At 33.1% G+C, this 144179-nt stretch overlaps 11 protein-coding genes and 1 non-coding gene across 24 annotated transcripts; 5 read left to right on the top strand and 7 right to left on the bottom strand.

Annotated features, from left to right (window-relative positions):
* Nucleotides 1-5140: 5140 nt before the first annotated feature.
* On the bottom strand, nucleotides 5141-27900 carry LOC100787806 (mitochondrial inner membrane protein OXA1). Of its 2 annotated transcripts, XM_041017414.1 has the most exons (11): nucleotides 27762-27846; nucleotides 26677-26882; nucleotides 26395-26542; nucleotides 20468-20558; nucleotides 20091-20138; nucleotides 19109-19167; nucleotides 7995-8070; nucleotides 7770-7901; nucleotides 7422-7529; nucleotides 6117-6171; nucleotides 5141-5701 (listed from the first exon to the last, which is right to left on the bottom strand). In XM_041017414.1, exons 2-11 carry the CDS (start codon nucleotides 26792-26794, stop codon nucleotides 5448-5450), a joined length of 1089 nt encoding a protein of 362 aa, XP_040873348.1. In that variant the 5' UTR covers nucleotides 26795-26882; nucleotides 27762-27846; the 3' UTR covers nucleotides 5141-5447. The 2 variants fall into 2 exon arrangements, with proteins under 2 accessions (XP_040873348.1, XP_003529495.1); XM_003529447.5 differs by having other exon boundaries at nucleotides 26395-26882; nucleotides 27762-27900.
* A 1662-nt stretch (nucleotides 27901-29562) lies between these two features.
* On the bottom strand, nucleotides 29563-34640 carry LOC100786918 (molybdopterin synthase catalytic subunit). 4 transcript variants are annotated; one of them, XM_006583926.4, is made up of 3 exons: nucleotides 34486-34571; nucleotides 31463-31533; nucleotides 29563-30515 (listed from the first exon to the last, which is right to left on the bottom strand). In XM_006583926.4, the coding sequence occupies exon 3, from the start codon at nucleotides 30374-30376 to the stop codon at nucleotides 29810-29812; it is 567 nt and encodes a 188-aa protein (XP_006583989.1). In that variant the 5' UTR covers nucleotides 30377-30515; nucleotides 31463-31533; nucleotides 34486-34571; the 3' UTR covers nucleotides 29563-29809. The 4 variants fall into 4 exon arrangements, with proteins under 4 accessions (XP_006583989.1, XP_040873347.1, XP_003529494.1 ...); XM_041017413.1 differs by having other exon boundaries at nucleotides 29563-30553; nucleotides 34486-34570; XM_003529446.5 differs by lacking the exon at nucleotides 31463-31533 and having other exon boundaries at nucleotides 34486-34640.
* A 1668-nt stretch (nucleotides 34641-36308) lies between these two features.
* On the bottom strand, nucleotides 36309-37746 carry LOC100781775 (molybdopterin synthase catalytic subunit). The gene has a single exon (XM_014778200.3). It carries the CDS (start codon nucleotides 37121-37123, stop codon nucleotides 36617-36619), a length of 507 nt encoding a protein of 168 aa, XP_014633686.1. The 5' UTR covers nucleotides 37124-37746; the 3' UTR covers nucleotides 36309-36616.
* Nucleotides 37747-43486: 5740 nt separating this feature from the next.
* On the top strand, nucleotides 43487-54321 carry LOC100785875 (uncharacterized). 3 transcript variants are annotated; one of them, XM_006583925.4, is made up of 7 exons: nucleotides 43487-43665; nucleotides 44382-44459; nucleotides 46666-47018; nucleotides 47104-47598; nucleotides 52137-52613; nucleotides 52709-53191; nucleotides 53587-54321. In XM_006583925.4, exons 1-7 carry the CDS (start codon nucleotides 43659-43661, stop codon nucleotides 54148-54150), a joined length of 2457 nt encoding a protein of 818 aa, XP_006583988.2. In that variant the 5' UTR covers nucleotides 43487-43658; the 3' UTR covers nucleotides 54151-54321. The 3 variants fall into 3 exon arrangements, with proteins under 3 accessions (XP_006583988.2, XP_006583985.1, XP_006583986.1); XM_006583922.4 differs by having other exon boundaries at nucleotides 43488-43665; nucleotides 44382-44537; XM_006583923.4 differs by lacking the exon at nucleotides 43487-43665 and adding an exon at nucleotides 45501-45582 and having other exon boundaries at nucleotides 44420-44537.
* A 7740-nt stretch (nucleotides 54322-62061) lies between these two features.
* On the top strand, nucleotides 62062-64503 carry LOC100780689 (putative pentatricopeptide repeat-containing protein At1g69350, mitochondrial). Its single transcript, XM_003528552.5, has one exon. It carries the CDS (start codon nucleotides 62062-62064, stop codon nucleotides 64501-64503), a length of 2442 nt encoding a protein of 813 aa, XP_003528600.1.
* Nucleotides 64504-67330: 2827 nt separating this feature from the next.
* On the top strand, nucleotides 67331-70669 carry LOC102662106 (ANK repeat-containing protein nipk-1). The gene is made up of 2 exons (XM_006583921.4): nucleotides 67331-68759; nucleotides 70075-70669. Exons 1-2 carry the CDS (start codon nucleotides 68414-68416, stop codon nucleotides 70080-70082), a joined length of 354 nt encoding a protein of 117 aa, XP_006583984.1. The 5' UTR covers nucleotides 67331-68413; the 3' UTR covers nucleotides 70083-70669.
* A 12749-nt stretch (nucleotides 70670-83418) lies between these two features.
* LOC100785337 (probable receptor-like protein kinase At5g18500) lies at nucleotides 83419-88371 on the top strand. Its single transcript, XM_003529443.5, has 8 exons — nucleotides 83419-84074; nucleotides 84696-85362; nucleotides 85519-85623; nucleotides 86313-86435; nucleotides 86519-86689; nucleotides 87079-87208; nucleotides 87467-87679; nucleotides 87843-88371. Exons 2-8 carry the CDS (start codon nucleotides 84716-84718, stop codon nucleotides 87966-87968), a joined length of 1515 nt encoding a protein of 504 aa, XP_003529491.1. The 5' UTR covers nucleotides 83419-84074; nucleotides 84696-84715; the 3' UTR covers nucleotides 87969-88371.
* A 1353-nt stretch (nucleotides 88372-89724) lies between these two features.
* LOC100527887 (uncharacterized) lies at nucleotides 89725-90471 on the bottom strand. The gene is given in 1 exon segment (NM_001248257.2): nucleotides 89725-90471. A coding segment is annotated over 1 exon segment (474 nt). The 5' UTR covers nucleotides 90437-90471; the 3' UTR covers nucleotides 89725-89962.
* Nucleotides 90472-93832: 3361 nt separating this feature from the next.
* On the bottom strand, nucleotides 93833-98654 carry PTI1A (Pti1 kinase-like protein). 3 transcript variants are annotated; one of them, XM_006582889.3, is made up of 8 exons: nucleotides 98302-98654; nucleotides 96582-96708; nucleotides 95964-96211; nucleotides 95745-95871; nucleotides 95098-95371; nucleotides 94652-94784; nucleotides 94456-94542; nucleotides 93833-94210 (listed from the first exon to the last, which is right to left on the bottom strand). In XM_006582889.3, the coding sequence occupies exons 2-8, from the start codon at nucleotides 96661-96663 to the stop codon at nucleotides 94079-94081; spliced, it is 1083 nt and encodes a 360-aa protein (XP_006582952.1). In that variant the 5' UTR covers nucleotides 96664-96708; nucleotides 98302-98654; the 3' UTR covers nucleotides 93833-94078.
* Nucleotides 98655-109192: 10538 nt separating this feature from the next.
* Nucleotides 109193-116190, top strand: LOC100780152 (squamosa promoter-binding-like protein 1). Of its 2 annotated transcripts, XM_003528551.5 has the most exons (11): nucleotides 109193-109454; nucleotides 109560-110239; nucleotides 110487-110671; nucleotides 111518-112161; nucleotides 112410-112484; nucleotides 112575-112682; nucleotides 112783-112900; nucleotides 113040-113181; nucleotides 113566-113701; nucleotides 114076-114711; nucleotides 115397-116190. In XM_003528551.5, exons 2-11 carry the CDS (start codon nucleotides 109617-109619, stop codon nucleotides 115847-115849), a joined length of 3120 nt encoding a protein of 1039 aa, XP_003528599.1. In that variant the 5' UTR covers nucleotides 109193-109454; nucleotides 109560-109616; the 3' UTR covers nucleotides 115850-116190. The 2 variants fall into 2 exon arrangements, with proteins under 2 accessions (XP_003528599.1, XP_040873346.1); XM_041017412.1 differs by having other exon boundaries at nucleotides 109193-110239.
* Nucleotides 116191-118427: 2237 nt separating this feature from the next.
* LOC113002242 (U2 spliceosomal RNA) lies at nucleotides 118428-118623 on the bottom strand. Its single transcript, XR_003267786.1, has one exon. It is a non-coding gene; the product is annotated as a U2 spliceosomal RNA (small nuclear RNA).
* Nucleotides 118624-123137: 4514 nt separating this feature from the next.
* On the bottom strand, nucleotides 123138-132435 carry LOC100779615 (pleiotropic drug resistance protein 3). Of its 4 annotated transcripts, none has more exons than XM_026129340.2 (24): nucleotides 131716-132434; nucleotides 131267-131459; nucleotides 131019-131104; nucleotides 130526-130610; nucleotides 130102-130261; nucleotides 129935-130011; nucleotides 129803-129856; nucleotides 129604-129694; nucleotides 129037-129338; nucleotides 128564-128845; nucleotides 128161-128474; nucleotides 127904-128064; nucleotides 127715-127818; nucleotides 127474-127627; nucleotides 127250-127384; nucleotides 127075-127148; nucleotides 126647-126979; nucleotides 126261-126551; nucleotides 125853-125936; nucleotides 125492-125625; nucleotides 125110-125337; nucleotides 124393-124564; nucleotides 124045-124299; nucleotides 123138-123655 (listed from the first exon to the last, which is right to left on the bottom strand). In XM_026129340.2, the coding sequence occupies exons 1-24, from the start codon at nucleotides 132060-132062 to the stop codon at nucleotides 123389-123391; spliced, it is 4383 nt and encodes a 1460-aa protein (XP_025985125.1). In that variant the 5' UTR covers nucleotides 132063-132434; the 3' UTR covers nucleotides 123138-123388. The 4 variants fall into 4 exon arrangements, with proteins under 4 accessions (XP_025985125.1, XP_003528598.1, XP_025985124.1 ...); XM_003528550.4 differs by having other exon boundaries at nucleotides 131267-131390; XM_026129339.2 differs by having other exon boundaries at nucleotides 127904-128474; nucleotides 131716-132435.
* Nucleotides 132436-144179: the final 11744 nt, after the last annotated feature.

Raw genomic sequence — 144179 nt, 5'->3', positions numbered from 1 at the left:
ATGATGGTTTTGATTTACCTATTCCAGAAATTGGTAGAATGAAAAATAAACGAATAAAGAGGGTAGCTTTAAAAATGGTGTGTAATCCGAGGGAGAAAGGTGATTCAAGTGATTATGCTTGTGTCAATGTTTTTATTCATATAGATGATGACATTGCTAACATGCAATGTGTAAGTGTTGAATTAATTAAAGTATCTAATGATTACTTCAACCAGGAGGAAAACTTAAACCTACCAAGTGAAGTATAGAGTGATGCACATTTCAGACCGATGGACAAGGCTACTAAAGGTAAAAAGGCTACTAGATGTGGTAAAAGGGCTGCTAGTAAGGGTAAGAAGCCTACCGATAGGGGTAACAAGGATAGTAGTGGAGGTAAGAAGCCTACTGCTAAGGGTAAGAAGGCTGAACAAAACTTTTTGAATGTAAATGGCAATTTTTTTGTGGCACCCAGTTTGCCTAAAAATGATATTGAGATGGGTATGTTAGTGAACAGTTGTGCAGTGATGACTCAGATGAAGAGGTATTCAAGAAAAAATATGAAAGATTCAACAACGAGTTGCTTTGTAAGGAATTTAAATGGAAGTTAGGATAGGGGTTTGCTTCTTTAAAAGAGTTCAAAGAAGCCATACTAGAATTCAATGCATTTAATGGGAGAGAAATCAGGTTTGATTTCAATGATAAGAGACGAGTAAGAGCAAGGTGTAAGCATTGCACTGACTATCTGGTATATGTCAGTAAGGTAGGTCAGACTAAAACATATAATCTTAATACCTTACATCCTAAACACATGTGGGAGGGTTTTCAATAATACAAGTGTTAAGTTTATCTGGGTGGCCAAAGTCTTAGTCGATAAGATGAAGTTGTAGTTAAGGGTGCATCTCAAGGAGCAGCTGCTGGAGTTCAACTGGACCACTCAATGTAGTTAAGGGTGGCACTGAAGGAGTAGAAAAGGCTAACACTGAAGGAGCATCTCAAGGTGGAAACGAGGGTGCACTTGCTGGAGTTCAGACTAAGCAAGTCAATGTTGTTAAGGGTGGCACTAAAGGAGCAGCCGATGGTGGAATTGAGGGTGAAGGTGGTGGAGTTCAAAGTAGTCTTATTCAACATAAAAAAATGACATCACACAAATCAAATGTACAAACATAAACAATAAGGTAAATTTTTTATACATGTTTAACATATTACATGAAATTTCATATAGATTAATTTTGTAACTTAATTTTGTAGGGAAAAAGTGTGTAGCAATTTACAAGAAAAGCTCTTACTCCTCAACAACATCAACGGGCAAAACCTCTAAATAGGCACACAATGGTACTAACTGCATCAATGTCAGTGCATTAATTTTGTACTTACTACCATCAAGTTCATGCATTAATTTTCACAAATTTCAATTTTGTAGGGGCATTGTGGGCACAACAAATCTATCAATGAACTAGTTAAGATACTTGCTCCTAAACATAATCCACCAACAACAAATATTACAAATTCAAGCAAAAAAAAAACTTAAAGGTTGTCCACTACCAACTATTGAAAAGAAGGTTCAGTTGGGAATTGGACTTGTTGTCACTCAAGCCAAGGTAAGCGCATCACTGGAAGATACAAATGGAAAAAAATAGGATTGTGTGAAATACTTTGGTAGCCTGCATTAAAATAACTGAGATAAGGGAAGAGAGAAATGCAAACTCAATTTATACTGCTTCGGCCACTTCTCGTGCCTACGTCCATTCCTCAAGCAACCCACTTGAGATTTTTCACTACCTCTGTAAATCCTTTACAGGCTTTGAGCACACCTTGGGATCTCTCACCCTTGTGTTCAATATTCTCACAATCCAAGAGACAACCAATCTCTTGATTACAACTAAGTTTATGAGATGAATAGAAAGATTTCTCCTTTTAAGAGTAGATGATAAAATTGAAGATCCTAGAAGAATTCTCAATAGATTTGCAAGTGTTTGGCCAATAGTTATTGAGAGAATATTTAAAAATTAAGTTCTCTTTTTCAAATCTCTCTCTTATTACTTGTCGAAGTTAGACACACACATATATAGGCCCATTGTGCCTTTTCAAAATGGTTTGAAGAAATGCATCTTTTCGAAAAGCTTTTCTTAAGTTTTCTCACTGGTAATCGATTACAACTCTTTGGTAATCGATTACACAGTTATGTAATGAGGAAGTCATGACTTTTTAATTTGAATTTTTGTAGTTCCATTACTGGTAATCAATTACAGACAAGTGGTAATCGATTACAGCTTTCAATTTTCAAATTTCAAATTTCAAATTTTAAATTTCAAATTTCAAACTTTCTGAAAAAAAAAATTTAAAATAATTTTGCTTCTGATAATCGATTGCTAGTGGAAAAATGACTTTTTCAGAAAATGTTAAAAATATTGTAAAACCTTTTTATAATCAATTTAAAAACTATGTTGTGAGGTCAAACCTTTGCAATCACTAAAAGACTCTTTTAACAAAGATAGACTTAAGACTTAGCTTTTTTCTGGATCTTTGTTTTCTTGGTCTTGCTTTGGACTTGAAATAAAACTTATATTGCTTTTGTCTTGCCATCATCAAAACCTTCATACACATACATTCACATTAACTACTAATTTAGGCCTTTTGAGACCATGTCACTTATCATTAACATATTGAAATCCCTTTTTCTAAATAGAAACTATCATAAATGTTGAAGTGAACAGTAAGACACTCAAGTGTTCAATAAATGAAAACAGCAGGACCACAAAAAAAAAAGACTCAAGCAATTTGACTTAAATAACTTTTATTTAACTACCTCACATTTATTTATTTTTTCATCAAAGTACCTAAAAAATAAAATTTTTCATTTTACTACCTAAAATTTAGTTAGCTGACATCCTAATACCTGGAAAACAAACAAACCATTTTCATTTTACTACCTCAAAATCTTTGTTGGCTCTAATAAAGTAAATGTTACTTGACATTGTTGGGCTTAGTAATTAGCAGTAAGCTAGTGAAAAAGATCACAAACCAATAATAGGTCCACAGTCAAAATTAAGCATTAGTACAATATAACTTTAACATATCATAAACTCATGTCGTTAGAATAAAAGCATCCAACTACATCAAATACAACATAATTATTTTCCAAGATTTACATCTCAACCTACCAACATACCAAATTTAAGAAGACAAACTACCAAAAGCCTACCAACTTACCGATACACAAAAGGAAAATCAGTTCCTTCTATGACCACTAACATTCATTGCAATTACAATTACAAAACCTAACAACTTCACTCTATTCCTTTCAACAACAAGATTATTCTTTTTCCTTCCAATTTTACTCTTCAACTGCATAATTGAACTGAGGATGCACAACATTTTTCCTTTTGTGCAACAATTGTTTTCTCAAATCTATTATTTCTTCTGCGTTTGTTTTAGCTTCCTTCATTAATGAAGCAAGTTTTAGTTTCAGCTCTTCATTTTCCTAAACATATTGAGCCAAATCACTCCCTTCTGCAAACACATTATTTCTAGCCTCAGTTTTACCAATTCATTGAAAAAATCTACAAGAACTTGATTCCTACAACACAATACCAATTAAACAAGTAATAGAACAGAATAAAACCCAAAACAAAACGCAGAATTGACATTTGCTTACATTCCATTGTGGGCATCTCTAAAACCTTCTCCCTGAATGGTTCACACTGCGCAACGTGAACATAATAATGGATACCTCACATTTACACTTCACCATGCAAGAGATGAGGACGACAATGATGACCCACCATTTTCATTCATCCTTTCACCCATCAACCAAAACACCCTTAGGGTTCGAAATTATCAAATGCTTCCCAAGAGTCCCCCTTAGGGTTTGAAATTCCCAAATGTCTCCCTTGAGCCTCCCTTAGGGTTCGAAATATGCAACAACAACAACTAAAGACACGAAAATGGAAGTCAACCTTTATATTTTGATTTTTTAAAAAGAAATAATAAATAATGACATGGGAGCCTCTGTCTACATGTTTAGTGATAAGGTTTGATGATGTGGCATTACATATGTCACATCATCACTTAACTGAAGAGGACTAATGGTAAGTATTATGTTAAAACATAAAAAATAATTTTCAAGTATTTAATTGAAAAAAAAATATTAAATAGTAATTTGAAAACGATCTATTTTTTAGATATTAAAAACTTATTTAATCCTTAACATTACTTGTGAACTTTATCTGCTATATTTTCTCATGCAAGCTCCATTCCAGAATCCAAATATATAAAAGTCGTTAAAGATGTTCATGGATATTTGTAATAATTTGCAAAGCAAAGTGGATTGTAAAAGTTCTTCACGTGATTATTTTTTCTTCCAAAAAATGTGTAAAAGTCAATAATCCAAAATATTGTGAAACAATAATAATGTGGTTATTGCATAATATTCTCCTTTGAATATTGCTAGACTTGCTGGAAGAAGTCACTTCTTGCAAACAGCTGTAGCCACGGGTAGCACCGAGAGGATGATAAAGTTACTGAATGTTATCCATAACCTAATTGGTCGAGAAGCTTGCATTGTTCTTGTGAAGATTTTCCATGCTAATTGAGTTCCTTCATTATATTTTTTTCCGCCCATTTTTACTTATTCAATTATTATTGAGAAAACCATGTTAAGGATTCATTTTGATGTTGATACCTTGATGATTTCATATGCTGCATCATAGGTTTCCAGGCTTGAATTTAGCAAAATTTTCTCAGAGGGGTATGTGGACTAAAAGACTTCTGTATTCTTTTAAAAAAAAAAAAAACTTTTGTATTCTTATCTAAGTATCACTATCATGTTTCTCAAGTGATTTATTAAGTTGAGAATAGGCTTAAAATTCTTTGCCGAGTAAAACCAATCAACTCTGCAGATAAGGGTAATAATAGGAGTGAATCTCTAAATTAGTCCTCAAGATTATTAAAAAAAATGAGTTACTTTAATTCCCGAGTTTTATAAACCATCATTTAGTTCCTGATTTTGCAAAATTGATAGATGACTTTTGGCGAAGTAAATGACCAAATAAGAATCTAGAGAAGTCAGAAAATAAACTTGGCTGTACTGGAGCCAACCATGGCAGCTTTGAAATTCATGATCGATCCCTAGGGCTCTCATACCATGATACCAACTTTAAAATAACAGAAAGAAAATACAACGATCTTCATTGTTTTCATTACAGATTTGAATAGATGGAAATAACAATTCCTGACAATCAGTAAGTAAAAAGGAAACAAGAATATGGAATCAGTTACATCAGACTCATCCAATTATTTTGGGAACAAATCATGCTAATTATTAGCAGCAAATCCTTTAGAATTCAGATCACAAATAACTCAAAATTTTGATTCTAATTCTAACAGATTTTCTGACATAAATGATGACAAAATTTCAGTACATCTACTATATATTAGATGGTTTAACTAAGGAACAATTCAACTTCTCCTCAGTTCTTGTTTTTCTTTCTTCCTTTCACTTGTTTCTCTAAACGTCTAAGTCTTTGATTGACATCAGAAGAAGATGTTTTTTTCTTTGGATGTTTTGATGGTTCAACAGGCATTGAGTTTGGTCCATTTGTTGCTGACGTAGCTTGTTTTAGTGCTGGAAATATAGAAAAGGGAGATTGTGGACCACTGGTGGGTGCTGCTTGGGGTATTATGGGAATCCGCAGAGCTTTCTTTACACCAGGAAATTTAAGGACTGTAAAATTCAAAAGAAAAACAAAAGGAGAGATTATTGGGATTAAAAAATCAAGAGCATATTACATATAACAGAAGTCCACCTATGTTTTGTAGCATACAGTTGAAAATGGAAACCAAGATCTTTGACACATAATAATAAGAAACTTAGACATAGTGAAACAACTTCTCACTTGGGTCTTTCAAACTATTTCCTTTGTTAAAATGACTCCAGTCCTCTGATTTTTTAAGTCCCAAAAATAATACCAACAGAACTTAGGCCACATTACCACATGACCTTGAGAAAATCTTCCAAACAAAATGTTTCAAAGGAATGTGTTTGAGGAAAAGACAATTTTCTGCTTATTGAAAGGGTAAATGGTGAAAAAGACAAAGTAATATTGCATATGAAAAACTTGAAAATTGAAATTCCTTACCAAGTCCATACACAAGTGAAAACAAATTTGATGTAATCCAGTAACAAAATATAGCCTGCACAATTATAAACGAACACAAGTTAAAACTATATAGAATGACAAACAAAAGCAAATAGGAAAGCCCCCTTTTCCTTCCTCAATCAGCTATATATATAATGTATATAAACTACTATTTATGTTATTAAGGAGACCCCCATGGACCATCAGATATAAATGTTCAAGAAGATAGCTATTACTGATACATGTGGACGGAAATGGATGATCACTATAAATGTCTATACTATATAAAAGCATGGATTGCATAACTTTTGCTTTGCCAAAGATATCCTTTTAATTCACATTAATTACTAAACAACCTTTGGTATTTACTATGGTAAAGCTTCCTTTTATAAAAGAAAAAGTAAAAGATATTTTTAAGTTTTCTGATTGGAATATAGTGTTACTTTAATTTTCTTAATATTGATCTTTCCTTTTGAAAGAAAAAAGTAAAAGAAATTATAGAGAAACACGAGGCAGGAGGATAAGAATTAAGAAATCTTCTTACGGAACAGGATAAAGCAACCAAAACAAAAAGAGCAATCCTATCATCTCAACAGTGCTCAATATCTATGGAGATCGTAGAAGTCAAGAAAACTATTTTGTCCCAGTTCCACAGAAGATGGGAAGGGAGAAATATCCAGTTTGAAATTATGCTGTTATGCTCCATTCAAAAACACCAAATACCCATAAGAAAACACAAACTGCTAAGAATTTTATTATAAGAGAAGGAAAAAAATAATTTGGCGGGGTTTGTATTACAATCAAGTTAATACAAGTAGTTTTCAAAAGACAACCATAGTTAAAATTTGTAAATAATGGTGATTTATCAAGATCAAATTATAATAAGCATTCAATCTCTCATCCAACACGTGTCAAAAATGTATTTTAAAGGATATGTATGTGCTACAGGATGCATCCTATCTAAAGGTAATGCAAACAATGATGATATTCAATGCTTCAAAGGTACCTTAAGAGTTATTATTAAGTATCTTCATCAAAACATTTTTTCTCATAAACCTGACATTATACTATCGCAATTTCTAGTTAAATTCCTTAGCCCAAAGATCCTGGCATGAAGTTCTCCGTTAAGGGAGAAGCAAACTATATTGAATGCACCAAAGTGACAACCTTTACTAGAATTGTCATAGACACTTAGATCACCCTAATTTTTTCTTTTCTAAGTTCATACAAAATAATTTTAAACAATGAGAAGATGGAAAGCAAACAGAATGTATTCCTTCCCCAACAAAATAAGGAAAATCTTACCTTTGGAAATCCCATGGTGAAAGGAACTGTAAGGACTGCAAGACCCCTAGAGAACTTTTTCATGGTGCCAGCAACTGGATTTCCTTCCAAGCCTTCTTGCATATTGCACTGAGGAATAATGTGAAATCAATCAATCTAAATTGGTAACAAAATTTACCAGATAACACCACTCTTGCCTCTTCAATTTGAGACTATGTTTTCAGGTATTATAAGCAGCCAGTTTTTTAGTGCATTGCCAGGATAAATTCAAAACAGAAAAGTGAGGCCACACAAGCATTCAGGCAAGAACTCAGAAGGTCAATTTATGAAGTGCATTGAAATGAAAGATTTTGAGAAGAAAATGGTCACCTCTACTGTTATTAAGAATGACAAAGCAGTCAAAACTGGCAAAATGTACAAGGAATCTGGAGTTGTGAGATCAACAAACCAGTAGGCTCCCCCATGCTTGAATGATGGCATCTTCTCAGCCATATTCCTTATCTATTGTTAAACAAAAGAATGAGAATAAATAGAAACATATAGGTTCCTAAGTACCCAAAATTAGAGAAAATATCAAATTGAAATCCAGCTTACCGCAAGGAAAAAACTAATAAAGACAGGACCTTGAATAAAGAGTCCCTTCAATGGAGTAAATGGACTCGCACCATATCTACATTATCATAACCACAGTGGGAAAATTAATATCTAGTGAAAGAAAAGATCCATGAAATTTGAATAGCTAAAGAAAAGATCCATGAAGTTTGAATTAGTACTTAAAACAATAGGGTTCCTGAGAACTGCAGGCCACTTATGTCAGTTTTAAATATTAACAATAACTAGTCTTCTAACATATATACAATGATTACACAGCTAAACAATAAAAAAAATTTAAATATATAATTTATTTGCATATATCTTCAGATACAACATTGATAGATTCAACTGGAGGGAAAAGAAGACAAGATGAACAAAACTATGTAACAAGGATTTTTATTGATACCCCTCTGGTCAATGTAACCAGAAGTAACAGAATACACTCTTCAGGATGATAGGAGAGCTCCTTAAGACGTCAACTACTCTCTACTTTTTCACTAACTTCTTCACCCCCTTCTCTTTCTCCTCTCTTTCTATTTGTAGTGTTCTACTCCCTAACAGCCTATACCCAATTCTGTAAGTTGGTTATTAACTGTCTAACTGCTTTTGTTAGATCCTATACCCTCTTCCTCAAGTTGGATCCCTAAGTTGTTACAAGAGTTTCACTCCTCTCCTTCAGGGGTATATCTAGGGGTGGGAATAGGCTAGGCCGGCCTACAGGGGCCTACGACCTGGCCTACATAAAGCCTGGCCTGGCCTGGCCTATTTAATTAAAAGACTAGGCTCAGACTTTTTTAAAAGCCTATTAAATTAAATATATATATATATATATATATATATATATATATATATATATATATATTATTTTGGATACAATTAATATTATTTTTTTAAAAAACTAACAGATTCCATTCCTATAATTAAGTAAAATTTTAATTACAAGGTGTGAGTTTCTTTATATTTCTCATTATTTTTATTAGTTTTCTTATTTCTGTTAATAATTCCTTTTTCTATTCCTATTAGGTTTCCTTTTTCTTTTAGTACGTTACTATATTCTAGAGCAAATAAAAATCATATCTTATCATATCCTACGTTCCTATACAAAAATCATATCTTATCATATCCTATTACGTTCCTATACAAAAATCATATATTATCATATCCTATTACGTTCATATACAAAAATCAATCATATCCTATCATATCTTATCTTATGGTGAATATGGACGAGCTAATGATGAAATGACGTTACTATTAATTTTATTGGTAGATATTTTATGCATCGGTTCTGTTCAAATAGAATGGAGATGTAGGCTTTATTTTTTTGTTGTAATAATTAATATGTTGGTTTGATAGACTAGGATGATACTACCTCAAGTATGAGGTTTTCTTTTGTTTTAGATTATTTTATATCATTTGGTGATTTCTGTTTATATTATTAATATATTTTTAGGACTACCAACTAAATTAACGTTAGATTAAAAATTAAGGAAAATTATATATTAAGGCCTTGTTTAGCCTATTATAGAAGGTGTGTTATTTTTTTTTGGTAAAAACAACTAGGAATATTAAAGATTTAATGTGAAGAAGATTTTTAAATAGGCTTTTAAATAGGCTACCAGGCCAGGTTAGGCTTTTAAAAAGGCCAGGCCGAGCCAAAATAAAAGCCTTTGATAGGCTATAGGCCAGGCTCAGGCCTCAAAAATTAATCGTAGGCTAGGCTCAGGTCTTTTAAAGCCTGGCCTGACCTGGCCTATTCCCACCCCTAGGTATATCGAACTCTTAGATTGCTCAATCGGTTTACTGGAAGGGCATGAAAGGGGCTGTGACTGAATTTGTAGCAGCTTGTCATATCTGTCAAAGAAGCAAATATCAAGCTTCATCTCCTGCTGGTTTGCTGCAACCGTTGCCCATTCCAAATGCCATTTGGGAGGATATCAGTATGGATTTTGAGGTGGGGCTTCTCAAGTCTAGAGGATTTGATGCTTTATTAGTGGTAGTGGATCGATTGAGCAAATAAGGCCATTTTATGCTCTGCTCAAACACCCTTATTCACTAGATCTGTGGCTGAAGTTTTTACCAAGGAGGTGGTGAGGTTACATGGCATTCCAGCCTCTATTGTCAGTGATAGGGATCCCGTATTTGTGAGTCATTTTTGGCAGGAGCTCTTTAGAAATTAGAAGGGAAGGAACTGTGTTGAGGATGAGTACAGCATATCACCCTGAGTCAGATGGGCTGACGGAGGTGTTAAACAGGACCTTGGAAACTTATTTGAGGTGTGTTTTACTTCTGAGCAACCAAAGATGTGAGCAGAATTTATTCCTTGGGCAGAATAAAGGTATAATACCAGTTACCAAGGGGCAGCTAAGTGTACACCATTTGAGGTGGCGTACGGGAGAGCACCCCCTTCATTGGCAAGGTTTATTCCTGGGGAAATACTGGTAGAAGCAGTGGCTCAGGATTTAATGGAGAGGGATGAGGCTTTACAACAGTTAAAATTCCACTTAAGAAGAGCTCAGGACCATATGTCTAAGTATGCAAATGCTCATAGGGTACCATTCAAGATAAAAGGAGATTGGGAGTACTTGAAGATTAGGCCTTATAGGCAATCTTCCATGCCTATTAGATTACATCCTAAATTGGCTGCCAAATACTATGGGCCTTGTCTAGTGAATAAACAGGTTGGGGCAGTGGCTTTTCAGCTTCAGTTACCAGAAGGAGCTCGCATTCACCCAGTATTCCATGCCTCTTGTTAAAATTAGCCATTGGTAACCACTCAGCAGAAGCAGAACTCTCGATAGAGTTACAGGATCAGTCACCAGGGCTCCAACCATACCGTGTTGAGTACCAGAATATTACAGCAAGGAGATGAAGCAATACAACAAGTATTGATTCAGTGGCAGGGAAAATCAGATGAAGAAGCCACTTGGGAAGAAAAGGCAACAATTCAAGAGCAATTTCCTGACTTCAACCTTGAGGACAAGGTTTCTTTCGAAGGGGAGAATATTGTTAGGAAAGAGGGTAGAGGGCAATCACCAGCTGGGCCAAAACCTTTCTTAGTCTATAGGAGGAGACAAACAATCTAAAACAGAATTTTTTTTTTTTGATTGGCAAAAATAATAGTATATATTAATATGATAAAACAGTACCAGTGGTACTGATATATATACATGTCAATACTCTCCCAAGCAGAAGTATGGTTCCCTAATACACACTACCTAGCAGGCATTAAGGAACCAGAAATCTGACTATGGAGATTTCCTAAATCCACCCAACACCTAATCCTAATTTCCCCTGATCACAAATCCCTCCCTGATATTACTGGACCAATGGTGAAAAGGTTTATCGTAACCTTTTTCTAGGTTTCTCAACCAAGTCCAGCAGAAAAAAATAGCATCCTCCATCAACTTGTTAACGTTTAGGCTGTCATTTGAGAAGATCATCCTATTCATGTGGTGCCACGCACACCAAGTTAGGGAAATCCACCAGGTGAGCCAACGCTGAATTCTAATACCAGGAAAGCAGCTACAAAATGATTGCTGAAAAAAGTGCTGTCTTGGGTTATTCGGCAAAGGCCCGACCATGTTAATCCAATACAGCTGAAAAATAAATGAGCTGCCTATTCTTCCTTATCCCTGCAGAATGGGCACATTTTGTCATTTATGTCAATATCTCTCCTGCACAAGTTGGACTTAGTGGGCAATCTGTCCCTAATTAGTCTCCACGCAAAAAAGGCTGCTTTGCTCGGGATTTTTAACTTCCATGTCTTTAAATGCCCCATCCAGATTCTCATCTCTTGAGCCATTGTCCAGCAGGTTGTATGCACTACGGACAGTATATATCCCACTTGGATCATTCAGCCACACCCACTAGTCTTGTTGGTGGGCATTTATGGTGACTCCTTGGATTTCTTCCAAAACATTTGCACCCATACCTATCTCAGCTTCGAACAATAATCTTCTCCACAACAGAGACCATTCCCATGCTCCCTCTACACTGCTCCCCATCTGCTGAATGTATGTGTTGTGCTGATTCGAAATTAGGTAAAGCCTAGAATATCTTATCATTAATGGAATCCCATCATCTTTCCACCCATCTTCCCAGAATCTGACTTTTGAACCACATCCCACACTCCATCTTATAACAGATTTAAACCAGCTATCCTCCCCCAACCCATGGCACATATCACAAAAGTCCTTCCACCACACAGATTCAGCAGAATTCCTCCTTTCAACATCCAGGCTCCTCCATCCCCCGTACTTTGAGTCCAACACTCTAAGCCACAATTCTTCTTGATGATTAAACAGGTTCCATCTCCATTTTCCTACAAGAGCACAGTTAAATTTGTTCAAATCCCTAATTCTCAAACCTCCTTTCTCCTTGGATAGGCATACTAATTCCCAACTTGTCCAAGCAATTTTCTTTTGCTCTACTCCTCCACCCAAGGAACCACCTCTGCAACTTCACCAGCTTGTCGACTACCTTTGTGATTCTGAAAAATGAAAAAAAAATAATTAGGAATTGAATTCGGGGCAGACTTTATCAAAGTTACCCTTCCCCCAAATGAAAGATGTTTTTGCTTCCGCTTCACCAATTTTCTCTCAATTTTTGATAATGGGATCCCAAGTCACACAACTTCATGGATTTGCCTCTGTCGGAACACCCAAGTATGAGAAAGGTACAATTAGCAAACTGTAGTTTAGATATGACACAGCGTTCCTCACTCCCTCTTTTGCAAAGTTTATTTTTATCCCTGAAACCAGCTCAAAACTCCTTAGCATCACTTTAATGGCTCTTACGTTTTCCATTGACGCTTCCCCGAAGAGAATCATATCGTTTGCATACTGAAGGATGTTGATCTACACCAAATTTCTTCCAACCACTTCATTTGCAATAAGCACACTATGAAGCATGTGTCTGCCTCCATAAATGTAGATTGTCGCTCATCAATTCCACCAGGTAGTACCTTCTTCAATCTCCTTGCTAACAACTTGGCCTCAATCTTATAGATATTGCCTATTAATGAAATAGGCCTTTATTGGTTGAGGTTTTGTGGATCCGGCACTTTTGGGATCAGTGCAATGAACGAGGCATTGGTTCCCTTGGGAAATCGTCCATTTACATTAAATTCATCCAAGAAGCGGAACAGATCAGGTTTAATTACATCCTATAACTCCTTAATAAATTTGAAGTTTAAACTGTTAAATTATGTGTGTACATGCTTGCTTCTAGCTTTATGTTTAACTTGTTTCAGAAGACAGCATTGTAATGTCCCATCAAGCTGTCTTATCTCTAAGCCTTGTATTGTGTATATATGTATGTGTGTTAAAGTTAATAAAGCTAAGCTAAGTGAGGTTACTTTTCAACTCACTAAATATCAAAGCTTTTCAAGTTGGCATCAGAGCGGGTTCCGCCGTCCGCCGCCGTCGTCCGCCACCGTCCGCCGTTGTCACCGCCGTCCGCCGCCGTCCGCCGCCGTCATCTTCTCCGGCGAGACCAGGGTTAGGATCGTCGGAAAAGCGCGACCAAAACCTTGCAAAACGCGCCGTCATCGGAGCTTCCACGCGCCTCCAACGCGCGGTTACAGCTTCGTGTCTCTTCCAGCGCGTGTAGTTCACGCGCCGCCGTGCCGTCATCGGAATCTTGTCCGAGTTGCTCCAGCAGCCTCGTCGGCACCTCGTGGCTGCATTCCAAGTGGTGGTTTTCTGTTTTGACAAGCTTGTGTGGTAGCTTGTGCTTAGTTCTACCCTTTTTCCGTTAGGGTTTCTGTCATTGATCAAAAATGACTTCTGCTGGACCTACTTTTTCTTTTTCTGAAACTCCGACTATCACAACTGCGAAACTAAACTGGAAGAACTATTTGTCCTGGTCTGCTTCAGTTGAGCTGTGGTTCCTTGGCCAAGGATACCATGATCATTTGGAAAAGGGTATCGATACTGTTCCAAGTGACAGAAAATCTGAGTGGGAGAAGCTGGATTATCAGCTATGTGCTGTCTTGTGGCAATCAGTCGAGGCGGATGTTTTGGAGATCCTTAGATCGTTCAAAACATGTTGTTCTTTTTGGAAGAAGGCCAGAGAAATCTTTGCCAATGATATTCAGAGTTTGTTTGATGCAACTATGAAGGTCACAGCCCTCAAACAAACCAGCCACGACATGATTGCACACATAGGAAAAGCTCGAGCTGCAGTGGAAGAGTTGAAGAGGTTTCTTGTAGCTGATTCGCTGGAGGAAGTGAATAAAAAGCTGGATAAGTTCTATATGGTTCTTATCTTGAGGAGTCTTCATTCAGATTTTGATCATATGCGTGATCAAGTTCTTGCTGGAGATCAAGTACCATCGATGGATTCTCTCATCACTAGGCTACTTCGGGTGCCCCATGTGCTGAAAGAAGAAAATCCAGCTGACACGATGGAAACATCAGCCATGGTTGCAACTCGTGGGAGAGGGGGAGGCCGTAACAGTAGAGGAGGTCGGAGTAGTAGAGGTGGACGTCCTCAATGCTCTTATTGCAAGAGGATGGGCCACACTCAAGAGAATTGTTATTCTCTACATGGCTTTCCTGATAAAGTAGCCAAGGTGGCTCAGACAGAAAAATCAGAGTCCAAGTTCTCTAATGAAGAGTACCAAGAGTATTTGAAGCTGAAATATGAGAAATCCAGCAGTCAAGCCTCATCTTCCTCTGTACCATGTTACTCGACGGCATGTATTTCTCAATCTATTGACGGTCCCAGTCCTTGGATTCTTGATTCAGGTGCCTCTGATCATATTTCTGGTATTAAGTCCTCTTTTTCATCCATTTCTTTTCCAAAAATTCCTCACCTTGTTACTGTAGCTAATGGTTCCAAAGTTGCAGCTCAAGGAAGCGGTCAAGTTTCTTTATCATCCTCATTAAAGTTGGACTCTGTTTTGTTTATTCCTCAATGTCCCTATAATCTAATTTCATTGAGTCAGTTAACTCGTTCTTTAAATTGATCAGTAACCTTTACAGCTAATTCTTTTGTTATTCAGGAACATGGCACGGGTCGACTGATTGGAGAAGGACGTGAATCACGAGGGCTTTACTACTTGAAATCCAATGTTTCTGTTTCCTGTTTTGCAACTTCAAATCCCACACTTTTGCATAATCGTCTAGGTCACCCAAGTTTACCAAAGCTGAAAATGATGGTCCCTAGTCTGAAGAATCTTCGAGTCCTAGAGTATGAGTCTTGTCAACTAGGAAAACATGTTAGGTCTTCATTCCCACAAACTGTTCAAAGATGTAATTCAGCTTTCTCTACCATTCATTCTGATATTTGAGGACCAAGCCGTGTTACATCTTTTGGTTTTCGATATTTTGTAACCTTTATTGATGAATTCTCTAGATGTACTTGGGTTTATTTAATGAAAGACAGATCAGAACTTTTGCCTATATTTGTGTCCTTCCTAAATGAGATTGAAAACCAATTTGGAAAAACAATTAAGATCTTTAGAAGCGATAATGCCAAAGAGTATTTCTCTCATGATGTTACTTCCCTTTTATCTTCAAAAGGCATTCTACATCAATCTGCTTGTCCCCATACACCACAACAAAATGGTATAGCAGAACGGAAAAATCGTCATCTTCTTGACACCGCACGCTCACTAATGTTAGCATCTCATGTTCCTACACACCATTGGGGGGATGCGGTGCTCACTGCTTGTTTCTTGATTAATAGAATGCCTTCATCTTTCCTTGAAAATCAAATCCCTCACTCAATTATTTTTCCTCATGATCCTTTATTCCATGTTCCACCTAAAGTGTTTGGCTGTACTTGTTTTGTTCATGATCTTTCTCCTGGTTTAGACAAACTTTCTGCCCGGGCAATCAAGTGTGTCTTTGTAGGTTATTCTCGTCTTCAAAAGGGTTACAAATGTTACTCTCCATCTACCAGACGATACTATATGTCTGCAGATGTAACCTTCTTTGAAGATACACCATTTTTCTCACCATCTACAGACCATTCCTCTTCCATCCAGAATGTTCTTCCTATTTCCTCTCCTTGTCCCCTAGGTATCTCACACCAAAATGTCAATGAAATTTCACTTTCTCCACCACATCCGACTGAAGTTGCTTCTCCACCTCTTCTTACACATGAACACAGGACACAGACAGTTGGTTCTCCAATACCTGAAGCCTCTCCTCATGATTCTCATTCTTCTTCAATCAATCCTCAAGCCATGGATCCTGCTTCCTCACCTTCGTCTGATTCAGACTGGCCCATTGCCATCCGAAAAGGTACTCGATCCACTCGTAATCCTCATCCTATCTATAATTTTTTAAGTTATCATCGTTTGTCTCCTTCATATTCTTCCTTTGTATTCTCTCTATCTTCGCATTTTGTTCCTTCTAATACTCATGAGGCACTTAGTCATCCTGGATGGAGACAGGCTATGATTGATGAAATGCAGGCTCTTGAGCATAATGGTACTTGGGAACTTGTTTCTCTTCCCCCTGGCAAGAAGACTGTGGGTTGTAGGTGGGTCTACGCAGTTAAAGTTGGTCCTAATGGTGAGGTTGATCGGCTTAAGGCTAGATTAGTCGCTAAAGGCTACACTCAGATATATGGCCTTGACTATTGTGACACTTTCTCTCCGGTAGCTAAGATCACGACTGTTCGTTTGTTCCTTGCTATGACTGCCATGCGTCATTGGCCTCTTCATCAGCTTGATATTAAAAATGCCTTTCTTCATGGTGACCTTGAGGAGGATATTTATATGGAGCAACCTCCTGGGTTTGTTGCTCAGGGGGAGTATGGTCTTGTGTGTAAGTTGCGTCGATCTCTCTATGGTTTGAAGCAATCTCCTCGGGCTTGGTTTGGTAAATTCAGTCATATTGTTCAACTTTTTGGGTTGAAACGTAGTGAAGCCGATCATTCTGTTTTTTATTGTCAATCATCCCCTAGAAAATGTGTTTATTTGATAGTATATGTTGATGATATAGTGATTACAGGGAATGATGCTACTAAGATTGTCCAGCTAAAGGAGCATTTATTCAGTCATTTTCAGACCAAAGACCTGGGATATTTGAAGTACTTTCTTGGTATTGAGGTGGCTCAGTCAGGAGATGGTGTTGTGATCTCACAGAAGAAGTATGCCCTTGACATTTTGGAGGAGACAGGCATGCAAAATTGCAGACCTGTTGATAGCCCCATGGATCCAAATCTGAAGCTCATGGCAGATCAGAGTGATATTTATCCTGACCCTGAGAGATATAGAAGACTTGTGGGAAAACTTATTTATCTCACCATTACAAGACCTGATATCTCCTTTGTTGTTGGTGTGGTTAGTCAGTTTATGAAGAGTCCTCATGTTGATCATTGGAATGTCGTTATGCGTATTCTTAGATATATAAAGAGAGCTCCTGGTCAAGGATTACTATATGAAGACAAGGGTAATATGCAAGTATCTGGATATTGTGATGCAGATTGGGCTGGTTGTCCTATTGATAGGAAATCTACCTCAGGTTACTGTGTTTTCATTGGAGGGAATCTTATCTCTTGGAAAAGCAAGAAACAGACTGTTGTTGCTCGATCCAGCGCAGAGGCTGAGTATCGATCTATGGCTTTGGTCACATGTGAACTTATGTGGATTAAGCAACTTCTTCAAGAATTGAAGTTTTGTGAAGTTGCACGAATGAAGTTATTTTGTGACAATCAGGCAGCCCTCCACATTGCGTCCAATCCAGTATTTCATGAGAGGACCAAACACATAGAGATTGATTGTCACTTCATTCGAGAAAAATTATTGTCCAAGGAGATTACCACTGAGTTCATCAATTCTAATGATCAGTCAGCAAACATTTTGACTAAGTCCTTAAGGGGAACTAGGATTCAGTTTATATGTTCCAAGCTTGGTGCATATGATTTATATGCTCCAGCTTGAGGGGGAGTGTTAAATTATGTGTGTACATGCTTGCTTCTAGCTTTATGTTTAACTTGTTTCAGAAGACAGCATTGTAATGTCCCATCAAGCTGTCTTATCTCTAAGCCTTGTATTATGTATATATGTATGTGTGTTAAAGTTAATAAAGCTAAGCTAAGTGAGGTTACTTTTCAACTCACTAAATATCAAAGCTTTTCAAGTTAAACCATCCGGTCCAGGGCACTTATCACTCCCACATTCCCACACTGCGTCCCTTATTTCTTTCTCATGAAACCTCTACCAGATATTCATTTTGCTGCTAGTTAATTGTCTGAAATCTGACCCCATTCAGCCTTGGTCTGACCCCCTCCACCTCCTGAAATCTCTTCATATAGAACTGACGGACCTCTTCTTTTACCCTGCTGGGATCTTCTATCCAACAGCCATCAACTAGCAGACCTCTTAGCATACTATGTCTTCGGTTCCCATTAACTGAGAGGTGGAAGAAGTGGGAGTTGCAGTCCCCTTCTTTAAGCCATTTGGTCCTTGACTTCTGTCGAAGCAAGGATTCATGAGAGCTGACTACCACCCATTATTCTTCCTACAGCCGCTTCTTCAGTCTAATTTCTTGAGCACTCAACTGTCTTTCGTCTCCTTTTTCCAGCAAGTTCAGCTCCCTCTCAGTCCTTGACATCTTCCTCTGAATGTCACCAAATTGCTTTTTTGTTCCAGATTTTCAATCTATGTTTGAGGCCCTTTATTTTTTCTTTTAGCACATAACCTCCAATGTTGTTGGGCTTTTATTTTTTGTTGAACCCCCCGAGTCCAACCTTTCACTACTCTGCTCTTCCCAGTCAATTAGTTCCTTCAATCCACTGCCCTTCAATATAATTGGGGAAGTCTCAAATTGGCCTAACTCATCAATGGGTTGACTTATTTCCACGCTATTTATTCTGTCCTCCTTTCCATATTCAGGCCCAGCAGCATTTGAGTTGTCTTACAATACCATTCCATATTAGTTAACACCAGGCACTGATTGTTTACTGATTTCTGTTAAGGCTATCACATGTCAATTCAAAGATTGCTCACTAATACATTATATCACCAAACAAAGTAATTAAATCAGATTGGGAGAATCAAACATGACTAGCAGCGGTTATAGCTTAAAACGGCCACAAAAATAATGTCAAGGATTTCCTTAAATCCTTTACAAGCAAATTGAAAAACCACTTACTCCTTAAATAGCTTCTTCATCCTTTTCTGACCTTCAGCAACAGCTACAGGATCCATAGCCTGAAAAATGAATACTTATTGTCAATAGAGAAAATGTTGTTTCTGGTACAACATTCTATAGCATACATGTATGAAAATACAAACTTAAATTTCTCTAACAAGGCAGGCAAAGGTAAGGGGAATTTCAAAGTAATTAATAAATATACATTCTAAAAATAGGAGAAACAGAGGGATATTTGTCTGGAAACCATATGTCCAAGAGACCCTACGGTACTGATTTATATAAGCTGGAGGAATTAATTACATACAATTGCAGGAGATGTAGTTTCCCCTAAATTGGATATGTTTCCCCTAAATGAAATCCTAACATATCAATTTACAATAAACGAGATATATTTCCTGATTCTCAACATACATGTTTAGACTGGGAAAATACTAGCAATCTCGACAGGCACAAGGAATGCACGGTCAGCAACCAAATAGATTGTTTTGTAGAAATACAAATAATGTGTAATAACTGAATGATAAGGTGGCCTATATTTTTATGTAGAACAGGAGATAATAACGTCAAACCTCAACCTTACCGACTAGAAAAAAAATTGTATGTTATGTATAGGCATTAGTTTATTATTTTATTTAGTATGAATCATGTTATAATCTTGATGAAATCACAATTATACAATATTTCACAGGAATATGGTATTCGAGCTGTATGTAGGCAAAATTTTAGGCTTAAGTATGTTTTCTGTCCCTGAAAAATTAGTCAAATTTGGCTTTTAGTTATATAAAAAGATTTCCATTCAATCCCTAACATGGTTTTACTTTCTACCATTAGTTTTTCTCGACTAAGTGGTGACTTGGTAAACAGACCATTGACACATGGCATAACCTTATTGTGCGACTATTATATCCACTATTACCAATAGTTAAAACTGACTTAACGGGGGGCGGGGAACTGACTAGAAGATATATAACTTCAATACCTTATCCTCTATCTCTTGCTTTATTTTTTCCATGTGCGGCCTCATTATCTGCAACACACATGAAACAGTTAGGTAACAAGGTAGATTGGAATATTGAAAAAGTTCATCATTGATATAATAACTACAACAAGGTTGAGGACCTTCAAGGAGAAACAGGGAGAGAGAGAAAGAGCAGAGCTGGGAACAAGGGAACTATCCACCAACCCCATGTTTAGAATATCTTAATTCAAAGAGAGGAAACAGTTCCCTCTCCAAATGTTTAACATTTGTCCACACTCCAACCAAGTCATGTGAAGGAAAAAGGAACAAGAAAAAATTATTGCAAATACATTAGTTTAGAAAGAAAAAGTGATGAAGATACAAGTCGCACAACATACTGTAAGCTTAGAAGTGGCCTTAAGTTGATTTATTAAGAGTGGAACTGTTGCACTCCGAATCAAGAGAGTTGTTAGAACTATGGATGCCCACCTGAAACAATGAAGTAATAAGGTGATGTTGTTTCCTTTCAATGCCCATGTGCCACCAAATCTTTGTTTAAATGTGAAGATACAGATCATTGGAGAATTGAACCCCAGAATATGTATCATGAATGGTAACAATCCAAGAATAAACTTGCTAGCACAATCCCAAAAGCCCTGAATTCTCAGTAAACTTTGAAATGTCATCAAAGGAGTTGAGATGCCAATACAGACATTATTTACTATGAATAAAATGCGTTTCCATTTAAAATGACATTCAGTATTTTAAGATGCAAGAACAACCTACATGGCTATACCATGTACTCATCATGAGAGAAACAATTACACCATAATCAATTCTCCCACAAAAGAGTACTCTTTAGCCATATACAGAATCTTAAAACTTAATATTTGGGGTAAATAAATTGTTTTAGTACTTATTATGTATGGTAAATCAAACTAAGAAACTGAGAAACCAAAGAAATTGATAGTTAAAACCTACAATCTCTCAAAAAAGCAAAGCATTCGCCAATCATAACTTGACATGCATGAGTGCCAATTCTGAAATATTTTAGAAATTCCTCAGAATTCAGGCAGATGTTAATTTTTTTTATTTTTTTTTTGGAAGGCAAAAATATGAATATTATTAATAAACTAAACAGTATCAGAGGTACTGAAGGTAACAAGTACAAGGCACGAAGGTGCCACCTTCCAAAAACAGAAATATCAACAACCCCAACATATCCCACCAAAAGGACACCAATACAAATACCCACATTTAACCAAAGGCCTCCACAAGATTGGTAGACCAGTGGTTAAATGATGTATTGAAACCTTTGTCTCCTACTTTTAGCCAAGACCAAGCCAAAAATAATGCTTCCTCCAATACTTTTTGCGGTTCAAAAGGAATGCCTTGAAACAGGAGGGAATTCCTATGCTGCCAAATTGTAATGGATAAAGCAATCCACCACACGCCCCTCCTACTGTGATTACTCCTTGCAGCAAATCCATCGCAGAATTGGATAAAGTGGCTAGCCGGATCAGCTGGAAGAGCTCCTATAGCCCGGATCCATCCCATGGATTCCCACCACAGCCCCGTAGTCATTTTGCAATGGAAGAGAAGGTGCCCAGCCTCCTCATGATGACAACCACAAAGAGGGCACATAATATCCTGAATAGGGATGTTTCTTCTGGACAAATTACCCCTAGTGGGGAGTCTATCCAAAAACAACCTCCAAGAGAAAACCGCAGCTCTTGGGGGGATTTTCATATGCCAAAGGATCTGAAAATTCCTCCTGGTATGAGCAGGACTATTGGAGGGCATTAGGAGCCTATAGGCTGACTTAGTGGAATAGGCACCACTAGAATCAGCTTTCCAAATCATGGTATCCTGAACCTGATGCTGGATAGAGATATCAGAAATTTCATCCACGAAATCAACAGCCATCGCGTACTCATAATCAAATAATCTCCTTCTCCACTTGAACTCCCAGCTCCATGCATTCTGAGAAAATTTTCCCATCTTAGAAATGGAGAGATTCTGCTGTCTACTGATCATGTAGAGTTGATTATACTTCTGCTGAAGATTACAGCCCTCACTCAACCAAGAATCCTGCCAAAATTTGATTTTGTCCCCACAGCCAAAAACCTAATCTCATCAACATATAGTCCAGAAAAGACCAGGATACTGAGTCATAGGCTTTTTCAAAATCCACTTTAAATATCATAGCAGGCTTCTTTCTCTGAATAGCTTCATCCACCACTTCATTGAGAATGAGAATTCCATGAAGGATATGCCTATTCTTTATGAAGGCTGACTGCCTTTCATCTATTAGATCTGGTAGCACTACCCTCAACCTATTTGCTAGGAGCTTAGCCATGATTTTATACATGCAGCCAATGAGAGATATGGGCCTATAATCATTTAAAGACTGTGGTTGGGTTATCTTAGGGATAAGAGCCACAAAAGATGCATTACTTCCTCTAGGAAAAGTGCCATGAGCATGGAATTCATCCACAAATCTTCTAAAATCTGGTTGCAACAGCCCCCAAAACTCCTTGATAAAATTAAAATTAAAGTCATCCGGTCCCAGGCATTTATCTCCAGCACAACTCCAAACAGCATCCTTGAGCTCTATGTCAGAAAAGGGAGCAATCAACCCCTCTCTTTGATATTGGTCTATGGAGGGAAATTGCACCCCATCCAAAGTAGGTCTATGATGATTCTGCTCAGTGAACCTCTCAGCAAAGAAGTTAAGCACTACCTTCTTAACAAGGTCTGGTTGCTGGACCCAAACACCATCAATGAGGATACCATGGACAGCACTTGAGCTTCTTCTAAAATTTATCAGTTTGTGAAAATAAGCTGTATTTCTGTCGCCCTCCTTGATCCACTTAGCCCTTGATTTCTGCCTCAACAATGATTCATAGGCAGTTGAAATATCCCACAGCTGTTGTTGCAGAATTCTCTTGGTTATGACTTCAGTATCAGATAAAGTTCTGTGAGAAGCTAGGTTCTCCAAATCACATAATTTCTGCTTCAGGTTCTGAATCTTGGAAGCTTTAATGTCCCCCTTCTCTTTACACCATTGTTTTATAACCAATCTAAGGTTCCTCAGCTTATTTTTAAGGGAAACTCCCCCCATCCACCCTGCAGATCTATATTCCATGCCTCTTTAATCATAGAATGATACCCTTTATGGTTAAGCCACCAGTCCACCACCCGAAAAGGCTTAGGGCCCCAATCCACCATCTTTGTTTTCAAGATGATTGGACAATGGTCCGAATAATCTCTTTGAAGGACATGTTGGGAGGTGTCAGGCCACAAGGATACCCACTGATCAGACACCAAGAATCTGTCTAGCCTACTCTTGGCATTGCCATTGGGCCTAAACCAAGTGAAATTGCTACCAAAGCATCTAATATCCTGGAGCTCCATCACAAATATCCAGTCATTGAAGTCTGAAGTATCTGAGGTAACATCAGACCTCTGAGATATACTAATTCTCTCTGCCTGATTCCTTATAGTGTTGAAGTCCCCTAGAAAACACCATAGACCACTAGGATCAGAATCCTTGAGGTGCCTCAGGTCATCCCACAGTGCCCTTTTCCCAGGTAAGTCACAAGGTGCATAGACATTAACAACTCGAATCTACTGATTATCTTTTATCCATTTCCCCTCTAACATTAGAAAATTTCTGCCTTTAACCCTCCTCTCCACCTGAAAATCTGAGTTATTCCACACAAGCACAGCAAGCCGCCAGATGCTTGAATTGAAGGAACAAAATCCCATGACACGAAAGAATCTCCCCACATAGATTGGCAGATGCGCTTTTCAAAAGACTCCTTTTTGGTTTCTTGAATACACACAATGTCCACCTTATGCTTCATATTAATCCTCCTGATGACAGCCCACTTAATCCCCCTACCCAAACCTCTTGAATTATAGGAGAAAATAATCATGATGAGGCCAATTTAATTCCCATCTATGCTGCCTTCTTGGTATCTCTGTTTTCCATGTCGAACATCATCCTCCGAACCTGCAAGCTATCCTCTCCATGGGTCAGGCCCATTTGCTTTACTAAGGCATATTGGTTTTCCAGGGTATGAGAACTGATTTGCCCAAGATTATTGTCTTGAGATTTGCTATTTGTAACCACTTCAGGAGGCAAATTAGGAGAGGTTAGGAGGTCCACATCTGATTCCACGTGAGATAGGGCCTGTCCTCTGTACCCCAGCAGCTCCTTTCTTCTTACATAATATCTAGTGGCAGGAGCTGGTGTTGGGCCTTTAGGTCTGGGGCCCATATTCCCCCCCTCATCCTCATAAATTTGATCTGGGGTAGAATAAACCTTATTATAAGGTTGGTCAACATAAGCTGGCAGAGTTGCTTCATTTGGAGTAGACTTATGCTGCTCCTTGGCTGAGTCTCGGGCTGAACCTGTCGGACTTTCCACTATAAGCTTTCCATGTTGGGTCTCCTGGATGTGGGTTTTATCTCTCCCATCCCCTTTCGGAATATCATTAATTGCACTCCTCATCATCAGCTTTTGGGCAGAGGCTTCTTCGGGTAAGATAGCAGGACCAACGGGTGGGGGACAATTCAAAAAATTATTGTCGTTGGTTGGTTGGTCCATGACCCCATGGTCCCCAAAGTCCCCAAAGTCCCCAAAGTCCCGGTCCAAACATCGTTGACCAATGGCTTTTACCCAATGGTCACGGCGCGAGTGAAGGGAGTATGGCTGCCTCCCGTCGGTGGAGAATCCTTCATCATCGCCGGGAGTACTGTCGGATATCTCGAAATTGCTAGCGGCCCCTTGGAAATCTCCTCCAGCAGTAGCAGGGGTGTTTGGCTCCGTCGAAAACGGGGACGGCGGAAACCCAGTGTCCATTCTCTTCAGGTTCCGCCACGCACCCAAGCACGACATATCTTCAACCACATGAATGACGTTTGAAGCTCCATCTATGGCCGCTGTCACCTCCGATTGAATCCCCGGTCTACGCTTCGTCCTGATAAGGATCCTTGCCACGTCTATCCGCGATCTGTTCTCCACCGTTTCGCCAACTTCCACTAAGTCGCCAAGTTCCGCCACCACCTTTCCCATTGATTCCGGCTCCCACACCGTCGGCGGCAGACCCCAGATGAAAACCCATGCCAACCTATGTGTCGGACGAATGTCCTGGGACCATTTCTGAAGGGCCATGATCGGAGTGGACCCGTTCTTCCTCTCCTCCTGTATAATTTGCGTGGCCTTAGACTCTTGCAGGTTATGGAAGATGACCCAATCATCACCCCAATAACACGGGGTAACATCGTTATCTATCACCCATTTGAATTCCTCCTCTAACCTTTCAAACATGCCAATATTTTTTAAACGACCCACCCAAGCATTCTATATCCACTCCTTCTGCGCCTTTGATATATGGAGGACCACTGGTGTCTTCGCAACCTCTACGACTTGAGAAATTTTTCGTTCTAGTTGCAGAGAGCACTCGTTCCCGGCGAAGCCGCCTTAACTACCTCGGCGTACGATCGAAATTTTCCGCCATTATCATTCATTTTCAAGCCTCCTTGTCTACGTCTATCCTCGCCTTGCAAGTTGACATTACGAGGCGTACTGTTACCATTTTGCTTCCTTATGGCTGTCGTGCTCCTTTCAAATTTGGGCTGGTTAACAAACATTTTCCTCCCTCCGAAGAAGATGTTGTTATCTAGTTTTCTTTCCAGCCCCACTGCGTCTTCAACATCCTTATATCTGACAAAGACGAATCTCTGCCCTTCTCTATTTTTATATTTGGGGATGAAAACCTCCCGTACCTTACCCCATCTTTGAAATTTCTGCCACAAGTCCTTCTCGTTAACCCATGATGGGAATCTAGAGAAGTAAAAAGTTGTGATGTCAGCCTTGTTCCTCCATGTTACTGTTCTATTAGGTAGATGCTGGTTCTTTGGCCGTGATTGCAATCGAGTAGCTGCCGTGTTCTTGTTCCTCCTACGGGTTACTTCAACCCATTCTCCTTCATTGATTAAGGTTCTGGTATCATCATCATTGCCCACGTCCCCTTCCTCTGCGTTTCCTCGTCGAATATTGTAATGTCGACGATCAATGCTCCTGCTCTGTACACGTCCTCGCCGCTGCTCTCTCTCTAGGTGTCTCCCTCGGGGTGGCCCTCTGGTTCTGTCAGTTTCTCTCAGTCTCTCTCCCCCCCCCCCTGTCTTTCCCTCTCTCTCTCTACTCTCTCTCTGTCTAATCTCTCTCATCTCATCTTTTACTGGCAGATGTTAAAATTAGCACTAATTTTATATCTTTTTTTAAAATCATACAGGTAAATAAGTATAAACTCACCAGTTTAATCCAGTGTAGGAATGCACAGCATCTATAATGTACTGCAAGGCCTTCACAGGTAAAGCGGAGTCAGCAGCAGCAATTGCAACTTCTTTAACGATGGGAGCCTGAGAAGTTACAGCTTCCACAGTTGTGTCTTTGAGAACATCTGCTATGTCAGTCATTATGTCAATCTTATCAGAACCCTGATTGACTGTTGACATATGTCGACAGAAATTATATCCAGAGTACGGAGAAAGGAATCTGTTTGAATGCATTCTTTGACCAGAATAGGAAACAAACCGCATTGATCCATCAACTGAGTTCCCAAACATCCTTCTTTGGATAGAATTACTAATGCCAGCTGAAGATGACTTTTCATCAGGGCATTCACGTTTCCCTTCATTGCTATGGAGAACATAACTGAAAGATGGGTGGCACTTCCGATTCATGAGGTTCCCTCTTATCAAGAGGCAACGCCTGTGAGCCATTGGTATTCTTTGAAATTTCTATCAAGCAGCATTAAGTAACCACATTAGAAGTGCAATCAAGGAATCTCATGGCAAATTGAGAAACTTCATTTTAGATAAGTTTGGTTGGTCCAAAATTCTGATACTAAGAAAAACTATTAAATAAAGCATGCCAAACATAACTACACTTTCCAAGGTTGGTGTGGAGGATGAATGCTCTTTCAACTGCACACACGTAGCTTTTGATAGATCCACCTTGAGGAATGCATACACACACGCACACACATGAATAAAGGATGCTAATATTCTCCTCCTTGTTTTGCAAAAGGAGTATATTAGCAATAGCAGGTTAAAACATTAGATTTTAATATACTTTCAGACATATAACATGCTAACATGTTTCTTCTAAGGCCCTGTTTTGATAAGTTTCTTCTTCAGAAGCACTTAAAAGAAAATAAAAAGAAAAAATGAAACAAGCTTCTCCCATAAGCTAAAATTAGCTTCTGAAGTTAAAATCAATTAGCTTCTCCAAAAGGCTAATTTTAACTTATGGGAGAAACTTATTTCACTTTTCCTTCTTATTTTCTTCTCCTTTGTGTGTATGTTGTTACTTTTGAACATTTGGGCAGTGCACTGAACAGTTACCTTAGAAAATCAATCTCAAGTCCCTCACTTATTTTTCAGAATTCTAAACAACCTAAAAAGAAGCTCAAAAAAACTGAATACGTTCCCATCAACTTCATCAGCATGCATAATCAGAAAAAATAAAAGGGCTCAACCCTTATTGCCCAGATCAACAAAAGCAACACGTGCGAAAGTAGTAATGAGATCTTGATTCTGATTTATGAACGCAGAAACAAAGCACAAATCCTAAGGCAGAAGACAACATAGTAAGAAAAAAAAGTCAGACACACGTACCAGGAACCAAGAAATGTCCGGACGGCGGGGAGTTATGCGTACGCTCCTGCTGCAGAGTGTTTGTACTTTGTAATGTGAAGAGAAAACCCAGAACCTCTGTCCTGTTTGCACCAATATTTAAAATGTTTTTATTTTTTACATTAACATTTTAAAAGGGGCTTGAGATTTTTAGGAAAAAGAGAACAACAATTTAGTTTGTAAACATTAAAACATTGAAAAAATTAGGATTTCAATTTAAATACACTAAAACCATAAATGTTTTTCCACTGTATATTGTCATGTAAAACAATATTAATTATTAATCATTTTTATAATAACTACTTTAAAAATTAAACTCACTTGAAAAAAAATAATATTAATTACTCTTTCTTTTTATTTGTTACTGTTGGAAATAAATCTCTCAAATTAAGTTATATTTGGCACGTTAGTTGAATTGGTTTCTAAATTTTTTTATTAATTAAAAAATGTTTCTAAATAAGATTTATTAAACAATTTTTTCCTTAAAAAAATAAGCAATATTTTTAATATCTTGTAGTATTTTTTACTATCTGTAATGTTTAAAAAATTATTTGTCCTTTTGAGGTTGTTTTTAGTTTTGAAGTTTGAAATTTTTAAAAGTAATAACCAATTTTTACTTTTAATTTTAAACTAATTTTAAAATAAAAACTCATTTTAAAGGTTTCATGTTATATTAAGATTAAGAGTATTTTTATATGAGAGTGACCACAATGGTGGTGGTGACGAAGGTGGTATTAGTTGTGGTGTTGGTGCGATGGTGGTGGCGGCGATGACAGGGTGACAATGGGTAACGGTATTGGTGGTAGTAATAAGTGGTCGTGGTATAAAAAGTGATGTTGGTTGCGGTAACAATGTTAGTGGTGATGGTGATGTTGGTAGTCATCATGGTGAGATGTATTAGTGATAGTTGCAATGACTTTGGTGGGGGTGACAATGATGATATGATGGTCGTGACACTGATGATGATAGGACAAAGGTGATATTGGTGGTGGAAGTGGTGGAAATGATTGTGATAGTCGCAATGATAATGATGGTAGTAGTGGACAATGAAAAAAGTGTCATTGTCAAAATATAAAAAATATGTTTTTTTTAACATTAAAATTCAAATTCACAAAACTTTTTTTCTTTCGTTTTTAAAATGAGTATAAGGATGTTTTGAAAATGATTTAAAAATAATTTTAACTCTATTTTTCTCAAACATGTTGTATTGTTTTAAAAATTACATTTGAAAATTAAAAATTAAAAACTCACAACCACCTTAACCAAGCCCTTAGGTTTTAGTTTCTTATGTTTAATTTTCCTTTTGCCTTTAAAATATTTAATAATAATTTATCCTTTTTATATATGGTAGGTTCTTCTTTTTTTTTCTCTTCCTCCACTCATAACTCATAAGGTAAGGTTTTATTAGTTTTATTCTTTTTTACATAAGATGGGATTTTTATTTTTATCTTTTTATTACATAGGATATTAATAATGATAGATGATACATCTATATTTTTATTACTTTTTTAAATTTTTTTATATTACACTATTTATTTTGAAAAGATAGCAACATTCTTACAAACTCCGATGTTGCTTTCATCCTTGTACTATAACACCAACCATTAAATACCTAATAGATGTAATTCAGTTGACAATTTACAATAAGTTTATAAAAAAAAACATGAATTCAATTTCCACATAATTCGCTCTTTGGGAGGGGTGGAGAGCTTTAAGTGTGACTAAACCTAAATCAGGTGATTAAGGAATTGTTAATACAAAAAATATACGTCTTGGAATTAACTTCTAATAAAACTCTTGCTGTCAATATGTCATTATCACCTTTGTTCACAATAAACTAAAAAAAGGGCAGAATGAGATATCAAAGTAGCCTATCTATCTCAATAGGCAAACTTATTGACTTCAAAGCTAAAATACAATCTTATCAACTGATTGGACAAATGCAAAGGGAGGAAAAGGGGCATATTCTTCAAACTACAACAATTGCAATTACCCTCTTGTATATTTGATCCCCAACATTGATACTAGTTCTAGCTACATTCGTCATCAGCCCGAACCTTGGTCCTACAGCAAGACTTTTTGTTGTGCTCTTTAATTTCTGCCTTTTTCCCACAGCAAGCTGCATTCTTGTTACCAAGCTCAGACCTCCTCTCTAGGAACTCACTGTTCTCCTTCCAAACCTCCCCATTTGAATAGACCTCCTTTTTCCAAATAGGAACTTGTGCTTTTATCTCATCTATCAAAAATCTACAAGCCTCCAGCGCATCAGCCCGGTGGACAGACGAGACAGCAACGAAGACACTTGTTTCACCAACAGGCACTGTGCCTAGACGATGAGCAACAGCAACAGAATGTATGTTCCAGGATGCTCTAGCAGATGAACAGATTGACTTGATACAGCGTATTGCCATTGGAACATAAGCTTCGTATCTCAACTCCACGACTGTTTTTCCTTCAAAGGTGTCGCGAGTTGTGCCTGAAAATGTAGCTATAGCACCAGCTTGGGGGGCACCAACAAAATTCATGTATTTAGCAACATCTATTGGATTCAGGGTTTCCATGATTTCGACAAGATTCCTATCATCTTCAGCTGCCATTTTCTACCAGAAGTTCAGATAATATGATGATGGAACAAAAATCTGCTGTTACAACCCTTTCCTCCTTCAAAAATTATAGACAAGTCCAGTGGTTCATCCTTCAAATCGATTACAGCCTCTCATAGTTGCCATGGTGAATCTTGTGCAATATCAGGTTATAACGTCAACATCAAACGACTTATACCATACAAAAAAGCAAATTAAAAAAAAAGGGCCAAGTCACATAAATATGGCTAGGACCCTTCATATAAAAGACCAAGCTCTGAAATTTTATATAAAAGACTTGTAAAAAATAATTCAGAAGTAAAATAAAATCTACACATTCAATTGTAACACTACCGAAATAATGCATCAAATTCTTTTTTTTAAAAAAAAAAAAGCATATTGGCTGTGGCTGATAGGCAACTATGAAGGAGTTGTGTAATAGTATATCCTAGGAATTTAACATGAAACAATTAGTGTGTCTATCAGAAGGTATCTCAGGATCACGACATAAAACTAATAAAAACAGTGGTATGGCTGTATGGCATAGGAGATATATGTATGTATAACTGGTTTCCTAGATACTTTGAAGGATAGAAAGATGCATTTTTAAATTGTAATTAAAAAATAACAGTAGTAACAGTAAAAAATGAACATGGCTTCCTACAAACTTTGCAAAATTAAAACAAAAAAAAAAAAAAATAGCGGCAAGGCTAGTTGGGACTTTTACAAAGCAGGCTCATCATGCAATGAAAGATGCCAACAAGATTCAGAATTCACAGATCAATATGTTGTATCACAACAACTAATCTAAAGAAGAAATTATCAGCTCTTATTTTTCATTGCCACTAACTATTACATGTACAGAGGTACAGGAGTAAGATAAAGATTTTGAATGTCTCTGTTATAGTTATGAGCTGTTTATCCAAGATTTCCACAATTCAGATATCTAAAGGAGCACTGACAGTGGCATTTACCATGTTCCAGTCTTAGCAACAGTCAACATTACTATCATGGAATCTAATTCGCAGAACATCATAGCTATGGGGTCAGATTAAAAGCAAAAAAACAAACTGAAAATTGAGTAACAGAGGAAGAAAGAACCTGTGGGTTAAGCTTGTAAATGGGGAAAACCTTTTGAGAAGTTAGAGAGAGAGGTTTTTGGAGGATGAAAACTGAAATTGAGAGAATTTGGGTTTTGATCTATTGAATTCAGAAAATTTGAGAAAAGGGAACAAAGAAATGTCCAGCTCCAATTAACAGAACATGTAATGTGATACCATTCCACTTTCCTTCCTTCTCTTTATTATATTAATCAACAACAATAAGAAGAATAATTAATTGGTATTATTGTGCAGAAACTCTAATTTCCCAATTTGTGGTTGAAGATTTGGGTAGGGACTTAGGGTAAGAGATGGTACAGCACAGGTTTTTGAGAGACAAGTTCTCTCCTCAAATCACTTTACGTATTGTGATACCATTCCACTTTCCTCTTCTCTATTTATCATTCCTGTAACTACCACCCCTTAACTGCTTAACAACTCTCTGAGTACAACTATCAACAAATCAATCATTCCGTTAGTCTTCTTAGAGTCATGATTCCCTACATCACTTCCTATTTTTCCTAGCATACACCCCTTAGTAAAAGGGGGTCTCTGGTCTATCATCATGCCATTATATTGGTTTCATACATTTGATATCCGGACCTAACAACTAATCAATAAAACTTAATGAAATAAAGGAGTTTTACAAGAATAGATTAATATTCTTTCAGGTGCACCTGGTTACTCTAATGGACTGTTCTTCCTATCTTTTCATCTGAAAAGAGTTGGTTAATTTAATAATTAGCTAATTCTACTTCATTTCATATACCATCCAGACAAGAATGCTAATGATTCTAAGGGTCAGTTCCATTCCCTCTTTCATATTTTCACAGTGATTTTTAAAGAAGGGGAGTCACTTTTAATACAGAATTTCAAATTTAGCACAGAATAAGTGCATAGATAAAATCAGTACAGAAAAAAGGACAATACTAAGGGGGAAAATATAAGCACAATGAAACAACACAAAGAAGAATGAAGAAAAAGACAAGGAGTCAAGCTTTCGCATTCAAATTTTAACGTAACTGAGGATACATATTTTGCCAAATACTAAGTCAGCGCATCATGAATTTCAAGGTTAGAACACCACACACCATTACCAATTTCCCTCAACTTATCATGTACAATATTGACCAAAGAGTTTGCTCTATATTCCCTGTTATAGGGTGTGCTATAAAAGTGAATAGAAAGCATATGCTGCTAAGTTTGGTCTTTTGTTTCATACAAGTCCAACATGCAGTTTGGTGATTTTTTCACAGCACGAGGTTCATTGTATAGAAAACAAAAAATTTCGGTAACAAGAGGGAGACCCAGAACAGAAAATTACTAAAATATAAGTAAGTAAAAACCAAACAACCCACATCTAAAAACAGCCTCAAAAGCCTCCAAAGGGGAAAGCTTAATTCAATAACTTGGAAATTAAAAATTAAAATCCGGTCCAAAATTGCTCTTAATGGAAAGAAAACAAATCAAAACATTCTTCGAATTCTGACCCTCAAAATCAGTACAGAATCATGTGACCAAAAAAATTATGAGAAAAATAATATTAATTGAACTCAAAAGTCGTTTGAATTTCACTCTACTATTCTACAAAGCGAAATCCAAACGAACAGCAACTTAGATAATAGAAACCTTAAACAAAACAAAAACCTCAGAACAAAGCAAAGCAAAAAATTAAAAGCAATACAAAGAATGAGCAATTACCAGTTAAACGCTGCATTTAGCTGAGCTGAGGGTGTTGAAAGATGAGAGGGAGGGGCCGGGTAACAATGATGGCTATAGATGGCTTTCAACGATATTATCCTTACGATCACATTCTTATTAGTTACGACACCAAAAAAAAAAATATCACATCCTTACCAGAGACCCCCTTTTACTAAGGGGTGTATGCTAGGAAAAATAGGAAGTGATGTAGGGAATCATGACTCTAAGAAGACTAACGGAATGATTGATTTGTTGATAGTTGTACTCAGAGAGTTGTTAAGCAGTTAAGGGGTGGTAGTTACAGGAATGATAAATAGAGAAAAGGAAAGTGGAATGGTATCACAATACGTAAAGTGATTTGAGGAGAGAACTTGTCTCTCAAAAACCTGTGTTGTACCATCTCTTACCCTAAGTCCCTACCCAAATCTTCAACCACAAATTGGGAAATTAGAGTTTCTGCACAATAATACCAATTAATTATTCTTCTTATTGTTGTTGATTAATATAATAAAGAGAAGGAAGGAAAGTGGAATGGTCCAAAATTCTGATACTAAGAAAAACTATTAAATAAAGCATGCCAAACATAACTACACTTTCCAAGGTTGGTGTGGAGGATGAATGCTCTTTCAACTGCACACACGTAGCTTTTGATAGATCCACCTTGAGGAATGCATACACACACGCACACACATGAATAAAGGATGCTAATATTCTCCTCCTTGTGTTGCAAAAGGAGTATATTAGCAATAGCAGGTTAAAACTTTAGATTTTAATATACTTTCAGACATCTAACATGCTAACATGTTCCTTCTAAGGCCCTGTTTTGATAAGTTTCTTCTTCAGAAGCACTTAAAAGAAAATAAAAAGAAAAAATGAAACAAGCTTCTCCCATAAGCTAAAATTAGCTTCTGAAGTTAAAATCAATTAGCTTCTCCAAAAGGCTAATTTTAACTTATGGGAGAAACTTATTTCATTTTTCCTTCTTATTTTCTTCTCCTTTGTGTGTATGGTGTTACTTTTGAACATTTGGGCAGTGCACTGAACAGTTACCTTAGAAAATCAATCTCAAGTCCCTCACTTATTTTTCAGAATTCTAAACAACCTAAAAAGAAGCTCAAAAAAACTGAATACGTTCCCATCAACTTCATCAGCATGCATAATCAGAAAAGATAAAAGGGCTCAACCCTTATTACCCAGATCAACAAAAGCAACACGTGCGAAAGTAGTAATGAGATCTTGATTCTGATTTATGAACGCAGAAACAAAGCACAAATCCTAAGGCAGAAGACAACATAGTAAGAAAAAAAAGTCAGACACACGTACCAGGAACCAAGAAATGTCCGGACGGCGGGGAGTTATGCGTACGCTCCTGCTGCAGAGTGTTTGTACTTTGTAATGTGAAAAGAAAACCCAGAACCTCTGTCCTGTTTGCACCACTATTTAAAATGTTTTTATTTTTTACATTAAAATTTTAAAAGAGACTTGAGATTTTTAGGAAAAAGAGAACAACAATTTAGTTTGTAAACATTAAAACATTGAAAAAATTAGGATTTCAATTTAAATACACTAAAACCATAAATTTTTTTCCACTGTATTTAAATATAAATTGTCATGTAAAACAATATTAATTATTAATCATTTTTATAATAACTACTTTAAAAATTAAACTCACTTGAAAAAAAATAATATTAATTACTCTTTCTTTTTATTTGTTACTGTTGGAAATAAATCTCTCAAATTAAGTTATATTTGGCACGTTAGTTGAATTGGTTTCTAAATTTTTTTATTAATTAAAAAATGTTTCTAAATAAGATTTATTAAACAATTTTTTCCTTAAAAAAATAAGCAATATTTTTAATATCTTGTAGTATTTTTTACTATCTGTAATGTTTTAAAAATTATTTATCCTTTTTGAGGTTGTTTTTAGTTTTGAAGTTTGAAATTTTTAAAAATAATAACCAATTTTTACTTTTAATTTTAAACTAATTTTAAAATAAAAACTCATTTTAAAGGTTTCATGTTATATTAAGATTAAGAGTATTTTTATATGAGAGTGACCACAATGGTAATGGTGACGAAGGTGGTAATAGTTGTGGTGTTGGTGCGATGGTGGTGACGGTGATGGCAGGGTGACAATGGGTAACGGAATTGGTGGTGGTAGTAAGTGGTGGTGGTGCGGTGGTGGTATAAAAAGTGATGTTGGTTGCGGTAACAATGTTAGTGGTGATGGTGATGTTGGTGGTCATCATGGTGGTAGCAGTATTAGTGGTAGTTGCAATGACTTTGGTGGGAGTGACAATGATTATATGATGGTCGTGACACTGATGATGATAGGACAAAGGTGATATTGGTGGTGGATGTGGTGGAAATGGTTGTGGTAGTCGCAATGATAATGATGGTAGTAGTGGACAATGAAAAAAGTGTCATTATCAAAATATAGGAAATATATTTTTTTTAACATTAAAATTCAAATTCACAAAACTTTTTTTCTTTGATTTTTAAAATGAGTATAAGGATGTTTTGAAAATGATTTAAAAACAATTTTAACTCTATTTTTCTCAAACATGTTGTATTGTTTTAAAAATTACATTTAAAAATCAAAAATTAAAAACTCACAACCACCTTAACCAAGCCCTTAGGTTTTAGTTTCTTATGTTTAATTTTCCTTTTGCCTTTAAAATATTTAATAATAATTTATCCTTTTTATATATGGTAGGTTCTTTTTTTTTTTCTCTTCCTCCACTCGTAACTCATAAGGTAAGGTTTTATTAGTTTTATTCTTTTTTACATAAGATGGGATTTTTATTTTTATCTTTTTATTACATAGGATATTAATAATGATAGATGATACATCTATATTTTTATTATTTTTTGAAATTTTTTTATATTACACTATTTATTTTGAAAAGATAGCAACATTCTTACAAACTCTGGTGTTGCTTTCATCCTTGCACTATAACACTAACCATTAAATACCTAATAGATGTAATTCAGCTGACAATTTACAATGAGTTTATGAGAAAAAAACATGAATTCAATTCCCACATAATACTCTTTGAGAGGGGTGGAAAGTTTTAAGTGTGACTAAACCCAAATCAAGTTATTAAGGAATTGTTAATACAAAAAATATACGTCTTGGAATTAACTTCTAATAAAACTCTTGCTGTCAATATGTCATTATCACCTTTGTTCACAATAAACTAAAAAAAGGGCAGAATGAGATATCAAAGTAGCCTATCTATCTCAATAGGCAAACTTATTGACTTCAAAGCTAAAATACAATCTTATCAACTGATTGGACAAATGCAAAGGGAGGAAAAAGGGCATATTCTTCAAACTACAACAATTGCAATTACCCTCTTGTATATTTGATCCCCAACATTGATACTAGTTCTAGCTACATTCGTCATCAGCCCGAACCTTGGTCCTACAGCAAGACTTTTTGTTGTACTCTTTAATTTCTGCATTTTTTCCCACAGCAAGCTGCATTCTTGTTACCAAGCTCAGACCTCCTCTCTAGGAACTCACTGTTCTCCTTCCAAGCCTCCCCATTTGAATAGACCTCCTTTTTCCAAATAGGAACTTGTGCTTTTATCTCATCTATCAATAATCTACAAGCCTCCAACGCATCAGCCCGGTGGACAGACGAGACAGCAACGAAGACACTTGTTTCACCAACAGGCACTGTGCCTAGACGATGAGCAACAGCAACAGAATGTATGTTCCAGGATGCTCTAGCAGATGAACAGATTGACTTGATACAGCGTATTGCCATTGGAACATAAGCTTCGTATCTCAACTCCACGATTGTTTTTCCTTCAAAGGTGTCGCGAGTTGTGCCTGAAAATGTAGCTATAGCACCAGCTTGGGGGGCACCAACAAAATTCATGTATTTAGCAACATCTATTGGATTCAGGGTTTCCATGATTTCGACAAGATTCCTATCATCTTCAGCTGCCATTTTCTACCAGAAGTTCAGATAATATGATGATGGAACAAAAATCTGCTGTTACAACCCTTTCCTCCTTCAAAAATTATAGACAAGTCCAGTGGTTCATCCTTCAAATCGATTACAGCCTCTCATAGTTGCCATGGTGAATCTTGTGCAATATCAGGTTATAACGTCAACATCAAACGACTTATACCATACAAAAAAGCAAATGAAAAAAAAGGGTCAAGTCACATAAATATGGCTAGGACCCTTCATATAAAAGACCAAGCTCTGAAATTTTATATAAAATACTTGTAAAAAATAATTCAGAAGTAAAATAAAATCTACACATTCAATTGTAACACTACCAAAATAATGCATCAAATTCTTTTTTTTTTTAAAAAAAAGGATATTGGCTGTGGCAGATAGGCAACTATGAAGGAGTTGTGTAGTAGTATATCCTAGGAATTTAACATGAAACAATTAGTGTGTCTATCAGAAGGTATCTCAGGATCACGACATAAAACTAATAAAAACAGTGGTATGGCTGTATGGCATAGGAGATATATGTATGTATAACTGGTTTCCTAGATACTTTGAAGGATAGAAAGATGCATTTTTAAATTGTAATTAAAAAATAATAGTAGTAACAGTAAAAAATGAACATGGCTTCCTACAAACTTTGCAAAATTAAAACAAAAAAAAAATAGCGGCAAGGCTAGTTGGGACTTTTACAAAGCAGGCTCATCATGCAATGAAAGATGCCAACAAGATTCAGAATTCACAGTTTTGTTTTTGAACTTTCAACTAGTTGGACACAATTACCAAAGACAAAAAAAACAATCATGTATATTGAAATTCTTTAAACTAAATATAGTTAATTAATCATAATAAATTTTAACATAATCAAATAATTTTGGACTTAACTTCAATTTATAGAACTAAGTTTGTTTTACTGTAATTGATTAGACATAATTAAATACTAAATTTTAAGTATCAAATAACAATCATCAACACATATCATGGTAATTATTTACTTAATTCAATTATTCTAACATGTCATATTTTATTTTTTAACAGAATCTAATCATCTTAGAAACAAAACATAAGCAATTCAAGCATTAATCAATTCAAACAAAATTCAATTAATCATACATATTCAAAATTAAAAACTAAATATAGTTAATTAAACATTGTAAACACAATCAAACAATTTCAACAATTATTTTCTATTAGCCACAAAAATAACTTAACTGAAAATACTAATTATACCTTAATTTATAGAGATGACTTAGATGTTACCTCTCTTGAGATTTTACTGATCTTGTTGTCTCCATATGTAACATGTCCACTTTTCTTGGGGGGAAATGGTTGTAAATTTTGATACATCTCCCGTTATATGCTTTGAACAACCACTGTCGATGTACCACTTCTTCCTTACATATTCTTCTTTATTGTTTTCATGAGATTTTGTCACGAGACACAAGTTGACTTGGTCTTCATCATGATCTTGGAATGACCTATTCCTAAAAATACTTTTGAAAGACAAAGAATTTAAAGAGGCCATGAATCTTGAAGTTGTTAAACTTTCTACAAGATACCTGCTCTGATACCACTTGTTGGATCAAGTGGCCTCGAAATAATTAAGAAGGGGGGGTTGAATTAATTATTAATGAACCTTTACTAATCAAAAATCTATCATTCTTAATGTTACTAGATTCAATTAGGCTTTTACTATAATGTTAAGAAAGTAAAGAACAAAAATAGAAACTTAACCAAAAGTAAAAGTGATAATTAAAGTGCACAACAGAAATTAAAGAGTATAGGGAAGAAGAAAACAAACACAAGAATTTTATACTGGTTCGACAATAACCCGTGCCTACATCCAGTCCCCAAGCAACCTGCGGTCCTTGAGATTTCTTTTCAACCTTGTAAAAACCTTTACAAGCAAAGATCCACAAGGGATGTACCCTCCCTTGTTCTCTTTGAACAACCAAGTGGATGTACCCTCCACTTGAACTAATCCACAAGAGATGTACCCTCTCTTGTTCTCAGTTACAACAACCCAAGTAGATGTACCCTCTACTTGTACCACAAAGGATGTATCCTCCAATGTGTTAAGACAAAGTTCTCAGGCGGTTAGTCCTTTGAAACTTTGTAAAAGGGAAACAAAAGATATCTCAGGCGGTTAGTCCTTTGAAATCTTTTGTTTAAGGGAAAGGGAAGAATCAAAAGAATTCTCAGACTGTGTTTTTTTGAATTCTTTGAAAAGGGAGAAAGGAGACACAAAAGAATTCAGACGGTTAGTCATTTGTTCTTTTGGAAAAGGGAAAAGAGAGACACAAAAAGAATTTAGGCGATTAGTCCTTGTTGAATTCTTTTTGGCAAAGGGAGAAGAGAATGAAAAGATATAGCACACTTTTGTTTTCTGCAAAAGAATAAGGTTTGGAAAACAGAAAACTTGGAAAGCATTTTGGCAAAGGAAGAAGAAGAAATATGAGAAGCAAAGGTTTCAAGATTTCTCAAAAGTTGTTCAAGAAATTCTAAAAGTTGTAAGTGTTTTCAAATGCAAGTCAAGGTCTTGCTTTTATAGACTCTTCATGTCTGGTCAAGAAAACCATTGGAAGAGTTATAACCTTGAGAAAATCTTTGAGAAAACCATTGGAAAAGTTACATCTCTTAACTTTTTATTCAGAACTTGTCACTGGTAATCGATTACCATAACCATGTAATCGATTACACAAAGCATTTTATGAAAAGATGTGACTCTTCACAGTTGAATTTGAATTTCAATGTTTAGATACACTGATAATCGATTACCAATATTTTGTAATCGATTACACCATTTAAAAGCTTTTGAAATCAAACTTTACCACTGGTAATCGATTACAGGTAATTGGTAATCAATTACCAGAGAGTAAATACTTTGGTAACTTAGAAAAATTTGGAAAAACTTTTCTTGTAAAACAAAACTGTGCTATGTTTGGTTTTTGAAAAATCTTTTTCTATACTTCCCTTGTGAAGTCTTGACTTGTTGCTTTTTGGTTTCTTCTCTTGAATCTTGAATTCATCTTCTCTTGAATCTTGATTCTTCTTGATGTCTTTTCTTTAATCTTGATCTTGAACTTGTTTACTCAATCTTGACATCATTCTTTTGGGCTTTTTGTCATCATCAAAACTACTTGAATTATACTTGATTTATCATCATGAAGCTTGCTTCTACACTTCCCCTCATTTAGAGGCCAAAAAAATGTCATTTTAGAAGCAACTTGTGGCTGATTGATTTCATTATGAAAAGTTTCTTTAATTTGTGAGAAAGCCTAACAACAGTTAGTTCTTTACAAACTTCATAAAGTACCTTATCAGACAAAGATAAGAGAATTAGTGAATGTGTCTTTTCCTCTTGTAACTCAAGCATTGGCTTACCAATCTTCGACAGTTGTTCGGAGAGGGGAGCCCATATGCCTTGTTCTTTCAACAAGGCTTGCATCTTGATGCACCAAAGGTTGAAGCTATTCTTCCCTGTGAAATTCTCAATCTTGATTGTGTTGACCACCTTCTTGATAGAATCTTAAAAACGTAACACAAACAAATAACAAACAGAATGGTTGATCATTGATGATTTGATCTACCGTGAAACAAATGCGGAATTGATCTTGAACTGAAGCTCTAGATACCAATTTGTTGGAAAATATTCAAGAAATTCTATTGAGATAGGGAAGTTCAGATGACAGAAGAAAAAAGAGAGATGTCATGCAAAATTGTTAAGCTTATTGCGAATAACAAAATTTACAATGAAGGAGTTCAAAGCAATCTCAAGCTCACTAAACTCATAATACAATGATCCTTATAAAGGAGACAACAACTAACTGCCTAACAAAAAATAGTTACAACAGACAAAACAAAATAATTTCAATTAGAACAAAACCTATGTTAATGAACTACTAATTTGAATGTTCCCTTCTACATGACTGGATGCTTCACCGAATTATAGAATATTGGACGACCAATAGAAGACAAGAGTATTGGACTAGATGACCAACACTGTTGTCCACACTACCTTGATCGTCCATCGTCCAACAATCAACAACAACTTCTTTTTCTTCTTCAAACTCATGTATAATAATGTTGTTAGGGAGCATTGGCAAATCCACATATAAGAGTGTGTGGGCAATTGCACTCACAATATTTATTTATTTATTTGTATATGTGTAATAAAAAAATTTGCCCCCAAAAGATAACTTTTTTTGGAAATTAATGTAAAAAGTATAAGAAATAAAAAAGAGAATAAATTTATACTAATTTTTACTACCCTAATTATCCTTTTAATTTTTTCATAGTATTGACAATAAGAAAATCATAAAATATTTTTTAAGTATGAAAATTTTTAGAGGACAATTGTAATTTGTAGAAATTTAATTATTTTAATTTTTTTATGATATTATGTATTTTGTAAAAAATTGTGATATTTTTTTTTTGTAAAATTATTATAAGTTATTTATCGTCTCTACTAAGAAATTTTTGGATCCATCACTTGTAGGGAGATAAGAAGAATTAAAGGTGTAATAATAGTTTAGGTGGTGGGGTGGACTTACATGGAAGAAAAATAATTTTATTTATTTATTTTCTTTGTACTAATAACAATAAGATATTATTTTATGGACTTTTAATCTCCCATGTTTCAATTTTCATGGTCTTTGATTAGTGATCACCAAGATATTTTAATTTTAATGTTGATTTAGATATATTTTTGCTTTATCAAAATTGAGTGACTTTGTTTTAGTTTCCTAAATTTAAATTTAAATTTTTTAGCCATTCAATTTCAGAAAATGTTCTTTTTTATTCTCCTTCATAAAAATTGTTTCCCATATTATTTTTGGTGTAACCAAATGTTTATTTTTTTTATGAAGTGGGACTATAAAGATCATTTTCCAAAATTTAGAAACTAAAAAAAATGAAATTTGAGGGACCAAAAATAAAAATAATCTAAATTTGAGAGACAAAAAATATATTAAGTCTTTAATTTTTTAATTATTAGTTGATAAATTTTTTAATGATTAATTATAGAAATATTTTATTGGATTTTGAGTGTGTTTGGGCCAAACTAATTTTATCATGCCCTTGTATATATTTTTTGGGTCTCCAATTTTTTTTCTCATGATTTTTCCATTTATATATTAATTATTATAATTATAGTTATTATTTTTCTTAAAAATCTATTTAATTTTCTAATAAATCAAGTTTTTGCTAACTAATTGTGAATTTCAGGATCTGTGAGACTTTTAAGCTCAAATAAAATATTTCTATGTAAAATATACTCATTAATTTTTTAAAAATAATTGAGCCTTAAAACGCTATCTAACTTTACCACTACATAGTGTGTCCCAGAGACATTTTTGTCTTTTCCAAATACTATCTTGAATTCAATTCTAAAAATAATCAAAATTTTAATTAATTATTTTAAGCATATTTATGATTGTCTTTTCCAAATACTATCTTTTATCTTTTATCTTTTATCATGTTATGCTATTAAGCGACTCTTTCGAGATGTATAAGATATTTTTATCATTTTCTATGTCCTAGCCTAGATAAGATAGTAAAAGACTAAACTAGACATAACACACTCATACAAGTATACAATGCAACACTGAGTATCATAATTTTGAGATTCTCATCTGATTCAATAAATACATTATAAAATAAAAAAAAAATAGTTCAACAACTAAAAAAGTATGGGTGTTACAATAATGCTTTAGAGACCATCAATTTGATAGCTTTTTTAATAATTATCTTAAAAAATTACTATGATTAATTTATTGAATTTTATAATAATTATTTCAAAAATTTGTTATGTTTATAATTTATTGACTTTCATATTATATATGTAAAATATTTACTTTAGAGATTTTTTCTTGTGAGAAAATATGTGTGATCAACTCTTTTAATTTTCAACATGTTTTTTTTCCTATAACACTTAAATACGAGACTTAAAGAACATGAATCTAGATGAAATATTTGTTAAAATTTATAATAATTAATTTTAAAAAATCATACTAATTATTATTTTTATTGGTGGATCAAGTATTTTTTTTACCAAAAATAATGACAGTTTTACGCTTGCCTAGATACTTATTAAATTCATACATATTAGTGTAAAATAGGCACGAATTCGTGTTTGGACTAAACATGAAAGTTAACTGTGCGTATATTTTTTTTATGTAGTGATGTGTCTAAAAAAAAATATAAATACAGTTTTAAGTTAAAATAAAATGCAACAGTGAATACTGATTTCTAACGGTTAGAGATAAAAATGTAAAAATAAAAAATCAACACCAAATGAGATTATATTTATATCTTTTAGTTATAGATTAAATAAAATTAACCTCGCATAACTTTGAGTATATACAGAATAAAAACAAAAAAAGCAAGAAAGAATGGCTGCTTGTTGTAAAATGTAAAGAGCTTCGCTGCTCATATGTAAACGGACGGACACCTATCTCGATTCCCCAGTAAGTGCCTCCGCCATTCAAACGGAATTTTCGCAAGAAAACAAGTTCCGGCCACCATGGCAGGTCATTCCCTTCTTCTTTCTCTTCTTTCAATTTCTATTACTACGCACCAATTGAAATTGTCAGAAATTTTACTCACCACCACAATTCAGTTTCTGCAGAGTTCGCATTTGGGGTTTTCTTTTGTTTATTTTTTAAAATTTTAATTTTTCTTAAGCTTTGGAGTTAATTGAGTTTTTTTTTTGTATTTTTTTTATTTTATAAATTTGTATGTATTTATATTTATATTTTATTCTTGTGAGGGTTCTTTCTTATTTGAGTTTGAGTGGTCTCTTTTGGTCTGAATTGAAAGCAGAGTTTTTTTCCCCCACTTTTGGGTGCTGTATGTCTGGTCTTGATACAAATTGTTGGGTTTTATTTAATATATTATCTTCATTATTATTTATTATTTTTGTGGTTGTTATGTGTGGATTTACAAGAAATTATTATATGATTCACGACCATTACATATCAATGATCTCAATTAATTTCCACATAATATGTACTAACTGGATTTTATTAACTCTTTCTTCTAAATTGAAAATCTCAATTTCGTGTCACGTGGATATTAATTGAGACCATATAATAATTTATCGGGATTTTAAGTTCCATGTAGCTGTGTTTTGTTCTGTGTGTGTAAAACATCAGTTTTACTGCATGTTTAGTTGGAGATTAACCTTGTTAAATAATACTTGTTTTTTAAAGCTCATTTGTTTTTTTGTTTCTTATTTATGTAATAGGAAAGTTTGGATTAGGGGAAAGTTTACTTCCATGTAAGGTCGAAGAAGACCATCACACTGAGCAAGGATTTATGGCAGGTATACGTGTCACTTATCAACCGGTTGTTCTGGAATCGAACCGAAGCCCATGCCTTGAAATAGAAGAAGGCCCACCAGGTGAGTTAACTCCCTGTTGGGTACTCGTAGGCTGGTTTAGGAAGCTGACAAAATAAAAGTGATTATTTTCTAAGATAAACCAAACTTTATCAATTACATTGTTGGACTTGAACCTATTTCTTTTAAGTGTTGACTATTTGCAATTGTTGGTTCTCTGCCATGTTATTATGTTCCTTAATGTGATAAAATATTCAACTAAATATATACGAAGATAGTTTATAGAGACTAGAAAGCTCCTTTTAAACTTCATATGCTGTGGTTTTTTTGACTTGGAGCTTCACTTAGAATAGCGTTTATAGGTAGCATTGGCTTCAAACTTTTCTGTGGAAGAGCATTTGGTTGTTTCATATTGTCAAGCAGTTGAAACATGTTGCTCTCGTATTCCTGCTATGAATGATACTTGGTAAACATAAATGTCAACTGTATTGGAGTACGGTGCTTTTGTAGATACTCCCTCCGGTCTCTATTATAAGCAACGAAAATCACTTGTTTATGGTCTCAAATATAAGCAAAAGTTAACTAACTTTGCCTTATTTAATGAGACTATCTTCAAAATGCCCTTTTTTAATAGGGTCAAACTTTTTTATGCTTGGTATCAAGTTCCAAAGAAGGATAGTTTAGAATTTTTTTTTTTTTTTGGGATTAACACAATTTAATGAAATTAACTAATTTCTTCATAAGTGTGAAATCATTTTTTTTGGTTGCTTATAATAGAGACCGGAGGGAGTAGTAGAGTTAATATTTAATGAATCTGATGATGAGTTAGAAGTTTAAGATGCATGTCAAATTGTCAATTATATTTAAGTTTTGGGATGTGTAGGACAAACTGATGAATGGTAAAATATCTTAAATATTAGAAATTGGAAATTTCCATGTATAAGTGTATTTTGTTTTATAATCTGAGATATTATTTCATGTTTCTTGTTTTGCAATCTCTCACGTGCACAATGGAGAACCTGTCAGTGGGGCAAGGGATGAAATAACCAAATGGATTGTGCGCTTTAGGAAATGCAGCTTTGTGCCGGTCATGCTTCCACCAATGCGAGTATGATAACCAGATCTATCGGAGTGTGCTGTGACGATGTAATTAAAAGAAAGTTTTGAGAAGTTCTGACGAGAGGGACTGAGAAATTAGATCTGTTTAGGTTTAGGTTTAGGTTTAGGTTTGAATCTCTATGAAGATGAAGATGACAAAGATGCCGTGACTCTTTTTATAAACTAAAGTCTAAAACATCCTAAAAATTTAATAAAATAAAATAGTGGCAGTTAAAAACTGCTACTATGTTAAATTAATTATTTTAAAATGTAAAACGTTAACAATGTTACTGTGAAACTGATGGAAGGACAAAATTGTCTCCTTTTTAAAATAAAAGGACCAATGGGAGTTTTAAAACATAAATAACCAAAGTGGGAATTACTAAAAGCATAAAGGACCAAAAGGATCTTTTGGCCGTATTTTATCCCATGTTCTGTTCTTTCTTCTTCCTCTAGACTTCCCAATTCACATTCTGCTTACTTTTTTTGATCTAATTTCTTATGTTCTTTTACTATTAATATCACCATCATCTTCCATTTTTTTTTTGACTTCACTACTATGATTTTTTATTTCTCCTCAATTGATAGTTATTGTGTGTATAAACTATGTCTTATTTATTTATTTATCATGAATTTCTTTAATTTTGTGTTTTTGTTTTGTTTTCTGAGTATTTATATATGTAGCATAAATTATTAAGTTTGTATTATAATATTTAAAATAGTGATCGTCCTGCTTCCTACTATCTGCCTATGGCATTTTTAGAGTTAAGCCTCCGCGCGCTACTGTTTGAGATTGATAAATATTTTTGTATTGTTGTGTTGTCAAATACACATGGTTCATTTGGCATGAGTTTCAGCTACTGACATTACTTTTTTGGATTAAGTGCATTTCTGCTTTGCCAACCTTTTCACAATTGAATGGGGAGAGGATGGGGTTTTCATACACCAAGTTCTCTTCTTGTCTTAGTTGACTGAGCTCTATTTATGAGACCAAATTTACACCCCTGTTGCAATGCTCTTAATTTTCCTTACACAAAATCCATTTTATTGCAAAAGAAGCAAAAGTATCACAGTGTATTATATGTATTTTCAGGGATGAATAAAAAAGTATACCAGACTCGTAGTTCTAGTGACAAAGAGAAAGCAAAGTACATGGTTTGGACAAATGAAATGGACAAGTGCCTCACCAAGGTACTCGCTGAGCAAGTAAAAAAGGGGAATAAAGTGGATAACATTTTGAAGCCAGCAGCATTTGCAGGTGCACTGAAAACATTGAATGAAAAGTATGGTTTGTATTTGACAAAAGAACACATAAAAAATCGGCTGAAGACATGGAGGAAGCAGTTTGGGGTTTTGAAGGAACTGCTTGCTCATAGTGGATTTATGTGGAATGAGACAAAAAAGATGGTTGTTGCGGATAATTCTGTTTGGAATGACTACATCAAGGTAATCTCGTTACATGTGATACAGTATGCATTTCATCAGTTTGCACTTTTATGGTGATTGGCTGATATTCTTATGTTACCTGCAGGCACACCCTGATGCAAGGATTTTCCGAGCAAAGTCCATAGAAAACTATGATCAATTATGTACTATCCTTGGAAATGATCAAGCAATTGCAAGCCTTTCTGACAATGTTACAGACATAGATGTAACATTTGCAGTTGATAAGGGGGATCCAGATCTTGCCATTGTGTCTGAAATACAAACTGATGGAAACCAGACTAAAAACTTTAGGTGGACAGTTGCAATGGACCATTGGCTTGGAAAGATTCTTGTAGACCAAGTGAGGAAAGGGCTTAAAGTAGATAAAGTTTTTCTGACAGAAGCATATAACACAGCTGTTTCAGCCGTAAATGCAAAATTTGGGCTGCATCTAACAAAATTCAATGTTAAAAATCGACTTAAAACTTGGAAGAAACAGTTTGAACAGTTAAAGGAAATTCTGTCTCATACTGGATTTAAGTGGGATGGAACAAAGAAAATGATCATTGCAAATGATTCTACATGGAATGACTACATCCGGGTATGTTGTCTCCTATAGGACTGTTATATAGCAATGACTATTTTTTTTTCATATTTTCTTGCCACTCCCCCCGCTCCTTTTTTTCCTTTTGTTGACTAAACCTTTCTGCTATAGCAAAAGTGATTTTTCTATAAATCTTTTCCCAAAGTCATCAACCATTGTCCTTAAAGATAATTAATTGTGGATAACATTTTGGGGCATGAGTAGCTTTCGTGAACCCAATTTTTGTCTATTGCTAAGAAGGCATCTTTATAGCATGAAATATTTGTACATGCAAATGAAGCTGCTTATTTTTAGAAGGTTTCCAGGCAAGTGAGCTATTTAAATAAATGATTTTAGATGAAGTAATGAAGTGAAAAGTGGATGTCCTTGTCAAGATGGTTATGGTTACCATTGTCCATTTTGACAAGGACATCCACTTTTGACGTCCATCATTTATTACAACCTGTATGTAGTGCCTGACAAAAAGGTATATAGAAAATAGCCAAAATGAATTATAGTAGCAAATACCATTAATTTTTCAAAAGGAAGTTCACTTGTCTACCTAGATCTTGTTCTGTGTTTCAAATTGTGATTTCCCCAAATTCAATCAATGTGTGCTTACCCTGGCTATCATGTCAATAATTGTAAGCAGTTAATTTGAGAACTTTTTTTTTTTGGATGATTATGTCATGGATGGACATGAAATGCTCAAAGAATTATTAAGGAATTTTCACAAATAATTTCTTTTTGTTGCCCTTGTATGGATGAGCTGATGAATAGCTTATTTGGACTGATATACTGGAATAAGTGCTTGTAAGAGCTAATAAAAATATCTTAGGATTGATCCAGGCACATAATCATTGTTCCAAGCTATGCCCTCACCTCAAGACTCCCTCATCCACCATTGATCTAGAGAACCATAATCAACCATCTTTCTAACCCACCCTGGGCATTCCATCAGCTTTTCAACACCATGGACCAAATTTCTTCAGCTTCTTGCCAACCATCTTGATTTCCGAATCGATAATAGGGATCCCTGTCACTTGTGACACTACCAGAACTGAAACTCATCCAGCCTCTTCCCACGGCCATTGAAGCCTCACCAGTCACCAGCTACCCTTATTCCATTTGCCATTGCCATGCTTTTGAAATGGAGATGGCACTAATTATATGAAATTTTACTAGAGAAATGAAGATGAGGTTGGGTTCATGGTTTTATGCTTTTCCAAATTGTAAAATTATAAACTTGTGAATGGTGAATTTTTATATTTTAATCATGATTTTATAATATATATATATATATATATATGGCACTAATTTTTAAATTTTCAAAATTGATTTTAATGATAGTTTGCTTCTGAAATTTTTGGTTTCTAAAAACTAAAAATAGGTCACCACTGAGTTTTTTTAACAATATTTTGTGATATATACAATGCTATATTTTTATTTTTTTAATTACTTTTCATTTTTTTAATCATTGTCTGATTCTTAATTTTTTGGCTTAAATATAATTTAGGTCCCTAATATATTAACATTTTTTGTTATGGGTCCCTATTAAAATTTTCCTTTGTTTTGAATCTTCAATGTATTAAAAGTTTCATTTGGGTCTATGCCATTATTGGTCCTCTGTTATTTGCCAATGTGACTGTTAAATTTTTAAAATGCGATTTTTGGCGTTTTAAAACTGCCAGAATCAATTAAAAAAAAGGAAAATAGATCTGATCCAAACACCCAAGATTCTTTCTTTTTCATTCTTCGATTGGGCGTTTCACTTCCTCCACCTATAAACCGCTGTCACTGCAAGACCTGGTTTGGGGTTTGGTGGGGAAGGTCGGGGGAGGAGTTTGGGCTTGAAGGTCTGAGTGAGAGACAATTATGGGCTAGGGTTGGGCATGCTGGAATCAAGGATGGTGGTGGTGGCTTACGAGATCGAGGATGGCGGTAACAGTTTGTGAGATTGAGGATGGGAGTGTTGGTTTGTGAGATCGAGGATGGTGTTGGAGGAAGTAGGCACTGCTGCTGAGGTCGGAGAGGGTGGTAGAAGAGGTGGCGCTGGTGGAGTCAAAGAGGGTGGTGGCAAGGGGAGTGGGCGGTGGTAGTTGTGCCTTTGTTCTTGGAAATTGACTTGCGGCTGAATTGGGGTTGTGCAATTGTGTATAAAGTTTGATTTTTTATTTGATTAATTTGTTTTGTTGGGTTGTGGTGGTGGTATGGACTATGGAGGTGGTGTAGTGCGATGGAAGTTTTACATGGTGGTGGTGAAGGTTCGGGAGTGGTGGTTATGGAGGTTACGGAAGAGAAGAATAAAATTGTTAGGTTTTTTTTGCTTTAATTGATTTTGGTGGTTTTTAGCCGCCAAAAATTATAATTTGAAATTTTAAATGAATATTGGTGACTTTATAAACCACCACAGATATTTGTTTTAAGAAAATTAATGGCCATGTCAGTAGATAATAGAGAACCACTAACAGCAGGGATCCAAACGAAAACTTAATATATTGGGAACTTAAAGCAACAGAAAAATTTAATAGGGACTCAAAACAAAGATGCTAATTTATCAGGGACCTAAAACATATTTAAGTCTAATTTTTTTTTTTAATTTCTAAAATAAGACAACATTCTATAAGTGCTTGTGTATCGATACATTCAAACACTTTAAAATTGTACAAGCAGTTTTCAACTTGTATATCCAAACACACTTGGCTTATTGAATTTTAAACACTTATGACATAAGCTCTTATTACACAAGAGCTTTTTTAGTAAGTACTTAATTAAATGGTTTGTCCAAACAGACCTGTACTAGTTAATCTTTTTCTACAGAAACCTTTTTAGAGGTGATTCCTCTTCTGGAGAAGGCATTTGGTAAGATTTTGGTATGTCAAATAGTACTGTTGAACCTGATATGACAGTGAATAAGGAAACATTATAAATTTGAAGTTCAAAGATTTTAGGATGATTATATTATATATACATTTTTTAAAATCATGAAAGATAAATGTGCAGCTCAAAGTTGATTTTACTAGGCTGCTATTTTGTCAACGCTACAGAGATGTTTTCTCAAAAATAAAAGGTGAATATAGATGCTATGGTAAATTTATCATTTATAAAAGTAAATGACATGTTTTCTTCTTTGTATATTGGAACTACTTGGTGTTTTCACTGTTTCATTGACAATAATCTAAAACAGTAAACATCGTGAAAGCAAGGTGATATTTTGATATTTATTGATGAAAGCATAGTAATTGAAAATGAAAAAGAAAACATACCAAACACTACCATTAATTAAGTTTCTCGATCTCCTATTAGTGAATAAGAGGCCTATCACAATCTTTATGTTTTCTCACCAAATAAAAAAGAGGCCTATCCCAAAATATTTTCATCATAGGCAATAGCAATCACAAGTAGAATTCAGATATTAAGTTAATGCTTTTTCAGACTCCACTAATTGCAATAACAGCATTTGTATGAACGAAACCATTCTAATAATGTTAAAATCAAATTATTTATTTTAAGGAAAATTGTAGTATATGCATAAAAATTGTGTGCCTGTAATTACATCTGGTGCATAGGCAACTTCTCAAATCTCATGTAGATATTTATTGATGTACAGGGAAGTGCAATGTATTCAAGATGCAAATTCATTAATATATTTTCAATGAACTAAAAGAGACATTGTTTGATTAGTAATAAAAAGTTTAATTTTTTAAGACTAATAATAGGTCCATAAAAACAAGGGAAAAATAAAGAGAACTAATAGTTCTTGGAAGAGAATTTGTTAGGAGAGGCCAGTCCCTTAAATGGATCTTAGTACTTTGAGTGATTAGTCCTTAATTTTCAGCAAAAGGATACCACAGGTTCACAAAAAAAAAAGGTTATTGGAACTGTGTTTGATTGTATCATTTGGTTGATGGGTACATAAGCTAGTGTGTATCTCATCATTGCTGATGCTGACTGGTGTTTGATTGTACAAAATAACATTGGGCAGTTTCAACTTCTTGATTCCCTTATTTACCAAAAAAAAAAAAACTTGTTGATTCCCTCATGTCAATCACCTGGGCTGGCTGACAGTCTTTTCTAAAAATTAAACACATTTAAAATAGTTACATAACAAGAATTCAGAATGATTTATCATTCTTATATACTGTATTTCAGTATTTAACTGTGGTGTGTCTGTGTGATTGCTTTGCATTTTACTGCTTCTAATTGTTCTAACTTATTTGTGATAATAATGAAAATGAAAATAATAGATCAAAATTAGTTATAAACAAATCTTAATCTATTAATGGTATATCACTTTAAAGTTTCATGGTGTCTTGAAATTGTAATTTATATCTTTATAACATTCATACTCTACTTTTGTGTATTCAGGTATATATTTAAACAGTGTAGGTTTAAATAAGAATTTGGTTTAAGGATCATACATGTCAAATTATTAATTATTTTAACCTGAAAGACCATAATGCATTAATGCGTAAGAATTTGACCACAGCATTTTGACATTTCTAAGTTTGGTGATGTTGATGACTTCTTGTTACTCATTCTCACTTTCATGCCAGACACATCTAGATGCAAGGACTTTCCGTGGTAGAGTTTTTGAGAACTATGATCAGTTCTGCATTATTTTTGGCCATTTTTATGAGCCTTTGCATTGGGATGAATCTGGGACTTGTGATGAGACAGTTGAGGCTCTAAGTGTCTACCCAGTTAACTATGATATCAGTGTAGGAAGGCACATAAGGTGGACAAGTGACATGGACAGTTGTCTATCTGCAATCCTTGTGCAGCAAATAAAACAAGGTAACAGAAGCAAATTTGACTACACATTGAGACCTGATGCATTTGAAGCATCTGTGTTGGCTATTAATGAGAAGTTTCAGCTTTATTTGACGAAAGAACATGTTAAAAATCGTCTTAGAACATGGAAGAAACAGTATGCCATTCTGAAGGAACTTATGACCCAGAGTGGCTTTGAATGGGATGAGAAGCGAAAAATGGTAATTGCAAATGATTCTGTATGGACTGAATATATTAAGGTACATATAAACCTACTTTTAACTTCTGTCTGGCATTTGTCATTGCATAATGATATTATTCAGCAGCTTATAATAAGTATACCTTTCTGGTGCAGAAAAATCCTGATGCTCGAATTCTTAAAGGACGAGTTATCAGAAACTACAATGAATTGTGCATAATTCTAGGTCATTGTGATCCAGCAGATAGTTCCATTAATGGTGCTTGTGCTAATATGGGTATGACTACAGACGATGGTGTTATGGAGGTTCAAGAGACAAAAGAAAAAGAAAAAGTTAAGAATGTTGTGACATGGACAGATGAGATGGATCATTGCTTGACAGAGTTGCTAGTCAATCAAGTAATGTTGGGAAACAGGCTTGAGAAATTTTTCAAGACCTCCGCATATATAGCTGCTCTAACTGCTCTAAATGAGAGATTTGACCTGAATTTAACAAAAGAAAACATTATAAACCGGTTGAAAATATGGAAGAAACAGTATGACGTTTTGAAGGAAATGCTCTCTCAAGGGAGATTTGAGTGGGATGAGGGATGTAAGATGGTTGTTGCAACTGACTTAGCATGGGATGAATACATTAAGGTATATTTAGTTCTCTATAATATTAAATTATTTTCTAGTTATTTTGGATTATATTTATTTGCTATTGCAGTACATTAGCTAGATCCTAATGGTTATCTAGTTTAGGCCATAAATCCAGTGATACTCTTGAATCATTTGTTATCCCCACTTAGTCACTTCATGCCGTTTAAGATTAGCCAGAGACCCATCATAATAATAACTACCAAAATGCACTATCATTGTCTTTGTAGGTGTCACATTTTATGTTCCTTTGTTTGTTTTTATGATTAGTTGGTTGGGTTCCATTTGCTATCAACCACAACCACTACCTTGACTGCATATTTTTCACCTTTATCCCATTGCAGTTCTCAATTCTATATGTTCTTTTGATTCATCATTTGCTTGTGTTTATTCAGAAACATCCTTATGCTAGGCATTTGAGAGACCGGCATATAGAGAATTACCATGAATTAGGTATGATTGTTGGTGATGAGCAAGGAAGTGGAAATTGGTCTGAAAACTTTGAGAGGTTTGATGTAAATCTTACACCTAACTATGAAGAGCATGCAGAAGCTCCTGCACTGGTGTTGGCTGATGTACAGATAAGCCCTGATGCTAATGCAAGTGATGAAGTGCAGGGTTCATCTGAGCAGACAAGGGCAAGGCCTTCATCATCACAATCACATTCAAAGCAACCATCAAAAAGAAGACGCACCAGTGATGTTATGCTAGAAATGATGAGTGTTATGGCTGCAGATATCAGTCGAATCGCCGATGCATTGAGTGAAAATAACAAGACCGTGTGCTTGGAGGAAGTGGTTGAAAAGGTACAAAATATGCCGGACTTTGACGACGATCTCATCATTGAAGCTTGTGAGTATTTATGTTTTGACGAAAAGAGGGCATTGATGTTTTTGAAATTAGATGAGAGATTAAGGAAAAAGTGGTTGTTGAAACGATTGCGTGGTCAAGGTAGTTAAATAGATCTTCTTTTGGTGTGTATGTAGGTAGTTAAAATAGATGTTTGAAGATGTTGGCATGTACTTTAGGTACCCCTAGTTTAGGTTGTTACTTTCTGTAATAAGAAACTAACATTGAGGGGAAATGGGAAAAAGTTATGGAAAGACAAGCTGCTTTAGCTTTCCTTCTGCTGTTGTTGGCTTATTGCTTTGTACTTATGGGGTCTGATTTTGTATGTAGAGTAAATGTCCCTTAATACCGACTTGCACTCGCCCTAAGTTGAAGGTGAAAATATCAATTCGAATTTTCATTGAGAATTAATTTAATTCTTAAATAGGACACTCAGGTCTTGTTTGAACAATTTTTTCCGTAAGCACCTGTAAGAGAATAAATAAAATAAGGTTAGCTGTATTTTTAGTTATTTTTTTTTTTTTAAATTCGTTCATAAACAATTTTTCAGCAATTTTGTTATCCGTACCTTTTTAACATTTATAGTCTCTCTTGTCAAGTAACAATTGATGATAAAATAATCAAGTTGGCAGGATAGTGATTTATCATGTTTTTATGGAGTCTAACAAAATAATCATATATATATATATATATATATATATATATATATATATATATATATATATATATATATATATATATTATAAAATGTGTTTTGAATATTTTATCAACTAAATTGACGTTATTAGTTTGAACAAATGAAAGATTAAAATCATAATTCACCCAAAAACAACATTATGAGGGTTGGAGCAAAGGTCGGAAACTGGAATCTAAGAGGGGGACGAATTGATTCCCTTTGAAATTCTTTGCAAATTCTAAAATCTTTGCTAAAACAAAAAATATTTTGATGAAAGCCCTCGCTGATCAATTAAAAGAAGAATTAAAACCGAAATTATCCCCTTAACACAATTATTAAAGAGGAAATTAGGTGAACCATTTGTTACAACCCAGTTTCTTATACTTGTGGGCGTCTATAGTTAAGGCTTCCCCTCAGACTCAGACCAGGAGATGGTAATATCTCGTTCTGGTTCGATAAATTCCTGCCTGATGGTTGCCTTGGGGAGTTGTAGACTGCTTGCATATTGGATTCCCATCTTTGCCTGAAAGATATCTATATGGATAGTGTTTTTCAATGGCACTCTCTAGCTACTTCTGTTCCTATGGATGTTAGGAGGAAAAACACTACGTTGGCTCAACCTTGATCCTGCCAACCAGAATATCAGCACGGGGAACTGGTCTTGGATCTGGTCCCTCAAAATTCCTGAAAACCTTAAAGTTTACATACAATCATCACATATAATTGAACTCTACAATTGCTCCAAGTTCTTGAGCCCACAAGAACTTTCCCACCTATGTAGAATCCTATCACATAGTTTCCCTGGGCACCCCACTCAAGGTACAAATAGAAAGATGAAGAAGGTAAGGAAAGATATCACCTGATGTGAAGATTCCTACTAGCTACCACAATGATAACCAATTGAAGTCTAAGCCATGATGATTTTGAATTATGAATCAAAGATTCATAAAAGATGTAATTCTTGCTTGTTAATTTGCCTCTGAGCTCTCAAAAGAAGTGTGCAACAATAATGTTTAGTAAAAAGAGAGTGATTACACACGAGAGCAATGGGTATTTATTATTTTTTAAAATTTTAAGAGGTATAATTGATAAAAACAAACTATGTCGATTAATTTGATCTAAGTCCATTTTGGACAAGTTTATGAATCAAAGTAGTAAATTAATAAAACATGTAATCAATTAAAATAGAAACTTTTTCTTTTTGAGACTCTTTCTGATCAGTTAAACAAGTTTGTATAAAACTGTTTTAAAACTGTTTATATTCAAAGTATAATCGATTAAAACAATGATTGATCATGTTTGTATAAACAAGTTTGTTTACCTTATGTAATCGATTATTCTGATAAATTACAACAAGTTTGGTAGTCTAGTACTTCCCAAATTTGATTTATACTCTGTAATCAGTTACAAATCATTATAATCGATTAATAAGATTGAATTTCAAAAATCAATTCACATATTTGACTTAGTTCATCTTTGGTTGTTCTATGCTTATTTAAAAGGCACGAAACTTATCCTAACCAATCACACATGTCTATTCTAAACAAACAATACAATATCTACCAACATAAATCATATTTTGGCATTTAAAATAAAAACTTAATTGAATATACAATATTCGACTTCATATGTAACAATATGCAGCATTAGACTTTTTTGGTAATATGACAAATCACAAGCTGCCAGCATAAATGATACTTCAGTAGTTAATATTATTACTTGATAATAAAGACTAAAACCATTAAGACAAAAAAAAAGTATAATGACAAAAATGCTAAAATTTTTGCTTGGGGAATAAAAGTAAAATTTTAAAAAAGTTTAATGAAAAAAACATATTTAACCTAATACTTTTTTATAAGTTAAAATTAGTTTATGTATAAATTGTTTTTAAACTTGTACATAAATTAATTTTAAACTACGGAAGAAGTTTATTTTATTTCACCTTCCTATTTTTTCCCGTAATATAAAGTTTATAAAGAAACTTATCTATATATAATTTTGCGTGACTTGCATAAATTTTTGTGCAAGATTTTATTGGAAATAGGATCGGGAAGAGGTAATATACTGTGAGGCATGACACAATATAAATGTAGGTGTCTTTTTATTCAATATTTTGATGTACAAAAAGTTACGTATGTAAATAAACAATATGCATTTTAAGAGTACTATGTTAATTCAGTAAAATTTGACACATAACAAAAATATAAGATTAAATTTAGGCTTGAATATATGTTACTTAAATTTGGGTCCTATTGATTTTATTTCCTAACTTGGATCGTTGTTATTTTTGGTATTCGAAAAATATTTTGTTAGTATCTGCTGATTAATTTTTAGAGATTTGGAGACACAATTTGTGATAGTTTTTTTTTTTTTAGTTTTTTTTTTCACAGGAGATACTAGAAAGAGTATTTAATTCTCTCTTAGTTCCTATAGTTTAAAAGTATTCTTTTTAGTTCCTATAGTTTACATTTTAATTCTCTTTTAATTTTTGTAATTTGAAAACTCTTGGGATTAAAAAAGTAAGAATCATGAAACTATAGGGACTAAAAAGACCACTTTCAAAATTACAAGGACTAAAAGAGAATTAAAATGTAAATTATACGGACTAAAAATATCATTTTCAAACTATAGGAACTAAAAAAGTAAGAATCATGAAACTATAGGGACCAAATGAGTAATTTAACCTTTTTTTATTTGAGTCATTCCTTCTCTTTGTTTAACGTTCCAACCTTTTTAATGGAGTTTCAATATCGTGATGGTCAAAACCAAATGACGTCATTAACAATGCCTCCTTCCATCATCACCTACCTTTCTAGAAATCTATTGAAGATAATACTCTCTTTTCTTCATCAAATTTCTTTCAACTTTGAAGGGACCCATTTGTTTTCTTGTTTTAAAAAAGCAAACAAACTTGTCTAACATCAACTCATTTGTAGGTTTGGGTTTGTACCAGGCAATTTTTCTAGCAATGTTTCGACACCCAATGTTTTCTCAATGGCAGTGTCGATGAATGTCGAGGAAGCATTCCGGTAAGAGTTGATGAAAAAGAAGATACAAAGGAAGCGAGGGAAGGAGGAAATAAAAAAAGATATAATTACATGTGAGCAAGGTTATCAAACTCAAAAGTTTACATAAACTCATGAGAGTTCCATAGATTCGAGTCATAGACTCAACTCGTAAACTCGTAAGAGTACACTTCATTTAAAAATAATAGCAAAATATCTATAAATAACGTAGCAATTAAACATTTCAACAATATAATAAAGCAAAATAGTAAATTATAAATTTCACAGTACTTAAATAACCAAGTCTAGTAATGCATCACTACTAGATGATAGCTTGCATATGTTATAGTAGTGGTAGATCATTCCCATTGAGGGTTTGGTGTTATTAGAGAACAAGGGTTTGATGTTATTAAAGGTAAGAATTTTTTGATTCGGAAACAACACACTAAATGAAAGTATGTTGAATATTAAACAGACAGAAAATAACCTAAAATAACTTATATTTTGGTCTAATTTTTTTGACTTGATAACTCGTTGATTTGGTGGTAAACTCGAGAGTCTACCGAGTTTACTTAGAATTTATCAAATTTACCCAGAATTTACTAAAAAGAAAATTTACACACGAGTCGACTCATAAAGGATAAGTGGATTCGTAAATTCATGAGAATTAGCAAGTTAACTCGAGAGTTTGATAACTATGCCCGTGAGGCGGCATTGGCACATATGTTAGCTATGAAGCACGGGGACACCTGTTAGGTGGCGTCCCCCATTTCCTGTATTGCACAGGGGCGGGGACAAAACATGGACGACAAGGGGACATTTTGGGGACGACGTTAATTTATTGGGTACATTTGACTAAGATAAGGACTATGGTGGTCTTTCTGGGAGACGTATTGTGGACAGCGGTGGCCTACACGCACGTCCCCACAATCCAAAATTAAAAAAAAAATACAAGAAAAGGAAATAAGAGAATCGATAGAAAAAATTAAGGCTTTCTTTCTTTCACTCTCTCTCCTCGTTGGGCGGCCACCACCAGCAAACCACCAATGGCAGAGGCCTACGTTGCATGATTCTAGTTTCTTGCATCTCCTCTTAACTCGTTTGCAGTGCTGCAAGTCTTTGGTTGGTTGTTGAACAATCTGTGTGCTGAGGTGTTGTCACTTGCAATACGTTCTGGAGTACTCAATTCATTAGGAAATAGGAAAGTTAAGGGGGGACATTTGGTTTTGGAAAATTTAACCTTTTTTTTTTAATTTTTTAACTACAAAAAGTTCTAGCTTGCTTTCAAATGTTTGTACATGACAATATTTTCCTTTATTTTTATGGCTCATGGTTTACCCATACGGCTTACAACATAATTTTTTTTGAAGACATGATGTAAATTATTTGTACAAACTTGTGAAAAACAGAAATAAAGTGAAAACATAGTAATACGAAAATATAACATATTTTGTAGGTAGTGCCAGAGCACTACATGAATTGATTTTGTGTTTATTAGCTTGTCCATTCCTCTGCATTTTTCACTAATGGTTGAAATATTACATATTTTGCAGGTAGTAAGAGTGGCTGAATGTAAATAATAAAAAATATTAAAAAAATTGGGCATTTCCTAGTCGTACCCATCTATTGACATCTATAGATTTACCATTTTTTGTCCCTATCCTCGTACCTGTATATGTCCCCGTCCCTGTTTTGGTGCATCCTAGTCCGTTAGCGCTGGAGGAGGAAATGAATATGGAGATTCGGTCAAAGAGAAAGGTAGGAATCTTGATGCAAAGAATAAAGGGGTTCTCATTTCCATAACGATTTTCTGTCTATTTGGGGTCTTCAAATCAAAGTATGAACCCTGTTAATCACAACAACCTATTTGTTGGGTCACAATCCGAGTTTCACTGCCAAGTGGATATCATGAAACCGTATACATTGACCAATATTGACAAGGGTAAAGTGACCATACTAGTTAGTGCATAGTGTTATGTCTAATTTATCCTTCTTTTTGTATATCTTTTTCTTCAATTTTATTTTTTCCTACTTCTTCTTTAATGAAAAGTTTTTTTTATCCCATTGAAGGATAAGCCAAATGCAGATAATTATGGTGCAAAGTGCAAAGGAGTGGCACCTCCTGCAATTGATGAAAGTGAGGGTCTAAAAAGAAACCAAAGCAGGAGTGGAGTTGTGCTTTATGTCAAATTACTCCCATAAGTGAGAAACAATTAAATGATCATCATTAGGAAAAAAACACTAGGCTAAAGAAACATCCTTCAGAACTTAAAAGATAGGTAAGAGCACCAAAATATCATTATCATTAATATAACAAAAAGTACATGAAGGTCGACGTGGCAAAATAACATGTGTTGGGGATGTTTCACATCAGCCAACCATGTTTTGGACTAAAAAACCAGTGAAACCTTTTTTAAAATGTTGATTTTTCTATTTTTAAACCTAACGACTATTTTGTGAAGAAGTTTCTTCATCCTAATTTTCTGCTAATACGTTGTTACATAATGTCACTTTTGTCCACAATAGATATAACTTAATGAAAAAATGGTCCACGGCACTTTCGTGAATTAAAAACACACATTTGTAATTAAACTTAAGATTATATTCATAACATAGCCAAATTCTAGCAAAATTTCTAATATGATTGTACAAAAAAAGGGCACCAAATGATGGATTAACATCCATCATTCTATCCACAAGCCAAACATAATATTGTCACAACAGAAATTTCAAAAGAACAAGTTAAAAAAATAATTAGTTCTTAAAAAAACATAACAAAAGAAATGACAGCTCATTCATCAGAGCCTAATCATCTAAAATATTAGGTTGTTTCCACGAATCACTTAGAAAGAGGTTGAGGACGTTGGAAGCGTGGCGTAGGAAATTCATGAAATTTGGTTGGTTCGTTCTTGGAAATGGCCCACTTGGAAATGTAACTCTAATCATAGGAGTGACAGGGCAGATTGGAGGTGGTCTAAATGCTGGTGCTATTGGTACAAATGTTGGGACACTTACAACTTCAACATGAGAAGCAACTTGTGGTGAAACTTCAACTTCTGTTGATTCAAGGGTTAGGGATGGGAATAGGCCAGGCCAGGCTTTGAAAGGCCTGAGCCTAGCCTACGATAAATCTTTGAGGCCTGAACCTGGCCTATAGCCTATCAAAGACTTTTATTTTGGCTCGGCCTGACCTTTTTAAAAGTCTAGCCTGACCTGATAGCCTTTTTAAAAACTTTCTTCACAATAAATATTTAATATTTTATGGAGTAGAAACGTAATAGGAAAGTTAAAGGAAAAGGAAAGTCAATAAAAATAATGAGGAATATAAAAGGGCACATGACTCACACCTAATTGTAATTAAAGTCGTACTTGATTATAGGAATAGACGTTATGGAGCAGTAATGTGTAATCAAAGTTTGATAGTTTCAAAAAAAAAATTAATTGTATCCAAAAAATAATATAAGTATATAAGTATATATATATATATATATATAGACCGGCCTGTCAGGCTTATAAGGCTTTTTAATAAGCCTAAGCCTGGTCTATTTAATTTAATAGACTTTTAAAAAAGCTTGAGCCTAACCTTTTAATTAAATAGGTCAGTTCAGAACAGACTTTATGTAGGTCGGCCTGGCCTATTCCCACCCCTATCAACGAACTTTGAGAGCAACCAATTTCCTCGTGGAGTGGATGAATGAAAGTAATATAAATTAACAAATAACAACATTCTAAATAAACAAAAAATATATTGAGAAATAGTATAATGTTGTCTCAATTGTTGCTTGCATATTTTTAATTCAAGAAAGTGTCATAAACTATTTTGTCATTAAGTTGTATATGTTGGAGATCAAAATGTCATTGTGTAAGAACATATTAGCACAAAATCATAAAGAAGAAACTTTGCAAAATAGTCATTAGGTTTGAAAATAGAAAAATCAATATTAAAAAAAAGATGCATTTTAGTCCAAAATATTGTTGACCAAGATAAAACATCCCCTACGCACGTTTCTATACCACATTGACATTATGTATGTCAAGTATGCACTCGATATTAACAGAAATAGAGATAAGTTTAACGCTTGGACTAAATTGTCTATATATTTATACATTTATATATTTATGAAGTAAATTATTAATTTACATAATATAGAGACCAAATTATCATCAAAGTAAAAATTACAAAAGATAAAATTGATCATTTACCCAACTATTGAACTATAAAAAAAAGGTGAGCACAATCTCCACCTGGAAACACACTATGATACAGGTTAACAAAGTGAGACGTAACCTCATCATGCTCTTAGTTCTTGTTGGTTGATCACTCAGGCCAAAATTGTTCCATGATATTCCATTCCCATGTTGTCAACAAACTCCCCTCAATAACAACACCACTCACCAAAAACACCCACTTTTCTTCATTCTTTTCAACTTCTCTTCAAACTTCCAATCCCCCGAACCTTCTTCAACTCTGCACCCTATGCGACACCCTTTCCCAAACCAAGCAAGTTCACGCCTATTCCCTCCTCCATGGCTTCCTCCCCCGCAGTGTCTCCCTCTGCGCTTCTCTCATTCTCCAATATGCATCCTTTGGACACCCTTCAAATTCCCTTCTTCTCTTTCAACACAGTGTGGCATATTCCCGAAGCGCCTTCTTGTGGAACACCCTTATTCGTGCCAATTCCATTGCTGGTGTGTTTGATGGATTTGGCACCTATAACACCATGGTTCGTGCTGGTGTTAAGCCTGATGAGTGCACCTACCCTTTTGTCCTGAAGGTGTGTTCTGATTTTGTGGAGGTTCGTAAGGGTAGGGAGGTTCATGGGGTTGCGTTTAAGCTTGGCTTTGATGGGGATGTCTTTGTTGGGAATACCCTTTTGGCCTTTTATGGGAATTGCGGGCTTTTTGGCGATGCGATGAAGGTGTTTGATGAAATGCCTGAGAGGGATAAGGTGTCGTGGAATACTGTTATTGGGCTGTGTTCTCTTCATGGGTTTTACGAGGAGGCGCTTGGGTTTTTCAGAGTGATGGTTGCGGCCAAACCGGGAATTCAACCGGATTTGGTTACAGTTGTTAGTGTGTTGCCGGTGTGTGCAGAAACTGAGGACAAGGTGATGGCGAGGATCGTGCACTGTTATGCTTTGAAGGTTGGCTTGTTGGGAGGCCATGTGAAGGTTGGAAATGCGTTGGTTGATGTTTACGGGAAATGTGGGAGTGAGAAGGCTTCCAAGAAAGTTTTTGATGAAATTGATGAGAGGAATGTGATTTCCTGGAATGCTATTATTACTAGTTTTTCTTTTAGAGGGAAGTATATGGATGCTTTGGATGTATTTAGATTGATGATTGATGAGGGAATGAGACCGAACTCTGTCACCATTTCTAGTATGCTTCCTGTGTTAGGAGAATTAGGACTTTTCAAGTTGGGAATGGAAGTCCATGGGTTTAGTTTGAAAATGGCTATTGAGTCTGATGTATTTATTTCTAACTCATTGATAGATATGTATGCAAAATCAGGATCTTCAAGAATAGCATCCACTATATTCAATAAAATGGGAGTAAGAAACATTGTATCTTGGAATGCTATGATTGCAAATTTTGCTCGGAACAGGCTTGAGTATGAAGCTGTAGAATTAGTGAGGCAAATGCAAGCCAAGGGAGAAACCCCCAACAATGTAACTTTCACAAATGTTCTTCCAGCTTGTGCAAGATTAGGTTTCCTGAATGTTGGAAAAGAAATTCATGCCAGGATTATTCGTGTTGGATCCTCCTTGGATTTGTTTGTCTCTAATGCTCTGACAGACATGTATTCAAAATGTGGATGTTTAAACCTTGCTCAAAATGTCTTTAATATTTCTGTCAGGGATGAAGTTTCCTACAATATACTAATTATAGGCTATTCTCGAACAAATGACAGCTTGGAGTCTCTACGTTTGTTTTCAGAAATGAGACTTTTAGGCATGAGGCCTGATATTGTTTCATTCATGGGTGTTGTATCAGCTTGTGCAAATCTAGCTTTCATAAGACAAGGCAAAGAGATCCATGGTCTGCTGGTGAGAAAGCTATTTCACACTCATCTTTTTGTGGCAAACTCGCTCTTGGATTTGTATACCAGGTGTGGACGAATAGATCTCGCTACTAAGGTCTTTTACTGTATTCAAAACAAGGATGTGGCCTCTTGGAATACTATGATTTTGGGTTATGGTATGCGGGGTGAGTTGGACACTGCAATCAACCTCTTTGAAGCAATGAAGGAAGATGGTGTGGAATATGATTCAGTTTCTTTTGTTGCGGTTTTGTCTGCGTGTAGCCATGGAGGGCTAATTGAGAAGGGAAGAAAATACTTTAAGATGATGTGCGATCTAAATATTGAACCAACACATACACACTATGCTTGTATGGTTGATCTCCTTGGAAGGGCCGGTCTAATGGAAGAAGCTGCAGACCTTATTAGAGGCCTCTCTATTATACCAGATACTAATATATGGGGTGCACTGCTTGGAGCATGCCGGATACATGGGAACATAGAATTGGGGCTCTGGGCAGCTGAACATTTGTTTGAATTAAAGCCTCAGCACTGTGGATACTATATACTCCTTTCAAATATGTATGCAGAAGCTGAAAGATGGGATGAGGCAAACAAGGTTAGGGAATTGATGAAGTCAAGAGGAGCTAAGAAAAATCCAGGTTGCAGTTGGGTTCAAGTTGGAGATCTGGTGCATGCATTTCTTGTTGGTGAGAAAATAGATAGTTTGGATGATGACTTTTGGGTATCAGATTGTTGTTAACTACTTTCTCTATTTATTTGAGGTTTGTATATAGCACATTTATCAATCTAACAATGTGATGAACTTTTTAAGATTTGAAATAATGAATGTTTCTCTGGCACTTTGTGTTTGATTTCTGCTAATTTCATGATTGAGATTATGCTTGTTTTATCTTGCAAGGCCACGATATGAGTTGGGTCTCCATTGAAGCCTTGTTTTACATTGTGATGACACCTAGTGCATTGGAGGTTGTGTATTTCATAACTATTGATCAATCCTTTTATTGTGTATTTCATGTGCTTGTGTTAAGTGGCTTAATTATGCTGTGTCTACGATCAACTATGTAAATGATCGAAAATAGTTTTCACAATGTGCAATATGTTGTATATGCTTATTTGACTCTTTTTATCGTTAATTTGTGCCTAATGCTTGAAACCATCTCACCATCAGGGATTCAGACCTAGAATTGGTCATCTTTCTAATCTCATCTAAAGTACTAATTTGTTACTTTTTCAATTGTTTCTTTGGTAACATCTAGGCAATACTTACAAATAAGAGGCCTCTCAATAATAGGAAAATGTAGAATATTAAAGTTTTTTTTTTTTTGCCAAAGAGTATTTTTACTTTTAAAAAAACATAATATCATGTGTTTTTAAATTTCATGACCTCTGCACAATAACTATTGGGACTGGACTTGAAAAACTATGTTCTAACCACGAAGATTCTTAAATGCAAAGACCTCCCATCACAGCATATTCTCATTAACGACTTGTTCTATCCCCTGTTAATAAGAACAAAGTCAAGCTTCCATCACTTTTTTAAATTTCATGATGTCTGCACAATAATTAATCAAACTGCACTTGACAGACGGATTTCTAACCACTCCAATCTATTATATATTTAACTTTAAGCCATTTCTTTAGGTCTATAAATTGAGATCAGACAGGAGTAAACTAAACCACCCTCAAGTACCTAGCTCTACATAACTCTAGTTCAGTTTTTTTCTTCTCCCTGCTTATTGAACCATATTTTCAAACATGGTGACACCAGAAAAGAGCCTTTCAACAGCTTTATATGCCGGAACCATAGGCTCAGGCTATGAAACCTTAGTTTTGTGTCATGGCTTTGGAACAGAGCAGTATGGGACAAAATCATTCCTCTTTCGTGTTTTAGTTGTATGTAGCTTGTGTTTTCTTCACAGATGGGGCATGCATGATGACCCTTAACATTGTAATCGCTGAGATTCCCATATGCTGGAAAGTCATTAATGGTACAAAAAAGCATTGCACGCATTTCAAACGTCTCCTTGCGAAACGCATCAAACACTACAACCCCCTCGTCCCACAACTTTCTCAGGTCTTCAACCAACGGACTTAGATAAACATCTATGTCATTTCCTGGCTGTCTTGGGCCCGATTTCATCATAGACAACATCATGCATTTTCGCTTCATGCACAACCAATGAGGCAAATTGTAAATTACTAGTAGAACTGGCCATGAACTATGTTGAGTGCTTAAGGTGCCATACGGATTCATTCCATCACTGGCTAGTCCAAGTCTAAGATTTTTTGGCTCTTTCCCGAAATCCGGATACAAACCATCAATCTTCTTCCCCTGCGAGCAATCAGCCGGATGACGGACCATTCCATCATAAATCCTTCCATTTGCATGCCATGTAAGGTCTTTTGCGTCGTCCTCATTAGAAAAAAGACGCTTAAACCTTGGAATGATTGGAAGATACCACAAAACCTTCATTGGGGGGCCCTTGTTGGAGTTTTCATTAGAACTGCTTTCCTCTTCATCCTTCACTTTGTACCGTGAAGTCCCACAGATAGGGCATTTCGACATTTCTTGGAATTCATGCATGTACAGTATGCAATCATTGGAGCAAGCATGAATCTTCTGATACTCCATACCCATCGGACACAATATATTTTTCGCCTTATAGTAAGTTTTAGGCAACGTGTTGTCCTCTGGAAGCAGATTGTGCACTACCTCAAGCAATAAGGTAAAACTTTTGTCACTCCACCCATACCTGGCCTTCACATTAACCAGACTTAACACCACAAACAACAGGGTTAAGGAATTCTTGCACCCCATATACAAAGGCTTCTTTGAATCACTCTGCAATCCTTCATACACAGGGGCGTGTGCTTGCTGGAAAGACTCTTGTCCAAGGTCATGAATTATGTCCTCCAAGCGATCTCCCATTTCTACATCAAACAGTTCAGACTGGGACCCACTCTGCATGTCTGTCACTTCACCATGCCATATCCATGTCGTGTAATTCTTCTTAATCCCCTCACACAATAGATGGTCCCGTATGTCATCCAGTAGTTGTCGTCTTCCATTCAAACAGTTGATGCAAGGACAATAATATTTTCCTTCTTCATTCAGTCGAGCTTTTTCTGAAGCAAATTGCAAGAACTGCTCAACGCCATCCTCATATTCTGGGCTCATCTGACTTTCATTCATCCAACTTCGATCCATCTAAGCAATTCCATGCATGAAAATCTCACTTTTTATTTATAGGTGTGGCCCTATCCCATTTAGGAAAATTGTCTTTTATGTTAGCTTCAAACGTCAGTGTTAGCATTATTTTGAAAATTTTGACTAAATTTCGGCAGCATTTCGCATTGGTCTCCAAGTACACGACATGACATCGGTGAAATGAATTTCCTGATAATCAAGTATGCACTCAGAGAACAACTTGAAATGCGTTGAACTGAAATTTCATCAAATTAATCAAAATAATAATAACCTTAACGAATGAATCTAACATAAAAATATCAGTCTCCCCAAACTGTCCAAACGGATAATTCAAGACTAAATACAATGACTAATCCAAATTGTCCGCAAGAATCATTGCATTTAGTCTCAAACGGGAATTTAAGGTTCACTCAGCATGAATAACAGTTGTTTATATAGCAAATTACATTGATGACGTACAAGAACATACAAAATCTAAATTTCAATTATAGACAAATATTAACATCAATAGTTCTTTATGTAACTAATTTCAAATTCTGGGTTTGTAGGGTGCTTATGCTTTATTATTGTAGTTGGGTATGTGTCTTCTTTTGTGAATATGTTAGAGGTATGACAGAGGTGGATGGAATATGTGACAATCAAGAAGGATTAGGTTGTGAGTACACCAGCCAACCCACTGCTTCCATAACCAGTAGACCTGACCTCTTGAGTGGACCTCATGTGCCAACAAAGGTGACTAAACTCTGCCTTTCAATTTTTAGATGAGGGTGTGTGTGTGTGTATCAGGAGGGTGTGTCTGTCTGTGATGAGGGAGTGTTTGTGTGTATCATCAGCGTGTGTGTGTGTGTGTGTCATGAAGGTGTGTGTGTGTGTGTCTTTGTGTGTGATGAGGGTGTGTGTGTGTGTGTGTGTCGTTGTGTATGATGAGGGTGTGTGTGTGTTTGTCATGAGGGTGTGTGTGTGTGATGAGGGTGTGTGTGTATTTGAAAATTCCTATCGAAGATGATGCAAGCTGGAAAGAGTGACGCAACAAGAGGATGGAGGAACTGAAGAACACACAATTCTCAGGTCAAGATGCAGCTTCAGACCCTGGACTACTGCATAAGGAGCTTGTTGGAGAGAAAACTATTCTGATTTCTGAGTTGTATAAGGCTGTTGATGAAAAAGGAAATGTGGATAACTTTGTTGATGTGTTGGAGCAAGAATGCAGACAAAGGAAATTGAATTTGTCTGATATCTTTGAACAAGTAAGGAAATTGAACTTGTCTGATATCTTTGAACAAGTCACTGAAACAGGACATACATTGCTCATGTGGCAACAGTTAAGGGGAGAGAAAAGATTGTAGAGTTGATTTCTTGTCACTTTCCTGAACTTCTTATTAGGAGAAATGTAAGAGGTCACACTCCACTTCATGTTGCTGTGAGGTCCAAGAACACTACTATGGTCAACCTCATTCTTTCCCAATATGCATTAGTGAAGTCAACACATGATGATGTGATGAAAGATAAAAAGATAACAAGAGAGAAGAATGAACTTGGGGACACTCCTTTGCATGAGGCTGTCCAAAGTGGAGATCTTAGTGTGGTTGAAGTCATTTTACAAAGAGATAAAGATATGGTCCATGAATTGAACAAGTCTAGGTGTTCACCACTGTTTTTGGCAGCTGCTAGTGAGAAGGTGGAAATTCTAAATCTTCTGTTGCAAATTCCATTCCCTGCAGATCAGAAGCTTCCTCGGTTCTTTGGAAACTCTCCACTCCATGCAGCCATACTGAAATGGAATCCTGGTACTCCTTCACTCCAAATTACTTGATTGTTCCCCTCACATTAATGATGTTTATGGTATGTTTTAACTAAGCACTTAGTTCATAAACTTAGAATTTGATTTATAACCAAGAGAGAATCTAACTCAAACTCAGTTAATTAAATAGGATGTGTGAGTTGTTATAAACTTCATGCTACATTTTTATTTATTTATATATATATATATAAACCGGGTTTATAAGTTTAACTAGACCATAAAAATAATGAGTTTGGATCCTCTCCCATTGATGTATCCACATCCTCTCTCCAGCAACAAGCATAAGTACATAACCATCGGATACATGCATCCAATGGTTTAAAAAAAGTCATACAACTTTATTGTGGTTTTTATATTCATGAAGTAATCTTTCTATTCCTTACCTAGTTTTGACTGGGTTTTTGGTTTTCATATAAAATCACCGAATCAATTTCAACATATGACAATTGCAATTCTCACCAACAAAATCATCACCAGAGCAAACCATACAAAGCATACATATGAATCACAGACCAAAAAGTGTAGCAAAAAAACCTCAGTATCTGCAAGATTATGTCAAGGAAGTCCAGCCAAGACAATGATTATGTGGCAAGAGAATATTGGCTCTAGAAGATTATCCTATATGCTATTTTGTAATTTTGTTACAATCAAATCCAAGGGCAATCAATTAAGTTATTGAAACTGAATTGAGCTTGGTTGTAGAACTTACAAGCTCTTGGACAATATGATGAAGGAAGCTTTAGTTCAGTTCTGCAAATTCAGCTGCTGCAAAGAGATAATAAGTAAGCATTTTGACAAGAATTTATACCTACTTAGTAATATGAAGACTGGAGAAAAGAAAAATGAAAAGGGAATTCTAATGCAAACTATGAACAATGTATAGATGTCATGCCATGACTAGTAATTTATCGAATTACCAGTCAAAATTGAATTGAGAGAAGCTAGGCAACAGAGTTCTATGAATCCAACTTCCTCCATTTCAAAATAGACAATGGCCAGCCATTCTACATCTCTTATTAATGGCATTCCCATCAATGAGGCATCTAACCTTGGGTGGCAGCAGCCTCAGGTTATGGCAAAACCCATCAATTGATTCAAAAAATTAAAAATGAATTAAATTCAAAATTACAAATCAGTTTGCTTGATGTTTGATAGCCTGAAGATCTCAAATCAGGTCATAATTATCAAAAACTGATATCGGATAGTCTGAAGATCTCAAATCAGTTTGCTTGGAATTTGTGGTTTTAAATTTGAATGGTTATTTGGAACACCAAAGGTTGAACTTGTGAAGCATGTTACAGGTGTGTGATAAACAAAAAGCTGTGCTGTTGGCAGATATGGCACACATCAGTGGACAAACTATTGCTAGTTGTTCCTGCTGCAGTGGTTTCCATTGCTGGAAACTAGTGATTGCTCTCTTGAACTAAAAGACTTTTGCACTGCTAAAAGTCGTGATAATGGATTGAAGGAATGAAAGAACTGTGATTCAACATTTTTATACAAATACAGCAGGACTCCATGCAAATGAGATTTTGGTGAGAATGTTTAATGGGATTTCCATGGTTTATTTTTCCTCTTAGTTTAGATTGATTCCTTTTTTGCTTTGAATAGGTTTTCTAGCGGTTTCCTATTGCAAGGTGAAGGTCAGGTGCATTCAACTTCCAATGAAGAAATAGTTTGAGGAGGAAGAAGAAAGACTTAGACTACTTAAATTTGTAACAGTGTTACTTAGGTTTAATCATACTACTGTATCGGCTGCTTACAACACTTCAGAAAGTGGAATTTGCTATACTTTTTTATGGCTGAATGCCTACCTAGGATGCTAATTCACTCTGAGTTTGAGCATATCAGTAGATTTGTGTTTGCTTGTAAATAAAAAATAGATGTGTTTTGCTCTATGCCTCTCTATAATCAAATATACTTCAAGTGAATGTCTTATTCATTATCATCATAAGGATTGTCTTGGATGAAAACATAGCGGGTTATTTTTAGATTTTATGAGATGTGGAATTCCAATTTCTCTGACAATATGACCTCGGTAATTTAAGCATGGTAGACATCATATATATATGTGTACAAATCTACAACTGTTAGTTTCAGTAATACTCAGTGATTGAGAAATAATCCTAATGGTTATTTTTTTTATTAATGTGCAACTTAGTTTAACTGGTCATTGCCATGGATTGAGTGACGAAGAGATAAAGGACTTGTGGGTCCAAGCAAATGTAGATGGAAATGGTGTTCTTGATTATAAAAAATTTCTGGTAATGTATTTGACATTGACATTGAATTAGCTCTTGGAATAAATATTATACAAGATTTAAAATCTTGAATTTTTCCTATAAAAATTGTGAGAGGATCCCTGAATCTAAATGGCTTTCTCCATAAGGCATATAGTATTGCACTGATGATAGCTGTGACACCCTCTACCCTCACAAATATAAATAAGTAACTAAATAAATCATAAAATTTAGTATTAAGTTTATAAACACATGATAATACAAGAAGGAGAAACAAAACATGCAAAATTAATTAATAATTTTGTTTTTAAACACATTTAATTTAAATCAATTCAAAAGGATAAAAGGTTCACATCCACTTAGTGAAAACATAATAGAAATTTTTTTGAATAAAATATAAAATTATCCCGGCTCAAAACAAGGTCGTCCACTCTAAATAAATAATAAAAAAAACTAAAATAGAAAAGTATAACGCAATTATATCATTCAGTAAATCATAACATGTGAAAATCATAATAAGCGAAGTAAAATCCTATGCCCCAATGTCACACTTATCATAGCATATCCCTATCACAGACTAAGTCTCTCCATCTCTAGCATGTGACTCATCATATGAAGGTTCACTTGAAACAAAGTGGCAATCAGCCCAAACACAAACACACACCGGGAGTAATTTATCACATTCGTATATAATAAAATATTAGAGCATGTGAAATATATAATACTTAAAGCTAACTTTATATAAATAACATTATCGCACAACATCGCACACATTATTCACACTCATTCAAGTTCGCATACTCCATAAAATAACATCAACCACATTTGTTAACTCAATGAAATTCAAGCACAAGCGTTATGCAACAATTATACTAAGATTCAAGCCTATATGCAATGTGATACCATGTCAGTGAAAAATAACACTGGGACGCTTAGGAGTACATGACAAAGCACACCACACAATGGGTATACTCGGTCACTCTCACTAAGTAACATCATAAGGTGAGCAGTCAGGGTTACTCTGTTTTGCGAGAATGTCCCAACCACATGGGATCAACATAGGCTTAAAAGAGCACTCAAACCGAGTATCTTTACCCTCAAGGCCTAGACTCCGAAGAATCCGTTTGGGCCTCACCTTCCTGATTCAGGTCCAACCCCTAAAATATATTTTTTTTGCACGCACACTGTTTATGAGTTATATAATACCCATGACCTCACTCTTATATTTCAAAGATATTTAACAAATTGCGCTACAATTTAACCCTTCAGGATCCTAACTAGGAATCCTAAAATTTCCTTTAATACTGCGCATAAAAATTCTCTCAAGGTAAACATTGGTCGGGTTACTGTATAACTCATAGCTCACAAGACAAGTAGTATCACTACAAATATCAATCATACACTCATTCACAACCATATTTCATGTCTACAATTTAACATTTCACACTTTAACTAATTACAAAATATATTCAATAATTAAATAACAATGTATCATAATACTAATAACATACAATATTTAACTTCAAGATTTATAAACAAATAACTATAAAAATACACGTGAAACATAAATATATATCAAATGTATTAAGTATATATTAATATAAAATAATCACAATAATATCAAACATATCATCAAGTAAATACAAATTATATATAACAATAAAATATATACTCATATTGATTTATATGAACAACATGTATACCTATATTCTAAACATTTTTCAACTAAGTTACCAATATCAAGAAAATGCCTAATTACAATGTGAATACAACTTTAGTTAATTTCTTTAAACGATTTTAGCCAATTCAATTATCCAACAATCTCTACACATATGAATTTCATGACGAAAAATCACCCACGTGAAATAAAATATAAAGTTTGTGAAATAAGAGTATCAATATATATTTACATGTATACACTGCGGTGTGGAAAAAAAAAAACAAGATTGAAAGGCCAACATATTTGGTATAAACAAAATCACCACCACACAATTTTTATGCTAATTATAAAGAATTCTAATTCCTAAGGTACACACCTAACACAGGAACACATCAATTCTACAACAAACTCGCAACAGAACACCAATTGATTCATCAAACACACTCAGTCCGCGATTAAACATGAAAACATAATTAAAGTTCATAAACACCCCAAAATAACCCAAAAATTGATCATCTAGAGATCCCTACACAAGTTCATTCTAATCCCCAAGCGTGAGTAACTCATCCCTTACCTCGATGTAGTCGCTTAAATGTTCTCTGTTAGCAATTGTGGCGTCTCTGGTGCTCTCTAGAGCTCTTCCTCTAGTTGCTCTGTTAGGGTTCTTGTGCGTCAGAAAAGAAGAAAGGAACATAATGTATTTTCTAAAAAGTTGCTCTAGGTTAACATTTGGCTTATATAGTAGGAATTTATGACCTAATAATTTTTTTTTACTTATTTATTAATTTCTTATTTACTTATTAAAAGTTACGGAAAGTTACAGCTGTTACAATAGCAATGCTATAAGGAATTTGCCTATCAATATTTTAGTTTATGAGTCATCAGACATAAACATATCAAAATCAAAGAGTTTTGTCATGTGTAATTCGTAGAAACTATTGCTAGCATGTCATTTGATCAATAGTGCCTGATACAAGAACAAATAAGCCTTGTTCCACTAGGAAGTGGCTGATCCAACAAGAACAACTAACCTGTAAAGGGCATATGTAATGTCATTTAGTGAAGTAAAACATTTTTGCATAGAGAATCATTGAGAGTTCTTATTTTGTTTTTCGCCAAGTGAGATAAGGCTTTGTTGTAGAATAAGTGGCAGAATTCCCATTTATTTTTTTAATCCTTTCTTTTTCTAGTTTGTTGGATAAATCCATGATCTTGATATAATTTGGATGCAGCAGCAAATCTGGAGTTCAACAGCTCCAGATATAGATGACAACAAGAATGGTGATTAGGACGATAGTTCAAATGATGCACAGGAGCAAACAATTGGTTTCAGTGTAAAAAACACAGTTTTGTTCCCTCCAGAAGTAGAGAAAGGTAGATGGCCTGAAGACTACTCCCTTTTTGATCATGCATGACTCACTGTAGTGTTTTCTCCCATAAGAATGTCATGCTCCCAGTTGATTTGCTGACAATGCTTTTGGCCTCTAGCATAGGTTTTAGAATTAAGACTTATGTACATATATATGTCACTATAAGAATGAGTGAAACAGTGGAACGAGCAAGGGAAGATACAAGAGTTCTTTTTTGAGGTGATTTTAAAGAGCCCTATGTTGTGATTACTGCACCATCACTTGACAAGGTAAGCATAAGTATACTAAAGAGTGCAATTTGAAGGCAGTAGCACTCTAGTATCTCTAGCTGGCGGCATTGCTGATGATGACATTTGCAGTGAGCAACACTCCTTACCCAGTTTGTTTTTCCCATTTATTGTTCTTGTATGGTGAAACATGAAAGATTAGACGAAAGGAAGCAACAGAAGAAATGATCTGTATAGTTGTGTATAGGTCCTAGGCGTTAAACCATTTTGTAGCTAGGTAAGATGGCACCCCCAGCTAGAGCTTTCTTTAAATAAGGGAGAATTCAAACAACATTATATCTTGTAAAAGTTCTGATGAGTGCTTAAATATGGTTTTGAAGAAAATATTGTCTCATACTCTTACCAACAATGACCATTAAACCACACCAATGAGTAAACCATAGTCATAATATTACACAGAATTATAAGGTTGGTTTGGGGGTTGAAGGGAGAAGGAGTGAGGGAGAAGTCGTGGGCCTGAATCCCTCTCATTAACAAAAATTAACAAACTAACAACTAACATTTGCCAATAAAAAAACAAACAATTAGCGCTGAATTTAGGAACTCTTGCTCTTACTTGTAGTGGATTTCAGAAACTAACTTAAACCAGTTTTAGCTTAGCTGCCTTTAAATGTAATGTCATCCACTAGCCTAGCAGTCTATGGCAGCTAGCTGAAAAAAATTGAAAGCAGTGCTAGCCTGTGCATGTGGCTACTATAGGGTCAAACGTTTTGAAGAAGCTCAACAGTGTTAGGGAATCTAAGCAATCATCAATAGAAGCTGCTGAAGCTATGAACAATAAGGCCAAACAACTTGAACAGGCATTATCCCAAAAAGCTATAGGATATGAAGCAAAAACTAGAGCATGAAAGAAAGGAGTACACAACAACAGTGAAGGAAGAAAGTAGATGCTTCCAAGCAACAACTCAACAAAATAAGGCAATATTTTGACACAGCTTTCCAAGCAAGACTAGCTGCATTCCAAACCCTAGTAGTAATAACTAATTAACAAACTAACTAACAATCTATAAGAAGAAAGAGCACAAAGACCACGTACGCGGAAGCACAAAGTTACAATGAAGGCATGAAGGCAGTGAAATGTACCTCGAACCCAACAGCGACAATGCCGGCGAGATTGTACCTTAGGTGAAATGTACCTCAGGTGACCACAAAGACCACATACTAGCAGTGAAATGTACCTCAGGTGACCACGAGTTCACCAATCCTTGCACCAGAAACCAAAAAAGGTCCTTAGCTTAACCACGAGTTCCAGAAATAGACCTAGCTATTCAATAGAACAACACAGGTAGACGAAACGTACCTATCACAGTCTTCAGTGCAATGGAGAACAACAAGCTTCAATGTTAACAGTGCAATGGAGAAGAGAGTGCGAGAGGGTACACGGAGAAGAAGAAAGCGTGAGAGGGTAAACGGAGAAGAAGAGAGCGCGAGCAAAATAGGTCGCATCAAATATAATTTAAAATGCAAGTTCAACATCGGTTTTCAATAAAAAAAAACTGATGTTAACAAATTGATGTGAACGTTAACATCGGTTTTATTCAACAAACCGATGTTAACTGATCATATGTTAACATCGGTTTTGAAGAAAACCGATGTTAACGAAGCGACGTTAACATCGATTTTTTGCATCGATTTTTTGAAAACCGATGTTAAGGTTGCTTCCTTAACATTAGTTTTTTGAAAACCGATGTTAACGTCGCTTCGTTAACATCGGTTTTGATATATATATAGACGATGTAATTCAGTTATGATTATTCTTTTTGTAATATTTTAGTCTGTGACTTGAATGTTGTTGGACTAGATTTGATTAATGAAATGTCAATAACAAGGTATAATCTAATGTGGGAGACTTCTCATTTTGTTTTATTTTTGTTAAACATGTGTAATGTTGGTTTTGGAACTTTGTTAGCTATAAATGTATACGAAGCATAATTAAGTTTACGGTTTTGGGTCCCAAAAGGAGATTATGCAATATAAATTTAGGACACGGAGGACTCTCTTTCAAGAGGGTCAAGACAAGCCAAGAATAAATTTTTAAGGGAATAAGCTTAATGACCAAAAAGGGTTATTTGACTTCTTTTTTTTTTTGGTTCTTGTGTAAAAATGAATGCGAGTTGTGTGTGTCAAGTGAATGAATCGCGCACATAATTTTCACGTTATTTATTTATCTGTGTATCAAAGTACAAAGTTCAGTTGTTCCTAATGTATCTAAGTCTCTGACAAAATCTAACTATAGAAGGCAAATGTCCTTGAGTCTTGAGAGGTTGACTCTGAATTTTATTGTAAAAAAATCTAGTGGCCAAATTGGCCATTGTCGGCAGAAGAAGAGCCTTTGCATTTGTTTACGTTATCTGTGAGAATATATGCTGCCACCAATGTCTCCCTGCTTCGTTTACCCAATATGTACTGAGACAAAGAAAAGGGAAGAAAAGCTATTTTTCTTCTTGAGAATATCTAGTAAAGCTTTTAACTTTTTTCCAAAACGATATTTAGTAGACATAGTTATTGGAATTAGTAGTACTGTAGTAATGTAATTTGGCTACTATACTACGTGTAATTTTATTGTGAATGGTCAAACAATGGACCAAAATGCTAAAATAGACATAAAATGTGTCTGTATCGCTGTTAGAAGGTAAATCCGGTGTGGGATAAGGATTCACATTCAACGTGTATTGCAAAACATAAATAAGCTAAAACAAACACATTTATTATGTCTTTCCAAGTTCCAAATAATAAAAAAATACTTTATATAACAAATATTGTTCAAATCACTATATAATGAAATTTATGTTATTTCAACTTGATTGATTACTATATATAAATATTTAATTTTGATATATTTTTTGGCATATATTAGAGAGTGCCAACACCGAACTATATAAGTTTTGTCATGTTTTATTTGATTTGTTGAATCATTCTCTTTGTTGTAAGTATTAGGACGAGTTTGATTCGTAAAAAATAAGCCAAATAGAATAGCTAAAAGCTCCGGTTTGGGATTATCGGAGACGCCAAAAGCTCCATAGCAACCCATAATCCAATTTCCATTAGACTCTCGAATTGAAGATCTCCAATATAAATATAATTCTTCTACATTTGATTTTTAAAAAAAAATTATGAAAAATTACAAATTAAGTAGAGATAGACAAAAGCAAAGATTCTTTTTTTTTTTACTCTAACAGATTTACAACCACTTCCTCACTGAGGATTTAAAATCACTTAATATCGTCTAAATTAAATTGATAATGTATATATTTTGATAATTTAAAATTGTTATAAATGTGATTTTTTAATATCATTGATTTAATTTATGGGATAGAATCAAATTGAAAAGATTTGAAAATTTAAGTAACTAAATTTTATCTAAAAAATAAATTAGAGAATAAATATCTAATTTAACCTAAATAAATAAAAAAATTTACTATCCTTTCTAAGAAAGAGAACCAAGTTTGGATATAAGTAAAAGAAATGAATGAAAATGATGATCACGTACATATACACTCACATAATTTTCAAGAGTTTGGGTTTACAAAATAAACTCCTCCCTCTGCTGCCAATGATTTTGATTTTGGGCTGTATAATTGCAATTTGCAATGATACGAACAAAGACTGAGTATACGCTGTCAATAATATTGCGTGCATCCAAGTAACACAAAACAATTAAGTAATGTTCCATCATTATTAGGGAATACAATTATGCAACTATATGCTAAATCAACTTTTGTTTGAGCTGCTTTTGAAATGTGTCTGGTCAAAGAAAACTCTTGCTTTATTTTTTATCAACTGCTAAAGATGTTCCAAAAAAATATGTCGAAGAATAAATGTTTTCCATGTGAATAAATAACTTGAAAATGTTTCACATCTAGCTTTTGCTTTCCTAACCTTTGCTATATAGAAAGAAAAAAAAAGGAACATATATAAACCCTGCAAAATGAAATAAAAGACTTAAATAACTAAAAAAAGACTTGCTTCTAGCTTGTTTGTATTGTGAATTTAAAGTATATAATACTGTAACATAAGATTCTCGTTTTATGCGATAATTAAACAGAATATTAATTTATTAGTGGAATTTATTATAGCAAAAAGCATAAAAATTGTTTGCGCTATCATAGAAACATTTTCAACCTTTTCTTAATCATGATGGAATTCTTCCTAGTTACGCTTACACCATATCAATAATTTTTTTTAGACCATAACAATACTTAAGTATACCTAATCTCTCACTTCAATTATCTTTATAGAATAAAATTAAAGTCATGCTTTTAACCGGGTATTTATCTTATCACCCAGTACTTTAATTTGTTTCTGCTATTTTTTTTTTCTTTTGATTGGGCCCCATTTAAATTGACAAAAGCGAAGCACCGCAACCGCATTGTTAATCAAGTATATATAAATCAAACTTAAAACAAAATTATCGCAGAAAAAACACAATAATTAGTGTTCTAAAGAGACATTGACTGCAACATCTGTTCTGGAAGGAGCACATAATTATGTTGTGCAAGTCATATCTCTTGCTAAACAACAATGTCAAAACTGATCAAAAGCACACGCGTTTTATGGATAAACAATTTAATTGAAATTTGCAAATTTTAACTCGTTCACTAATTCACATGTAAGTAGAATATGATATTGTGATTCACGGAAAAAAATAAAGAAAAAACAAGTAGTATAAACTCGCATGCAGACTAAAACAAATACTGTAGTTAAATGAAACGATATATATGATTAAGGTACACTCGTTTCATTTAAAGGTTTGATTTTATGGGATGATATCATGTGAGAATATCATATTTTTTTAAATAATTCAATTACTTAATAATTAAAAATTTATTTATTATTTTATTAAATCTTCAATTAATTGATATGATAAATATATCAATTGATTGATTTAAAAATATATATTCAATATATTTTTTTATTAAATAATATTTATATGTGTGAGCAAATGAGAATTTTCATTTTAAATTTTCATACTAATCCAATATTTTAATGTTTGTGGATAATTGATTGATTATCTAAATATTACATAACTGATTAATTCAAATATTAAGAAATATAATTAATAAATTGTATTTAATATTTTTTTATAATTATAGAAACTATATGTATATTATCCTGATTTAAAAATAACTTACCATAATTATTGATTATGCTATTATTCAGTTAGCTTACAATAATAATTGTTTATTTATTCTATTAACGATGTTATTAGTATTTAATTTGATTAATATATATCAATACTACTCAATAAATTTTTTTTATATAATAATATATATCAATACTACTCAATAAATTTTTTTATATATTATTATATATATTCAAATTTATTACAGATTGAATCATGCAATATTTAATTTGATTTCATAATATTTGTTTTTTTCATCAATTATTTTTATATATTAATTGCTTGATTCAAATCAATTGATAGAATAAAATCAAATTCATTACAAATTCAATTGTGCAATATTTAGTTTTATTTCATCAATTATTTATATATTGATAATTATATATATATATATATATATATTCATTCAAATAATTACATTTTAAAACAATAAATCGTGCAATTAAAACAATATATTAGTATACTTTTCTGCTTTGAACAAGCAAGGTTTCCTTTTAAAAAAAAAAAACTTTATAAGTAGTATAACTAGCATTATTACTGAATAACAAGTCTTGTAACAATTTCTTTCTCTTTTACTTCATAACTTTTAATTTTGATTCTCCTGTAAATACTAGTGATTTTTTTTATAATTTCATTTTTTTTGTCATCTTTTTTCTAACACTTTGTTTATTTCAGATGAAATGAGAAGGATAAAAATGAGAAATAAAACAAAAAAAATTATTACAAATTCTTAGATCCCACCTGAGATAATTTCTCCCCTTGCTATGTATGATTCGAAATAAAGTTTAACACAACAAGCTGTTTGTTTTTTATCTTTATCTTGTTTGATTGTTATCTTGATAACAATGTAATTATAAAATTATTTTACCAATAAGATATATTTTTTCTCTGGGTGTCTTTGTTGTTATATTTGACTATGGTTGTAACAACAGAATTTCCAACAACTTTACATCACTACACATGCTTTTATTCTCTCATGCTTCGACTTATATATGTTTCATTATCACAACATGATTTTTCTATTTTATTTTAAGTATTTTTAGTTTTTAAAAAATTGTACCGATATATGGAAAAGTTGATGTCTAACTTCAGTTTTAATTATGTTTATTGTTAAATATTATGAAGAAAAGTATATAATATCTTTTTTTATGAGTTGTGGAGGGGAGGTGTTATTGTAGTTTTTCTTTTCAGGTTACAAGACTTTTAAAAAAAGGTAACATAATCTTTTTTTTTACTTATCTCTTATTTCTTTCTTTTACTTTTTAATATAACTAAACAATAGAAAAAAAAATCTAATTTTTTACCAATATAAATAAATCATTTTTCACTTGGAATTCCTTTCAATTTCCTTCCTGTGTTTCGTTCTTCTTTTCTTTTCTTTCAAATAAAGTGTAAGGTAATCTTTCAACTTTTCATTCTCCTAAAATATATTTATTTTTTAATAATTAAAATTTGACATTTTAAATTTGAAGTATATATTTTTCTAATATTCTCAATTTTTTTAAAAAAATATTTTTCTAATGTTAAATATATACAAACAAAGTGTAAGATAATATTCTAATAATTTAGATTTCAAATACTTTTCGTTTTTTGATGATAAGAAATAATGAATAAAAAAATCAATTTAAAAATAAATTTTGATTAAAATTAAACAAATGTTTACTTAATAAATATGTACTACTTTAAAAATAAATAAAAATTCAATATGTACTAATTTTATTCATATTTAAATTTTAATTAATTTAATTAATAAAAATAACATCAAATTATAACTAATAATAATGGTAGTAGTGTATTATGATATTTTTTTTACTCTGATACTTATTACATTAAATTGTATACTCATTATTAATAATAATAATAATAATAATAATAATAATAATAATAATAATAATAATAATAATAATAATAATAATAATAATAATAATGTTAATATGTTTTTGAAATATTTATATAAAAATGTACATCAATCATTGGAACAATCTTATCCCTAATTATAAAATATAAATTTAATATTCATTGTAAGACATGCCACCCTAAGTTATTTAATAGTATTTTACATCAATACTTGCTTAAACGGGATGTTTTGAGTCCGGTAATCCTTATAAGTAAAGTAAATAATCACAAAAGTTTTTTGGATTTTTTTTTTGTATTATAAATCTGAGTCCTGATTTTTAAATAAGAGTATTAATTGTTAGAAGTTATTTATATCCTTTGTAAGTTATGTAATTTTTCTTGCATTGAATATTTAATTTATTTATAATTTTATTCCTTACAAATTTTATTTCTTATTTTTTAATTAAATTTTAAACTATAATACATTGTATTAAATTGAAGATATTTTTATTTTTAATGCATTAAATTTTAAATTAGCGTAATTTTATTAAATCTTAATGTGATTTAGCTTTTAAATTTTTATATAAAAATAACATGTTTTGATTTTAGCAGTTTGTTTCTACAATTTTTCTTAATTTTAAAAGTCTGATCTCTTTAATTTTTTTACTTACTGTTATATAATATTCATTATCAATGATACACAATATTTAATAATTTCTTCAATTTATTTTATATTTAAATTTATAATTATTTGTATAACACACCACACCTTACAATTGAAGAAGTCATTAAATACTGTGGTGTGTTATACAAATATTATATAATAGAGCATGATAACAAGTCATTCTATGTAAATAGAATGATAGCAGTAACTTTATAATCGGTAATCCAAAAAAGAATTACATTTAACTGAATTGTGAAGCAATGCACCCCTAGGCATTTGAAACAAGTCATATAGCTGTGTCACACTGCTTCCAAATCAGAATAATTTTCCTAAAAGAAATAACATGGGACCACAAAAGCAAATCACTGCAACTGGCTTGTGTGTGTCATCTGTATGGAATGTATGCAAGCTTAGGCATTCCAAACCAATCATTGCTCCATACAGTGTGGAGTGTATAGTCTTAACAAGTTAAAATTGTCATATATTTCTCATCACATTACAGCATTTTTTTGTTTTCTATTATATCTCTTTCACATCATACTGTACTCTGTACAAGACCTTCATCCCTCATTGGGTATGTGATTAAGTACTTCCTTCATCAAACCTCGTTTGTGAGATAAGTTCAGTATATTTGGTATTTTGGTGTAATAAACTATACATTGATTTTTTAAAGAAAATACTGTTGAAAAATTTAGTGTATACAATTTCATCTATCCATTTCCCCCCTTTACTTCCCTACTCTTTCGAAGAAGAGCAAAGTTGAATATAGAAACTAGAATTCACTCACATGACATGTGGTTGAGGATGAGAATACAGTGTCAAAGTTTTATTAATGTGCATATGGTGGTAAGCAGGGAAGATTACATCCTCCCCACCTAGGATGCATAGGATAAGGACTTCTAGAATAGGGGTATTATAGGCTATAAGAAAAAAATGGTATGGTGTCCAGTCTGTTTCCTTGACTATCCAGCCTACTGGATGAGATGACAAAGTCTCATTAAATATAGATCTTCAAATGAAATTTAATAATTTACGCAATTCAAGGAAATGGAAATTTGCAATTACAAATGACTCAGGGCTTATTGGGTGTGCAGTCTGTTCATTTGACCTTTTCACCCTATTTTTTTATCTTTATTTTCTTACAAATATGCATTCTAGCATTTAACTCAAGAAGATCACACTGATTACTTGTGTAATGTATTAGTACTACTAGTAATAATAATAAAGATAATGATATTAAAAAATTGATGTTTGACTTACAAATTACAAAATGAAAAGAAGAAAAGAAAAGAAAAGAAAAGAAAAAGAAAGAGAGAGATATTAAAATATAGTTAACCATTTATTCATTGAAAAATGGGATTTCACTATTTGTTTTTCGTTTTCCACACTTGTGTATTTAATGTCAAATAGTACCATTGAAGCATTTGTTTATCTGTCACCGTCTGAAGAAACCTTAGGAATAATAAAAACAATAAAAAATAAAATAAATGGAGTAGAAATGGAAATAAAAAGGGAAATGCATACACAGAGGGAATGTGAGAGAGATAGATAAAAGAAGAAGGTGTGGGGGAGGGAAGAAATTTGAAGAAACAGCAAAGAAAGTTTCCAATTTGATGCTTATTTTTTACCATATGGCAATGTGAGTCCATGTCACTTGCCTAGGCCATCACCTACCACTGATAATTCCATGCCTTGTTATTAACCCAACCACACCATTTCCCTCTTCTCACAATTTCATGTGCCTCTTGTGTTCTCCAATTCCCTCCAACAACTTCACAGCACACAAGGGTCGGTGAAAGCCTTGCCTTTACCTTCTCTTTCTGTTTGTGAAGTGTGTGTGAGGAAGAGGGGGAATGGTGCTGCTCTGAAAAGGTCCATTTTTGAGATTGGCAACACAGACCCATTGGCACAGTTAAGGAATCCCTGAAACCAAAATCATATTTTGACAATGGGGTTTAGATGGGCATGTGCCAACGTGTTCTTATCCAAGAGGATTTTGAGTTCATAAGAGATCTAGTGTTTAAGTTGATTCAGGGTCTGAAAAGCGGCTGCAGAAAAATCTGTCAAGGATTTTGATTGTGAACAGTGTTTAAATCTCTGCGAAGTTGCTGGAAGGTCACAGGTGATGTTTACAATTGAGTTGCTTTTGTGGTCATTGATTTTTTTGCTTGGTTGCTTTTTGTTTAGCTAATTTGATATTTATTGGCCTCATTTTTCCTGTGTACACATTGAATGAGGTTTTTGTTTTTCTCTCTAATTTGGTTATCAAGTGCTACATAAAATCGATTTTATTCACTTTTATGTTCTTTTGGTTTCTAAAGATTTGTGTTTTACAAAACCTTCTGAGTCAACTTGTTGCAATTTTCTTTCACGGCTCTGGTTCATGTTTGGTTGATTTGTCTGGGATTTGAATGCTGAGTTTGTCATATGCAATTTAGTTTTTTTTTTTTTTTTTGCACGTTTACTGGGTAACTGAGTTTCTTTCAGCAAATGAATGCACTTTTCTATTTGTTTTATATATGAGAAGGATGTCAAACACTTTAGTTTCTTGCTGGAATTTTGTATCATTGGATTTGAGATTCTCTTTCAGAAAAATAGTTGTATTTATGGTGCGAGGAATCCAATGCAAGAGTTTGGTGTCATCCCAGTAATTTGCCAATAATGTGTATTATTTTGCAACATGATTTGCTGTGTGGCGTGCATTGCAGTGATTTCTTATATCTAACATTGAAAACTTCTGCAGATATATATTGGCAGTGGCAAATGGCATCGGATCTAAATTCGGGGTTGTCCAAGGAAACATCTGTTTTTGGGTTGAAAGCATGGGAATTGATGGGGATAATAGTTGGGTTGTTCATTATAATCATTCTCGTGGTGATATCAATATGTCTTACTTCAAGAAAGAAATCTAGAAGAGTCAATGGCATGCTTCCCCTTAGCCATATGTTATCGATTTCAGATGAGATCAAGGAAATTAGAGTTGATCAAGTTTCAGCCAATAATCATCCTCAGAATGGAGCTTTTGTGAGTCTGTATGACAGGTTTAGTGACAGAGACTCCGAAAAGGTTTTGATCCAAACAAATAATAATGGGGAAAATAGCAGTCAATCAGGCTCTTTTGTTCATCTTAAGAAAGATGATGGCTCTCAATCAGGTGAAGAAAGTGGTGCTAAGTCTGTTTCTACTTACTGGTCTTCTTCGCATCCTATAACTGCACCGTCCCCCTTGTGTGGTCTGCCTGAATTCTCTCACCTTGGCTGGGGACACTGGTTTACATTAAGGGACCTAGAACTTGCAACAAACAGGTTTTCGAAAGACAACGTTATTGGTGAAGGTGGATATGGTGTTGTTTATCAGGGCCAGTTAATCAATGGGAGTCCTGTGGCTGTTAAGAAGCTACTCAACAATCTGTAAGTTTTGACATTAAATTGTTTTGTTACGTTATGGAGTTTATTGTTAATTTCAGCTTCAAACTAGGTCTTTAATCTCTTGTTTCATGTTTTGTTAGCATGTCTGCATGCAGTTGCCAGTTGGTTTATCTAATACTGTTGATGCACATCATGCAGAGGACAAGCTGAAAAGGAATTTAGAGTGGAAGTTGAGGCTATTGGCCATGTGCGGCACAAGAATTTGGTTAGACTTCTAGGCTATTGCATTGAAGGCACTCACAGGTAGCATGTTGTTTTATCATTTTATTTGGGCTAAACATCCAGATGTCCACTTGTGTTTTTATTCTACCTATTTTGGAATCAGCAGAGAGGCAAAGATGAATTGTCATTTGTCACCAATTGTGTACGCATGTGTGTTTAACTGTTTGTGTCTGCTGTCATCATCAGTTGTTCATTTGATTGAAATAGTTTACAAGTCTACAAAATACCTTTTGGTCAATCTATTAACTGCAATAAATGGTGTTGAGAGTTATTTTTAGCACATAATTTATTAATAAGTGGTGTCCATGGTTTTATTTTAGGGATTTGCTAACATACAATTGTTTGTTTTTTAAAAGTAGTATTTTAGAAAGTTATAATTTCGATTTTTTAAAAATACTCCCAAAGTATAGATTGCTAAAATACTTCTTCTAGAAAAGAAGTGTACATTAGCAAATCCCACAAGAACTTTCTAACAACTTTCATCTTGATTGTATCGTTTGATTGAAATAGTTTACAATCTTAAAATAACTTCTGTGGTATCTTGTAAATCTATTAACAACAAATGATGTTGAGAAATTTTTTTAGCATAGAATTCATTAGTAAATAGTTTTCATGGTTTTATTTTATAGTTGCGTTTGCATACTACTTTTTTGGGTACTGTTTGTATAATTTGGATTCTTGATCCCTAGTGAATTCCCTGTTTATTTCAGGTTGCTGGTTTATGAGTATGTTAACAATGGCAATTTAGAGCAATGGCTTCATGGAGCCATGCAGCAGTATGGTTTTCTTACTTGGGATGCTCGGATTAAAATTCTCCTTGGAACTGCAAAAGCGTATGCTTGTTTAGTCCCCTTTTTTTAATTTCCTTAATCTTTTGTGAGTTCCCTTTTACTGATTTATTATTACTCTATTGCAGGCTAGCTTACTTGCACGAGGCAATTGAGCCAAAAGTTGTACATCGAGATATTAAATCAAGCAATATTCTAATTGATGATGACTTCAATGCCAAAATATCTGACTTTGGGCTGGCAAAGTTATTGGGTGCTGGAAAAAGTCATATCACAACTCGAGTAATGGGTACTTTTGGGTAAGCTGTTTGTCTAATTCCTACAGATTAGGGACTTTATGATGCAAAGTACTTTTTCTTGTTAGTTCTCACTTTGTAAGACACTATGACTAATGCTGTTATGCATTTTTTATATATTTTATAATGCAGTGAGTAATTGTATAGTAATCTCGTAGGTTTACTTCTCTCGGTAATCTATTCATGAATTGCACACTGAGCATACCAGATCAAACTGAACATCAAGCATTTCATTTTGCCTTAATATTTATGATTAATTGTCAATTCTGAATATAAACTCTACTGCTAATGCTGACTATTGTCTAAAACCTATAAAATTAACTGAATTGGCCTTTTTAACTGCTCTAGTTGGCTAACTATGATCTTTTTCCTGTTTCAATTGCATTTGTCAGATATGTGGCTCCAGAATATGCCAATTCTGGATTACTAAACGAGAAGAGTGATGTTTATAGTTTTGGGGTATTGCTCCTCGAAGCAATTACTGGAAGAGACCCAGTGGATTATAACCGGCCAGCAGCTGAGGTGTGTCACTGGTAACCTGTAAAGAGTAAAAGAAATCAATACTCTAATGTACATGTACTTGTGTAAATTGATTTGTGGGTAAATTGATAAGAGTTAAGGAACTTTTCACTAATACATATCTTCACTTGATTTGTGGAGAATGATATACATTAGAAATTTCCATGGAGTAGTTGGTAACTTTATTTGTTCTCATAACACTATCTTATTATACTTAGAACTTATCAAACATCCCTTAATATCATTGGATGGTTGTTGTAGGTAAATTTGGTTGACTGGCTGAAGATGATGGTTGGGAATAGGCGTGCAGAAGAGGTGGTAGACCCTAACATTGAGACCAGGCCATCAACAAGTTCCCTTAAACGTGCCCTTTTGACTGCTTTGAGGTGTGTTGATCCAGATTCTGAGAAAAGACCAAAGATGAGTCAAGTTGTCCGCATGCTTGAATCAGAAGAATATCCCATACCGCGCGAGGTTTAAGTTCTCATAATCTCATACATTAAATCACAAGAACTTTCCAACTTTGTGTGGCAGTTGTTTTTTGTTTTAACTTCATCATGTTCCTTGCAACAACCATTAAACTCTTTTTTCTTAAGAAACATGATATGTTTCTCAAATGAAGTGGGTGACATTTCAGGATCGAAGACGCCGAAAGAGCCTGGCAGGAAATATTGAGCTGGGGGACCAGAAGGAGACTTCTGACACAGAAAAGACTGAGAATCCAGATTCTAAGTCTAATGGCAGAAGGAACCAAAGGAAGTAGAGCCATGAATCTCAATTCTCAAAGCTAAAAGTACCAATTCGAGGATAAGATACACTCTTGAAGGGCCATTTTTGCATTCTTTTGAGCTTGAGTTTGGATAACTGCCACGTTTGACATCAAAGACATGGAAAGGAAAGAGTTACTTTGGGATGTTTTGTATACCTATTTTGTTGTTATAGCATAGATGTAGGTGTTAGAATGTAGATGATTGTGTATTAATATGGGACTAAAAAATCCTTACACTACACTAGTGTGTACAGCTCATTGCTATTCATACATTCCCTTTGCTTTTTTATTTCTTTCACCACTCATTAGGATCATGAAGGAATTGATATTTCTTGTGGAAGATGACATGAAAATTTTACCAAAGCGTGAAAGACAGAAAAGATGTGGTTATTGTCTATAATTGCTGTAAGGAATTTCTTGATGATTATGGTGACATCGTAGGCTCTCCACTAATTTATTTGTTATGACAACCACTTTTAATACCACCAAAACCCTAGGAATACAATGCTTATTTTCGTTTTCTTGACAATAATATTTTTTTTTTTTTGGTGAATCAAGAATATAATCATAAAGTTTAATATAGAAGAGAAGGGAAATGAAAGTTTGAGACCCAAATTTTTTGCATTTGGGATTGAAGAACTTGAGAATTCGTTGGTTTTTGTTATAACTATTCAAGCTTTCAGACATACTTTCAGCTTTGATTCTGAAGTTCAATAATTATAGCAGCCTCGTGTTAGTGTGTACGACTTAGGAGTGTTAACAAGAATAATTATGTCATTCAATTATAAATTTTGATTGAGTTAATTTTTAAGACCTAAACAAGTATTTAAATTTTAAAAAATAATAAGGATATACGACTCTTAATAATATTAATCTAAAAATGGGATAGGACTGGAGAATTGAACGGAGACCTTGAGTGCATGAGATGTTGACACTTAAACCTAAATCATTTTAATATGGGTGAACAAGGTAAAACTAGATTTTAATGAGGTGAAACTTATTAAAATTAATGATGACACCTAAACCTTCAGTACATGAGATGATGATGACCGAAGACTTAAAGCTAAATCATTTCATATAAAGTTCAAAACATGGGTGAATAAGGCAAAACTAGTTTTTAATTTTAAATTTTCAATATCAAATTTTTTTTGAGAGACGATCTGATTGCCCCTACTAATATCATTCACTTAAAATTACATTCATGCACACAGTGAAAAGCTTTCATCATCTAGTCCTCTCAACAAGAAAACAAGAAGGCTTAATAACTTTTCAAATTTCTATAATTTAATAAGCATCATTGCCAAATTTTGATTTACTTAAACGTACTAAACTTGGCCAGGTGCAGGCCTCTGTTTTGAGTTAATAGGATTTTCCCTTGGTGTATATATGCAGACGTAGCAGATAGATACCTTGTCATGTATAGAAAATAATTTGGTAGCGAATATCGTCTTAAACTCCACTGATTTGTGTGTCAACCGTAAAAGACCCAACAACAACCTTCTCAGTTGTTCCCATTCTGCATGCAACACTAATATTTAATAACATTTTTATTTCGTAACGTATCATTCGATTCTTCTGGAACAAATATAACAACGGTGAAAATAGTAAACATCGCATTCTACAAATCAACCAAAAGAACAAAGTGTGCAATTGCACGCACCATGAATTATAACCATGAAATTAACTAATTTACGTATAGTAAGAGTAATAGTATATGTACCCAAGTGTACAAAGAGTTTTTACACTATCATTTCATAACAAACTGTCATATAATATGTTTATTGACTTTTTCAATAACTATCTTAAAGTTTATACCAACAACGATTTCTCTAATTAGTTCATAGCGTAAAATTATTTATACTCACCATGCATAGAAATTAAACAATTATAGTAAAACGTTCTTAAATACTTTAGTTGCTCATTATTCATAATCAGGACCTCAGTAGTATCATGTATTAATTCATGAACATCATGGTATACGAGGAAAGCTAATTGTTTTCTTGAATCTCCTTATCCTGCAACAGCAGGTGCTTTTCCTTTTCCTCTGGGGTCATGAAAGCCATGATAGGGAAGGACTTTCCAATCCCCATAGGGGTCTTAAAGTGTATCTTCTGGCCCTTAGGATCTTCAATGCTCATCTCAGCTATTGGCACCCACAGCATCATCTGTTTGCTCTTAATGCCAGTCATTTTCTTCATCCTAAACTTCTCCACATAGCCTGTGACCTCCACAGCATAACTCACCCTCGTGTTGGTTCCCTCAAAGAAATGCTCATAAGGGGCCTTTTGCTTCATCCACACAAACCCAGTTTCTCTAACCCTTCCACACTCCACCAGGTCTTGCAACGGAAGAACACCCTTTGGAAAACCCAACTCTTCTAAGAGCTCTATGGATTGGCGATAACATTCTTCAGAACCATACACTATCTCTGCCCCTGCACGCTCCTTTCCCACACTAGCCATCTCAACAATTAAAAGTCCTCAAGTTCAACCAATGTGATGTTAATCAAAGGCATAACTTACCATTTATATAATAATAAAGGTCTACAAAAAGTTAAGCAGATTGGCCTGTTTTGAATGCAGTGGTTCACCCATTTGCTTCTACCATTTGTAGTTTGGTGGTTTTTTGTTTGTTTACCAACATTACATGTGAATGAATATATGATCTGGTGAGATTAGCTTGGCTAGATTAAGCTAAGGATCAATTATAGCCTTGGCTAAATTATGGTAACCATTTGTTTCTTGAGTAATTCTTGTAAGAGTAAATACTTGGTTTGCCGTTTAAGAATTAATTCCAGAGTCCAAAATAAATTTTATATATATTTTTAGATGTTTGATTTCAAAGAACTTAAAATTGATTATAAGTTTAAAATTGATTTTGGATTAAAACAACTTTAAATAACTTTTATGTTGGATCCAAAATTTTATAGTATAATTTATTTTTAACTTGATTTTATAACAAAACATCTAAACATAAATTATATTACTTCAAAATTATTTTTAATTAAAATCAATTTTAGAAAACTAATTTAATTCAAAATTAATTTTATCAACGTCCATCTAAACACACATTAAATCAAAATCAAATCACTTATCACTCAAAAGTAAAGGTATTAAAAAAATAATAAATAATATATGTTACATTGTTATTTAATCGTGATGATAAATATACTATTACTGAAGATACATATTTATTAAATTCTTAAAATAAGAATAATAAAAGGTCAACAAAGTTTATTTATATTACAGCGGTCAACAAAGTTTATGTTGAATTTATTTTAACGTAACTTTAAACTGTTAATCAGTTAGAAGTGTCTAAAAGTACTGTAATCACCTAAGAATTATTTGTTTTATTTACCATAAAAAGGATAAAATTAACAAGTGTTGATGTTAATCTACTGAAATAAGTTGGTGGAATTTGTTAGAAATAGGTGAAACTATGTGCTGATTTTCATGACTGACTTATTGTGGTGGGGTTTGGTATGGACTTTTCAGTACGAACAAATTTAGATTCTTCTTATATGCATCGTAAAGAATAAAATGGAAGCGTGTCGGTGTTGTTGAGGCTGGCAGCAACGTAGGCAACCTGTTTTTAACTGCGGCAAAACGTGTGAAGTTTCAGTTTGAATTACCTACCAGACATGGATTCATGATTACATGTCCGTGTCTTTTTTCTATTCGGCTGATCGAAACATGGATTCAAAACTAATCTTCTGAGCAATTTTAATTTAAAGGATGTGAATCTCTTTCGTTGAGACCAACGAATTAATTGGTGTGATATATTTTAATATGATAAAAAGGATCGTCAGTTCATCGTTTAATAATAAATTATTATTTACGATCAATTTATTAACTTTTACTAAATTATATTAAGAGTTACATAAACTATAATATGTTATTAGATGACACTAAAAAACTATTGTGTATTGAGTATATCATCATTAAATTCAAAACAAATTATCCTACTATCTAATATGATTTATTGCGTTATTAACATATCTTTCATTAATTATAAAAATTAAAACATGCTATACACTTCATTACATAATAATATATTTTTAAAAATTCACACTTTATTAAAATCTAACTATTTTTAATTTTTTTTCTGGTTGAAAGGGTAAATAATCGGGTTCTAACTCAAGTATGAAGAATTTTTTGACAAATAGACTTTTCAAGTTAGGTCTACCAACATACAATCTCTCTCATTCTTGGACAATGGTATCAAAATCCATATCGAAGGGAAGGTCTATATGCCCAAAACTGGAGATTATAAGACCCAAAATAGTAATAGAAAAAAAAAGGAGTCAAACAAAAGAATGCCAATAAATGAAAGCAAGATTTGTGTTATCTGAAGCTCAAACTTAAAATACAAGTTCAAGTTGGACATTGAAAGACAAGTTGCAACCAGAGCGCCATACATCCATAGCATCAAGGTGTTTTTAGACAAACAGGTCAGCTAAAGTCACTAACACTCGGACAAGAATTCATACACAAATTCTTCCTTTTTTAGAAGAATCCAAACACTAATTCTAACAAGAGGTTCTTGGGAAATCTGAGAATTAAGGGTTTATTTGACTGTGGAATCCGAAAGTGAAAACATGCTCCCCTTATATTTTTCTTTTTCATTTAAATGAACTTGAATGATAATAAAATAAGCTGTTGTCAAATTTTCATAATCAGCAAGATCTCCAATTCTTTATTTGATTAGTTAAACAAGTCAGTTTTAATCAAAGACAAACTAAACAAAGTACAATTGTTATTAAATCATTTTTCATTACATATAATTTTTTAAATAGAGGAATGTTAGCAACATTCTTCTCAAAGACTATTTCTTTAATTGGTTAGAATCTATTAAAAATAATTAATTTTGGTAAGTTTTGTTTCTCATTTAATATAAATTAGGAGAAAATCATTACAAAACTTACTAAAAAAAATGGAGTGTAACTTACATTTCTCATTTAGATATTTAAAAGTAACGTGATATACTACATTTAGAGGCATGCAAAAAAACAAAAAAACGGTTTTAATTGAATTGTAATCAAAATTATTTTTTTCCGAACTAGTTCAAGAAAAAAAAAGTTCACTATTTTATAAAACTAATTTGGTTAACCAAATTAATTTTCACTTAAATATTTTTTTTATTTAAAAAAAAATAGTTCAAAAACCTATTCAAAACTAGTTCAAACCAATTTTTAAAACCAGTTTGATTTTGAACCTGTTTCTAAATCAGTTTGACTATTTGGTATAAAATCGAACCGAGTAAAACAGTTTAAAACTAGTTTGATTCGATTTTTTTACCGAATTAATTTTTGCACACCCCTAATTACTTTTTCCTTATTATTTGTGATATCCATCCTCTTTGATTACCCTTGAGAAAGCTTCCGCCAAGAAAACCATAAGACCAAAAAAAAAACGCAATGAACGCATGGTTCAAGTCAAATAGTTCTTAGTAAAAACTATATTCAACCAGTTCTGTTTTCTGTGCATGGCACACCATCCGCAAATAACAAAATCTTTCAATAAACCATTGTAGAAGTGAAAAAACTTAGAAAGTGATAACACACCTTGGTAAGAAATGTGATCAGAGAGTATTCTCAACATTCTAAAAAAAGAATTGAGTTAAAAGACAAACTAATAAGCTATATTCGCATTGTGATGCTGCCACACCATAATTTAGAAAAGGTTTGAGAAGTTTCAACGGTAAAACTTAACGACATCAAAACGGAAAAAATAAGCATGCTTCTAGATTCCCTATGCGTTGAGAAAAAACCTCACTTTAAAATTGTAATGCAACTATACATGCATGAGAAGTAATATTTTATAAATTCACTTGTACACGGCTGGTAGGGAGAGAAAAAATAAACAAGCAAACAAATACAAATTCCAATAAGTATTCAAGTTCAAACCATAAACTTAACTATCTATGATCTCTTGCCACCTACATCACTATTTTTATAACATGTTTTGTTGAGATACAAATATAATAACGCAGCAAATGATATTTTAATACTAATACCTCGGAATATGTAATTACAGACACGTGTCACAAGGACAATTGGTCAACATACTCTGCAGTCTGAAAGAAGGAAAGAATGATTTTGGAATTTACATGTTGGATGATTCCTTTGAGTGAGAAGATCGAGTATTCAGTAGAGGCTGTAGAGCTTTCACTATAATGCTCATATTTGGCCGAAACTCAGCTTCATATTGCACACACAATGCAGCAACAGCAGCCATCTATTACAAAATACAAAAACAATTAAATGAAATGAAAAGTATTAACATTTTTCTCTCAAATAATTTATGTAGTTGGCAAGGAAAAATAAAAAAGGTCAAAATAACATATAGCACATTTTTTTTAAAGCTTATTAAGAATAGAATCGAAAGTTTGCAAGCAAAATGTACAAAAGCAAGTGTTTTGGAATATCATTGTTGGAACTAAAGACAATATATATTCCATTTCCAGAATATAGCCTAATTACCTTTGCAACTGACTTTGAAGGGTACTCTCCCTTTAGTCTAACATCAACACACTGCTTCACCTTATCTTCACTAAGCTTTGGTGTTGCCTGATAAAATCCAATGAACAAAATCAGAATGTGTAAAATCAAAAAATTGAAAGGGGAAGAAAACACAAAAATAATTATCAACAGAACAGCAACAAGTAAATATTGGTACCCAAGTCACAAGGCTTTGCTGTCCTCTGGGTAGTGTATGATCAACCGGTTTACGTCCAGTTAAGAGTTCCAGTAATATAACTCCAAAGCTATAAACATCACTTTTTGAAGTGAGTTGTCCAGTCATTGCATATCTGTCATAAAAAAATCAAGCCCAATAAGTTCTAAAAAGCCACAACTTATGTAAAGAGAGACAATGAGCCAACTTTATAATTGGCTGTAAAGTGGATTGAAGTTCAGTACAACACTGTCCAAAGATATTACTAATTTACAATTAATCAGTTTCATGTTTACTCAACTATAATTTTCATATTCTTTTGTTCCAATTTTCCATCTTTCAACTAAGGCAGAAATTCTTCTATTTAAAAGTCTTCTGTATGTGAAAAAACAAGCATGCACTGAGAAAAAGGATCAAACAAGTATATTAGGCTTCCAGGAATAACTTACTCTGGAGCATGGTAACCAAAGGTCCCAAGAACACGGGTAGAATGAAGACGTGCTGCTGCATCAGGGGCTTGATTTGACAAATCAAAATCAGCAATCTTCGCAACGTCATCATCAAAAAGAAGTATGTTACTAGACTTAATGTAACGATGGATGATATGAATCTCTGCCTTTTCATGAAGATATTCAAGTCCCCTGGCTGCTCCAACAGCAATTTTAACTCTCTGAGCCCATGAGAGAACTGGACCAGGTTGTGCACCCTTGACACCTTTGCGTCCTGTATCCACAATTATAATAAAATTGCATATCATAATGAAGAAATTAATGGGATGTGTGCGTACAGAGCAGCTTCAATGCTATGGGCAAAAGAACTTGAAGAGCTTTTCATGCTGTTTTCATCCAATCAGTAAAGATTAAAAGATTAGTGGGTGAACATATGCATAAAAACATCTGATTGATGGTATAATTTCAAAGCTGTTAAGTTTCATTTCCAAGGAGGATGGCATGCTTTCAATCTCACAGGCTAAACCAGTTACAAGTTTCTTTAGAAAATCAGCCAGCATTAATCTTAAAATTACATTAATAAAAGTAAGTTTGAATATATCTGTGTGCAGAAAAAGAGAGATAATACAGTACTAGTTAGGACTAACCATGTAGAATATCATGAAGGGATCCTTTAGGAGCATACTCATAGGCAAGGGCACGGAAAGGACCATCAACACAATAGTTAACAAGCTCAACAACGTTTTCATGCTTTAGCCTTGATACGATGGAGACCTATACAAGATGGGAATCAGAAGTACTGAATAGAAACATATTCCCTTTTACAATCTTATCATTAAAAGTTTACAACTACAATTGAGCCAAACCTGAGAAAGAAATTCATGCTCTGGCTGATTACTGGAATCTAACTTTTTGATTACCACTGCACGCCCATTTTTCAATGTGGCTTGATATACTTTCCCATATGCACCCTCACCAATGAAACATTTTGAGCCAAAATTATCTGTCAAAGGCTTCAACTCATCTACTGTAATTGAAGGGACAGCAATAGGTTGAACATTTATAGTCCGAGGAGCAGTTACTGCTGCGTGTCTTCCATGATAACTGGGGTTCCCTGCATTGTATTAACAAAATTCCAGACTTATGAAGTGCTAACAGAAGTATAAATATACAATTAATACAATCACTTAAACTACAGACTGAGTGGAGCACTAAATGTAGACTTTGGACAGGCCATTTTCAGAACATCTCAATTTAGAAGGTGGTCACTTGAGAATGGCACAAAAAAAATATAAGAAATGTGTGAAATGTCAATGACAGCAAGATCATATTGTTGTTGTATAGGAATTTGTACAGACTGTAGACACAAAGCATGAACCTTGCGTTTCAAATCACGACAATGACTTGTATAAAATTAAATATAAGATGCAATTGTAAAACAAAAAATTTTAAAGAACGAAAAAAGACTGGAAATAGCAGATTACCAGTAGGAGTGCTTTGCATGAAAGGTCCTCTGTCAGCAACTGTGACACTATCATCTCCTTTGCAGAAGCCAAAGCAACCCATGATCCTCTATTCTGTAGGTAAGTTTCAATATGAGCTGTTAAGTCACTGAAAGAAGTATAAATAAGACTAGGCACACTTTCCCTGAGGATAAACAACAACAGACATAAACAAAAGAAAAGAACCAATCAACCACCTATGCAAATGTATTTAGGTTGTTATCTCATGCTAGTGTATATACAATTGCCTTAAGTGGATCAGATAGCAGCCATTTTTATTGCACATACTTCTAGGAGAACTTTGAAGTTCTCACACTGTGGAATCACCTTTTCGGCATTTCTGATAAACTCAACTTTTGATCAATGATCATTTGCTTTTTGGGACAAAACATTGATCGTTATAACTGTTCAGATTTTCAAATGATGAGAGTATCGAAAGCAATTCATAAATTGACAGAATTTTTTCATCTTTTTTCCCTTTAATCGTATAACTAAATAGTCATTTTAATTTTGCAAAACAAATAAAGCACTAGGAACACAAACATAAATAGCACCATTAGAAAACTATAGACAAGGACAAGGAAATAGAATTTAGAGATGAACTAATATGCTATTTGTCAGTAACTTCGCAGCAACATTATAAAATAAAATCAAAGAGAAGAAAAATACTCAGGCTGGAGCACAAAGGGAATAATAAGAAAAGTAGCCACTATCGGCTAAGGTTTTTTTCCGTTCACATGGGCATTTAACAAATATGTACAAATAAAGGACACACATTCCTATTAATCTGCTGTTGCATGACAGAACACCAAATTAGTTACATGCAAATTAGTCAAAGTGCAAACAGAAACACCAACAAATGAATTAAACTTCAGAAGAAAAAAAATCACTAACCATCCCCACAAATCAAAACCAACAGTGGCACATTATATTATCCCCAATAAATAAATGTGGTGAAACCAAATTTCACTTCCAAAAAACGATAAAAAACAAAGAAACCAGAAAGGTTTACGGTTACATTCTATTAGTCTCAAATTTCGGAAAGCCAGAAAGTATAAAATTTCTTATTTCTACTATTTATATCTTTAACCGTTAAGTGTAAACCCTAAAAAGGTAACCGGTCAAACAAAAAACAAGCATGCATAACCACCTTAAACATATCCCAGAAAGAAAAAAACAACAACTTTCAATTAGTCCCAGAAAGTAATAAGCAAGCGAAAAACCAAACTGATTAAAGAGAATTCTGGGTTTTAAATAAATAAATAGATAGTCGCAGGGACTTTGTAAAAATCTCACTATTTTAGTGAGTTATTGGTTTGATATTTGGAGAATTGTTCTAAGGACAAAATTGATTTAAGATATATTTTTATATGTTTAATTTTATGTTAATGAAGAATTTATAATTAATTTTAAATCCAAAATTAATTCTAAGTTATAGCAACTTTGACTACATTAGGTTCAAAAAAATTATATTAAATTTTAATCCTAATTTAATTTTATAATAAAATATCTAAACATAAAACATATCACTTTAAAATTAATTTTATAAAATTAAATTCATTTAAAATCAATTTATCAACACTCATCCACGCATATTTAATAAAAACGGAAAAGGATAACAGACGAAAAGCAACAAAACAAAAACGGAGAAACGAAAACCCAGAAAGAAGAATTGGCGCTATGAAAGAAAAAAAATTCCCACCTTTTAGAAGAGTAGAAAGCGAAGAACACCGGTGTGATTGTAATGTTTGTGCTGTTTGGAGCACAAAATGGATGAAGAAATAGAATTTGAAGGGAAAGAAGAAGAGAAGGAGGGGCGTTATGTTATGTGTTTGTGTGTGTGTCTGCGTAGAAGAACAGAACAACCTTGACTTCACCGAGAAGAAAGACAGAGACACGTCTTATGAACATCACCAAACGCTATTTATTCATATTTATTACAACCGCTGCCTTTGCCTTTGCCAAGTCAACAAACTCAAAAGCCCGTTTCCAAAACGGCGGATACTCTCTCTCTCTTTCTCTTTTATCCTTCTTTTCCTTATTCACGATTCTCCATTCTCCGTTACAAATAGTCCAGTCAATGAGGGAACAAATAACTTTTTAAAACTTAAAAAAATACTTCTATAAATATAAATTTATTTTTTTAGTTTCTTCATTCAGATAAATAAATATTATAATAATAGTTTAAAATACATTTAATAAGTTTGTTTACTTTTATATAATATTTTAAAAATCATATACTTTTTATATTTATTTAATGATATAATTTTTTATATATATTAGCAATGTATGCCTATTAATTAAAATCATAAAAAATACATCATTGTTCTTTTTTTTTTATCATTTTCTTTCCTAAAAAACAAGTACTATAAGAAACACGTAATTTACGTATTTAATTAATGTTCCAATTTGTAAATCTAGCTGTTGTCTGTCTCTGTCTGCCACTGTCAATAATATAATTTTTGTAACTTTTATTCCGTTTAGATATAATTTAAAGAAAAATTAAACACTAAGTTTTTTTTGTTAATAATTAAACTCTAAGTTAGTCTCAAACCCAAAGGTTTTGCACTTTTGCTTTACCATTTCATATTTATAGTTTTATAATAAAGTAAGTGCATTCTGAACATTAATTTTAAGTTATGTATAAATTTGTTTTATATATACGGGAGGGATCAGGCCTCATCAAAGGATATTTTGGATCTTATAATTTATCGTTTGCGAGAAGACAATCTACTGCAAGAATAATTAGATTGTGACTTAATATCATTAGAGTAGCCTGAAAATTAATCAAATCAAACAAACAAACAAAATAGAAAAATACATGAGCCACTACTGTCGATAATGTTTCTAATTTCTTTCAACTTTTTTCATAATCTTTTTCACATTAAAACATGGTTATCAGTTGATTAATTGTTCGTTTTAGATCATAAAAGTGTAAAAACAAGAGACAAATGTGCACGAGAGACCCAAAAGCTGTAAGAACACACAGTCAATAATACATCAAGGTAATACACATGCGAAACAACAAATCAGAACTAAAATTTATCCAACAACAAAACAACCTCCGAAAATCACGTGAGGCGAGAAAGACGTATTACAAAATTAACACTACTCGTGAGGGAGGGATGAATGATGAATCTCAACATAAAAGGGCCAAAAACAAGAACATAAAATTAATATGTCTTTACTCTCCAATTTGATCACTTCTTCACTCCTTCTCATAATGACTTAAGTATCAAAGTTTTCATGGGTAACTCTAGAATGAGTATGTCAATAAGCTATACTTTAAGTGTATTTTAAAATAGTTATAGTTATTTATTGTAACAAATTATGTAAGTTGATAAATGTAAAAAAAAATGTGATACTTATATAAAGTTGAAATTTAAATTAATGAAAAAAAAGTAATAACCGGCCAAATTGATTATATCACATTTATAGTTTGAGTATGGCATTTTGACTTTTAAGTATAAATTAATATGATTAAAATTCAATTTTATATTAATTAAAATATTATTTATAGTTTTCTGTTATGGTTAAAATCATAAAAATTAAATAAAAAATATTGCATAAAAAGAAGATAAAAAAAATGATCTTTTTTGTTGACATCAAGATTATAATCCAACCAAGAATCGAGCGAGACTCATTATACGAATTATTTATTATTTATGATGATTTATTATATTTTAAAAAAATTCTTTAATTTAGTGACAAATATATTACAAAAATATAATATTCATAAAACTAAATTAATAATATTTTTTTAAAAATCCTAACTTAATAATAGAATGAAATACTTGTTTAAATTATTTAAGACAATAATATAATATTGTATAATATATAATAAAACATGTAATGTAATAGAATAACAGAATGAGTTATAGAAAACATGTAATTTTTAAAGAAACATGTTATTTATTTGCCCATCTAAATAATATATCTTTTCTATTTTTATTTTTAATCTAAAAAAAATAATCTTATTTCTTTTCTATCGTTTTCACTTTTAATATAAAAAAAAAAAAAAAAACCTTCCCTACACAGAGATGCTTCATTTACCTAATACTATGAGTTAGTGCATTATTTATACTTCAACTTATCTGAAATCATAGTACGTAAAAAATAATTTTAAACTAATTATTATAAAACTTAATCAAGTTATTGTTATCAATTTGTAATTAAATTAAATAGTGAGTGTTTGGACTATTTCATCATTTTTTTATTAAACATGAAATTATTTATGTTTTTTTTAGCAATTAAAAAGTTTTAAATAATTAGTTCACAAAAAAGGTGTTAAAAACAGTTTTGCGTAAACTAAATGCTATACACCAAAAATCGATAAAGATAGCATAGTGCTCGTATTGTACTGTTGTCAACTTTTAGAAGCCTTCGCTGGAATTGCATTTGTGATGCTGGATTTGGCTGGCTTCTGAATTTATCTCCTTGGCACCTTTCTTAAAGATTCCATCAAGTTTTTCTCTCTTTTTTTTTATTTGGGTTATTCACCTAAAAATATAGAATTGTGTTAATTACAAAATTAATTTGTAAATCACCTTTTATAAAGTTAAAGGTCAATTTCATAGTCAGAATGCCAGAAATATCATTTTGATTTTGTCTTTTTATTTGTTTGGATATATACGTGCGAATTGGGATCACAAAATGCCCATGTTTTAAAGAGCTACCCAGGAAACATCCAGGAGATGCAACTACAACAAAAGTTCAGTCAAAAATCAAATGTATAGGTCAAGTCAACCAATTTGTGCGTGTTTTTTATGGGAAAGTTCCAAATCATGGTTTTGGTATTAAAAAAAATGTCTATGATAAATATTATCTAAATCGCGATTTGAAGGTTCTTAACTGAAATCTAAACATACTCATTCTTTTACCTAATGTACTTTCTGGTTAAGTATAAATTCTTTACTGTTTGGAGCGTAGTTATGTTAATGTTTATTTTTTAAAATGGTAGTACAAAAATTATGTACTTTATATGAAAAAATGTATTAAAAACTTTAATTTATCAGTATAACTTTTTTTGAACATTGAGAATAAAAATTACAAGACAGTAAACTACAGCCTAACAAAGGAATTTAATTATGACTATGAGTTTAGGAGGATAGGCCATTTTTATTTTTGTCTCAATGGGGAGACCTGAAAGCCTGGATCTAAATACAGTTTTATGCTGTGTTTGGACAAAAAAATAGTATTATCCTCTGTTAGCATTTTGGACTAACGAAGGTTTATGAGCCAAGAGGCTTATACAAATTGGGCCCTCGTTTGGCTGCAGTAAAACTGATTTTGGTTGGACCTAGTTCGGTTGATAATGCATGTGCGTAGCAAAGGAAGTGACTAATACTTTATTTCTTCATAGGGTGTTTTTAGGTGAATCCGGATATTTCTCGAGACTCAAAGAATAATCTTTTAATATATTGAAATTTATTTAAGGAACTTACTTTTTCCGACAGATATATTTTTAAGCACACAAGTTTGGGATTTGTTGTGCTAGTGATCATAGGAGATAGCTGAACACAAGTTCTAATTACATAGAGCGGTGGTTTGAAGGATGGTTTTCGGCGAAAATAAGCTTTGGAATCGAGAGAATGAAATTGATCTTCTCTGGGTAGTGTAGTAGTGCTAGTTCAGTTGGTTCTTTTATCCTACTCGAACTCCTTTTATACACGTTAACTTCAGCTTCTTCTCTTGAATTTGGATCATGATGTATCCGCTAATGACTGGACTTGGCTTTTAACATAACTACTTATTGTTGAAATTTTAGGAGATCTATATAAAATATCAATAACCATCAAGAACACATTACATTAGATTATTAGAAAGAGTTTTAGGAATACCTGGATCTATACTGATTGATCAAACAAACGCAGCAAGATCTGAATCTGTAGGTGATTTCTGATCCATGTACTCTTCTTAGGATCTGTTACGGAACGGATAACCGATTAATAGCGTAACTAGTAACTTCATGGTTCTTCCTCAATCGAAACCTCTTTATTTCTTAATATGACATTTGTAACTCTTCAGATGGGGAGAAAAGAAATTATATGTGACGACTAGTATAGTAGGGACTATAGTCTTCTTATAGTCTATTAACTTAATAAGGTTTCCATTATTTCCTAATGGACCAACACTAACATCTGTTCATTTAAGTCCATATTCTCTAATGTAGTTGTCTAACGGACTCACTTAATTTGATCACATAAAATAAAACTCACTAAATGATAAATAACTAATATAATTATCTTATAATATTAGCACGCATTAATTATTGGAATAGAAGCACATTTAGTTTAAGCGTATTTTGTAACATTAACCTCCAAGTCACTGTAATTTGATTATAAGTGATGTTGGCTTAAGGTCCTTTAGGCTACATGACACATTATACCCTACATTAGTGGTTAATATTGTCTTCCCGTGACAGTGATGTTAAGTCTGAGCATGTTCCACAAGAATAAGTCTCAAGTCAGTATCATCAGTTGATTACAAGTGACTTAAGGTCTTTTAGACGACATGACACATTATGACTAAAATTAGTCGTTTATGTTGTCTTTCCATAACATGATCAAATCAAATCTCTTACAATATATGCTTAAAGAATAAAGTTATTTGTTAATCATGTCTTATTATACTAATGGGCATTCACCATATATGCTTAAAGAATAAAATTATTTGTTAATCATGTCATATCATACTAATGGACATTCATCATATATGCTTAAAGAATAAAATTATTTGTTAATCATGTCATATTATACAAATGCACATAAACACTAAAGTTCCTTTACACAGTATCCAAGATCCTATGTATTAAAGAAAACAACTCTTAGAACGTACGCTAAGAGCTGAGAAACTCTAAAACAAACAAGAGACCTATAGCTGTTTCTTCAAAATATGAATATCATATACCACTTCTCTTATTGATTCAGGCACTAATTAAGAGAGTGCAGGTTTTTCATGTTTGCATTGTTGGCAAGATCACTTTTGTTTTGGTCCTTTTGGAGGTTGAGTTTGAAAGAGATCTAATTCTACGGTACATTGTAAAGATTTGAAAAATGGTGGTCGCACAAATATGCCAAGATATTTTATGAAATTTAAATAACGATTATTATTAGTTTACATAATTCATAAAAAGAAAAAAGAAAGAAAAACAAAAGGTTTACGATCATTGTGCACAGAATCTGTTATTTGTCCATGCATGAACCGTTGTTAGTGAGATTTACCTTTTCTCCGGTAAATAAGCAAATTGAAATGGAACATGTACTGATTCTGATGGGAGAAAATATCCAATGAATATGGAAAAATCCTCCTAATTTAGAAAAGCGAGAATTCTCTTTTAATAAGCAAGGTTTGACCACATATTTACATTATGTTCAGCAGACACGTTTTGGTTTATTTATTTTTTTAATGACTGAAATGGTGAAGAAAGAAATAATAGGAAAAATGATAAAAAGAAAGTATAAAGAAAATAAAATAAAACGTGGCATTTAAATTAATAGAAATAAGAAAGAAAGAAAAAAAAAATAGAGAAATTTATCGTGACTGATTTAAATAAGAGAAAAGAGGGTAAAAATACATAAATAACTTGTATAAAAATGTATATTAATAAAAAAAACTAAATTAAATCTTAAAAATAATTATTTTTTAATCACTCTACTATTTTTCTTAATATAAAATATATTTTTTTGTATGTTATAAATTTTTGTTTTAAAAAAACACACTCAAGTATATCTTCTCAACTCATGAAAGATAATTGGGTGTGACTCACTTGTCTTTTCCGGCTCTCCCCCACTCTTGGTGTACCATCTAAATGAGGGAAATTATAAAATTATCACACACTTTTCTGATCTCCTTTCTAATTAAATTTCTCTCCGTATATATATTTCTTTCTTAGCAACGTAATACGTAATAAAGAGAAAGAGGGAGTGTAGGACAAAATAATCTTAGGTCCACATACTGAGGAAGGAGGCAACGTCGTCCACACCAAGCACATGATCGAGTTGCCAGTGATTTGGTCTCTCTCTGGGACCACATTACGTACAATTAATGAATGTAGTGTAATTGATATGCACACTCACTCTCTTCTTTCTACTACCCATTACTCAATTTCTTTACTTTCCTTTGTTTTGTTCTCCTCTGTTGTTTTAGTTAATCTGGTCTTCTTGGGTTCTTGATTATGTTCCATGACTGTTTCATTTTTATCATGATGTTAATTACTACGGAATATCCACAGATGTTATGATGACTAATATCAATCTAGGAATTTGGTGGAATATCTTTGGGTGAGATTCTCTCTTTCCAAATATGCTTTTATCATCTGCAAAATTAATGATAAATATTTAAAACTAATTGTTCATTATGTTGAGAATTTCCGTAAGCAAAAAAATTCACAACAACTTATGTAATTTAAAACAAACTCAAATATAACTCGTATTCATCACCCAATAAGAATAATTATATTATAAAATAAGCTGGGCAAGAACGTCTCTTAAATTAGAGGAACACAATTTACTTTTTTTTTTAATATAACTTGTATTTTTCTCCAAATTTTTTTTATAAATTATATTTATTTTGATCTGACATTATCAACGTATGCTCCTTGATCTATAATCTCTTACAAAATTTATTGAGAAAGTATAAACGTAGTTAAATTTTTTTTTAAAAATGTCATATTCAATGTTGTGGCCATGATTTTTTAATATATATATCCAGAGATTAAAAAAAACGTACATAAAAAGATTGATGATAATACAATAATTCTCTTAAATGAAAACAATTATATTGTACATGTGTCGGTATTCAATTCAGATACAACATGAACATATACTGTTAACCGAGAAATTTTCCATATATTCATAATAAAAAGGAGAGAGAAAATATGAATAAAATAGATAATATATGAAAATTGAGAAAATACAAAGTGTTGTATAAATTATTATATAATTTTATTTTATAAATATAACATATCTTCTTGAACATTAGAACATTTAGCTTGTAGGACCTTTGAGGGAGGTGGTGGTGATAAGGAGGAACCCGCATGCTAAAGTTCTTTCCTGATCCAGACACTGTATAAATGTTTGATTCAAATCCATTTTAATTAATGCATGTAATGGACCTACTGGCTTGCAATTAAAGGGAAGGGGCCAAGAACCAAGAGCATCTTATACTAGCTTTTTGTTATGGTACTAGTCCTAGAGGATCAATTAAAATCTTATTTTTGGGTAAAAAGCTACGTCAAATCCAATGGTAGTCTAGAATTTGGAAGGACAGATTCAGTTTGTCTCTGTCTTTGGACACACATCTGATATGCATGTATATTAATAAAACCACCTCAATTTTGTTCAATTAAGCTAGAGCTATATTGCTTATATGTGTAAACTGTAAAATATAACAAAATGGTGAAAAGAACAATCACACTATCATTCAATCAGAAGAAAATATGCAATGCATAATTTATACTATAATCTAATCATAAATAATTATATATAATTTTTCTATAATAATTATTTAATTTTTAATTTTTTATGGATAGGTGGAATATCCATTGCTAAAAATTGTTATCATTAAATATTCTAGGTTTGAATCTTTTCTATGATTCTTATCAATAAGTTGTTAATTCGAGTAATATTAAATTTAATATTTTTAAATAAGATTTTAAATTTAAATTTTGCAAATAAAAAATATAAATAGAGAGAAATTTTTTATCAAAAGGTGATAAGTTAAATTTTTTGACGATGATTAATCATTAATTAAGTTAGTTGATATTTTATATAAATATTATGATGACAAAAATATTAAATTTCATTAATAGATCATGAATGGATCAAATTTTTTAAATGAGTCAAAATGAATTAGTGAATTATTTTGATTTGATCCACCATGATCTTGAATTAAATTTTTTTAGATCTATTATTTTGTCACACCTAGGCACAACATCACTTTTTTTTTTTTAATTTCTACATGAATCCTCTTAAATGTTTGAAAGAATTATGCTGATACTCTTTGTGAAAGAGATTGTTGTAAATATTAAATAAAGATAGATAGATGTTATGTGTAATACAATAAAATAAAAGATGATTTAGCGGCCTATGATTTTGGGGCTAAATAAAGTAAATCGGTCACTAATCATGTCAGCGACTCAATTAGCAATAAAAAAAATCGATAGTAAATCCAATTCGCGCTAGGTTATCTCGCTGTTGTTTTAGCGATCAAAAAAGCGGTTGCATATGTTTGGTAATGAATATAGCGACAAAAAATATTTGTCACAAATTAATTAATTAAAATTCAAATTTTAAGATAATATTAAAGTTTATATTAATATTATTGTTAGACTTATTGCACCATTCGTTTTCGTGTTATTATTGAATCATTAGTCTCTGTAGATTGCACGGGGCCTTTTTATTGAGAGTTAATCATAATAGTTAGTTAAGTTAAAAATTATATTTAATTAGGAGAGATGATACAATGGTAAGGAAAAAAAAGTATATAAAATGTTTTTGAGAAAAACATGATTTAGTAACGTTGGCTCAAATTACAAAGTTTCGATAATGATAAGGCCATACTACTAGATTTTGTAGTTGAGTTGATCCAAACCTTAATTCCAGAGAAATGTTTGGATCGCAATGCCAATAATATCTAAAGAATTTCCCATGTGGATTTTGAGTCACTTTAAAAACCCTTTTCCAATTTCAATCAATTGCTCAGACCCACGTGAAGATCTGTAGCTTTCATTTACCTTTTAAGGCTGGACACAAACAATGAATGATATATGAGGTGAGTTCATCTACTACGTACCTTAAAGTGAAAATGTAGGATTAATTGCTTGAATAATCATCCCTCAATAGTTGGTACTTGCCACTATCAATTTTTTTTTGGTAGAACTTCGTACTACCATTTATCAATTTAAGTAAAGCCAGCTTCCCTCAGAAACTATATGGCTGCCTGAGAGAGACGGTTATCTTCGATCTCGCACGGAAGGGGGTTATTATTTTTAGTTTATGATATATTGAAATTTTATTAATATTATTAATAATTGTGATGGTATTAAGTTAAAAACTCAACAAAAAAAAATTAATATATCAAATATTTAAAATAATAATAAAATTTGTTAGAAATTTAAAATAAAATTTGATTATTTATCGAACACTTTAAACATATTTTTTTTTAAAAAGTGTGTTCATATACTTATTTTTATTTTACTTTTCAGTTCCTGTATGCAAACCTATAATTATTACCCTTTGAATTTAAGGAAGATATGTGAACAATCTCTTTCCCCCACAATGTGTAAAATAATACTATCATCTGTTCAAGATATTTTGAAAAAAGGTACTAGACTGTGAGGTATTTATTATCTGTTTTGCATTTTTCTATAATATCTTTCACATTCTGAGCTAAAAAGTTTAATGACGCGTCCCTAATTAACCACAAGTTTTTTTTTTTTTTAATATGAATGAATCTTTATGTCGTAGATAAAATTGGCTTATACGGTAACTCATGAATTGAATCTTCATTGTTCAAAAATCACTCAAAATCTCATATAAAATTTTAAGGAAGAAAATGAAATAAATATATTTTATAAGAATTAAAACGAAAAAAGATTTACAAGAACAAAAACAAAAAAGTACTATGTTATAAACAAAAAATTATTTAAGTCTTTTATTAATGGGTGAGTTAGATCCTTTAATTTCTAAATTGAGATCCCTGATCACAGATATTGAGAATTTGAGATTCTCTCTAATTTTGCTGGCGCTAGATTCTCTGCATTTTTTTTTTTCACTACCAGAAAATATTCTTTGTAATTTTAAGAAAACTATCTAAACAAAATTTTCATTAAAATTTACTAACATTCTAAATTTTTTGTTTCATAATAATATAAATTTATTGATTTTATCATAATTATTTTAAAAACTACATCTGAAATTATTTGTGATAGATAGAGTAAATTTTTTTATATTAATCTTTAAACAAACTGTAAAAATGTTTTTATTAGGTAAGAGATTAAAATGATAAACAGTTTAATAAAAAAAATAATATATACATAAATAGAGTAAAAATTTTATATTGCTATTTAATTATAAATTATATATAATAATATTGTGAATTTTACAATACGTATCTTAAAAATTATAATATATATATATATATATATATATTTAAAATTAATTGATAATGTAAAACTTATACATTAAAAATATTTTTATATTAAACTTTGACAGTAAAAAAAATTCTTAATAATACTAGCACAAAGCCATAAACTATTCTATGTTACTAAGATTACAATAAGATTTTGAATTTCAGTATTCTAAATAAAAAGAATATAATTGAAAAGAGAGAACTCAGTAAAAATGAGGAGGGAATCTGAACAAACAATAATTATCAATAAAACTAGTGATACTTTGTTATGTAAAAAACAAAAAAACTATTGTATGATACTATATCTATGATCACACTCGAGCACTTTATTCATAACTGCTGGTCCGTGATCATATATATATATATATATATATATATATATATATATATATATATATATATATATTATTTACTTTTAGAAATTCAACTATGTTTCTCAATTTTCAACGATCCAGAAAAGTAGTAAATGGGTTTGGGACAGTGGAGATTCCTTAAGTTTTACCAAACCACAAGGCATGATGAGAATGTGGTCACAGTCACACTCAATATAAGAACTAACAGATTCATCATGAGTCCTCAGTCTGAGCAGTCAGCACAGAAAAAAGAGACATTTTGATGTCACATAATCTGTTCCTTATTTCTCTCTTGTTCCCTTTTAAGGCCACCTCTTCTCTTTTCTCCCCACTTCCTGAAAAACCACAAAATAATTCTTATTCTCATCATGTAAATTCTCAAGCTTGTGTCAAAATGCTCCTGCAAGTTTCAATTTTTCTGTTCTGGCCTGCCACCCTTTTGAGTTTTTATTATGAGTTGATGTGTTTTTTGCAGGTGCGGTTAGAATAGGAATAGGAATTGGGCTTTGTTGCAACAGTTAGATTTTGATTGATGGAAGCTGAGTTTGGGGGGAAGAATCAGTACTTGTATGGACCTGTGGTGTCTGGAATGAAGAAAGCTGTTGTTGGGAATGGGAAGAGGAGTTTGGAATGGGATTTGAATGATTGGAGATGGGATGGTGATCTTTTCACTGCTCAACCACTCAATTCAGTGCCATCAGATTGTAGGGGTTGCCAGTTTTTCCCACCTCATCCTGAAATTCCTGCAAAAAATGCTAATCCATCTACCACCAATTTGTCTTCTTCTGTATTCATCTTAGGTGAAGGTAAGAGGGAATTGGAGAAAAGGAGGAGGGATGTTATAGCTGAAGGTGAAGGTGAGGGGCTGAATGATGAGGGTGGTTCTCTTAGTTTGAACCTTGGGGGTCAAGGTTACCCTCTCATGCTGGAAGAAGAGGAAAAAAGTGGAAAGAAAACAAAGGTAATTGGGACCAATACAACAACTACTACTACTACTACCTCTAACCGTGCCGTTTGTCAGGTGCAAGATTGTAGGGCTGATCTTAGTAATGCCAAGGATTACCACCGTCGGCATAAGGTTTGTGATGTTCATTCTAAGGCCACTATGGCACTAGTGGGAAATGTTATGCAACGTTTCTGTCAACAGTGTAGCAGGTCAGTTAGGTTGCAAACTGATAATTTCTTGGGGGTTATAATATACATTTCATATTTTTTATGTAATCATCATATTAAATTTTTTTATGAAAGTTCAGAAAAGGGAAGATCCTTTTTTTCTTGTAGTTTAGTCCTAAGTGGAAGTTGTTTGAAATAATTTTTATTTTAAAATATAATAGAAGAATTTCACTGCATTTACCTACCTTTGTGTACTCAAGTTGGATGCAACCTGTTAATTTTTTGACAGGTTTCATGTTCTTCAAGAGTTTGATGAAGGGAAGAGAAGTTGTCGAAGGCGTTTGGCAGGCCACAATAGGAGGAGGAGAAAAACTCATCCTGATGTCTCTGTTGTTAATGAAGGCTCTCTGAACGATCAAAGGGACAGTAACTATCTGCTGATGAGTCTGTTACGGATACTGACCAATTTGCATTGTAAGTATTTGTGACATCCGAAGTTTATCTGCTAGGCATTCTTCTTCATTTATTTATTAGGCTGACGCACTATGTAACTGTAATGATGATGAACCCATGCTACTAATTGTTAATGTTTGATAATTCTTTTTAGTTGTAAAATCTTAATAAGGTAGGTGTCATCTGTGTTGATGCTAATTTAGAGAATTTGGACATTTGAGATCCTGAGATGAGCGGCTTTGTTGCATAGTCTAGTTTTGCAAATGGTATTCTTATACTTTTATGATGCAGTTGTATTTAATAAATTTTTTTCTTAGTAGCTTGATGACTTGAGGATTCTACTTTTCTCCTATGCTAAGCTTCACCTGATTGTTGCTAATGTTAAACTCAAGTTAAAACTTAGGTTGTTAGCTTTAACAGCATAGCTTGACTTTTCTGCTCTACTAAAGACTTTCATCTGCCTAAATAAGAATATTGTGCGGGCACAAGGAGTTAGGTACTTGATTTTTGACATTTTATCAGGAACCAGACCAAATTGAAATTTATTTTAGCACAAAGTATTTGATAAAAAAAAAAAGCATGATTGTGATTTTCTGTTTTCCAAGTATATCATCTTTGTGATTATTTACTTCCTTTTGTTTGTGCCTTCTGATGACTTTTTGGCACATTCCTATTGCAAAGCTAGAAAGCCTGACTGTATGTTCTGCTGAAAATTGACTTGAAAAAGAAGAAAATTGCTTATGACTTGAGCTAATAGTTATACTGATGTCTCTGGTGTTGGAACATTTTTGCATTTCACCTTCATCCTGGATGTCATCATTGGCATATTTATTTGACTCCACATTTTATGCCTTCTATAATTTGCAGCCAATGGCTCAGATCATACAAGGAACCAAGATATTCTCTCTCATCTGCTGAAGAACCTGGCAAGTCTGGCTGGTCCAAATAATGGTGGAAGGTTAGCACCCTTACTGGAGGAATCTAAAGGCTTGGTAAATGCTGGGACGCATGGAGCTGATCATGATAAACCCAACCTTAACTCAAATGCTCCTGAAGCTTCCAGGCCTTCTTCTTCCATCAAGACAGACAATGGCATCATCGCTCAGGACCCTCCAATGTCGGTGGTGCAGTATGAAACACCTGCTAATGGCATGACACAAAAATGTATAGCTTCAGGTGATGGAGTAGGAAATTTAAAACCTCCTTCAGGACCACTGCTCTCAAATGTATGTGAACCAAGGGACAGCGTTCCATCCCAATTAACTACAGCAGAGACTAAAGTAGGAAGGGGAAACTTGAATAACATTGACCTTAATAATGTTTACAATGATATACAGAATACTGTTGAGAATCATAAGAAGCCTTATCCTCCTGTGGCTTCAGGGATGGGGTTTATTGACCATGCCTCATGGTTGCAATGTGATTCTCTCAAATCAAGTCCTCCACAGACAAGTAGAAACTCAGATTCAACCTCTACCCAATCACCATCTAGTTCCAGTGGAGAAGCTCAGGTATACTCTTGATGTAATTTAAATCCATTTCCTCTTTTCTGAATAATTTAATAATTCTGCTATTTACTTTGTATCAAAATATTTAGATTACTTAAATGATTGTATAGATATCTTTACTGATAAAGATACTATTTTGCCAAGGTCATCATTTGAAGTCCCCTTTTCAGGTTCTTTGCCTTTTCATTAGTGTGTAGGTCTACTTTTTGTGGCTGACTCAGAATGACATGTTATTTGTTTACTGTTTACAGAGTCGCACAGATCGAATTGTTTTTAAACTCTTTGGCAAGGATCCATCTGATTTTCCCCTTCTTCTCCGATCACAGGTACTTTTTTGTGCCATGAAGTTGCTATAGACAATTTTACAGCAATATTTCTTTGTGCTGCGTTTGATTTACAGTTATTTTGTGTTTCAGATTCTCAACTGGTTATCCCGCAGTCCCACGGAGATAGAGAGCTATATAAGGCCAGGTTGTATCATATTAACAATATATCTCCGTCTTGAAAAATCTGCATGGGAGGAGGTATTGTTTGATATAATGCCACAAATGCTGGCTACTGGATGAATCTATTTAAAAGGGGGAAAGGAATCTAAATGTGCTTATTGCTATTTTGATATTGCAGCTCTACTGTAATCTAGGATCAAGCTTGAGAAAGCTTCTTGCTGCATCAAATGATTCATTTTGGAGAACAGGATGGGTATATGCAAGGGTGCAGCACGCTGTAGCTTTCCTGTATAACGGTTAGTTTTTCCTCATACTGTGTGTTGTGTGAGCATTCCTCTCATGTAACTGTATTTTTTTAGTATCATGAAGAACTCATATTGTTCATTAATTTGGTTGCTAGAAACTGTTTTTTGATTTCATGTATCTCTTCTGCAGGTCAGGTAGTCTTAGATGTGCCCTTGCGTCTCAAAAGCCCACAACATTGTATGATTTCATGCATTAATCCACTTGCTGTTCCTGCAAGTGCTAGTGCTCAGTTTATTGTGAAAGGTTTCAACCTTTCCCAATCTAGCACAAGGTAAATCTCTTTACATCTATTAATAATCAAAATTGTTGACTTGAAAGATTCTAGTATATCATGCTGCTGGATATACAATTTCATAAGGGATTAGAAAAAGGCAAAAACATTAATGTAATTGGGTGTAATTTTGAAAGAAAGGTGGCTTCATATGCTAAATACTGTGCAGTTGTAGTTATCCAGCCACTGAAATAATTTCGCAAAGGGATGAGAGAGATTTTTTTTGGGATGTGTGTGTGTGGACACTTTTACCTAAGTTCCAGGGTATAAATTGGATTTAGTTATTCATTTTCTGTATATGATTTGGAAATAGGGAAGATCTGAGTTCTAATTTTTGTTTGTTGGGATTAGCCCAGATGTTGATCTGTTGCTAATGATTTCCAGGTTGCACTGTGCACTTGAAGGGAAGTATCTGGTACATGCTAGTTGTCATGATTTGATAGGTGGAGCTGATGCACCCATTCAGCATCTAAGCTTCTCTTGTCAAATACCAAGTGTAACTGGGAGGGGGTTTATTGAGGTAGTATCAATTCATCATACTCCAAAAGTATTCTGAGCATTTGTTCTTTGGGTTTTTCATTTCAGCAAAGTGAAACATGGTTTAATTTCATTTTGTAATTTTTAGATTGTATGCTGTAAAATTCCTGAAACTAACAGAAGAACACAAAGCTCTGGTGCTTGCTTCTGAAATGTCATTGATGAATAACTCCTTTGTTAATGATTCAATATTGCTGTTGTTGATGCCTCCCAATTGGTTACTTATAGCTTTTGTAACCTTAGTCCCATATAGTTTAGAAAGCAAAGATGGTTCTTGCAGATAAAGCAATACATTTGAAGTGGATTTTTCTATTCTGCTATCGTCTGAAGCAATATTTTGATAATTTTTACTGTCAGGTGGAAGATCATGGTCTTAGCAGCTGTTCCTTTCCATTTATAGTTGCAGAGCAAGAAGTTTGTTCGGAGATCTGCAAGCTGGAAAATGTGATTGAGGAAGCTGAAACCACTGATGATATCCAGATAAAAAACCAACATATGGAAGAAAAGACTCAAGCTTTGGATTTCTTGCAAGAAATGGGTTGGCTTCTTCATAGAAGTCATGTGAAATTTAAGCTAGGTTCCATGGCTCCTTTCCATGATCTCTTCCAATTCAATCGGTTCGCTTGGCTTGTTGACTTCTCCATGGACCATGGTTGGTGTGCTGTGATGAAGAAACTCTTGGACATTATATTTGAGGGTGGTGTTGATGCAGGAGAGCATGCCTCCATTGAGCTTGCATTGTTGAACATGGGTCTTCTACACAGAGCTGTAAAGAGAAACTGTAGGCCTATGGTAGAACTACTGTTAAGATTTGTTCCAGTTAAAACCTCAGATGGTGCAGACAGTGAAATGAAGCAAGTTGCCGAAGCCCCTGACAGATTCTTATTTAGACCTGATACTGTCGGGCCAGCTGGGTTGACTCCTCTTCATGTTGCAGCAAGTATGAGTGGCTCAGAGAATGTGTTGGATGCATTAACCAATGATCCACGAATGGTAATCCTTTATTGTCTGTATGCTTTATGTATTTTCAGGCTTTTAGAGCAGTGTCTCCAAGATTGAAATGAGATGGCTATAAAGGCTTCAATAATTTTACTTAGAGCACTGTCTCTCCCACTTTTCACTTTATATTTAGTCTGGTGGAATGGAGGTGGATAGAATGGGAAGAGAATTGAGCTAAAAATGAGTTTAAACAATCACTTTCTCCAAATTAGAATCGTGGTATTATAAATTCAATAATCTGTATTCCATGTGCTTTTCTGAAATGAAAAAAAAAACAAAAAAAGATATTTTGCCACGACTTCAATGCACCACTACCATCCTACCTTATTGCTATATAAGGGATCTATTGTCAATGTGACTAGTGTTGCAATGAATGAAAGTCATAACCACACCAAACATTGGGTGGGGAATGATTATTCCATTCTCTTGTTGCCATTCCCACTGGAGTGTTCAATTGAGGAGGTGGACCTTTGATCATTGGGTTCAATATAATGGTTTCTAGCGGGCTTATATGGCTTTAGGACTTCTCAGCGAGTATGTACTCTAGCGTGAACATTTTGCGCGAAGTAGTTGTGCAGGAAAGTTTGCATGGTTTTCTGTATATTTACATTGGCCTTGATTGAATCACTGAACACACTTTAGTATACAACGTTTCTAACCTTATCTCTGTTGTGTTCAGGTGGGAATTGAAGCATGGAAAAGTGCCCGGGACAGTACAGGTTTGACCCCTAACGACCATGCTTGCCTTAGGGGCTATTACTCTTACATTCAACTAGTCCAGAACAAGACCAACAAAAAAGGTGAAAGACAACATTTGGTTGATATCCCTGGAACTGTTGTAGATAGTAACACAACGCAGAAGCAATCAGATGGAAATAGGACATGTAGAGTTCCAAGCTTAAAGACTGAGAAGATTGAAACCACAGCAATGCCCCGTCAATGTAGGGCATGCCAGCAGAAGGTGGCTTATGGTGGCATGAAAACAGCAATGGTTTATAGGCCAGTCATGCTCTCCATGGTGACCATAGCAGTTGTGTGTGTCTGTGTAGCTTTGCTCTTCAAAAGCTCACCTAGAGTTTATTATGTCTTCCAGCCCTTCAACTGGGAATCATTAGAGTATGGGGCAATGTAATGTTGTATATCAGGTGTTTTCTGCTGTAAGCTTCCACCTTTTCTTAATATATTATTTTAGAAACTGGGTAAGTCTTAGATTTTGGGTTTAGAGTATAGACATGTTATACATCCATAGTAATAGTAGCTGTCATCAATATATATGGGGAAAACCCGAGGTTGACACTTCACCTGTTCAGAACAGAATCTTGATTATGAAACCTGTGAACCTGTTAAATATGGGGTCAATGCTATTAGGCCATTATATATGTGATAATAGGGATAACGCCATAACAGTTTTAAGCAATTTGAGGAAATTGCCTTGTATTAATTAATCAATAAATACAAGATATTTACGGTTCAGTTTCATATTCTTTTAATTATCACGGTTTATATATTTATGCCATCAATTTAGTATTCTTTTAATAAATGATATCATTTTGGTGAGGTCACCGTGATGATATGGATATGGATATATAAGTATCTGTACAGTATGAGACAAATGGTTCAAATACTGTTAGCGTGATGACAAATGAGTTTCCAATAAGGTTTAAATTTTTTTATTTTAGTATTTTTTTTCGTTTTTATTCTTGTAAAAAAAATTGTTTTAATTTTTGTAAAATGGGTTTGTTTTTCAAATATTGTTTGTTTTAATTCTTGTAAATAGAAAAAAAAATTACAAGGATGAAAATGAAAAAAACATTAAAATACAGGAACAAAAAATACATCTAAATCTTCTAATAATACTATAACGTGTTTGGTTTGATGGATTAGAAGGATATTAGAAGAATTGTCCGAAAGAATTATATGTTAAATTACATGTATGAAATTTTGATATTTAATTGAGTTGAATGATGTCATCATGTAATTGTTGTAATGAATTTTATTTAGTGAAATAAGATTTTGTTGGTATTTGATTTGAGAAAAGGAGAGGTACTTTCTTAAAATAAAATTTATCTGATTTGGTTCAGAAGTTTGGAGGGATTGGTTGTAATGGTGAATAGAAAGTGAAGTGAAAGAAAAAAAGTGTGAGAAATGACAAATAATTCCTTAACTAAATTTAATGATTGTATAAACTCTCTTTCCATCTCAAAATAAACACAACAAAAGGATAAAAAGTTGTCTCATTTGCGTATTGCACAGCTTCCCTTCTTTGTCTCTCGTCACCAAACGGAGAAGGATTGCTCTTTTAAAAAAAAAACTTTTCATTCCTTCTTTTTTCTGTCCTCCCATTTCCTTTCGAAACAAATAAAGCCTTCATGCTAAAAATTAACTAGATTATTGAAGAAGTTGGCGAATGATTTAAGTTAGAAAATTGCGTGAATTTACTAATTTAGACAAAATTCGTTTTGTATTTCCAAAAATGAGAAAGAAAGGTAGAAAATGTAAAATTGTATATTTAATTTCATATTTCTAGGGTATGTTTGGTATTGTAGTATATAATAAGAGAAAACTTTCAAACTTCAAAGGAAAAAATGAAAAGATTTTTTTTTTTTGAAAATTTTAAAATTAGTATAGTTCTCCATCTCCATCTGTTTCTAAATATTAGATCCATTCTTTAAATTTTTTATAAGATTATTTTCAAATAATCTCTTATATTAATTATTAATTTTATCAAACTATTCTTAATTACATTATAATAAATATTATAAGTTAATAAAATAATCTATTCACTGTCTTACTATGATAATAAAATGACTAACACATATTAACACGGAAAGTAATTACCTGAATAATTTTGAAAAAAGTATATAAATCATTAATAATTTAATATTATTAATTAAATTAATTAACTATTTTAATAAGTGAGAATTAATTAAAAATATCTTAAATTTAGGATAGGAGGGAGTCTTATCTGTATTTTTTTTCCTCCCGTTCAGATATCTTCCCCCCCCCCCCCCTTTTTCCCTAAATATAAAAAAATGAAAGGAAAAGTAAAAAAAAAAAGAGTAAATTGTGAAATTTATCTTCAAAATTGTGATGTAATAATCTTTTTTGAAAGTATAAAAAAAATAATAAATTAGTCTTATAAATAATTTAATAACAAATTATAAAATTTAAGAATTAATTTATTATTAAATTATTTATGATGGCATGGAAGCAGGTAAGAAAATTGAAGGGAAACAGGTTGTTGATGTCAGCAAGCTTGGAGCTCAAGAACGGCACATGTTCATAGAGAAGCTTATTTAAACACATTGAAAATGATAATCTTCGATTGCTGCAGAAATTCAGGAAAAGAATTGACAAGTAATCATTTCTCTTTTAGATTCGCTCTCTTTCTCTTTCCCTTTGTAGCATAAAAGAATAGACTAACATTCTGTAAATATTCGATGCTCAAGAGTGGTATAGTTAGGTAATTTAATGAGGAGACATAAGGTTGGTCAAAAGGAAGGAGAGGTAACTTGGTTTAGATCTTTTCTTATATTTCTCATGTGGAATCCTTTGGGCCTAAATACATGAATTAGATTCATGTAATGCTCATTTACTCGTTTCTGTTCAGAAAACCAAATAAACTAAAAAATAAGCCGAAGCAATCCTCTATGGTCATTCCCTGAATCCATAATGAAAATTATCTCACAGACCATAATTTAAACTGAAATATAGGGTGTGCCAGGCCCATGCTATAGTGCAACACTTGGGCGACACATGAAAATCCCAGTAACAAGCTACTGTGTTGGATTCTCCCCTTTAAAAAAGTAATTTAATACCGTGTGGACCGATGATCCACATATCAGATATTAAACTGATAAGAACAGATACTACACTTGATCTTAGCCAAAAGGCCGAGAAAGGTATGAGTACAACGGTGTTATAATGTCTGTTTTATAATAAGCTCTGGAGTGATTGTCCTCTCTTCTAATCGATATGGGACTTAGTCATGGTGACAATTTGACTTAGCCATGGAGTCTTCGACAATGGGCACCAATGTTTCAAGCTTGTTTCTGAGTGTAGAGTGTAGAGTGTAGACACACTGATAATTCTGAAAATGAGTGAATTAAGAAAGAAACAACAACTGAGTGGTGGTTGAGAGATGACATTCTTTCTGCAGGGAAGAGAGAAACAATAGTTCTGCTTCTCCAAAAATGAGTTTACCTTCAAATTCTCCAAAGAAAAAAACGCAGATATTCCTGAATCTAAATTTATTCAGCAGATTTAGATCTTTGGTTATATTTTTTATATTGAATCCTTTGAGCATTGGTACGTGAATTATATTCAATGCTCATTATTAGTTGTTTGTACTTTTTGACTTACTGCCATTTTCAGTTCAGACATAATCCAATGAACTAAAATGAAATTATTTATGCATGAGGCAGAATAAACTCAATCTTTGTATTTATTTTATATTACATTTCAAAATTTGACAACTATTTCAAGTTAAAATGAGTCCTTCCCCTGATTGTTGTGGTGCATTCTTTTTTATACGTTCAAGGGGACATTTCTTACAATGGACACATGCTAGAAGAATTCATTCCTCAGAAATCCTCAGCGTATGTAAGCCAATATGATCTGCATATTCCAGAAATGACTGTGAGGGAAACACTTGATTTCTCAGCACGTTGTCAAGGCGTAGGAAGCCACTCCGGTAGGTATACTTAAAGTTAAAAATTAAATAAATTTCATATATTGGCTTTAGAAACGAGTGATGAATTTTGCTCCGTGTATGAAAGAACTTCTGATGGAAATCAGTAGAAAGGAGAAAGAGGCAGGAATAGTCCCAGACCCTGATTTAGATGCATATATGGTCACGCAAACATGAACATGACAGCAATGATGGAGTCCTTAGGGATGTCAGCATTTTCATCTAACTTAACTTCAATATACCAAATTCTATAATAAAAATTATTAAAATGACAAAATTCTTGTTGGAAATCTACTTTATTGTAGTCATTCCTAACCAACCTTAATTATGACCTCTTGAGGACTGCCTTAATTGCAGCCTCAAGGGTGGTATTTAGTTCCACATCAATTAGAGATATAAATTAAATATAGCTTGGACAATCCTCATATTATAACTTTTTGTAGTGTTGAGTTAGGCCCTAAGTCCAAATTTTAAGAATTCTCAAGCTGTAGCTTTGAGAAAGTTATGATTGTTTTCTTAACCCAATTTCACTCTTTTAAACCTGAATTTCAGTATGACAAGTGCCTATTGTTTTCTGCAAAACTTGGAATAGTTATTTTTGTTTACAATGTCACTAGGATAACTGGTGCATGACTTTGTAATCCAATTTAGTCCTTCAAAAGCCTTTATGCAAATCTGTTGTCCTGAGTCTTGATGATTATTACTTCAAAAGCAATGTTTCTGGTACAGGCAACATCAATTAAAGCTCTAAAGAGTAGCCTTCAGACAGACTATATTTTAAAGGTAGTCTACTCATTTTATTACTGGCTTGTAAATCATTTTTCCCACTAAATATTTGTTCTATTATTGTTTATTGAATATTACAATGACATGCAGATACTTGGTCTTGATATATGTGCCAATACATCAGTTGATATAAGAAGAGGTATATCTGGTGGTCAAAAGAAAAGGTTAACTACAGGTATTACTGCTATACTGCAAAATAATAGCTTATCAAACTTATACACCTTTAGAGAATTAGTTGATATATGAAGTGATCAAGCTTCTGATTCTGGAGTATTGTACAGGAGAGATGATTGTTGGACCAACAAAAGCACTCTTTATGGATGAAATATCCAATGGTTTAGACAGCTCCACTACTTTCCAGATTATCTCTTGTCTTCAGCATCTGGTGCATATCACAAATGCCACTGCATTAATTTCACTCCTTCAGCCAGCACCAGAGACCTTTGATCTCTTTGATGATATTGTTTTAATGGCAGAAGGGAAAATTGTGTACCACGGACCGCATGATTATATACTTGAGTTCTTTGAGGACTGTGGGTTTAAATGCCCACAAAGAAAAGGCACTGCTGACTTTCTTCAAGAAGTATGTTAAGCCCAATTGTGTATCTCCATTTTCTAACATGATATGATATAGATTTTGACCATATTAAATGCTTGTAAAATCCAGGTTACCTCTACGAAAGATCAAGCACGGTATTGGAATAGCTCAGAAAAACCTTACAGTTATGTTTCAATTGACCAGTTCATTGAGAAATTTAAGGATTTCCCTTTTGGTCTAAAGCTGAAGGAGGAGCTCTCAAAGCCATTTGATGAGTCTCAGCCACAAGAATGCCCTTGTATTTAAAAAATACTCATTAACAAAATGGGAATTATTTAAGGCTTGCATGATGAGGGAAATTCTTCTAATGAAAAGAAACTCTTTTGTTTATGTATTCAAGTCAACACAGGTATTTTGTGTTTGTTTTCTTTTTACTTTCATGATTTCATGTCATGATAACTACACCAAACTCCTCAAGTTTCTAAGTATTTTTGTATTCTTTATCGATGCAGCTTGTCACTGTTGCATTTGTAGCAATGACTGTTTTCATTCGAACACAAATGGCTGTTGATGTGCTCCATGGGAATTATTTTATGGGTTCATCGTTTTATTCACTCATCATACTTCTCGTTGATGGATTTCCGGAACTATCTATGACTGTATCAAGACTTGCAGTGATTTACAAGCAAAAGGAGTTGTGTTTTTTTCCTGCCTGGGCTTATACAATTCCATCTGCTGTTTTAAAGATTCCGCTTTCATTGTTGGAATCTTTCATTTGGACAACACTTTCTTATTATGTCATTGGTTAAGCCCCGAGATTGGCAGGTTAGTCTTTGATGGAATGCTAACTATGTTCCCAAATTTTTCATTTGTGTATTGTTAGATATGAGAGTAAATTTACATACAAAACACTTGATACTTATTAGTCATTGGGTACTAGAAAGAACTACATCTGAAGTTGCCTTTGCCTCTAGAATTTAACACAATTAATATGATTTGTTTACAATGATGCTAAAGGCTTCTTGCTTATTCTTGGTTACAAGAAGACTCCATGGAGAATCTATAGGATATAGTTGATTTGTGTTGTTTCTTTACTATTGAAAGTCTGTTTTGATATTTCTGGCATATTAACCAAATTTTCTTCAGGTTCTTTCGCCAGTTCCTTCTCTCATTTATCATACACATGACTTCGGTATCCATGTTTCGATTCATTGCCACAATTTGTCAAACTGTGGTTGCTTCTGTGACAGCTGGTACTATGACCATACTAGTTGTTTTACTATTTGGTGGCTTCATCATTCCAAAACGTAAGAATCCAGAACTGATTTAATTTTAACAGGGAATTTTATTCAGAAGATAAAGTTTAGTTACTTTTCCATTGCAGCATATATGCCATCTTGATTGCAGTGGGGATTTTGGGTTTCTCCTTTGACATATGGAGAGATAGGCTTAACTGTGAATGAATTTCTTGCTCCTAGGTGGGAAAAGGTAATCATGTATAACTCTTATTTTTTGTGCTTCAAAGAACATACATTGCGTGCAACTAAAAGTGGTGGCATAGCTACTCTTTCCCTGTTCCCATGAGATGAGTTGACCAGTTAACTTCATTTGGTCATAGAATAATTCAAAGGCTCAAATTAAAACACTTTTATCTCTTTTACTTTTGCGGAGTTTTGCCATTTAACTTAGAGTACTCAATTATATGAAGGCCTACAAAAAACTGTCAATAAAAATATTTGTTGTCTCATAATCTAGTAACTTTCAGCCTTTTTATCTTAAAGTTATATGTTATGTAGTTTTGGCAACTCAGTTCAATAATAAAACTCCTCTTCTTTATCACTTCTAGAAAATGTGACTCGTCTAATCATTTTGATTTATTTGCTCTTATTGAAGATGTCTGGAAACAGAACATTGGGCCAGCAAGTACTTGAAAGCCGATCATCATAAAAGTTAGTGTCTTATTTTTAGGTTAAATAAGTTTTTAATTCCTATAATATATCTTTTTTAATTTTGATCTTAAAATTATTTTTTATTTTCATCTATATTAAAAAAAATATTTTAGTCTCTTCCCTTATTATTTCTTTCTTTATAAAATTATAAACTTTTTATATAAATTCCTCTTATATTAAAAGATGTTCATTTTAATTCCTATTATTTTGAAAATAAGTTTATCTAATTTTTGTTAGTCACATCATCATCCAATATTGTCTCTTTGACATCAAAGATCCTAAAATGATTAAAAAAAACAGGGACGTAAATAATAATAAAAAATTAAAGAGAATTAAAATGAAAAATATATATCATAGGTACAAAAGTTTTTTAAGCCCTCAGTTTTATTAATGAAAAGGTGTTATTTTAACTTATACAACTTGAATATTCTTTATCACTGCATAACTAGCTTTTTTCTGAAAAAATAACTGGACTTTAAGTCCCATAAACCTATCTCACTTGTTGACATGTTTGTTTGTAAGCACCTCAGGGTCTACAGTACCAACAACAGAACTATAAAACAAATCTGAATATTATATATAAACACCTTGCAGTACAGATCTTGCTAATCCATGTAGCCACAGCCACATATTTCTATATTTCTATACATGAAAATTAAAGCCACCATACTGCTGAAGATCCAATGTGTGTCTGTGTCTGTGTCTATCTTATCTCTTTTGGTAATTCATTTTCTTTATGAAATAGGCAAACAGAGAGGCATAAACAATTGGGTAAACAATGAGCACCACAGCCACGAGGCTTAATCTGTCATGCCGGAACCCATAGTAATCTCTTAAAAAGGAACCAACTGATTTTCGTTCCCCGAATACAAGTACCTCCTTCTCTATGTCTCCATATTGTGAAGTTAGGAGGCCATTCAAGGACCAAGCAGTAGGACAAATCCAGTAGCACCAAATCCACCATTTAGGAATTTTCTGCATAAAAAAGTAACAGTTACTATGTCAGGCTTTAAAGCATCTTATCCTTATTTTCCAAATTACTGTTGTTTCTGTGTGCATGATGCTATAAAGAAAAATTCAAGAAATGATTATCCATGATAGTTTTTTGTTATGAATGTTGACGTTGATAGACTGTATGATCTTTCAGTGATGGAATGGATTACATTTTGGGAAAGGATAAAATTTATCTTTAAAAGTAAGCATTTGACTAGGATTGGATTACTAAAAACTTGGGTTTTGCATCAATTTATGCTTTTCTCCACATGTTAACTTTGGATCCAAATTCCCTCAAAAAAAATCTTGGATGAAAATATAATATAATTAAGGTACAAATTCAAGCCCTTGTGGTGCTATAAAAGACTTACCGGTCCTGGCATGAGGAATCCAGAAAAGAGATTGAATATGGTGTAGACTGCAGTCGACAATACAGAAGCTATATCGAGATTTGAGCTCATCGACATTACCATCATTCCAAGATATACAAAGTATAAAAATGTACAGAATGTGGTGTAGAAGTACCAAAACACTTTCTGAACTGACCAATGGAAACCTATCATTGGATATGTGATAGCCACATATAAAATTGATTGCACCAAGATATATGGTATTTCAATGACCACCTACATTAAGAAAAGAATATCACAGATTTAATAACATTACTGATTTTCCTATCAAAGAAGTATCACTTGAATTTGCTTGAAGTGACTGCAAACCTGTGCAAATGAATAAGCTGTGGAAGAGTACATTCCAGCGAATTTTTCTCGATACAAGACAGCACGCTCAGTAGCCACATATGGTAGAATTGTTGAACAGTAATTTAGACCCAAGAATATTACAGCAATATACATTGATCCAAGTACGTTGAACAAATCCTGCTGATTGTTTCTTTAACCATAGAAAAAGTATATGTCAGCGCTTTCATCTGTGCAACTTCAACATTACACTAGAAGTCTAGAATGATGTTAACATTAATGTAGTCTGCATCATAAAATTCACAGTTTAAGAATGTCTTATGCTGATTGTGCCTAGTATGTTTTTGATATAAAATATACGCTGTCTTATGTTTCCAAAATGTATTAATAAGGCATGCTATATTGCTATTTATGGAACTTGGTGGAGTAATATAGTTGTTTCTATCTGTGATTATCACAATGAAGAATCTGAAAGTACTATTTTATGGATTTCGACTTCTCTCTGTTGAATGAACTTATCAAAACTATAAGAACCTCATATATGTTAACTTTTTCCACCTGAGTCCCTTTGTTGCAGACAGACAGTGAAACAGTGGGCATATTTGGATAAAATGTTGCATCTACATTGTCTGGAGTTTGAGGTTGTGGAGTTTCTTTTAACATACATATTTATTTTCCAGATAAAATGAAAAAGTTATTTTCTGTGCAAATCATACAAGTATACAAAAAGAAACTTACATTTTTTTCCCTTTCTGCCAGAATACTGCTCCAAATATGATTGCACAAACAATCATGAAAATGAAACGTGTTAAGTTGTACTCAGGACTTCTCCAATAAGACAAGTGTTGCTTCCAAAGGCATGCCATGAACTGTCCCAAACTATTTTGTGGGAAGCGAGTTGAAAAGTGCAAATCTTTTGAACCTGGCAGTGGTTCACTCAACTCTCTCACCAATTCAAGGGTATCCCTAGAAACAGAAACAGCAATTCAAAACTTGGGATCAGTGTTTTCTGAAATGTGTGATCATTACCATTACAACTAAAACCAGATATGGCATGTAAATCCTGAAAAACATAAGTTTATAAATTTGTTAAATGAATAACAGTTGATTGGATTCTCACCGGCAAAGGTGGGACTCTTTATATATTTGTGCAAAATCTATTTTAAGTTCTGCTTCTACAGATGCAGAGGTAGCTTCCAACATCCAGGTTGCAGGATTATAATTGTCCTTGATCTTTGGCACCCCAGGTATATTCTGATGGACAGTGGAATTAGATTCAAATTTCAACAACATAAGTGAAGAAGTGAGAGATAAAGATTCTCCCCTAAGGGCATTTTTTATTATTAGTCTTGTGACCAGTTTGTTATCAGTCACTTGCATGTCTAAGACTATTGTAAGAAAAGGACATTCGAAAATAAGATGATCATTAATTTACCCAGAATATAAAATGCTATGTACTTTACTACTGGGTTTGAGCATACCTGAAAATATTCAATCAGTCTACTTGAATGATGGCCTAGCATTCCGCTATAAATAATCCGTCCTCCAGATTTCATTAGAATCAACTGCATGAAAAATAACTTATTTTTAGTTCTGACCTGTATATTATTTTCCTTGTCAACATGACAGAGAAGGTAATATCATGCATTTTATTTCTACATTTGCAAAGAAGGGAAGTCAGTTTTTGCTTCTTGCCACTTCCAATTCTAGAAGCAAAAAAATCAAGATATTTACTAAATCACAGAAAGAGATGTACGAACTTATTTAGTTGTAGGGTTTTAGACTTCAGTATACATACTATCTTATTCTGTACATAAGATAGAGACTTATTACACATTTTCAAAGCTGTTATTTCACAAACATTATCAACAGAAGGAACTTTGGACTACCTCATCAAAAGTCTCAAATATGTCGATGCTTGGTTGGTGTATAGTGCAAACTGTCGTCCTGCCAGTGGCAACAACATTCTTCACTGCACGCATAACAACTGCAGCTGCTCGAGCATCCAAACCAGATGTAGGTTCATCCATGAATATTATTGATGGATTGGAAACCAGCTCCACTGCAATGGTTAGTCTTTTACGCTGTTCGGTAGACAAGCCACTTTGACCAGGGATGCCAACTAAACAATCCTTTATATAATCAAGTTCAATTGTTTCAAGGACTTCTTCAACAAATTTCTGCTCAGTAGATATACACAGAATTTAGAAAGTTATAAAATACATATGTTGTCTGGGGAAGAGAAACCACGGTGAAAGTGATAAGGACGTCATACCCCTTTTGTGACAGAATCAATTTCTGTTGGCAACCGTAACCAAGCTGAGTATGTGACAGATTCTTCAACGGTTATATATGGAGAATGTATGTCATTCTGCTCACAGTAACCTGAAACTCTTTCAAATGTCTTTTGCACTTTGGGGTATCCTCCAATTCTTATATCTCCTTCAATGATACCTCCAGTTTTTCTTCCTGAAAGAACATCCATCAAAGTTGTCTTTCCTGCTCCACTGACCCCCATCAGTGCAGTGAGAATTCCTGGCCTAAATGCTCCTGTGATATCACAGAGCAATTGTAGCCTTTTCTCATCAGAACCATGTTTTTTCATCTCCTGTTCAGAATGACAGTGTTAAAAATCTAAATTGACAACATTGTCAAATGTCAATGACCTCAAATCATGACAAACAAGATAGGAGTGCTTTTTACCGGAGGAATGTCAACAAAATACTGGACGTCCTTAAATGCTATTGACAGTGGCTCAAAGGGCAAGACCATTTTCCCTGCATGACCAACCATGTAAAAGATACCAAAATTCCTTACTATTTTTGCTTGAAAGAAATAACTCTTCTTTGAGATAATTTATCATAGAAGCTTTATTCACCTGTGCTTTGATTTTCCCTTGGTGTGTGGCCAATATCAACAGTAACTGACTTTAGTTCCACACTATTGCTTGTTTCTCGTTCCCTTAGTTGAGAGAGCCTCTTTTTTGAGACTAAAGCTCGAGACATCTTAGGCTCTGGATCCATTCCCCATTAAGTCAGTGGATTGAACAAAATAATATAACTGTTCGATTCTTTTCCTTGTATTAACTTAGATAGGACTTACGTTTTATGTATGATAATGCCAAGACAAATCCAAAATCAAATAGTATGGTGAAACCAAGTAGGGCTCCAACTGATAGCCAATAGAAGTGGCTGTCAAAATCTAAACCGTGACTCCTAAGAACCTCCCTCCCTACAGTGATATTTCCCTCTTGGATCTGCAAATAAAAAGGAAAATAATTTAGATATATACATAAGACTCTGACCTATCATGAAGCTGAATAAATAATTGTCTTAGAAGATACCTTTTGCCAGCGAGGAGCAAGAAATTCATTTAGTGTTATTCCTATTTCCCCATATGACATGGGAGAAAGCCAAAATCCCCACCTCAACCACCGTGGTAGTGATGCTGCAGTGAATATAACTCCATGAGACATGAGTAACTTTGTGATTAGTACAACATCTTATAGCTAGAGACGATAAAAATTGCTTACGCCGAGGAAGAATAAAGCCTCCAAACAAGAACATCAGTACTAAGACCAAGGAACCAACAGTTGTAGCTGCAACATCAGTTTTGAAAACTGAAGCAAGACAACGACACATGGAAGTTGATGACATATGCAAAGTGACCAACAAAAGAAACTGGCGGAGGAACCTAATCCCATAAGAGAGAGAGAGATAAGAAAAACTTTGCAAAGTAAAAGAAAAGTAGGCTATTTTGTGTGTGCATGAAATTAAACAAAGTACTTGCCTTGTTATTTCAGGGCTGTAGCCTATAACATAATATGTTACTGATGTCCAAACTATAGAATCAAGAACTGAAAATGGAATCTTTAGAATGGCCGATGGAAGGCAGTATGCCCAAGCTGGATAGAGATAGAATTCCTTCTGCTTATCAACAACAGGGAGTCTAGTAATAGTCATGATTAACTCTGCAACCCCATTAGTCATGAGGCGGACAAGTGTATAGTACAATGAACCCAATAAATAGTTTGCACCTATCAAGTCCACAGCCCGCTGAGTACGTATGAAGACTGTCATTGTTATGATAGCTGTGATTGTTAGCTGCAAAATGAGAAAAGGAAACAAGTAAGATCCAAGTAACTGGCTGAAGTATTCAGGTGTCACTTAGTTGGGTTGAACCCGATACTAACCTGTGCAGTTTTAAATACATAGATAAATGAGTTCCGTTTCATGAGAAGAATCTCTCTCTTCATACAAGCTTTAAACAAATCCAATTTTCCCAAGGAGTACTTGCTAAATGATAAAGCATTTTTATGGGACTCTGATTTATCATCTGGCCGTGAGAGCTCATCATTTAACATTCTCCCCCAATAACTTGATTTGAATATTTGAGAGAATTCATCCACTGAAACATATTTGTAAGGAATATCAGTGCGGTACCAGTATTGCCTTTGATCCTTCTTAGAGATTACCTGTACATAGTTGAAAATTGAGGCTATGTTATGAGGCCAAAGTGAATTAAACAAGAAGGAAAACTCTCTTGAGCTTTGGCTGAATGGTAGCTAAGTACTGAACAAAAGTTAAGGTCCAGTTAGCAATGCCTGGCTCCCTATGACACCAAAAAAAAGAAAAGGAGAGAACAGGGGATCTTTTGTTATCTCACCTCTTGAAGAAAGTCTGCCACTCCTTTTCTTTCTGGGCACCAGAAACCACAATCCTTAAAAAATTGGAGTGCTTGGCTTCGGGGGCCATGGTATACTATCTTCCCCTCTGCCATTAATATAAGATCATCAAATAACTCATAGGTTTCTGGTGCTGGCTGAAGGAGTGAAAGCACTGCAGTTGCATCTGTGATGTGCACCAATTGCTGGAGACATGTAACTATTTGAAAGGTTGTGGAGCTGTCCAAGCCAGTTGATATTTCATCCATAAAAAGAGCTTTTATAGGACCCACAATCATTTCTCCTGTCATAGTATTTTGAAAAAAAAAAATTAAATGGATACATTAAGTGGAAAATATTATGAAGATGAAGAATAAATAGTTTATTTGCAGCCTAAGCAGAAGTTTCACTAGCCTTCAATTTATCATTGATCATTGGTCTAGTAAAGAGGTGAGGCATTTCATATATTTTCAGCCAGGAGTTCTAATAGTTACAAGGAGAATATTGAGTTCTGAATTTTTCAATTACAACAAAATGGCATATAAAATCTTATTTATCATTCCACATACCAGTAGTTAGCCTTTTCTTCTGTCCACCTGAAATGCCTCTATCTAGTGCATCACCTACCAGTATGTCAGCACAGATATCCAGTCCGAGAATCTGGTATATCAAAAGTTTGTATTCACATGTCAAAAAGGATAGAAACATCTTAAATGAACCACTCAATAAGTATGTACTCTAACTCAGCCCTGCTTGAAGCAGATGTACCTTTAAAACATACTCTGTTTGAAGATTTTCGCTTTGTCCTTCAACTGAAATTGCCTGCAAAAATATTGCTATTTTCTTTGTAAACTGGTTGTTTGGTAATTATGAAATATGAGTTGTACAAACTAAAATTACCTTCATATAGGTATCAATATCTGGGTCAGGGATGATCCCTTCTTCTATTTCTCTCCTGCTGATTTCAGCCACTAGATCTGCATTACAAAGGATATATATGAATTACTACTGGTACTGTAACTAGTTACAATTTTGTGGGTAATCAACGATTGAGTAAGAAACATTACCAGCTCTGCCTCCAACACCTTGGCAGCGTGCTGAAAAGTCGATTGTTTCTCTCACTGTCATCTCTGGAACGTGCAGGTCATATTGGCTTATGTAAGCAGATGTTTTTTGGGGAACAAATTCATCTAGCTTGTAGCCATTGTAAGAGATTTCTCCAGAAAACTGAAGATAAGTAGAAGCAGTAGAATGTCACAGGGATTGGAGTATTGGGAAATTCAGCTTGCTCCATTACATTAGTTTTTGAAAGACTTTTAGAATTCCTTCATATATGAAGAAGCATCAATTGTAGTGCCCATATTCCTGATTAGTTTATGTTATGCTCAAACAAGTTTTCTATATGATTATGAAAACTTAGATACAAAGAGCTACTTGAACTAAATGAATTTGTCCAATGATTTCACTGTATATTGTGTATAAAATACAGACCTTGAGAGATTGCTCTAATTTTCCAGCCAGTGCCTTTAACAAAGTCGTTTTCCCACACCCTGGTGGACCGAGAAGAAGAGTAAGCCTGCATTCAGAACCATCTTTGATAACTTAGCAATTTGGCCCCTTTTACTGTAAGTTCTATCATTTTTTTTGTCACAATACAATATCCATGCTTAATAGAGTTTTCGCTACTTGTGAATTTTAAGGGACTCAATACTGAAAGACTGAAAACATGTGCTTGAATACATTCATGTGGACATGAACACTTATTTTGTCAGTAACTAGCTAAAAATGAGAAATATTAGTAACACACTCTTTACTTTGTTTAAAATTTGGTTGAAACCCATTAAATCATGTGGGTCTCACTCCCAGTCTTACTTACTCTAAATGAATTTCAATAAATTTCAACCAAAAATAAAGAGTGTGTTGTTAGCATTTCTAAGTTATCTCATGTTCTAAAATAACATACGCACATAACATATTCAATTACCTTGATGGCTTTATGATGCCACTGACATCATTCAGAATGCTTATCTCTGCCCCTTGAGAAGTACACGATATATTCTTCATGAAACCCTGTTCAAGTGATAAATTTAGCCCATTTTAGTATGAACAGCCACAGATATTTCTTTGTTTTTTTTTTTTCTTTTAGCTTGTGTCTCTTAATATTGCTTTATATATTATTCGGTTTCATAAGAGAGTGGCCTGCTTAGGTTCAAGGAGGAAGCATCTACTTACAGAAAGTGAGCTAGAAAAAGAGTTCCATAGAGTTGGCAATGCCTTCCCTTGAACAACCTCACATTCTGCTCTTACATTCAGGTTCTTGTACTTGACCTCCACAGTAGGTAACTTCACATTGACTCTGAAAACAACCAATTTGTCAATTTCTTGAAATAAAGTGCCTACATCAACTGGTACCCCATTTATGTCTCTACACAATCAAAATGGGGAAACTGAATAAAAAGAAAACCAATCAATGGGGGAAACACAAAAAGGAAGTTTCTAACACCAAATAGAATTTTGAAAACAGGTCAAAAGCTATCCTATTTTAGATGACAAATATGAAGGGTTGTTGTCACTTGTCAATACCCCACTCTACCAATTACTCAAACAAAATGTTACCCCTATTTTGTTTGTAACAACACAAAGAACATCTTTTGCAACTTGATCAAGGCAAGTGTAAATACCTGTCCATCCTTTCTCTAAGTTTCTGCAGCAGTTGGAGGTTATCATTCTCAATGTGCTTGATGAGCTTGTCAATGAACAAACGCTTTTCCACAGCTCCAAGCTTGGAAACATCAGCCACCCTTTTGCTGCCGCTTCTCAACGTGATGACAGTGCTGCTGCTGCTGCTGCTTGCACCCTCCTCCTGACTGACATCAACAAAAGAAGTCTTAATCCTTTTGAAAGTAGGTAGTTTCTCTATAGCAGCCCACTTGGACTGAAGCTCCTTATCTTCCTCCACAAAGGAATCTGCATCTCTCTCAAAGGTCAACACATGGCCTTGGGTTCTTCCTCTTGGAGTTAACTCCATTGGAATTGAACTTAGTTTTGCTTGAAGCAGCTACTACTACTGGAGCTGTTAAGCCTTAAGCTTCTCACAATCACTGATATGATCTTAGAAGTTGCCAGTGATTGTTACAGATTGTGAGAAGGGAGAAAGAAAAGTCTTCACACAGAAAAAAACAATAGTGTGTCTTATTTTCTTTCTCCTTTAAAACAAGGAAAGCAGTACTTGCTGAAGAAGATCCTATAGCAGCCACCTCTTGTGTGGCCCCCTGATGGGGAAACAACCCAATCTGGTCGTGTGATTGTCAAAGCTTCATTCAATTGAATAAAGAGAGCTGTTTTGCTACATCTACAAGACCAAACAAGAGTTGTTGCGCTTGTTTAATTTGGTGTGCCTCTCTCTTTCATTTAGTTATTGTTTTTTAATCACCTCATTCATCATTGACCGGTACAGAAAGTCCTTGTGCAGATTGTTTTTTCCCATGAAAGCATTTTTTTAGTTCATATTATTATAACATGTTGTTGACTTTGAATTGAAGTAAGTAATTGGAAAAGTGATTACTCCCAACGGTTGTAATATCTTTTACGTTAAACTATCTACTTGGTATGTAATTTTCTCTATTTTAAGTTTTTTTGCTATATCATTGTCATCAAATATCTATCAATGTTATTTATTATTAATTTTTGTTAGAAAACTTAATCAGTCACCTTTAATGGAATTATTTCTTTTCATTCACATTTTTTTTTATTCACAAAATTCATACTTATTTAAAGGAATAAAGTCTAATATCACTCAAAACAATAACAAGTTGATTTTTCTGTTTTAAAATTTACTTCTTACACTTTTTTTTACTAAGTTAATATTTCCAGAAAGTTTTTATAGCAATTTTATATTGTCATAAGTTTTTAGCATGTGCTGAAATTTAAACTTACATTTTTCTCATAAAAAAGCTAAACTTAAATGGGATCAATTTTACTTTTTCTCTCAGCTGAAGTTTTACAAGCATAAGTGGTGATAACCCACATTTGTCTCTCCCAAGAGCACTTGTGTTGTGATTTTATTAAAAAAAAAATATATTAAAAGTTAACTTCAACCTTTAATCAACGCTCGTTTAGCTTGGGTCCGCCAAAGAATATAATATATTATGAAATTACGATGCCTAGCTATAAGTGCTTTTCCGGATGAAGACGCCAAAGATGCATATAACCTGGCATTTTTTTACTAACGGTGGAGCCATGGACTTTCCATAAAGCGGATGAGGAAAGAGTAAGGAAATAACCAGATAATATTCTAATTTTCAATTATTAATAACGTCATGTTATGTTATGTTATGTTTGTGCCAAAGGAAAATGTGATGTTATTAATTTGTTTTTAAAAATTGATAGATGTTTTTGTTCAACAAAAGATCAAATTTGAATTAAAATTATCCTCTTTAGTGAGGCCAAATTTTCTTGAGCATATTCAGGTAAATTCCATTTCCAGCGTGAATTTGTTGAATAGCTAATTAATATGATAATGGATGTGGACTTTCAAAGATCAGAGGCGGCTGGTTGAATAAAAAATATACTGAAAATAGCCACTGACTTGTTTTCAAAGCTGAGACTCGTATAGATATGATATGAGATTGAGGAATTTGCTGGGCATATACTACCTGTTGTGTGAAAAGCACATCATGCTGTATTCTGTCTTCAAATAATGCTTGGTTGCTATTACCTGCACAAAATTCTAAAATCATTTAACAATCAAAAATTAAATCGGAGGATGATTATTATTTAATAATTAAATTAAAATTCAATTTAACTACACTAACCATTTTTTTAAAAAAAAATTGTACTATTATCAAATGATAAATTGCCCTTTACAGTAAAATTCTTAAATTTTATAATAATTAATTTAAAAGTCATATATAATAATTTTTAATTATTTGATAGTAAAAAAAAGCTTTATACTAAAGATGCATGCAAATTAAACTGATAAGACTATTTTTTAATATATACATTTTCTTTTTCCTTCTTTTAATCTCACATATCATGTGAGGGAATGATTACAATTACATATACACAATTTTTTAAAAATTACAATTACAACATACGCATATAAAGTGTTCACTAGTTTAAATTTTAAATTTTTTATATTATCTATAATTTTTTTTGCTTTCATTTAATGAAAAACCGTTATATATAATAAATTTATTAACTCTTAATTTAATTATTTCCCCTGCTGATTTAAATAAAAAATTTGTACGATTTAAATAATTTATTTCACTTCATTTTCGTGTCACATGGGATTATCATAACCGCATTGGCCACCACCGTAACTAACTTTGACTTTTTCCAACGCTTCGTATGGAATTTTTTTATTTTTTTTATTTTGCTCGAACATTCTATTTTTATCATTTTTAATAATTTAATGTCAAAATACATTAAAAACCTTTTTTAAAATTTATTTCTAAAATTGATATATAAATCAATTCTATAAACACTATTCGAAATGTTTTATAAATCACTTTCTAAAATTAATTTTACGGAAAAATATTTAATACATTCAAAAATTAGAATTAAAAATACTCATTTAAAACTAATACTAAAGAACGTGATAATAACTCTTTGAAAATAAAATATTTGAAAGTAACGTAAAAAAGATAGCGTGGGTACAAAAAATAATTCCGCCCTTCCTATGAGGATGAGTGTCTTTGTCTTTGAGTCTCCAGCAGTAGGTGCCTGACCTTGCTGTCTTGTTTTGGAACTTTCTTATTTTCTAATCACAACTTGTTACACAGTAATTGAAATTTACAACAAGATTACCACGCACAACATGTGTTGAATATAATCGACACTTGGAGACTCTTTTTTTGCCTTTCAATGCACAATCTTACAAATTTTACCTCCCAAATTACAAAATGTTACAAATTTTAGTTAGTTTTTGAGTTTCCATTGCATCTTAAGTAGCATGATGACGTAGTCATTAGTTTGCCACAGTTTTTGAACCACCAAAATATGGTGAGTTGAATTTTATAAATTCAAAGCTTGAACTAATGATTAGCTTGATTCACGTGTTCCTCACGTTGACACTTCTTAAAAAACAAAATGTCTTGCAGGCCTAACAGGAATATTTTTTGGGGGAAAACAACAAACAAACGGTGGGTATGCTTAAACTTAAAAAAAAAAATAAGTATTTTTTTAAAAGCATAGAATTTGTTTCTTAAAATAAATAGAAAATTATTTTTTAAAGAAGAAACAGTCTAGACCAATATACTAAAAAGACAGAAAATTATTTATTTAATTAAAACAAATATTTATTTCAACAAATAAATTGACCCAAAATATAGGCAGAGAAAAGAAAAAGAGAGAGCAAGAATAGTAGCACAAATGTAAGAGATTGAATATGATTATTGGGCTGGTCAGACCACCTGATCATCACTTGAGTCCCGAGGCTTAACATTTTGGGAGGTACTATTAACACTACAATTTTTTATTCACACTACTAACATCGGTGTTTTTTTTTAGGTAATTCCAAAACTATTCCTTTCACATAAACATGATTTCATTGTATAATTATACAACAAAATCGTATTTTCGTTATTTACTAAAAGGATGTAACAAAAAAAATAACGAAAATATGATTTCATTCTATAATATATAATGAAATTGTGTTTCCTTTGTTTCATTCTTTTTTATTGTACTTACTAAAACCAAAAGTATGTTTCCATTGAGAAAGATAGCCAACGAACACCAACAATCATCCAAGTCATCCTTGTCGTTATGCATCACCATCACCATCATCATCCTAGTGTTGTTTCAGGCTGCTATCACCCCATACAAACAACATCATCGAGCTCTCTCACCTTTGTAGCGACCCAAACAACACCCTATAACAACAAATTTGCAAAACAATATGCATACCACCAATCTTGTCATCAACAAAAACAACCACAACGCAAACTAGATCTATGTGCGACCTCAACCTTTGCACTCGTGAAACGCTGCCACTCAAGTCTAGGCAGTTCAATGATAAAGATTGATGGTCATTTGGGGTTGGTGTGGTTTGGGTGGGGAAAGAGAGGGAGTGAGAAAATTTTGGTAAGTACACAAAAGAGAGATTTCGTATGATATGACGGTGTCAATAGCAAATTTAGCAATGTCAACAATAATAGTGCCCTAACATTTTCTAGCCTAGCTACACTTCTTGTCATGCTAGCTCAAAAAAGTTCAAGGTCATTCACATCTAAGTATTAAACAATGTTTGTGCAAACTAACATCAAATTAGCAATCTAATATAACAGTTAAGTAATTTTAACTTTAACGTGACTTTCAGCATAATTTTTATGATAATTTGAATATATCTTAAGCTTTCAATTGATTATATTTATGAACATTGTGTTCGTGTAAGAGTTACTCCTGCGAGTAACATTAAACAAAGAAACTGAGTGCAGGAAGAAAAAACAAAATCAAAGTGAGAGTAAAAGAGTTGGGAACCTGCTAGTGGTAGTGGAGTGAGGTTCCCTTAGAAGCTGAGCCAGTAAATCTTATATGGAAAAGGATCGTATGGCTGGTAATGTAGAACTTTAAATGTCTTAGCTCAGTTACTTTTTAGCTAGTATCTTATTAGTATTTGTTACTACATATTTAATGAATCATATTAAATAATATTTTATTAGTATTTTTTATTATTTATTTAATGAATCATATTAATAATAAAGCATTTAATACAAAGTGGATTTTAAATGTGCATTTATTATGAAATATTAAAAAATGGATAGTAGGTTTTAATGGTATTATTAATGAGTATTTGAATTTACACATTCATTAGTTATTATAAGCTCATTTATTTGTTATTTCTTCCGTTCCATGTATAATAGAAAAAAATCCAAAAATAATTATCATTTAATATTAATTATTTTTTTACTTATAATTTTTTATAATATTAATGGTAAACAATAAAATTTATAAATGAGTTAATAATAATATAAGATTAATTATGTATAACCTAAACGCAGACAGAAATATTTTTGGGGAAAAGACAACAAACAGAATATGGGCTGGGAAAAGGGTGGTAGGAAGAGCAGCCTGACACAAATGTAAGACAGTAAGAGATTGATATATGATTATTGGACTGGTCAGACCTGTTCACAACTCGAGCCAAGAAAGTTTTCGGGCTTAACATTTTCTAGCTTAGCCACACTCCTTGTCAGGCTAGCTCAAAAAATATTCAAGCCCATTCAGTTCTAAGTATTAAAGCAATGTTTGTACAAACTAACATATCAAATTAGCAATCTAATACAACTGTCAAGTAACTTTAACGTGACTTTCAGCATAACTTTTATAATGATTTTGATATACCTTAAGCTTATAACTGATTATATTTAAAAACATTGTGTTCATGTAAGAATTACTTCTGCATGTAACATTAAACAAAGAAAGAGAGTGCAGGATGGAAAAAAAATAAATCAAAGTGAGAGTAAGACACTCATTCAAACCAAAGGAGAAATTAAACAAAGAAAGTTGGAATAAAAGAGTTGGGTACCTGCAAGTGGTAGTGGAGTGAGGTTCCCTTAGAAGCTGACCCAGTAAATCTCAAATGGAGGAGGATATATGGTATGGCTGATAATGGAGATCTTTAGATGTCTTATTTAGAGGATTACACCGAAAGCTCCACCTATTTTTATAGTTGCAACAAATCTATTACTCTCTCCAATCTTCCTCCATTTCACATTATGAATGCATCTTTTTTCCTTTTCTTTCTTGATCTTAGGTTTGGTGGGTCTCACTATTTTTGTGGTTTAGAAATTGCACACTCAAAAGTTAGTAAATGATAGTAATAGTGATGATAAGGTCTTGTCAAGTAGTGTCTTTAGTGTATTTTATTAGTATTAATTATATGGGTAAATGGTGAATTTAGTCTCTGTAATTTATATTTGCAGAGACAATTTCATTTTTGTATTATGAAAATTACCTATTTAGTTCACAGATGTGAAATGTCACGACAATTTAGTCCAATCATTAAAATTATTTTGTCTCTGTTAATGGACGTAGCCTACATGCCTCATACTCATCTACGTAACAAGTATACGTGTGCATAGTGATTTTTCATATCATTTTGGATTAAATTGTCACTTCTTTTTAATGTATTGATTTTCGAAGCAACAATGAGGGTGTTGTATCTGTGATTTGTTGTTTTCTTTTACTGTTATTGTAATGTTGAGTTTAAAGAATAGATACAGAATTAAAAACATATTAGAGAAAGGGGTAATTCTGTCTTTACTGATATAAGTAGGGGAATAAGTGTAATTTCACATAAGGGAAGCATTTTGTTATGAGATAAACACTTTTCCGTTTCCGCAAAATACGTGTGCAATTCCGTTATTCTGTTTTTCTTCCATCTCCTTCTTACTCATCTTCTCCATTTTTCTTGGTGAGTTTCTTGGTGAGTTTGTGTGTGTGATTCAAGTTTCCATTGCTTGATGTGTGCTAGATTAATGTTCTAGATCCAACATTTTGGTATCCAGAGCTTAAAAAATAGTCCACAAAAACATATACTCTCATCGTGCACCACATTCTCACTATGCTTTCATCACGTTCTTGTTGTGTCGCTCTGGTTGTGTTGCTTTAGGTCACGTTCTTTCAAGCAGCCACCAAACAGAAGTGCAACAAGCGCCGAGAAGGATGTGTGTCGGGTTCGCATTCTGAGTCTTGGATGGTGAGGATGGCGTCGCATTTTGGTAGTGTGGCAAACCTCCGCGTTCTCGCAAGTGGCCACCAGATGAAGCACATCCGGCAACAAAAATGGTGTGTGTCACGACAACAAGGAGAGAGGAGTGAGGCATGGTTTGGTGGGTAGGATTGGCTTTCAGAAAAGAAAACATACAAGAAATGACTTTTTTGTGGTGTTTTATACTTTTTAATTTTAATGACAATTTAATCCGTGTATGTTACACACTCGTTTTGTCACGTAAATCAGTTTGAGCCACGTAGGCTATGACCGTTAACAGAGACGGAAGGATTTTAATGGTTGAACCAAAATGTCGTGACGTTTGATATTTATGGATTAAATAAGTAATTTTCATAATATAAAAACGAAATTGTCATTAAATGTAAACCACATGGACTAAATTGGTCATTTGTCCTAATTATGTTTTATTAAATATTGTTAATTTGTTGATAAAATAAATATTGAATCATTTTAATATTTTAATATAATAAATAATTTTTAATATATACTTTTTATTTTCATTTTTTTTTCTAAAAAACATTAATCAACATTTGCCTAATAATAAAATTAATTAAAAGACAAGGCAGTTCAATTCATTTCTCTTTTTCATTTTCATTCCAAATTTAAATAAAGAAAAATAGCAATAATTATTACCAGAAGAAAGACCAATCGTTAAATTTTTGGTTCCAAAATCACATAGTAACTAGCAATTTAGTGATAGTGACTATTATTTTTAAATATTGAGCAAAAAAACAATCGTTCAATTTGTCTCTAAAATCCATTTTTAAATTATTTTTAAAATCACTTTCAAAATTTCTATAGATAATTTTTAGATCGATCTGTAAAATTAATCTCTAAATAAATTATAGAATCGATCTCTAAATTAATGACTAAAATTAGTTAGTAGCAATTTAGCGATTAATTAAAATTGATCTCTAAATAAGTCTATAGAATCTATCTCTAAATCAATGTCTAAGATTAGTTCGTAGCAATTTAGTGATTAATCAAAATTGATCTCTAATTCACTCACGAATTAATTTAGTTTCAACTTTGCTATCATTAAAAACATTTTTTATATAGTTTATTAATATTCAAAATATCATTTATAATTAAAATCTTATATTGACGATACGGTATTTAAAATTAGCTATTGTTAACTTTTGAAGTTGAATAAAAATGAAAAATATGCTTAAGAGCTTCATTTATAGTTGCTCATGGATTTAGGTCCGTTGATTATAAGGTTTTCATAAATAAAAAAATCGTTTAAAAAAATATCCATTTATTTTTGCTTTCCAAAATATATATTGGAAATTCTTTATAAATTAAAATAATTGTCAAATCGAGTGACACGATAAATTAAAATTAACAATATTACTCAAAGCTAAAAGAAAGCATGTTCGACCAGAAACTCACTTACACTTATTGGCCTTAAAAAAGTTTAATTTTTCCCTTTATCTTGTCTGACATAATCCAATGATCCAAAACATTGTCCAGTACGAATGGAAATTTTGTCTAATAAAGGTGATAGAAAGATGAAGATAGAAAGTAATGCCCTATTTTCGTTATTTGTGTTTACCATTACACTTATACTTTCCTTTATGGTCTTAAATAAAGTGGACGCTGATGTCAAAAAATGCTTACGATGGATCCATGACATGTTCCTCGTCATGCCCAGCAATTATTAAAGTGGGATAATGGATCCAATTAATATCTACGGAATTCTGTATGATATTTGCTTGTAACATAAATACTTTGTCTACTTTAAAATACTATTCATTTTCTTTTTTGACTGCAAAATACTATTCATATTAAGCAATAGTATATTTTACTTTATTCAGTGAAAACATAAAAGAGGGAAATATTAGTTATGGTTAACTTTATTTTATGAGTTTAATTAAAGGTAATGATAGTATAGAATTATACTGTTATTCTAACACCATTCATCTTGATATAATTTTTAAAATAATTATATCTTAAAGTAGTACATAACCTTTTGTTCTCTTATTTTTATCTTAACATTTTTACTGCTTTAAACAATTTGATATTATTGAAATAAATTATGTGAGTGCATTTTCTTGTATTTCTTTAATAATACAAATTATTAACAAGTATATACTTCCAATCAATCATATCAGTCTTGAAGAATTACTTAGTTTTGCTCCATTCATTCATCATTCCATTGGCACTCATCCATGACAGAACAATAGCAGCGGTAAACACGTTTTCATAATTATCAATTTTCATGTCACATTGGCACTTTCCAAAAGTAATCTGTACATCACGCCATCACCCAACTATCCATGGTGATCTTCACCCATCCCTCAACGCACTTATGTCGTGTTTTGATTAACCTTCATCATTTAAGTGCTATTCAAAATTTCGTCAAATTGTTCACAATCACAATTCACAGTAACGCAGAAGCAAATATTATTACTTTTTTTTTTTTTACAGCAATTAGCAATTATTGTTATTACTTTCTTCTACTCAATACCCGTTCATGAGGAAGAAATGCAATACTAAACTAGCGGGTAGTCAACTGTTGTAACTTGTAAGCATATATTAGATTAATTTAATTCAACGCGCTTGTAGAGTTTTTTAAAATTATTGTACAAAATTTTTGTATTAACATTTAATTATATAAGATAAATTTGTTAATCTATACCACTATATAAAAATGATATTTCTTTTTGAAACTGTCTTTAGTATCCACTTGTATTAGACCATTATACCTTCTAACAATTTTCAAAACTACATATTAAAATTGTTCACTACTTCCATATGATCTCCCCCAATTTCTACTTAGTATCTATTTCTTCTTTCCATTTTTTTATTTTATAAAAAAAATCAGAGAAACACGGAATGCCCTTTTTCCTCCTAGTTTTTTTTATTACAATTATTTTTAAACTTATTTTAAAGATATTTTATTAATTAATAATATAATTTTTAAACATATATGAACTAAATTCATATTACAGAGAATAGTATTATTTATTCACTAATTTTTATCAAATTTTTACATAAATAGGATGAAAAGAGAAAATAAAAAATATGAGAAAAAATAAAATAGGTGATATAATAAAAAATAAATATGAAAAATTATTATAAAAAATATCTCATACTTAACATTACTCGATATTATAGTAAGTGTTTGGGAGAAAAACCTATAAGTCCAAGTGTACTATGTCGAAATAGGAATATTCTAAAAATATCAATAAAATAATATTTTTTAATTCCTTTCTCAAAAATCCTGTATCTTAGTTTTTTTTATAATTTAGAATATTTCTGTCATATAATATTTTATTGCATATAATACGTAGTGAACAAATAAAAAGAGAGGAATTGGGAAATTTGATTAAATAAATTGAATTTTTTCAATTAACTTGTAAAAAAATGAATGAAATGGAATTTTTTGAAACATTGGAAAAAGTAATTGTCTATATGAGTAAAAAAATATTAGTGATAAAGTTTAAGGTAAAGAGATAGAAAGGAGAGAAAAGAAAAACTAGAATATTACTTTGGATAATGTTCAAAATGAGCAATTCAATTTTTACATGAATACATTGAGTCTTATATAAGTAAACTTGTAACTAACTTGTAACTAATTTGTAACTAACTAAACTTGTAACCAACTATATTAATCTATACCTCTAATACCCCTGCAAACTGGAAGGTGTTGAAAACACTTCTAGCTTGGAGAAGACAATATATCAACAACAAAGGAAATGAAAATAAAGTTTAAAAACTTGGAATATAACTAAACATGTTAGAAATATATCGGTCAAAACAAAAACTTTTAGAAATCTTCTACCAATTTCAGCTTTCTCAATCTTCTTTTAAGAGTCCAAAGCAAGCATCAAAGCTTAACCATAAAGTGAAATCAACAAGACCATTTGGCAAAAGCTCAAATCATTAATCTATGAAACTATCAAAGCTTAACCACCAAGCAGAAATTATATCTCAAAGTTTAACTACTTGACAGAAGCAACAAAGTTTAATCATCAAGAACAGAAACAAAACAACAATTCAATGCTTAATCATCAATGACAAAAATTTAAACAATGCTTAATCACTATAGATAAAAGCTTATATTAACAAAATAGAAAAATCACAAAATTTGTCTTTTATGAGAACTTTTGACCATATATTTTTAAGATACCATTTTTTAAACTTCAAGAATGATTGTTTTTACATGGGAATGAAGGATGAGATAAAAAAAAATATTTTATTGAAAAATAAAAACGTTCTAAACAACATTGCATTCACAGTGTCATAATTTTTCAATTTTTTATTTATTTATGTAACGTTTGTTTTGAAATTGACGTTTGATTAAAATAACTTTGTGAATGTGTAAGTTACTGTAAATTAAGATAAACTAATTGCACCACCCTCCATTATATATTTTAAGACCAAAATATATGTTTTTCAAATTAATTTTTTTATGAATTTCCTTTTTATTAAAATTATTTATAATTTTTAATGCGTATTTTATAACACACAATGAAGAACACAGAAGTTAATTTATTAAACTAAAATTTCTGTATAATTGGAGCATGGAAAACATACTCCCTATTCTTCTTCCTTCTAAATAACAATCTTGTAAATGAATCGATCCAATTATATTGTGTAGAGAAATGATGCAGTATCTACATGTTACATATTCAAGAATTAAATATGAGAAAAAAAAATAAATTTATATCATTATTTAATTATCATTTATCACATATAATAAGTTTATTAATTTTATGATTATTATCTTAAAAGTTATGTCAACAATAATTTATAATTAAATGATAATATAAAACTGTTTTATATATAACTATTAAATTTATTAAATATTAGTTGTTCTCTTTGTATGTTTCCTTTGTGTTGGTAAGACTTTTGATAAATTTATAATTTCTTTTGATTTATTTATAAGTTACTTTGAATGAAAAATAGAAGTTTAACTTTAACGTTAATATAAGAAAATTACATTATCCATAAATTAAAAATGATCTTAAATATAAATTTTAACTAATTATTATAAAAGTTAATAATTTTAATTTGTATAATATTTCATGATTAAATGAAAATGTAAAAAATCTTTAAATTGTTACCTAATTAAAATATTTAAAAATGACACAACTAAATAACTAACAACCAAAAGAACATATGTTCCGACTTAAACGAAAGATAAATTTTTGTAGTGATGTGTTGTTTTTTTATTAAAAAAACAAAAAAAAAACATAAAAAGTGATTTTATTTCATAAATATTATATTTATATTAAATATCTTTTTTATGTTTTGATTTCTTAAAATTAATTTCCACTTGTCTGGATATATGAATGAATTGTTGATACTTAATAGTAGTCCAACGTGTGGATTGGGTACATGAAATTTGTTTACAAATGACCTAAGATTATATATCAAAAGTTCAAAATCGTTATGACAAATTAA

The sequence above is a fragment of the Glycine max genome, chromosome 7 (genome assembly GCF_000004515.6).
Source record: "Glycine max cultivar Williams 82 chromosome 7, Glycine_max_v4.0, whole genome shotgun sequence".
In the NCBI taxonomy this organism is placed as follows: Eukaryota; Viridiplantae; Streptophyta; class Magnoliopsida; order Fabales; family Fabaceae; genus Glycine; species Glycine max.
The sequence above is the reverse complement of the archived record's forward strand: the minus strand, read 5'-3'. Positions and strand labels throughout refer to the sequence as shown.

What these genes read in the sequence shown, in the direction of transcription:
- LOC100780152 (XM_003528551.5), top strand. Translation starts at nt 109,617, where the DNA reads ATGGAAGCTGAGTTTGGGGGGAAGAATCAGTACTTGTATGGACCTGTG. An exon ending in AAAAATCTGCATGGGAGGAG is followed by an intron (nt 112,683 to 112,782) that starts GTATTGTTTGAT and finishes TTGATATTGCAG; the next exon opens with CTCTACTGTAATCTAGGATC. An exon ending in CTGGGAGGGGGTTTATTGAG is followed by an intron (nt 113,702 to 114,075) that starts GTAGTATCAATT and finishes TTTTACTGTCAG; the next exon opens with GTGGAAGATCATGGTCTTAG.
- PTI1A (XM_006582889.3), bottom strand. Translation starts at nt 96,663, where the DNA reads ATGGGTTGCTTTGGCTTCTGCAAAGGAGATGATAGTGTCACAGTTGCT. An exon ending in CATGCAAAGCACTCCTACTG is followed by an intron (nt 96,212 to 96,581) that starts GTAATCTGCTAT and finishes AATACAATGCAG; the next exon opens with GGAACCCCAGTTATCATGGA. An exon ending in CCTTCATGATATTCTACATG is followed by an intron (nt 95,372 to 95,744) that starts GTTAGTCCTAAC and finishes TTGTGGATACAG; the next exon opens with GACGCAAAGGTGTCAAGGGT.
- LOC100780689 (XM_003528552.5), top strand. Translation starts at nt 62,062, where the DNA reads ATGATATTCCATTCCCATGTTGTCAACAAACTCCCCTCAATAACAACA.
- LOC100785875 (XM_006583922.4), top strand. An exon ending in AATAGAAGAAGGCCCACCAG is followed by an intron (nt 44,538 to 46,665) that starts GTGAGTTAACTC and finishes ATGTATTTTCAG; the next exon opens with GGATGAATAAAAAAGTATAC. An exon ending in TTTGGAATGACTACATCAAG is followed by an intron (nt 47,019 to 47,103) that starts GTAATCTCGTTA and finishes TGTTACCTGCAG; the next exon opens with GCACACCCTGATGCAAGGAT.
- LOC100785337 (XM_003529443.5), top strand. Translation starts at nt 84,716, where the DNA reads ATGGCATCGGATCTAAATTCGGGGTTGTCCAAGGAAACATCTGTTTTT. An exon ending in AAGAAGCTACTCAACAATCT is followed by an intron (nt 85,363 to 85,518) that starts GTAAGTTTTGAC and finishes CACATCATGCAG; the next exon opens with AGGACAAGCTGAAAAGGAAT. An exon ending in ATAACCGGCCAGCAGCTGAG is followed by an intron (nt 87,209 to 87,466) that starts GTGTGTCACTGG and finishes TGGTTGTTGTAG; the next exon opens with GTAAATTTGGTTGACTGGCT.
- LOC100781775 (XM_014778200.3), bottom strand. Translation starts at nt 37,123, where the DNA reads ATGGCAGCTGAAGATGATAGGAATCTTGTCGAAATCATGGAAACCCTG.
- LOC100779615 (XM_026129339.2), bottom strand. Translation starts at nt 132,062, where the DNA reads ATGGAGTTAACTCCAAGAGGAAGAACCCAAGGCCATGTGTTGACCTTT. An exon ending in CTTTTTCTAGCTCACTTTCT is followed by an intron (nt 131,105 to 131,266) that starts GTAAGTAGATGC and finishes TCACTTGAACAG; the next exon opens with GGTTTCATGAAGAATATATC. An exon ending in GACTGATTGAATATTTTCAG is followed by an intron (nt 125,626 to 125,852) that starts GTATGCTCAAAC and finishes ACTGTCCATCAG; the next exon opens with AATATACCTGGGGTGCCAAA.
- LOC100786918 (XM_003529446.5), bottom strand. Translation starts at nt 30,376, where the DNA reads ATGGCAGCTGAAGATGATAGGAATCTTGTCGAAATCATGGAAACCCTG.
- LOC102662106 (XM_006583921.4), top strand. Translation starts at nt 68,414, where the DNA reads ATGGTCAACCTCATTCTTTCCCAATATGCATTAGTGAAGTCAACACAT.
- LOC100787806 (XM_003529447.5), bottom strand. Translation starts at nt 26,864, where the DNA reads ATGGCTCACAGGCGTTGCCTCTTGATAAGAGGGAACCTCATGAATCGG. An exon ending in AGCAAGAGATAGAGGATAAG is followed by an intron (nt 19,168 to 20,090) that starts GTATTGAAGTTA and finishes TTCATTTTTCAG; the next exon opens with GCTATGGATCCTGTAGCTGT. An exon ending in TTATTAGTTTTTTCCTTGCG is followed by an intron (nt 7,902 to 7,994) that starts GTAAGCTGGATT and finishes GTTTAACAATAG; the next exon opens with ATAAGGAATATGGCTGAGAA.